We start from the raw sequence: 144,179 nt of genomic DNA on the forward strand, positions 1-144,179 counted from the left end.
TTTTTCATTCATTGTAATATCAGTTAGTTTGAATATGTTGTTCTCCCTCCAGGCTCTAAATTGGGTCTTGTCTTTACCCGGGGGGAACCAGGATTGACCAAGAAACGCCATAACCGGAGAAGACGCTGGTGATATGGTATTTCTCCATTGGTCCCAAAGTTGTAGAGTAAATTTTAGAAATGGGTTTGAAATTATATACTCTCTTCTGTCTGCCCTCAGGGACCAGATATACTCGTGCAAATTTAGACTGGGTAGACTTGCCTTTTCAATTTGGACCCATGCAGGTTGGGAATATGGGGATGCATAGATTACCATGACCCTCAATTGTGCAGCCAGAAAGTACTTATCCACTAATGGGGCTGCCAGACCTCCCAGTTTATATGGTTTAGTCAGTAGTGATAGAGCAATTTTAGGTTTTCGGTGGTTCCAAAGGAAAGCTGACCACTGTGATTGCCATTTTGAGATCTCCTTCTTGGGGACTGGGATTGGTAGGTTTTGAAATAAGAACAATAAGAGTGGTAGAAGGAAGGATTTGAGGAGATCAATTTTTTCTAATAAGGAGAAGTTGCATTTGGACCAAGCAGATAAGGAAGAGGTCATGGAGCTGGATAGGGGGCCATAGTTGGCTTGGAATAGGTCTTCTAGTTTCAATGAGATTTGGATGGCCAGGTGTCTCCATGACTTAGATACCCATTTGAAAGGTTAGGAAGATTTTATTAATGATTGGAGGTTTGCGGAAATGTTGATAGGATAGATTTCTGATTTAGTGAAATTTATAGAGAACCCAGAGTGTTTACCAAATTCGTCCAGGTTTGCTTTGAGATGGTGCAACGAGGTGAGGGGGTTGGTTAGGTAGAACACCATATCGTCTGTGAAGAGGCTTGTTTTATATTCAGACTCCTCAACTTGAATGCCTGAGATTTCTGGAGAGGTTCTAGTCAGGTGGGCAAAAGGCTCTACCGAGAGAGCAAACAATAGCGGGGACAGGGGGCAGCCCTGTCTGGTACCTCTACCTAGATAAAGTTCCTCGGATCTAAAGGAGTTAGTAAGTATCTGGGTCGATGGGGCACTGTATATCGCAGTAAATCTTGTTCTTTTAAGATTCTCATAAGTTTGTCCATTTCACTCCAATGCATAACTTTCAGAGTCCATTCCCATACTTCTGGTATTTTGTCTTGTTTCCACATTTGCACATATAATGTGCGTGCAGTTGAAAGCATGTACCAAATTATTGTTCTATCTTGCTTTTGAAATTTTTCCATTTGTAATCCCAGCAGGAAAATATCTGGTGCTTTCTTAATATTATATCCCAAAACTTTCAAGATCTCCTGCTGAATCATTTGCCAGAATTGCTTTGCCTTTTCACAAGTCCACCACATATGGTAAAGAGATCCTTCATGGCATTTACATTTCCAGCATCTATCCAACAACTGATTGTTTATTTTTGCCAGTTTCTTAGGTGTCATGTACCATCTGTATAGCATTTTGAAGCAATTCTCTTTAATGTTATAACATGTAGAAATTTTCATAGAGTTCTTCCATAGGTATTCCCACGACTCCATCTGTATTTCCTTATTTATATTTATCGCCCATTTTATCATTTGTGATTTAACTACTTCATCTTCCGTAGACCATTTCAATAATAGTTTATATGTCCTTGAATTAAGTTACTTACTACTGAAGGAAAATTAATAAGTGCTAAGCTGGAAAATGTTGTTTTTGCACCTGAAGTAGCTGATAACTTAATTTCAAGTAAACAGCTTATGAAGACCAAGCATGCAGTGTTGCTTGATTTTGATGATGAAAGCAAAATCATAAGAAAAGCTTCTGGTATTGATTTTAAGGTAACAAAGAGAAATGGTTTTCATTATGTTGTCAATCTTAGTGAAGACTCAAATGCGTTGATGTTGGTAAAGAGTCTATTCATCAAACTAGCAGCAACCAATGTGATCACAAGAACTGTCTTTATGCATGGCATACGAAATTTGCTCATTGCAACATGCGAAATGTTGAAAAGTTGATAAAGGAATGTGGAATTGCTGTTGTGAATTGTGAGAAGTCTAAAGAAAGGTGTGATACTTGTCTCAAAGCAAAGAGAACTGCACCCAGTTATATTGGGATGTCTGATATGCATAAATTTTTGGAAATTGTTTATAGTGATCTAATGGTCCTCTATCACCCTCCAATGGACAAAATAAATATTTTGTAACCTTTACAGAAAGCAAGTCAAAGTACAGCTTGTTTACATGCTCAAGTTCAAGCATGAGACTCTTGATAAATTCAAGTGCTATGTGGCTCTACTTAAAAACAAATTTGGGCACGCACCAGAAAGTTTGTTAACTTATGGAGGTGGTGAATATTGCAATGCTGAATTTAAAAGGTTTTTGGAAGCTGAAGGGATTGAACATAAAGTGACTGTTCCGTACAGCCCTCAACAGAAAGGGTGTTCAGTGAGACTTAATCGTGTTTTGCAGGAAATGATGGACTGCCTAAAGGTTTATGGGCTGAAGCTGTGAATACAGCAGTGTACCTGCACAATAGATTACCTTCAAAATCAACAGGTGTCATTCCATTTCAAGCTTGGTTTGGCAAGAGGCCTGGACTCAAGCACATCAAAGTTTTAGTTCCAAAGCTTATGCAGATGTTCCTAAGGAGAACAGAGGAAAGCTTGATGCCAGAGTTCAAGTTGGATTTGTAGTTGGATTCCCCACTGGAGGGAAAGGCTACAGAATTTATGATCCACAAACCCGCACAGACAAGATTTGCAATGTGGTGTTTGTTGATGACAGTAATTTGCCAAGTTTATCCTGTGTACCTGATCATGAGGTTTCTGAGACCACTCCTGAGGGCTGGTTTGCTTGGTTACCTGTAGTGATCACAGGGAAACTAGCAGGTCTGTCTTCTGAAGACACTACTAAGCCAGAAGGGGAAGCAGGAACTATACATCAAGAAGCAGCAGAATCTGCAGCAGAATCCTCACCCACTCTCAGACGATCAGAAAGGAGCACTAAAGGGCAACCACCAAAGAAATATGGATACTGTGAAACTGTGCAATCTATAAAAGAACCCAAAATGGCTGGCAACAATGCAGTTGTGAACAGATTGAAGCAGAAGGAAGCAGAAGCAGATCAAGATATTGAGTACTTTAAGCAACCAGTTATTCTTCTGAAAGAAAAAGCCATCTTGCAGGCATCTTTGAGGGAGGAAAAGAAGCTTCACGTAGAAAATGCTAAACTGAAGAAAGAAATTGAACTACTGAAGCAGCAACTGATCCAGGGAGAAATTCAGAATGGAGTGAAACAGATCCCTGTACCACACTGCAATATAGCTTCATTTTCAGAAGGTGTCTCCCAGCCTATGTCTACAGAAGTTGCACCACTGGCACCTAAAGAGCAATCTAAAGACAGAAGTAGGTCTATTGGCATGAACTGTGAACTAGTGAGAGACTGAAATAGAATACTATCATATCGAAGAAATGGTAGCTGATATTCTCACCAAGCCATTATCTCATACAAGATTTAAATGTTTACATGAAATGCTAAATTTGGTAAATGTAACTGAAACAGTTAACAATAAATAGCAATAATTGCTGAATATTATAATGACTTGCACTTTAGACATTGAGAAGGGGTGTTGGAATTTTGAATTTTTATATTGTATTTCTAGGCAAGGTCTAAAGTTCAGTCATTATACTGTTAAATATGTTTACCTGTCAATCAGACTAGAGTTGATGGAATGTTAAGCAGAGGCTTAAAAAATGACAGTTAAAGAAGAGCAGTTGGCAGTTCCGTGTTAGGATCTGGAGTGAGCTGACTGAGTAACAGCTTGTTAGTGATAACTTAGAGAACGTAGTCTATAGTGTTATTGTTTTCATCCCAATGTCCCTACCCGTTTAGAAATAAAATATATTAAAGATCTCTCAACTCTTTTGTGATCCAGCGGTCCATTGAACTATCTGGGAAAGTTTAAATAATTTCCCTCACAAAATAATTTCCTATACTGGTCTTCATAAGACTAAAATATTTTCTTCGAAAATATCAAAGATTTTTTTCTTCAGATGAATCAAAGATAGACTAAATATGGAAATGAATTATTCTTTGAAGGCAGCAATTAATTTAAAAAAAACCCCACAAATATTAGGAATAGTTTCATGGACTGGCATTACTTGTCACGTTTAGTCTCCTGATGACCATTTGGGGATGGGTCTCAAAGTCAGTTTTACTTGGGTCATAACTGTGGAATTTTCCCACTATTCTTGTAATGTATGGCGTGGCTGTATAGTCACCTACTTGAACCACCTGAATTTAATTTAATTTAATTGTTTTATAATGTGATTTTAATTATCTTATTATATTGTAATCTGCCCTGAGCCCGACCTGGGAAAGGGTGGACTAGAAATCAGCAAAAATAAATAAATAAAAATAAAAATTATTTAGTCAAATATTTATATCATATCTTTCTCTCTCTCAAAGCCCTAGGAAGTAAAATGACCTTGTAGCCAGTGAGGAGGGCAAGGTGGGGTCAAGACCCGAATAAGGGCCGAGGCACCTGACATTAACACGCTTCCCCCTACCTGCCTTGCTGGTGGAGAGCCTCCTGGGGTCCTGGCGGCAGGGAGGAGGGGGAGCCGGCAGACCCAGCAACCCAACCTGGCCCATCTTGGTGGTGCCATTGCAGGGCCAACTGGGCCAGACAGTGGCAGCATGCAGCTGCAACCAGACCCAGCAACCCCTGCAGTGAGGCAGCAGAGAGACAGCCTGACCCAGGCCCAAGAGATGACCACCGCCAACACAAATGACTGGACCTGCCCTATGGCAATGATGCAGGATGGGATGGAGGAGCAGAAGCCCACTGTGGGGCAGGGACAAGAACAAAAAGGGGAGAACTGCACCAATGGGGAGGCAGGGAAAGAGATGGATGGTTTGGTGGAAGAATGGGGGAGCTGAAAGGGCGAGGGAATGGAGGTATGAAGCAATAAAAGGGGGTAGATACTGACAGCCAGGGAGGAAGGGTGGATAACAGAGAGAGAGTAAGCCACTCAGGCAACCAACCCTACTCCGTGGAGTCAGCGGCCAAGTGGCTGGAACTTGGCTGCGCTCCATTTCTGAGACCAGAAACGACCCCTGGACCTCCCTCCTCACCATGACTGGGACCCCACCCCCAACTCTTAACTTGCTCTCAACCTCATCTACTACAAGCAGACCCAGCCCTCCAAAAGAATACTAGGCTAGAATTACCTTTGTCCTGTCTGGATTCAGCTTCACTTTGTTCTCAGCCACTTGACCATGGCCTCAAAGCACTAGTTCAGTTATATCGAGGGATGGGCATGAACTAGGGGAAATGGTGGTTTGTTTTGTTTCATTCTTTGCTTGCTTTCTGACCCGGTTCATGGTTCATTGGTTTGTTTGTATCAGGAGGTGTTAAACTTACTGGGAGTCTTCAGCAGGCTCTTCTCCGCCAGCCCTCCAAGTTTGGCTTTGGAATGTCAGCAGGCTCTCCTCCACCAGCCCTCCAAGTTTGGCTTTGGCAAAGATTAGCTTTGGAATGTCATAGTTATAGTCCCCTAAAGCAGGTGCCCCCAGGAAAGCTCAGCTTCAGCTCTGACAGTTCTTTGTACTGCAAAATGGGAGCTCGGTGATTGGCTCCTGGGGCTGCCAATCAAGCTACGGACAACAGCTCTGAGTATTTCTAGGGCTCCTGGAAGTCCACCCCCCAGCGTTGCCTAGCAATTAATTGAATCAGCTCCAGGCTGTCTGGGAAAAACGAACTACAAAGATGAAACAAATGAAGCACCATGGTTCAAAACAAATAGCAATTTGTGGTTCGGTTCATGCCCATGCCTAGTTATATCTCTTCTGATCCCCTCTTATGCACCATTCTTTAAATGCAGTATAAACAATCTGCTACAGCAACTTAACATGAAGCAAGTTTTCAAGTCTCATCTAGAAGTAATTCTGTAGTCTATGGAATTTAACAGATCCTAAGGAAACAAGATAAGCTTGTCCTGGCTAATGATCATAAAGGATTCAATGTAGGAGTGATTCTTAAGGGCTGACTCCCTGTGCTGGAACTGTGTTGGAAAGAAAGGACTGAAAGCAATGGAGTGCAGCGAAGATATAACAGGGGAAGGTGCAAATTTAGCTCTACCATCCACACAGGGCCGGCATTGGGGTTTTTGCCACCCCAGGCAGGCTCCACCCCTGCCCTCCTGTGAAGGAGGGCCCCAGAGCCAGACCACATCATGCCTCTCGAGGAGCCCTCCATGCAAACAACCAGATGGCCCTGTTTGCACAGACCCACCTATCCACTCAATCGACCCACCTATCCACTCAATCTTTCCACAGTGCAGGGAGGCTGAGCAGGGCCAGATGGCCCTGCTTGAATTCTTGAGGAGCCCTCCATGCAAATGCTTCCCTCACCTCTGCTCAATCTTCCCACAGCGCAAGGAGGCTGAGTGAGGCCAGATGGCCCTGCTTTCACAGAGGGCTCCTCTCAAGAAGCTCTTCATGCAAACGACCCCTTCTGCTCAACCTTCCTGCAGTGCGGGAAGGCTGAGCGGGGCCAGCCTTCCATGCAAACGCCCTCCCCTCAACCTTCGTGCAAACGCCCCCCTCAACCTCTGTGCAAATGTCCCCCCTCAACCTTCCGGCAGTGCAGGAAGGCTGAGCGAGGCTCTGGAATGGCACAAGTGGGGAGGGGGCACCCACCCCTGCTAGGAGCTGGCACCCTAGGCAATCACCTAGTTCACCTACTCCCACACGCCAAGCTTGCATTCACATAAAAATAAATATCCTCCAGGCAGAAAAAGTAGATGAGGATGGGTCAGCACATGTATAATTGGCCCTGATCCCGTATCAATAAATCCTATCTTGTTAGAGCCAGTTTGGTGTAGTGGTTAAGTGTATGGACTCTTATCTGGGAAAACCAGGTTTGATTCCCCACTCCTCCACTTGCAGCTGCTGAAATGGCCTTGGGTTAGCCATAGCTATTGCAGGAGTTGTTCTTGAAAGGGCAGCTGCTGTGAGAGCCCTCTCAGCCCCACCCACCTCACAAGTTGTCTGTTGTGGGGGGAGAAGATATAGGAAATTGTAAGGTGCTCTGAGTCTCTGGTTCAGAGAGAAGGGCTGCGTATAAATCTGCAGTCGTCATCTTCTTCTCATGTGAATGTAATCCTGTATATAAACTACAAGTTCACCACTTGCTGTTCCATGTCCAGTAGTGTTTATTTGGAAACTCTGGGAATTTGAAAATAATACCATTTCTTCTATCACTTACCAGCTCTTTCTTGCCATTGGGCAGTAGTGATTATATGTACATGTCCAAGAGAGAACCAGAACTCTTGGAGATTAAATTATGCAAATCAAGACGCATTCAGCAAAGAGCAGACCTGGTGCCCTCACTGACACACATCACTAGAAAAGAAGGCTACAGGTTTTTTTTTTAAAAAAAATATTTTATAAATTTTATTTCAAATCATAAAAAGTTGACATAATACATTCAAGCCAAATACCAAGAAATCCTACAACAATAATAATAAATACAAAGTAGAGTTACTTCACTCACAACTAATACCAAGTCTAAATTACATAGTGAGAAGCTACAGGTTTTAGGACCATTTCATATCTTATGGCCTCCATCAGGAAATAGTCAAGTAATACTGGTACTCTGCATAGCTCCTGTATCTTTTTAAAGATGCTATATTTGAGATAATCACATGGGAGATTCTCCAGGCCAGCATGAGAACCCAGCAGGACTCTTTAATTTGAAGCTGTTTTCAGCAGCCTGTTTTTCAGCAGCCTCCAAGCAGGGACCATAATATTTGAATCAGCCATTAGCTGGAAGGGATAAGAGTCCTGTGGTGAAATGTTTGGCATGAAAATATGAAGCATGGCAGAGATTACTGGAATGGACACAGCAAGCAACAGGGGGCTCATGCAAGAATAAGGTGGCTGATTGATGTTTAAGGAACACTATCAGGACCTGAGCAGAAAGAATGAAAAGGTTCCGAGAACAGACGATCTGAGATCAGGGTGCACCTCTATGTGAAATTTCTATAGGTCACTAGATAGCTGATCTTAATAGGCATTATTTTATGAATGTCGAACAACTTTATTACACAGACAGCCACACAGCATGAAATTCTGTCATGTTGAGTACATTCATGGAACTCTTCTTCCTATCAGAAGTCAGACTTATGATATGGCAAAGCAAACATATTAGAAACAAAGATATGCAGCAGGCACCATAAATATTTGTAAATATAAAAATGGAGTTAGGATTCTTTTAAAGAAAGTTTCCAAATTCACAGCTTGCCAAATGTATGAACCTCACCCTCCTTTAAAAAAAACCCCTATGTATATTTGTTTTCAAAATTCTTGTTAGCAAGGAGCAATTGTTAGTATTTTTAAAGAAAATACAGAAATGATCAATCAAAGCCAATATTGTATGGTCTGTATTTCCATTATTCATAAAGATCAGCAAGAAAAGATGGGCCAATTTAATCTCAGACAAAATATGCAAAGAAAATGGTTGCTTCCAAATGTCTTCAGTGAACTATCTAGACGCATACTAACAATTCTCTCAGCATATTTTCCAGTCAAATACCCATTTTTGATGCTTGAAAAAACACTGAATACTTTGCAACTGACTTCCATCAAAAACAGACCCCAAAAGTGAAGGACACATTATCTTGGTTAGTTGTACAATTTGTTTGCAAAATTAGTGCACTGCCTGCTATTGAGCTAAACTGAATTATTCTGTGGGAATAAATTATCCAAGAAATTTAGCACTTCTTTCTGTTTGCAAAAGATTCACTCCTCATTCTTTCAGTGCATTGGTTATTCATAAGTATTTGCTGAATGGATTATGCAAACAGATTTCAGCCTATGTTTGTAAAAGTCTTTTGTCTATTCATGATGCAATAAAGCATTTTTCTTTCCTGCTGTGCTACCTAGCTAGACAAAAATCTATTTGAAGCATGAGGAAAAAGTGAGGAAAAGTGTGCTTCCTGGTTGCATTTTGAAGCAAAAATCGTGTGAAAAAACTGAAAAATCAAAGTATTTTATTGCCAATTTCTTCAACTGCTCAGCAGCAGTTTGCACTTAGTATGATTCAGGACAAATAAAATTGCAACATGTAGCTGGAGGATGTTGATTCTAGTTTTGGGCTTTGAACCTCCAGATGTAGCCTGAAGTTCTCCTGAAATTACAACTAATTTCCAAACTACAGAGATCAGTTCACCGGGAAGAAATCTTGGAACAAGAGGTGGTCACTACGGCATCATGTCTCTGCTGAGCTTCCTCCTCTCCCTAAACTCTACTTTCCATTGGCATGCTCCCCGATCTCCAGAAGCTTCCCAAGTAGGGTTGCCGGGTCTGACTCAAGAAATATCTGGGGACTTTGGGAATGGAGCCAGGAGTCTTTGGGGGTGGAGCCAGGAACAAGGGTGTGACAAGCACGATTGAACTCCAAAGGAAGTTCTGGCCATCACATTTAAAAGGACTGCACACCTTTTCAATGCCTTCCCTCCATTTGGAATAATGAAGGAGAGGAGCACCTTCTTTTGGGGTTCATAGATTTGGAACCCTTGGTCCAATCTTTTTGAAACTTGGGGAGGGTGTGTTTTGAGGAGAGGTACCAGATGCCATGCTGAAAATATGGTGCCTCTATCTCAAAAAACAGCTCCCCCAGAGCCCCAGATACCCATAGATCAATTCTCCATTAAACCCTATGGGAATTGGCCTCCATGGGGTATAACGGAGTGCCAAGCAGACATTTCCCCCCCACACAAACACACACTTTCTGATGACCCTGAAGCAAGGGGAGGGCCTCCAAACCAGGGGATCCCCTGCCCCCAAGTGGGGATTGACAACCCTAGAGCTGACATCACTGTAGTTCCAATACCATCAAGGACTAATTTGTATAGTTGGGCAAATCCTGATCTGTAAAATGGGACTAATAAAGGTAAACTCCCGAAAAAGTGTTTGTCCGTTTGTTACTGCAGCATTTCATATTACTTTGCCACAATCTGAATTTCTGGAAGAGATTTTGAGCTTCAAAATGAGACCTTAACGGCTGTCATGGGCATAGTACATGTCATTCCAGAGCAACAAGAACAAGCACACATTTTATGGGACATGTGACCAACACATTTTTAGATGGATGTTGCTCTGCTCTAGTCACAGAACTTGGAAGGGTTGTAGATACTTTTCAACATGAACAGTTACTTAGCAAAGTTCAAAACAACAGCAAATGAATAGTTTGCTATGATCATGATCCTTTCAATTCCTTTGCTGTTGTTTTGCTGGGATGTACAGAGCTCTGTTTAAAGTACATTTTGAAAAAAATATCAAAATGTGTTGACAAGGGGGTCTTTTTCTTTCACATATTTTATGTATTTAAATATTTATACCAGGCTGATTTCCAGGGCTATAGTCAGCTTATAAATTCAAACTTACTACATACAAAATGCAAGATAACCCCAAATAACCCCCTTCCCATTAAAAATACTACAGCTGACCCCATTAAAAGCAAAGCAAAGAAATCAACGCAAAGAAAAAAGAAAAAAGAAATCAAAGCTTTGCAAACCTCCTAAACACCTTCAGAGATGGTGTCCCCCCTCTCTCAGAGAGCTTCAACTGAAAAAGTATGAATTCTGATTTGTTCCAAGAGTACTGCTTTAAATTGGGGGGCTGCTAACAAGTGACAGCCTGAGACTGTAGTTGGCACATAGGTACATAAAGTATTTTACTCCAGGGCAAGTCTAGTTTTTTTAAAAAAATAGGGAGTCATATATTTGCATGCAAGTTACAGTTATGTTCAATAAAGTACTAGTTGTATAATTTATGGGAAAGAGGGCCATCTCACGTTCTGGGATGCCTTTCATTAAAGGAAATACAGCATGGTAACAGACCTTCCTCTAAATATATGGGTCTTAGGACATGAAGGGATTTAAAGGTCATAACTACCACTTTAAATTCAACTCGGAAACAAACTGGCAGCCAATATAGATGCTTTTAAACAGGTGAGATATGTTACTGCCACCTAGGTCCTGACAATAGGCCACTGCATTTGAATTACCTGCAATGACTTTTTTCACATCTCTATTAATATTACACTATAAAATTACTTTTAATTTGAGCTATTAATAGTTGCCATATGACCATTAGTAATATGGCAATTATAGTCAATTATAGTCAAGCGGCCCCATGGCGCAGAGTGGTAAAGCAGCATTACTGCAGTACTGTGGTCTGAACTCTGCTCATGACCTGAGTTCGATTCTGGCGGAAGCTGGATTCAGGTAGCCGGCCCAAGGTTGACTCAGCCTTCCTTCTGAGGTCGGTAAAATGAGTACTCAGCTTGCTGGGGGGAAAGTGTAGATGACTGGGGAAGGCAATGGCAAACCACCCCGTAAAAAGTCTGCTGTGAAAACGTTGTGATGCGACGTCACCCCAGAGTTGGAAACGACTGGTGCTTGCACAGGGGACCTTTCCTTTTTTTCCTATAGTCAATTTACTAAAAGGCTGTCAGATATTTTTATGTCCCTCATTCCTTTCTGCAGCACTTGTAGGCATGTGAATACCAATTCATGGAGGGAATCTTCAAGAGAAATTATATCCCAGTATTTTACTACAAATTTCCCATGGAGTACCATTTGTTCCTGCTGCAGAGAACGCTGTAGAGTAACAAATTCTTCCTGTTTCCATAGAATGGTGATTGACAGTGGAAACAGGAAGAATTGGTGCTCTTCAATTCAGTTCTTTGTAGTTTGGTATTCCATGGGAAATATGTGGTGCAATACTGGGATAGGAGATCATGAAGCCAGTCAATTGACTAGCTCTTCTGATAATCACACAACTGATCCTTCTAATCAGGGTTTTTTTTTTTAAAGGAACCATATACTCGTTTGACTTGATAAACATACCAGGGTCTTGGAAAAAAAATATTTATGAAAGACTTAAAGATTTTGGCCAACCTGAAGCAGGGGACAAAGGTGAAAGTGGAAAGCAGTGTATCTGGAGCCAGGTGCAGGTCATTGCACCCTGCAGCAGGGGGGAAAAATCCCAGCACTGTCTTATAGTTTTGTATGAATGTACATACTTTTATACCAGAACATGCACAAAATGTTACTTTCACTATGTATGTGAATAAAATAGATAAAATACATGTAAACTATAGCACACATACCTATTTTTATACATGTCCATTAACTATTGTTCACTGAAAGGGGTAGATGTTCTAATAGTAAAAGGTCACCAGAAATGATGCCATTGTATCACTGGAAATGCTCTAGAATTTAGGTAAATTTAGTTTTCTGAATGCTAGAGTGTCACCAGTGGTTTAAAAAAAGATGTAGCACTTTGCGAGGCATTGAGTGACCTTGCACCAGTCACATACTCTCAGCTTTAACTACCTCAAGAGGGTTGTTGTGAGGATAAAAGGGAGAATACTGTGAGCCATTTTGGGACCTCAATGGGGTTGAAAGTGTGATTTAAATGACTAAAGTTTACAATGAAGAAAGCACAATATGAAAAACAGAATGAACGTTTCTTGCTAGGTAGGAAACAAGAAGCCTTTGAATTGTAACAGAAGTTACGTGTTATCATTTCGAATTCCAACTCAAAAGAAAAACATAAATTCCATAATAAAGCATAGCGAGATGGTGTGAACTTAGCCAAAAGCATCACTGTTTTGAAGTATTGTCAGTTCTCTGAGTAAAATACTTCTGGAGCAAGTGAACAATCCCACTGACCTAATAGAGTTCCGTCAAAGGTTTGTTAGTTTAAAAACGAGCACAGGATGAAACCTGTAACTTTAAGATATGGCTCTGGACACAATTAATTTCTGAACTGATTTAAACAACAAAATATCCCATCCAATGCAGCCCAGGCCTGTCTGCCACTTGTTGAGGTGGCTGATCAAGGGCCCAATCCTGTGCTTTGATATTATTTTCCCCATATGCTGTGTCCCGAGCTATGAAGATATTATTTCTCTCCTGATGCCTTTATTTTTGTCAGGTCATGCTTTATTCAAGAAGGTGTAGAGAAAGACCCCCTGAAAGAGCCTGTGGCCCCACATTCCTGCGTGGTGCAGCTCTCAATGCCTTGGAACAGGCTGTTTTAGGCAAGAGGTTGTAGCTCTCCCTCACTTCCAAAGGCTCCTTTCGGGACTTGTGCCTCTGGCCCTCGGGCTAATCACTTTGTTCCTCCTTCCTCCTCCCCCCTCCCCTTTTAATAGACTAATGAAGCTCAAACAAGTTGGCTTAGCCTAGTGATAGCTCACGTGGCTCTCAGGTCGTTCCTTCTTGCCATTGGGCTTCAGTAATTATAGGCACACTCCCGGGAGGGAGCTGAGCTCTGGGAGCATATATTATGCAAATAAGGGAAAGTGCAGCACGGGGCAGACCTGATGCCTCGATTCATTCATTCCGCCAGAGCTTGCTGGGGGGGAAACAGCTAAGGAAGGAGGGGGGGGTATCTATTGTTTTACAGGATATATAAGATGTCTGAAGCCAGTCGTGTGCCAAACTTGCTGCTCACACGACTTGATAGCGGCAGAGATCACTTCAGAGACAAGAGCTGTCGCGTGTCATTCCTCTCGCTTTTCTTTTCTCCAGGACTTCCAAGAATTCAAGTTTTCCTTCTCTTCAGGTTACACTTGGAAACTTGGCGTGCGTGTATGTGCGGACTGCCGCCCTGACAACCAAGTGAGTATGAAGGAAACAGGCAGAAAACAGATCAGTGGAACTGTAGATTAGATTTCACAGATAAGGGAATGAAAATCGCTTTTCCAAAGAGTTTTATATTTCAGTTACTCAACTACACTGTCCTAAGAGGGAGTAACACAACACAGTACTATGGTTATGTCCTCCATTTTCCATTAATTTCTTAGTATAATTTAATTTTCAGAAAAACTTTCCAACATTGCTTATGTTCAAATTTGAGGTGGTTTTTTTTTAAAAAAAATCATGGCTACTATTTTGAAATAATTTGTTATCTAGTCATTTTTTTTTGTTCTCTGATTTTTTTCCCCTTTGGTATCGCTTTACATTTTCTTTTTGGGTTCTTAGCCCTTGCATCTTAATGTAGAGTAACTAATGATGTCTCATTTCCTTAACCCTCCAGGATGTCCTCTGCCTTGGAGACCAGTTACTCTGACCTTGAGAACAGCAGTGATGTGTCCTTTTGCCTCACTGATGATGAAGGGAATTTCAGCAGCCTTCCAGCTCCTTCCCCGGCCTCTCCAAAGCATGACACTTCCCCAGAGCACATCCCCAAGAAGTGCGAAGAAGAGAAAGAAAGGAAGAGGCGGCGAGGCCGCACCAAGGTCAAGAACGAAGCTGTCCTTCACACGATCAAAAAGACTAGGCGGGTCAAGGCAAATGACAGGGAGAGGAATCGCATGCACAACCTCAATGCAGCACTGGATGAACTTAGGAGTGTCCTGCCAACCTTTCCAGATGACACCAAGCTGACCAAGATAGAAACTCTGCGCTTTGCCTACAACTACATCTGGGCCCTCTCTGAGACTCTAAGACTGGCTGATCAGTGCCTCCAGAAACCACCCAAAGAAATGCTTCTGCCCAGCTACTTGAGTTCCACAGACCCTCCTAGCCCTGGCAGTGATGCAGGCTCCTGGATGTCCACTGCATCTCCTTCCACCTCCTCTCTTTCTGCCTGCATATCCAACCCTAGTAGTCCAGCAGCCTCTGAAGATTGTTGTTATGGGCGCACAGAGAAATTCTTCTCCTTCCATAGCCTCCCTAAAGACTTATTACAGACCTCCTCTTGCTTTGTGCAGTACCATTAGGGGAAGGCACTTTAGGGTGAGAGGAGTCTACTTGTTCCCACAGAAGCAAAAACTCCTTTTTCTTTTAGTTACCAAGATTGGTCAGTACTTGCTTAGCCTGATGAACTTTCTAGTTAAGATTTAGGTACCACAAAGAAACAGGGTAGGGAGAGTGGATTTTTGGCTTTTAAAAACCCAAGCTTCTGAGTTTTATGTTATTTCCCATCAAAAGTCAAAGTTATATGATCTGTTTACATAGCAATGCAGCTAGGAGAGTTTGGGAAATATAGATGATGTGACAACATAAGGCCAGGTTTAGACCAGTCTTTATTGTACTATTTGAACAGATCCCCATTTGGCTGAAACAGTAACAGAATCTAGGCCACAATATGATTATATTTTCCCTTCTGCCCTTTGCTTGCTTTCTTCTCCCTTATTTGCACTTTCTTGAAACTTCACAAATCCCACTTTGTTTCATTCCTTTTCACTGGCCTAAGCTCTTGGGCATCAATGTGATTTAGAAAAGGGAAGAAAAGGGACAGATTTGCTGCTACAAACAAGGTGAAAAGTCAATTTTACAATTTGTAGAACTCTAATGAAGAAAAATGAGCATGAAAATTTGGTTTGAACGCCCTGACAATACAATGAAAAGGCTTAGGGAGGGCTGATACAGCTGGGTGCGCAGGGCTGTTTGCTGGGTATGTAGCACTGCAGATTTGTGGTGAATATAATGGGCCTGGATGGAACTTAGTTTCTCCCTGGTGGAACTCTGATCCCTAACATGATCAGTCCCTGAAGAGGGCAGACAAGGAACTAGGTTCATGCATTATGGATCTTGACCTCCACCGCGGCTGTCCTGTTTTCGAGTAGGACTAGACATGTGGCATTCATTGAGTCTGATGCTAGTTTAATTTATTCAAGGATTTTCATTCATATGAAAATTGTATTTTTTGTACATAAAGAGCTTTATCCTTATTATTATGTCAATGTTTTCAAAGAATAAAACAAAATGGTGTACTTTTTAAAAAGAAAAACTCTTGTAAATAAATTTTTAAAAGATTTGTAACTTCGGTGAATGTGGGTTAATTCTTTTCAGAAGTTGTATTTTTAATAAAACAAATCTAAAGAGAAGTTGTTACATTTTAGTGATAATTAAGAGAAAGCATGTGGTGGCTCAAGCATCAGAAATAAAAAGCAGTTGCCTATGAAACAATCAGCAGACACCATAGAATTCTCATACATCACCTAAACTGGAGCGCAAGCATAGGTAATTAACAATTACAATGCAGCAAATTAAAATTGGTGACTGTGGTTTAGCTCCCAGGAAGAGACTACCTGTGGGGATACAAGTCCTGCAAAAAAGAGTTCCCTTTGGTGTAATGAAACATCAGCTGGCAACAGATTTTCAAAGAAAGGGGATTAAAAGGATCAATAAAAAGTGACAACTGTGCTGAAAGTGTGAAGTGACAGGTGGATGTCTGGAGCCCTGGATTTGGAAATCTTTATATTTTTAGACTTTATGAAGGGATCTTGCAGCTCCCTTTAAAGATCTGAACACTATAATCCTTTAAATATATTAATCTTGGATTAAATTTACATGATGCATCAAGGTATTAACATATTTTAAATAAAATTTCTGTTGAGAAACCATATATCCATTTCTTACGAGAGTGTCAGATGCTCAATTGCTTCCTCTTTTTTTCCAATTTAGGAGCTCTTTGTCTCTCAACAAATACGTAAGTTAATCCACATTTCCTCTGGTAATGCAAACACATATATTTTCATGGTATACACTAAGCAAATTTGTATTGTGTGATCTGCCTCCAAAAACTTAGTGAGAGTCACTTCATTCTATCCTCACAGGCTTGCTTTTACTATTACTGGTAATAAGCCTGTGACATAGCAGAGATTGAGAAAAGAGATTAACCTAATTTAATTAGCAGTATAAAAACAAATAAAGGTTCATTAAAAAAAATAATTCAGCCCTGATAAAGATAGCAAAAAGTGCAGCAAAGAAAATCATAAAGTCCATGGCTGGAGTCCTATCAACAAGTTCCATGTGTGTTAAGTCTCTAGATACTTCCTCTTGCCTTCATTTCTTGTAAAACTTGCTTGCCCAAAGATCCACTGAAAACCATTGATCTTACAGAAACAAACAGGAGGTACACTCTCAGGAGAGATAAACCTGTGTTCAAGTTTCACAGACAGTAAAACTAGATGGGATACTGGAACAGATTTCCAGAGAGTTTTTTTATTGCTAAATACTTGTTGCTGCTGACTCCAATTAGGTTTGAGGTCATGACATGCCATTTCCCTCGTCTCGGACACACACTTCCCTTCAGAGTCGCTATTTGGCCAGTTAGGGAAAGCATACTGGTTTGTTTCCCCAAGTTGGCAAACAGTTATGGGGTCATTCGAAGTTGAAATTAACTTCTCCTCCCCCTATATTACTGCTTTAGCCCAAATTCCCTCTAGTATGATCCTAGAGCGATGTCCCCATAAACTTGGACCGGGCGTTACAAGCCGTGGCTGACTGGCTCAGGCTGAGTGGGCTGAAGTTGAATCTGGCGAAAACTGAGGTCCTTTGCGTGGGCCGCGGCGGACCAGGAGGCGAGATCACCCTACCGGCTTTTGACGGTGCGCCACTGATACCAGTGCTCAGGGTCAAGAGCTTGGGAGTGCTACTGGAATCCTCCTTATCAATGGAGGCCCAGATAGCTGCCACTGCTAGATCCGCCTTTTTCCACCTTAGGAGGGCGAGGCAGTTGGCTCCCTTCTTGGAGCGCAGCGACCTAGCAACAGTGATCCACACAACGGTCACCTTGAGACTAGACTACTGTAATGCCCTCTACATGGGGCTGCCCTTATACCGAACACGGAAGCTTCAGGTAGTGCAGAACGCGGCAGCCAGGCTGTTGGTGGGACTACCTCGGTGGGAACACGTACAGCCTGGGCTGCGGGACCTGCACTGGCTGCCGGTTGTGTACCGTGTTTGCAATAAGGTGCTGGTTATTACCTTTATAGCCCTATATGGCCGAGGACCTGCCTACCTTAGGGACCGCCTCTCCCCATATGTTCCCCAGAGAGCACTGAGATCTAGTTCTCAAAACTTTTAAAAAGTCCCTGGGCCAAGAGAGGCTAGATTGAAAACAACGAGGGAGCAAGCCTTTTCAGCAATGGCCCCCCCGATGGTGGAATCAACTTCCAGAGATGGTGCAAGCCCTGCGGGACCTGAATCAGTTCCACAGGGCTTGCAAAACCATCCTCTTTCAGTTTGCTTTTAAGATAGAACCCGGCTAAATCGACTTGTAGCCACCTAGCCATCCTATATACGACTGTGAACTGTAGCACCTTAACTATTAATTTTAATTTATAACAGCTGTTTTACCTATTTTAACTAAGTCATAACGGTAACTTAATTGTATTTTAATCGGCTTTTGTCTTGATTGTATTTTATTGAATCATGGTTGTCCCATGTCTGTGAGTCGCCCTGAGCCTGCCTTTGGCGGGGGAGGGCGGGATACAAAAATAAATTTACTTTACTTTACTTTATTTACTTCAGCCTGTTATTTAGCAATTAATAAAAGTAAGCTGGAGAATCACTCAGATCTTGGATCCAGTATCTCATCTCACTTAGGTTCGAATGAGATCTGCACTGAAATGAACTTCTATGCATATTCACTGAACATGTAATTTACTTTTTACTCATCTTTTCTAAGGTTGCAGTCCTAACTAAGGGTACTTATTAGAAAGCAAGTCCTGTTGGACTAGGGGTTGGCCTGTGAATCTTACTCATTTTTCACGAAGCTCCTATAGGATTCTATATCACTTCTTGTGTGAGCTTCAAGCTGAAAAGACTCCTCATAGTAAGTGGATTCCTGATTGCAGTTAATAAGTCTTGATAAATCACAAATTGATGAACAAAATTCTAATTTGCTTTCCAAGAAAGAAAGAAAAAGTAGCAACAATTGTATTTGTTCCACTTACACTTTGGTATAATTTTCTTAACCAAACGGATCCAAGTAAAATCCTCATACAACTTTGACACACACACTCAGCAGTTTGGGATGAGAAAGTAATTGAGTTCCATGGATTAAATTGTTCATGCACGTAAACACACACACACACTGGGCAGAAGCCCAGTTCCTCATATATTTGTCCTACCATGTGCAAAAGATTGTCAAATTGTGCTTAGAAGCAGAACAAAGTTTTGGGTTTTTTTTAAGTCTGGCCAAAGAGCAAGTGTATAAAGACGGATTAACCCCTATTTTGAAACGAAGAAAAATAAACTTATGGACTTGAATATTATCTTTGTTTTCTCCTGTCTATGTTTTCTCCATTTGAATTGTTCTACTCTCTTCACTTTAATAGCCAGCGTAGGGTGTGCAAGGCAGGATTTGCAGGCCCCCATTATGCAGGAGGGCTCTTGGAAGTGAGTCAGCTCAGCCTTTTGCTTTTAGAGCTTATTCCCTTTCTATAGTGGAGGGTAAATCCTCTATTTGTGACTCCAGCAAGGGGTCTCTCCAATCCTGCTGTAGGTCCACGTGTCTGGGATAGAACACTGGTTTTCTTTCCCCTTAAGCCCTCTGGAGGCACACCAGGAAACAAGTTCCAAAGCCATGCTTGCATCCTGCTCCATGGAGAGCACATGGTGGGACCGCTTTTTGAGCAGGCAGCTGGCTGTAGCCCTGCTGAATGTAAGGAAGCAATCAAGCTGATGATTATGAGTGCACAGAAGAAAGTGTGCCAAGATAGCTATGCCTAAGACTAATAGATTAATGCAATGCTCTGGCTCAGTAAGGTTCAAGCTGAGGATGCAACAACTGGAAGGGAAAGGAAATTGCATTGTCAACCGTATCCTTTTTCTGTTTCTCATATATACAGAAGGAAAGCAAAAAAAAAAAAAAGAGAGAGAGAGCTATCGTGATTCACAGGACAAATCAACAGCAGAAACATAGCAGCTGTTACAGTTTCAGCTAGAGAGATTTTGATCATCAGTAAGTAAACCTGTCCTCTGTACTCCCAGACACTTCCTTCGCTACAATTTAATTCTTCAGACACCATAGTGTTCCACATGATGTTACAAACTGTGATGGCATTTCTATGGAGTTGTCAAAGTGTGCCATGAATCAATGGTGAAGCTGTATAAAAGGAAGGATTAATCATTAGCTAAAATAGGACAAAATGTGGTAAGAGAGAAAGGGGCCTTTGAACTTGCGACATTCTTTATTGGCCAAAGAATCATTGGCCAAGGTGGATAATGGTGCTAGGAACATTGGGAAATGTAGTTGGGAAGTCCTGGAAGCTACAGTTGGGTTGCCAGGTAGGATTCTAAAGTCCCTGACCTCCAGGGCCGCATTCTCAGAAATACTACCTGTGCAGGGCCAGTTAGACACACTGAGATGAGGAGTTTCAATGCCTGGATGAGACAAAAGTGTGAGGAGGAGGGATTCACATTTGCTAAGATATTTTGGATCATACCAAGCTTGTACAGAAGGAATGAGCTTAACTTGGATCAAAATGAAACCAGAATGCTGTTGCTTAACATTAAAACAGTTGCTAAACAGCTTTTAAACTGATCCTTGAGGGGAAAGGTGACAGAAGTGGAGGAGCTTCTGGTTCATTTGGTGGCAGAAATATTTGAGGTTATCTTAGTGGGGATAGAGTAGAAACTGTGGGGAAGAGTTCAGTAAGAAATGACCCCTATCTAAAGAAGTCAACTGAAAAAAAATGTACATGGCAAGGGTATTTCAAAAACAGATAGTATGCATCAGTGTTGCCAGTACTACAAGCCTCTGAGCCAAGGTGAGAAAACTGGAATGCTTAGTATTAAATGAAGGCTTCATGTAGGGTTTCTATTTGAAACCTGGTGTAATAGGGGGACTCAGTCATCCTTGGATATAAACTCTACAGGAAGGATAGGGAAGACCATATTGTGGCAGTTTTGCTCTCTGTCTGAAAGAAGTGATAAGAGTCTAACGTTAGGTAAAAAGTTAGGAGAGACAAACACATTCACAGAGGTCCCTTGACCCCAGGAATCAGCTTTCCTGGGATCAAAAGGGGTCGCTGGAGAGAGGAGACTGAAGGAAAGACCTCCCCAAACCATGCATAAGCAGATCAGTTGATAACCAATCCTATGCTCTTTTCTTCAATTCAATAATTTCATGATTGATACGCAGTTTGGGATCACAGATATTCCTGCAATGAATATGGTTGATACTGTATTTTAAATTATTGGTATATTTTCCTTGGTTATTAACCATGTTCTAAATATTTCCCTGGTGTTTTCATTTGAAACACCATTTGAAACACCATTCAAACACCATTTGAAACACCATTCATACACAATTTATGAGAAGAGATTGAACCTCGTCATTTATTTATATAGACATTAGTTCCAGTTGCGCAGAAATATATATAACACTACTATGGCCTGTACTCTCTCTCTCTGTGTTACATGCACAGATAAACAACACTTTCCATAAACATTTGCTTTCATCATTTGACTTATTTAGTTATTTAAACAGAAGGGATTTTATTATCTAAATTTAGAGTCAGGCAGAAGCATATGAAATTGCTGGAGATTTTCATGCACCTGCCCTTGAAATTTAGGAGGTTTTGTGTGAAGTGCGGGTGCCCTTCAGGGACTGAAATTTAGCCCCCAAGCATGGAGATGAAAGGTCGCAAGTCACAGGTGTCCCAAGAATGCAAGATTTCAATTTCAGAGGAAAAATAAGTGAAACTGTTGAACATCTCTGTTCTCTTCAGTTTTCTTCACAAAAAAGCAAATTGCTATGTGCTTGAGAGGCTGTGCTTCAATGAAGATCTCCTCTGTCGTTCTTGTTCTTTATGCCAAGCAATTTAAAGCATTAACATGAGTTGACAAATGGACCTTTGTCTTGCAATTATAACACTCCAACATTCTGAATCTAGCATTTCGGCTTGGGGTGCCACCTTAATACTATTAATATTGTTTCATTGTGGAGAAGTAGGTTGTTTGTATACATCATCCTAAATTCATGGATGCTAGAACAATTAAATATTAGATCAAAATAACAAAGGTTGTTGTGTTGACTTGTTAGGGCATAAGTTTCCATGGAGAGGTCTCTAGTGCCTGAAAGCTTACAGTATACTCCACAAGGTTTTAAGGTGTCAAAATAATCATTATTGATTACTATATTTAAAAGACTAATAATTATTGATTTCAGTGGGCTTAGAGTGGAGTAATTCTGCATAGGATTGCACTGTAAATGTAACACAGTCCTGGAGAATGACATAAATACTTCAAATGGGGAAAAATGGTGACATAGTTATATTTTCTTTGCAACTATCCATTGATTTTTTAGGCTAGTTTCTAGTCTGATGTATGTGTGTGAGAGAGTTCATACAGTGGACTGCATAATTTCATGGCATTATTGTGTTATGTACTGTTGCCTGCTAGCTGCCATAAATACAAGAAAGGCAAGATAGCAATCCCTTAATTTTTTTTCTAAAAAAACCCACCCTCCATTAAATTATAAATCCATATTAAAACAGAAATGTTAATAATCTGGAACATGTAAATCACATCATGTTCTGTTAAAGAAAATGACAGTTTACCTGTCATAGGTACTTCTTCTGTCAGATGGCGGTGTGACGCAAAAATCAGTATTTCACAACTTATTTAAATTGGTCTATTTTGATTTACAGGATGTTCTCACACAATACTCTTTTAGTTCCCTGTAGTGCTTTGGCCCTTTATAATGGAACATCTGTGACATCTCCAAATCTAAAACTAGATCCCTTTATTATATACCGAATTCAATACTTCCTATCACTTGCAGGTTCCCTGCTGCTTACCAGGATATGCCTGGCAAACCTAAAGCATATTTATTGCTGGTATTAAACCTTGAACAATGCTTGAATTTCAGTAATTAACAAGAACATCTCTATGAGGGATCTCCTTGAATGGTAATCTGCAGTAGATTTGATTTACTGTCGACTTTCTCTGAAAGCCTACCTTAGTACCTGTGAGCACATGAAAGGTAATACTATAATTATAGATCTCAGTCACTCTAATGACCCATTAAAATTGATTTGTATAATGGGCAGAGATTATAAAGACAGATGCAGGTGAGAACAAAATGTTTACCATGAAGCTCTTTCTCACTGATGGCAGACACAAGAAATCCAAAATAAATAATGCAGCAGACTAAAGTAACTAAAGATGAGAATATTTTGCTTACTATAGAAATAGCTTGCAGAATGCATAAAATAGTGTCATTAGAATTCTGTGCATGTTTGTGTGTTGGGGTGCTATTTACAAAATTTATATCATGCCTTTCTGCCCAATCAGGACCACCGAGGTAGCTAAAAATGAAAAGAATGTTATAAAAGCAATGAAAACCAAAAAGTAAAATGCATATTTAAAAGCACAGAACTTGAAATTGAAACACAGGGCTGAGAAAAGGGTTCAATGAGAGAATGTTAGATTAAAAAAGATATTTACCCACTGTCAGAAGACAGTGAAGTAAGGGAGCAGTCAAATATCCTTTGTGTGTGTGTGGGGGGGGAGTATTTCATAATTTCCTATGACCACTCCAGTCAACATTCTAGCTGCAGTATTCTGTACCAATTGATATTTACAAACACTTTTCAAACATATGCAGCTCATCACAGTAATCTAATTTAGACGTTAGCAAGGCATACACGGCAGTAGTAGGATCTTTTCTGTCCAAGAAAGGCCTCAGCTGGCTAACTAGTCAAAATTGGCAAAAGGCTCTCCTGGCCAAGTCCACTACTTGCCTATCCAGAAGTAGGGCTGAGTCCAACAGCACCTTATGGACCTGCTCTTTCAAGGGGAATTCAACCCCATCTCGAACAGGAGACACCTTAATTCCCGTACCTGTCCTACCTCTCTCCAGTAGCACTTCTATTTTATTAGGATTAAGCTTCAGTTTATTAGCTTGTGTGAGGTTAGTCATAGGTGTCTATTAGGGTTACCAGGTCCTCTCTTCATCCCAGCGGGGGGATTTGGGAGGCATTCTGGGGGTGTGCGGGATGTTGTATGAGAACCAGTTTAGTGTAGTGGTTAAGTGTGTGGTCTCTTATCTGGGAGAGCCGGGTTTGATTCCCACTCCTCCACATGCAACTGCTGGAGTGACTTTGGGTCAGTCATAACTCTCTCAAAGCTGTTCTGTTCAACAGCAGTTTTTGGAGAGCTCTCTCAGCCTCACCCACCTCTCAGGGTGTTTGTTGTGAAGAGGAGGAGAAGGGAATGGAGATTGTAAGATGCTCTGAGACTCTTTTGGGTAGTAAAGGGCGGAGTATAAATCCAATCTCTTCTCTTCTTCTTCTTTGTTCCCAATGCACTGACATCACTTGGAAGTGACATCATCACATTGACAATATCAGAGGCAACGCTCTGAATTATGGGTAAAATTCATTTTTTTTGGCTTCAAAACCATAGAGTTTTTCCAAAAACCAGAGTGTTACAGTGTGACATCCCTGGTGTGATGATGTAAGCTAGCCAGAGAAGGGCCAAAGCTCCCAAAAGCAGGGAACCCTCGCTGACACCTGGAGGCTGGCAGCCCTAGTGTCTATGAAGTAGATATATTTTATTTTATTCCATTTATATCCTGCCCTCTCCCCTGAGGCGGGCTCTCCTGTGTTGATGGGCTCTCATACTGTCTAATTAATTGTCACTTTAAAAAAAGAATATATGTATGTAAAACACACAATAAAAGTCAAATAAAACCTATCCAACCAATAGAAACATATACTGAGTAATTAGTAACATCTGGGTCTTAAAATATTTAAAATATTCCTTCCGATATAGCTTGGAAAGTCTGATTCCTCACTTGAGCCTCACATTACTCCTGCAGCAGAAAAATATATATATGGGATTATTTTCTTCCTACTGGTGAAAAAGATATCGATAATTCTTCATTGAAGATGCTGTGATGAACAGGTTAGTTTCCATCTCTCTCAGAGAGAAGCCAGTGAGAGCTGACAGAATGTGGAGAGGAAGAGACTTGAAAACAGCAGTTTAAAAAAAAAAACAACTGTTAGGGGTTAGCAGCAGAGAAAATGATAGCTTAAGGGCTGATGCGAAAGAGGGTTTTCTGACTGAGAAGAACTGTATAGAAGAGATGCTTGGAACAGGCTGAAAATAGTACATTTGTAATTAAAGGATCCCAGTTGTAGGAACTGGACCTCAATTCAAAAGTTCTTTATTATTTGTTAATGATTATTAAATTTAAAAAACAAAAGTTCAAAACATTGTTACCTATACCTTAATTTCCTTAGTGTTTTGTTCTTATCATAAATAAAAGTTTATTGTTTTGATTAACCCTGTGAACTGTGTGTCTATGGGAAGGACACACACACAAATAAACACACATATATTATAGGATATGAATGAATAGCGGCAGCGAGTGATTGGAACAGTGTTTGAGCCCCAACCCCACTAGCTCTGTGTGAGTGAGTGATATTAAAGGAGACTAGGTTACCCTGTCTGTGGATGTCTTTGGGAGTAAGAGAGACAACCTTTGGGAGTAAGAGAGGTGTGAGATGATCATAATTCTCTATAGATTTTAAAAGAGACAAAAAGGGTGGTGAGTGTGACATCCTGACCTACTTACAGACCATAGCCTGTGTGAGTAGACAAGGGGTGTCACAAATGGCATTCAGGGCTTTATTTGAACCAGAACTCACAGGAACACAGTTCCTGCTGGCTCCCAGGGCATTCCGGCTGCCTGCCTGCCTCTAGGCTTGCCAGTCCTCAGGTCCCAGTTTTGCAGACTCCTCCTCTCTGCTGTAAGCCCAAGCCCCCTCCTCCATCTCTAATGGACTATGTTCCTTCTGACCCTGGTGCCAGATGCCCTGGACTGCTAGTTATTTGTGGATTATGTATCCTTATAAACACTTGTGGCTTGATCTATTGGACTCTCAGCCATACTTGAGTCCAGTCAAATACATGAGCACCAGCTCCTATGGACGTTCTACTCTGAGCTAGGCTATATAACAAGCACTCCAACTAACCTATTCCTGCCCTTACTGTGACTGCGTGCTCCCCTTGCTCCAAAAAGGACTCCAGATCATGCTTCTCTGATGATTCTTACTGCATTCTTGTTCCTGGGAGCCATTGAGCAGTCTAGAAGCCGTATGCCTGTGTTGTCCTGAAACAACAATGTCAAGCCTCTCTGGACGCCATGAGAGCTAAGCAGGAGCCCCACTACTCAGGATATGTCTTGGAGATGCAAATGGGGGAAATCTAGGTGAACCATGGACTTGTGAATTCTGTCTTCTCACCTGGACAAAAAACTGTTATTGCCAGACAGCCAAATCAGTTATGTACACAACACAACTCCAGCCACAGAGACCATCCCTATTGTGTTTAGCTCTGGTGTCACCATAGATTGTGATTTGGCCCACTATTATCCCATCAGGTTTTGTTTAAGTAAGTTATCAACACTCCTAATTCCTTCTCCAAACATGAGTGGGAGCCTCCCTTTCTGTGATGTCAGGGACCACATAAAATAGTGTAATGGGTCATCTGACCGCTGTGTCATGCATCACCTGATATCATGGCTTGGGGATATGATTTGGGTTATAAAAATCCATGTGCTTGACCATACAGATGTGTCTCTTACAGTATCCCCACTTTGTTGTCTGAGCCATCCCCAATTACCTAAATTGGGCCCTATTATAGCTAGTGATGCTGGTCATCTCTGGCTCCCCCTCCCCTTTGCAGTCTTCAAGACAGGTTAAGTATAAGCCCTATATGTCTTTCCCTTATATGTTTCTCTATGCAATTTTCATCTCTATTTTTCTTAGGAACGGTGTGATTGATGAGTGATTTTATTTTCTTGTATGTTTGAATAATTTTCTAATAAAACCAATTATAAAAGGTAAAGGTAGTCCCCTGTGCAAGCACCAGTCGTTTTTGACTCTGGAGTGACTTATAGTTTACTGAAATTCTCCTCATTATTTTCTATTTAAAAGGGAAATTCTTGGGAGCCCACCTCCTGTATATGCAGGTTTATGACCTTGCTTAAGTTGGCCATATTTGCCTACCTGACTAATTCCCCAACCTCTTTTGAGGGCAATTTGGCTTACACTGCCATCCAGCTGATTCTCTGGGGAAGCCCCAGCCCCAATAGCCACCATGTGCCTTAGCATCTCTGAAGGCTAGAAGAAATTGGGGACCGGCTTGCTTTTTAGAAGGCATATGTATCTTTACATTTCTTTAGGAATCAGGCTGAATGGGGATGAGGTGAGCCAGCAGAACAATATGGCTGTTCCCATTTAGCTGTTATTTTTCATTATAGCCTCTGTTATTTTTCATTGGGTTTAGAAGTCCTTTATACATAGTAAAGCTGTGAAAAAGTAAGTCTCTTTTTGTTTTGCATTCATTTTAGTAAGAAAAAGATAGGACCTTTTGTTTCCTTGTGCCAGTCTGAAGACTTGGTTGAAACTTGGTTGCATGCAACACTCTTCCTGAGAAAATTTCCCCAGTGAGATCACAAAAGTGTGTGCTTGCTTTGGCTGCTCTGTGTGTGTGTGTGTGTGTATCTTAATTCCTTGAGCTATCCTCAGAAGTTTCTTCTATATGGCCCAATTGGATAGTGCCAATTAATTCAAGGCTAATATTTCTGATATTTGACAAACTGAGTCAACAAGAAAAGAAAGCAAGAATTCTGAGCTGCATAGAAGTCTGCTTCAGGTAGGGATTTCTCACTTCATTTGTGAGAAGTTTATGCATTCTAAAATCTTCTCTCTATGCATTTATGATATAGCTGGTTAATGATGCATCCCCTCTGTCTTTTAATGAAACAACACAACAACCATTTTGTGTTGCTAAACTGTATTTCTGTGATAACAAAAAAATAGGCAGTAGTTCCACCTTGCTCTAAAAACAGCTATGTGTACTTGGGTTCACCTCATCTTTGAGTAAAATACTCAGATGCCTGCTTCAAACTTTAAAATAAGAATGAACACTAATGAAAAGATTTAGAAGGTACCTGCTTTGGTGGTTTTACCCTGTAATGTGTGAAAGGACTACATGTAACTTTTTTATTCCTGTTGCATTTATACATTAGAAAAGCAGTGTGTGAGATGTGTGTGTTGTTTAGCCAAAGCTCCCTAACATATACTTCACTGTAGCCTACACATAGTGGGGGAGGTGGAAAAAAGCTGAATAACTACCTCATACACTATGGAATAAAGGTATGTATATGCTAAGAGCATGACCTGTCTAGAGTTTGCCACTATATAGTTCCATTGATTTCAGTGGAAGAGACGGAAGCACATGCTTAACTTCTTGTCTCATGGACTTTCACTATGGGCTGGATTCTGCAGACACTCAGCAATGGACCTGCAGTTGTTGCCATAATGCTATGTAGGCAGATAGGAAACTAGGAAAGGATGAAGGTATAGGGATATGCATTCTTAAATTCAGGGCTTTTTTTGAGCAAGAATCACAGGAACACAGTTCTGGCTGGCTTGGCATCAGGGGTGTGTGGCCTAATATGCAAATAAGTTCCTGCTGGACTTTTTTCCCCCTGGATGCATTAAAGATGAAGCCTGTACATTGTGCAGAAGCCACTGATGAAGATGGGAGTAAAGCACATTCAATACGTCTTGTTGGAACAAGCTGACTTTTTTCCTGTTGATTTGATAGCTTTGACTGTATATTTTCATATGGATATTATATTGAGTCATTGCAATTGATTCTCAGACATTTCCTTAGTTGCAAGGTTGCTTGTGTCCAGGTGTATTTCCCATAGAGATATTTTTAGCCTGCCTAAGTTTACATTGACTTATAACATACTTGACAGCTTCACAACATTGCCTAGATATATCTGTCAGCAGTATGTTTCAACAATGGATTATACTTGGTAGCAGTGTATAGCAGGGTTTTTTTTACAAACAATTAATCATACTTCTCTCAGTGCACTGAATCTGTTTATATGTCTTCCCTACCCCACTGAAGTTGCTAAAGGACAAATAGACAAAGCCAGAATAATAAACTTCTACTGTATTTATTTTACTAGGAATAAGGCCCATTGTGGAAATACTGTAAATACATCAAGCTCTAGGAGGAGGCTTTGGGCTAGTGGCCCAGCCTTGGGCACTAAGGATCAATTTGCAGTGGTGTCATAGCAGGATGATAATCATGTAGATGCTGAAGTTCAGCATTCCTTTAATCTCAAGTGCATTGTTGCCACCTTTTCATGTCATATTCATGGCATATTGTGGCATTTCGCATCAGCATGTGCTTGTGCTGTGATTTGGGTTTTTTGGCTTGGCATGGTTATGTTATGGTATATCATGGAGTAAGTCCCTCAAGGCAGCCATTTTCTGTAAGAAAACTGATATGACTTCAGCATTCTATCTCCTCTCCCCTCCCTGCAGCCTCTACCTAGGAAAAGGACAGTCTTTCTCCACAGTGTTGACCAAAGCAGGAGAGATGGCATGTCAGCAGGATATAATAACACAGAGTCCAACCTGCAAAGCTCCAGGGGAAGTGATCTCCAGAGGAATTGATCTCTGCCATCTGGAGACCAGTTGTACTTCTGAGTTATCTCCAGCCCTCACCTGGAGATGGGCAGCAGTGGTTTCCCAGGAAAAAATGGCTAGTTTGGAGGGTGGAGTCTATGGCATTGTACCCATCTGAAATCCCACCCCTCCTCAAACCCTACCCTCTTCAAGGTCCACCCTTCAAATCTCCAGAAATTTTCCAACCTGGAGTTGGCAACCCTATCTCTTTTCCAGCCAACCATCTACCTACCTTTATCTGCCCCTCTGACTTCACCTTTCCATCTCCTCCCCCCACTACCTGGGGAAAGCACAGTTCTTCTCCACAGTGGGGACCAAAGAAGCTTACATCATTCTCCTCTCCTCCTTTTGATCTGCATAACAACCCTGTCAGGTAGGCTAGACTGAAAGTCTGTGAGTGGTCTAAAATCACCCAGTCAGCTTCCAGATCAAGAACCTGGGTCTGGTAGACCCTGCTCTGAATTGCTAACTACTACACCACCCTGGTTGTTATAGCAGGGCTGCTGCTGAACAGTAGAAAGCAGCCAGGCCTAGTTAAGTCATGCCAGTCAGGTGGCTTCAGTCACCCAGAGGGTGCTGCCGAGCATCAAACCTCAAGATGGAGCTTGAATATTTCCTGGTATCAGAACTGAACTCCAGACAACATATCTCTCTCCCACTGGAGGAAATAACTGCTTTGGAGGTTGGACTCTATGGTACTATATTTAGCTGAGGCCTCTCCCTATTCAAACTCTGGCTTCTTTGGACCACAAGATCGCCTGGAATTTCCCACCAATCTGGAGCTGGCAATCCTAGTCAGAGCTGGTCCCAATGAGTTTTCTCTCAAAGGCAAAAATAGACATGGAAAGGGTTCCCCCCCCCTTTTACTGACAAAGCCAGCCTTGGTTACCTAGCAACAGCCACTGCCTAGCAGCTTCCCCAGTGGCCCAATCCTCATCTGTCCTGGGGTTGGAGGGTGGGGTTTTTCTTTGAGCAACACATGGCTCAGCCAAAGGAAGGATAGGTGAGTTGTCCCCAGTATGGTTTGACTTTTATATCTATACTAGAATTCTACTATATTTAATCAGCTACAAGACTAGGTTTCTTTCTAGGTATGCCATCAAAATAATATATAAATATATTATATGTATGTATATTATATGACAAATCTTTTCAAAGAGAATTGTGACAATCTTTTCAAAGGTGCATATTGAGCTCTACTTAAATAATTGGTTTGCTTCCAATCAATCAATCAATGAATCATTTGTTATGGTCATGTACCAGCAGAATGAAACATACATTAATGAAGCGGTTAAAAGAATATATACATAATCTTCCACTAAGAGAAGCATAAAAAGCAAATATGTTTCACTAAATCAACACTGAAACTCAGCAGACTTTGGCAGCTACACAAAATCTAGTAACACTGTCCAAAGTCTTCCTGCCACTCTATACAATAAAGTTGGAAGCCTTTCTCCAGCACCCAGAGCCTCCCTTCAACAGAACAGTGTCTTGCACCTGACAGAACTGCCATTTCTATGGGAGAACACCTCCTCAGTCTAGAAGATGGCTCTAGATCAGGGGTGTCAAGCTCTGACATAAATGAGACCTTGTCGGGCTGGGCCATATTGGGCTGAGCCATGTGTGTTCCTATTTAAGCTTAGTTAGCAAGGATATAAACTTTATAAAGGACACAAACACACTTAAAGGTTTTAGTTTTTTTTTTTTTTTTTTAAACCCTTAAATTAAAACATTAGCACTTGGTCTTAAAGGTGCTTTCCTTGTATCTCTCCCATGGGATCCAGAGAACAGGGCAAAGGAAGTTCTGGCTCTTTCCTTCCTTCCCCAGGGGACCAGGAGGGGGAAGAGCCTCAGCCAATAGAAGAAAGAGAGGCTTTGCTCAGTAGCTCTGCTGTGTGATTGTGAGAGCCTGGCAAAGCAAGCTCTGCCTCCCCCCCTTCCTCCCCAAGGGAGGAGCCTCAGCCAATGGAGAAAATAGAGGTTTTGCTCTGTAGCTCCTGTGCGATTGAGCAAGACTTGTAAAGCAAGCTATTATGCTGAAGCAAGAGAGAGGGAGAAGGAAGCAGATGACAGCCAGTTGCTCGGGGCCTGATAGGAGCCCTCTAGGGGCCCAGGCTGCATGCTTGACACCCCTGCTCTAGACTTTGCTAAGTGAAGAGGTATGATACAAGCCTGTATATGTAGGTATAACCATTACATTGAAGAAAAACAACAAACAGGGAAAAGAAGATGACATATTTGTGCAATGATTCCCCTTCTCACATTAAACTGAGAATGTCAACACTGTCTCCAGAAGCTGTTGTTCTCATCAGCCCTAGAAGTGACTTCTTCCTGCTCAGCCCTTCAGCAGAACATAGCCCAGTAGAACAGTTAAGTATCTTGCATTCGATTTGACAGGAAACCTCTTACCCCCTGCCAGCTCTACCCACTGTTGCTCAGCAGTGAAGGGGAATGCTGGAATAAATAGAGGTCAACTGGTGTCTGACACAATAACGTCACTTCCGTCATGTTCCAAAAGCAATGATGTCACTTCTCTTTGGTCTTCCTTGTAACTCCTTCTCTCCATTATAATATCAAGACAGGCAAGTCTCTGTTATGTTATACTTCAGTTCCCAGGATTCTTGAGGCTTTGTTCCCATTTGCCAATATCGGTTTTATGATCTTTGACTTCTTCGAGGGAACCAGTCCTTCAAAAAGTCTCCTATCCTACAGGAAGACTTAGATTTTGTGGTGACAAAATTCTTTGTGGCACAGAGGGCAAATAGTTAACAGCATTAGAATGGTGGAGTGGGGTAAGCAGGGCCAGTGCCAGGTTTATTTGTGCCCCAGGCAAGACTAACTATTTGCACATCCCCACACACTGCTAACCAATTTTCAAAAAATTTCAAAATTTTTCTGGAAGAACCTCTCTTGCTTTGCTTTCTCCTTAGCTCTTTCTGTCTTTTGTTTGTGAAACTGAGCTCCAGATAGTTGTTTTTCATCAGCCATAGCTCCCTAGAAAAGTGACCATTTTATGACACACAAGGCCCATCCTGACAAGGTCACATTTATGTCAGTTCTGGCCCTTGTAACAAATGAATTCAACATCCCATTCTAGTTCAGGATTCAGTGTACTGGTATAAATAGTATGTATCTTTTCCCCTATACAATTCAATTCTCTGTGTGTGTGTGTGTGTGCAGTGCTGTCAAGTTACAGCTGACTTATGGCAACCTTGTAGGGTTTTCAAGGCAACAGATGTTGAGAGGTGATTTGCCATTGCCTTGTTCTGCAATTCCTTGGTGGTCTCCCATCCAAATACTAACCAAACTAGGACTGACCTTGCTTAGCTTCCAAGATCTGATGAGATCAGGCTCGCCTCGGCCATCCATATCTATTATAGGGGCATACAAAATTTATATTTGTATTCACTTCATTTATTGTTAATCCTCCCATTCATGTTTGTTACAGATTCAGGTGGGCAGTGGTGTTGACCTGAAGCAATAAAACAAAGTTTTATAGATGTCTTGCAAAGGAGTTGGAGTATCCCGGCAACAGGAGGTTTATCATGAGGAGCACCAACTAGGCCAGTAGTCTTGATCACATTGGACTCAAAATGTCTCTTGCAGAGATAACCTGTGTTCACTAGGCAAGCTGATCAATAGGCAGGAGAGCAGTTCCATATACCTATATCTAGTAGACCTTTGCTGGTGGAATCCTTAAAGGGCATGGCCAGATAGTACTTCATAGTGATAAACCTCATGCTATATTGAAAAAAGCAGGAGAACTCAAGTGTTCTAATCCTGAGCAGATGGGTGCCGCCAAGGATGCCAGAAAGACTGCCTTCTGTCCACTGTAGATAGTGGAGAACAAATACTAGAATAAAAGGTTTTGGTGGGTATCAAATGCGTGTGAACTGTAATGAGTGACAGAGGAATAAATCCTACTATCATTGTATATTCACTAATTACACAAATGAATTCAGCATGCTGCGTGCATTGCAGGTGCCTATGATGCCTAGCATTCGGTGGGCATAGCTAGAATTTCATGGCAGTTCCAATAGCATCATCAGGTCATCATGGTGTTCCAAATTCCAAGTGCTCAGAATCAACCTCATAATTAAAATGGGCTATTTGCTGACTTAGCCACATATGACTTATCCACTGAGTTCAGTTCTAAGAACAGTTGGGGGACCACCTTGCCTACCTCTCATCTCTTAACTCTGTCTTCCCTCTCCCTCTGAGTTCTGGCTTAGCTTGAACTCTCTAAACCAAATAGCCAGGTGCCAGAGTAATAATGTTCTTAGCTTTGTTATTTGTTTTCATTATAATAGAGATTTTTAATTTCCCCCCATTTGTTAACAGCTAGTGCACATCCCTACTCCTTTACTCTTTTTTCTTCAGGGGAATGACTCTGATTCAGGGGAACAGCACATGCTTTGCGTGCATAAGGTCTCAGGTTCAATGCAAGCTTAGCATTTCCAGCTAAAAGGATCTCCAGTGACAGGTGATGGGAAAGACCTTTCTTAACCTGAGATCCTAGGAAAGCATGGCTAGTCAAAGTGGACTATTCTAACCCAAATGGACCAATGGTCAACCTGATATATGGGAGTTTCATCTGTTCTCTCTGTTCTGAAAGTCTAAGGCTTGCTTAATGGGAAGTGAATTCTTCTGAAATGGATAGGACTTTCTTCAAATTTCTGTTTAGGTTTGGGGTGAAAATTTTGCCTGCCACAACCTCCGGAAATGACTTTTCTCTTTTTCATCTTCTAACCACTTTTCTAGGAGACTGGCTAATTCATATATTTGTTTATCCAGATCACTGAAGCTTTTAACAGGTTAAAGGGAAAGGCTAATGAGTCTTTAATCAATTTTTTCAGCACAGTACAATTTCCTCCCCTTCTGTTTGTCCGCTGTCTGGATGGTTATTCTCCAAGAAACATCATGTTACCAACAAAGTGACAATGGCCCCTTGATAAGTCAAGTGGCGGCTAATTAGTCCTGAGTGGCTCTAGAAGAGGAGGATCCATGTTACCTGAATGGCTGTGCATCATCACCTGCGGCACTCTCTGTGTCACATACTAAATGGGGAGCACTTGTACAGGCCCTTGGAGACTCATAGCAGCGTATCAGATGCATCAGCTTGGCAAAGAGAATTGTCAATCAAGGCCAGACGGCAGCAGCTGCTCTCATTCAGCCAACAGCTCTAACAGAAGCACTGTTTGTGTGTGTGTTTTCTGCTACAGGAACTTCCAGGAGAAAGGAGATATATATTGTGGAAATTCTAGACAGAGTTAGAATCTTACATTAAATGGACATGCTTTTTAATAACATTAAGTGATAACCTCTCAAATGTAATACATTTGAATGTATTAAATGAACAACATTAAAAGTACTAAAGTCAAATGGCATTACTGGCTATAAAAAGATACACTTGGAACAAATGTTTGTTCTCAGAAAATGTCCTTTAGTTTAAAACACATGTGCTCAGCAAAAGTCTCAACCTTGTAGATTGCAAAAAAAGAAGAAAATTTTAATAGCCATTTCCTCTGGAATTTTTTTTTTTGCAGCTGCATAAAACACATGTGCACATTCTCAAGACAATAATCTTTATAAAATTAACTGTATTTCTTAGCCTAATAATATGACATTTGGAGGAGATATTAGAACAGAAATCCTGGCTTCTCTACTAATCACTCATTTAAAAAAAAAAAAGCTCTTGCAGGGCAATCCTATGCATGCTTACTCAGACATAAATTCTATATTGCTTAATACATATGGGATTGCACTTATAGCTTAGTCCTTCAAGAATTTCATTGACTGAGAATGGAAATATTTTAATGTGATGTAATTAGCCATTTCTAGCAGCCAGCAGCTACGCTGCTAGGCTGTGGGAACGTATTTGCCTCCCTGGAAGGAAAGGGAGGATTTTTGTGGCACGCTCTGGAGGGAGCGGGGCTTTGCTGTACTAATGGCAGGACCATCCGCCCTCTATCTCAGTCCACGGCAGAAGCTCGGAGGAATAGTAGTGCTGCATGCTGGCTCCTGTTTTTTCTTGCTATTTTCATTGCCATGGACTGCGAGGTTCGTCGGGAGCGTTTGTTTTCGCTCCAAGCCTGTGTTGCCCCCCCTTTTCCAGTTTTGATCCTATCGCCCCCCCCCCTCTTTTTTCGCTTAATGTTTAGTGGGCCTGCCTGGATTCAATATGATGAGGAGTTTCGGATGAGGACTGCTTTGTATCCTTCCCTGCAGTGGGATCGCATTCACCAGCAGCTGTGGCTCCAAGTCATGTTTCCTGCGCGACCAAATTTAGGCGACCGCTCGGACAGCGGTAATTTGGTGGCCAGGGTAGTGGCGACTTCTTCAGCTTCGTCATCCTCTTCCCACAGTTCTGCGGGGCAGGCAGTTCAACCCCACCTGCTGTGCTGGGAGTGTGCAGTAGAAAAGCTTGTCAGTTCAAGCATGAATGCCCATGTGTGGCGGCTCTCACTCCTTCAGTAACTGCCCTAAAGCACGGCCACGTAGGAATCAAACGAAACAAGGTGGGGGTGGAAGTAAGTTCCAAGCTGGAAAAGGGGCCCAGTCCAATAAAGGTGGGACCTCTTGCACACTGGCTGCCCAGGTATCCGTGTAGAGTTGATATCACTTACTTGTTAAAAGGTTTCAAGTTCAGTTTTAGGATTCCTTTTCAAGGTCCCCAGGTTGCTTTTTGATCCAGGAATCTTGGTTCTGTTAGAGGTTTAGAGCATGTAGTTAGGGATAAGATTGCCAAGGAGTTGGCAGAGGGCAGAATTTTGGGCCCATTTTCCAATCCCTCGGTGCCTAACCTTAGGGTTTCGCCCTTGGGTGTTATGCCAAAAAAGGCACCTGGTGAATTTCGGTTGATTTACCATCTTTCTTTCCCCAAAGGGAAGTCAGTTAGCAATGGGATTCCTGAGCCTTATGCTCAGTCAGGTATACCAGCTTTGATCAGACCGTGGGCGTAGTGCGATGCTGCGGTAAAGAGGCAGAGTTGGCTAAATGCGATATTAAATCTGCGTTTCGCCTTCTACCTGTCCATCCGGCTGATTTTGAGCTTTTTGGATTGTCCTTTGAGGGGCAATTTTACATGGACAGAGCTTTGCCAATGAGCTGCTCTGTCTCATGTGTGGCTTTTGAGTGTTTCAGCACATTCTTGGAATGGCCTGTTCGTGTAAAAGTTGGTTTGCAGGATGTTGTTCATTCTTTGGATGACTACCTCTTTGTGGGTTCTGCAGGGACTGGACGTTGCGCACAGCTGTTGTCTGGCTTCATCAAGCTGGCTGCACAACTGGGGGTTCCGCTGGTGCAGGATAAAACGGAAGGTCCGACCCAAAACCTTGTTCTAGTTTGTTTGTTTTTTCTCTTTAGATGCTGTTGTTCCTGGCCAGAGGAGCTGAGTTCTCGTCTGTGGACACAGCTATGTGTTTTGGGCCACACATCAGGCTCGGAGAACTTCAATCGGCTCTCAGCTGGGACTCAGCCAATAAGTTACTATCGAATGGCGGGGGTGCCGGGGTCTTCAGTGGCCTGGCCTGCTGCCATTGTTATTCCATGGGAATGTGGGCCCTCCTCCTCAGGTTCTAATCATTCACTTGGGAGGGAATGATCTCAGGCTAGTGAAGGGCAAGGCTTTAGTCTTGCAGGCCCGAGAGGATTTGTGGTACATTAGGGAGAGATGGCCCAGGACCACTATAATTTGGTCAGCCATGATTCCCCACCTTGTTGGCGTAGTGCTTGGGACCCTGCAGGTATAGAGAGGGCTCGTTACAAAGCTAATAAAGAAATTCAGAAGGCATTGGAAGGGGGGTTGGGCCACTATCTGCCCCACCCTAATATTTCTATGAAATTTCTTAACCTCTACAGAGGGGATGGGGTGCATCTCTTTGAAAAAATTAACATGTTTTTCTCGAGAGATCTTTGGCAAGGGCTGCAGGTGGCATTGGGCCTCCCGGTGGGCACTAAGGCCTAATTAGAGACTTGGCCTTAGTAGTGGCAGGTGTTTACTGGGTTTATGGTACTATGCGGCTAGGGAAGGACCAGAAAGCATCCCTCTTTTGGGAATTTAGGGGTCTGGCAGAATCAGCCTTTGGGTTTGATGCCCTTGGGTGGGAGAATGCAGACTGTCCTGGAGGCTCGGCTAGAGGGTGCCTTCCATTGAGATGTGCGTCTGGTGGTTGGGCCCTCTGTTGCTTGCCTCCTTGCTGGGCCAGCCTGGCGGGAGCTGTGACAGCTCTGGCTGGGGGCTGGGTCTCTCGCCCACTAATGGCAGGGGAGCAGTCTGTTGAGACACCTGGCCCTGACCAGGCCACAGTTCTGGTTGCCCTTGCCTTTTATTATTATACTTAATAAAGTGGCCCTTAGTTATACCAATACCTTGTGTTCGACTCTTCATTCTAACTTGGGGGGCAAATGGACATGCATATAAGTCAAGATGATTGACCATATATTTTGGCCATTTCCCTCCTCATCCCTCCAGTACTTGGTTGTGGAAAGTCTCACCATGTCAGCTGATTTATAGTGATTCCTTAGGGTTTTCAAGAAAGGAGACTAGCAGAAATGGTTTACCATTGTCTGCCTCTGCATAACAACCTTGGACTTCTTTTGTAGTCTCCTATCCAAGTACTAACCAGGGTTGACCCTGCTTAACTTTCCAGATCTGGTGAGATGGAACTGCCTTATGCCATTCCAGTCAGGACCTTCAGTGTTTATGTAAGTTAAAAGCAATGGGAAAGCACTGCAAACAAGTTATGCATGTGTTTCACCAATAACATTGGCACTTCTGTCCAAACGACTGGCTAAATTTTATATAATAGTTTTCTATCTACTCCAGCTACTGTGATGTGATCCAAAGAAATAATGTGTGAAGAGTTGGAAGGGGGGGCGTGGCGTCGGCGTGAATGGCGACAGACGCGTGAGGCTTTAGCTCCCGACCCGATCTCCTCACCCTCCCTCATCGACGCAGGTTTTTATATTGTATTTCTTATCAGACTATGGGAAAATCATCCCATAAAAAGAATAACTCATCTTTAGCTAGCGCTCGGCTTCTTAAATCCTTTCTGGACTCCAGCTCACAATCTGATCGCTCCCTGTCAAGGCCGCACAAAACGTCAAATATGGCAGATGGCGCTGCTAGTCTGCTTCCCTCACCAGATCTCCTCACAGTGAAAGAATTCCATAATACCCTGAGCTCATTTCAGTCAGAAATGCTAGACAACATGGTGGCTATACTCAAGTCAATTACAGATCAGATCAGCTCCTTACAAATCACTTTACAAGAAGCCACAGCCACAGCTAACTCAGCGTTAGAAACAGGCCTTACTAATCAAGAGGAAATCCGACATCTTCAGAGGCAAGAACGCTGGGCCACAGACAAAATTCTGGCACTAGATAACAAAGCGCGGGAACGACATGTTAAGCTGAGAGGCTTTGAAGAACACGAGGAAGGAACCTCAGAACTGGCCAGCTTCCTAGCATCGTGGTTTTCTACAGCCCTTCAGCTGGAGGACGGCATTGCTCCTTACATTGTTCGTGCTTATCGACTGGGTTCAACCTTCTCCTCCCGCTCCCACAGCTCCCGAGATGTCATCATTGAACTGGCTGACATACGAGTTAAGAAAAAGATCTTAGACACTGCCAGAAACCTTAATGGTCTTCCCTATAAGGATAAGAAAATACTTGCTTTCCCAGATCTATCAGCAGAAACCCTGCAGAATAGGCATTTCCTCAAACCTATTGCTCAAAAGCTGGCTGCAGCAAGCATCCGCTATAGATGGTCGCCCTCAGGCAGACTTGTCGTACATCACCAAGGGAAAAGCTGGACTATTGAAGACCCTGAAGCTGGTTTGTATCTACTTCTGTCGCTCAACATAGATGTTCCGATGGAGCTAGATCGTAAGTCACAAAAGCGAAAATGGACCTTCGTGTCACCGCCTAAGGATCGTAAAATCTCAGCCCGTTCGCATGAACCAGCCCAGGCTCCGGACTCTATACAGTCACTGCAATCAGTAAACTCATCATAAACCTGCGTTATTATCTTATGTTATCTTACTTTAAAGCTTTGTCTTATATGTTAATTAACATCTGAGGGAGGGTGGGGGGGTGAGGGTAGAGTGGGGCTTGGCTCTCCAGCTCTCAAGAATGAGGGGAATGTGTAGTGGAAGGGTACAAGGTCCCCGGTCTCGGGTGGTTTCCTGGGACCCACGGGTTTTCCCCATGTGCTGGTTACTGGTTCTGTTATTTAATGTATCCAATGGGAGTTCTGTCCCCCTGCAGACATCTTTCCAATCTATCTTTGACCATCATTTATATACAGAGGGGACAGAGAAGGGGGAAGGGGGGAGGGGGGTGCGGATGCGGTACACTTATTGCTGTTACTTGTATTATAGTGTTAGATATGCTGGTTACCACTTATGTTGCTACTCTAGTACGCCATCTGCTGTTCAACTAGGGATACCACATGATTGTCTATTAGTTCTGTACAGGTTTCTTTGCCTTTTTTTCTAGTTCTTGTTTGTTTGACTTGACACTGATGCAGTTCATTTGTCCTAGGAACAAAATGTATATGCCTTCATGTTTTATGGGCTTGCTTTTTGCATCAGTGGCCCTTTTTCGCCTGTGCTCATCATTTTTCTTTCTCAAAGGCCCACCAAGTTGGCTTAAACTAATATTACTATTTAGCCCTGCTATAGCAATTAGTACCTTTCCAATATCCCATTATATTCCCGCAGTAATCATAGATTGGGACATTGTCCTACATTCACTCACATACAAACCATCCTTTTTCATAGTCATGAGGTCTCATACTGCATTTCCCTGCTATGGATCTTACATTGTAATTGTCTATCGTCTCCGTCCTTTGTCCCCGACGGGAGACCTAATTTATAATCCATATATTTTGACCTAAATGGCCCCAGACCTAAAAATCTTTTCGCTGAACTGTCGAGGGCTTAATAGCAAAATCAAATCTAGACGCATCCTCACAGGGTTGAAGAAACGTGCTCTAGACATTATCTTTCTACAAGAGACGCATTTACGAAATGACATTAATCCCCTATTCCGCTCTGCCCATTTTCCTGTGTCTTTCACAGCCTCTGGTTCCTCTCATGCCAGGGGGGTTGCCATTTTACTCTCACATTCAGTTCAATTTTCTTGCTTGGCCTCTGAGATAGATGAACGTGGTAGATTTCTTTTTGTTAAGGGTAGACTCAATGACGAAATCGCAACCCTAGCTGCCATTTATGCGCCTAATTCGGGACAACTAGAATTTATCCGGGAGATTATGAACAAATTAAAAGCTTTTCAGGAAGGCCCTTTAATTATCGGAGCTGACTTTAATTTCCTTATGGACACTCAGCTAGACAGAAAATCGGAACATTCACCTCTCCACTCCCCACCCAGACGAGGCTTTTCCCCCTCAGGCTTGCATAAAATAATGTCAGAAATGGGGCTTACAGACTCCTGGAGGTTTCTCCATCAAAATGAGCGGGACTTTACCTACTTTTCTTCGCAGCATCAAACTCACACGCGCATTGATTATATCTTTATTTCTGATTCTCTTTGTAATGCTCTTGTAGATGCCTCAATTGAACCAAAACTCTGGTCTGATCACGCGCCAGTTACCTGCTCTATTAAGAATACTGTACAATATGACCGTAGCTTTTCCTGGAGACTTGACAATTATTTATTATTAGATAAAGAACTTTTCAACCTAATCGAACAGGAAATTAAGGAATTTTTTAGCCACAATCTTTCTGACGACATCCCTCCCCAAACAGTCTGGGATGCGTGCAAAGCCTTCCTAAGAGGCAAAATTATTGCATTGGCTGCCACCCAAAAAAAGAAAAAACAACATCTTATTAACCTCTTGACTGCGAAAATCAAAGATCTTGAACTCCAACATAAACGCACTTGCAACAAAAAAACATTTCAGCACTTGCAAGAAGAAAGGAAAAGGTTAGAGGCCCTGGATACTCAAAAAATCAAACGTAATCTGCTATTTACCAAACAAGCCTTTTGTTATCGGGGCCCAAAATTTCATAGGCTTCTAGCGGGGAAAGCCAAACAGCAAGCCACCAACCTGAATGTGAAGGGTCTCAGAAATCGCGAAGGCATTGTATGCACTTCTTCAAAGTCTATTTTAGATATTTTTAGTCAATTCTACTCTTCTCTATACCAATCCAAGAACCCACCACCTGAAGCGATCTCTGAGTTTTTTCAATCCGTTACTACACTCCCCACTTTGCTAGAAGCCCACAGAAAGTGTCTTGACCGCCCCATTGATGAGCTGGAACTTGCTGAAGCCATCAAATCATTGCGCACAAACAAATCGCCGGGTCTGGATGGCTTCACTTCTGAATTTTATAAAGCTTATACTTCTACATTATCTTCCTACTTACTATCTCTTTTTAACTATATTCTCGATTCTGGCTCAGTCCCTCAGTCTTGGAGTCTTGCCAAAACTATTGTTTTACACAAAAAAGAGAAAGATGAATTAGACCCCAAGTCTTACCGACCAATATCTCTTTTAAACACCGACTACAAACTTTTTACTAGCATCTTAACAAGGCGACTGAATAGTTTTATGGCAAATTATATTGCCTCTGATCAGTCGGGTTTTATCCCTGGTCGTGACTTAACTGATGTCACCCAAAAAACACTGAATTTGATTCATCATTGCAAAACCAAAGCTGTTCAGGATGCCTGTATCCTATCTATAGACATAGAGAAGGCCTTTGACTCGGTCGAACCTCTCTACCTGCACTCCTTACTAGAAAGAATGAATTTTGGTCCCAAATTTCGTACTCTTATTGACTCCCTCTATCTCTCTCCTTCAGCACTACTTCGGATTAACAACTTAAACTCAGCTATTTTCAGTCTGTCTAGAGGCACACGGCAAGGCTGCCCTCTCTCGCCCCTACTATTCGCTCTTGCAATTGAGCCGTTGGCCATCAAAATCAGGAACGATGCTCGCATCCATGGTATTCTCGTGGGGGCCGAAGCTTTTAAAGTTAGTCTCTTCGCAGATGATATAACCTTGTATCTTACCAACCCTTCCTCATCACTTCCAGCAACTCACTCTCATCTTTCAGACTTCGCTATCGCCTCAGGCCTCACCATAAACTTTGATAAATCTCTCTTGCACCCCATTACTCTATCTTCTACCTCTATTTCTTTTATCAGCAAGCACTACCGATACAAATGGGTTAAAAAATCTTGGAAACACCTTGGTGTTCACATCCCGTTAGTCTTCACTACTCTCCCAACCGTTAACCAGACAGAAATTTCCAAATCTATCAATTCTCTCCTATCCCACTCGGGGAAAAAAATTTTCACCCTTTTGGAGCGCATCTATCTAATTAAATCATTAATTCTACCTAAGATTGTGTTCTACTTACGGGCAGTCCCTCTGTGTGTTCCAGCCTCTCTGCTGCATAAATGGCAATCCCAAATAAATGAATTTGTGTGGCAGCATCGGAAGCCAAGGCTCAATTTTGCCTCAAGTAGACGGCCTATTTCGCTGGGTGGATTAGCTGTCCCAGATATTTCAAACTACCATGATGCTATTATCCTCACTAATTTGGTGAAATATTATAGGTCCTCCTACGTGGCGGACTGGAAGTCGATCGAGGATTTTTATCTCAGGGACCCCTCTTTCCAGGAGGAACTTTGGTGTGTGTCTAAGCGCGTCAAAACTTCTTCTTCTCCGAACCCTTTTTTGGCCTCCATGCTGCAGGTTTGGCGTAAACACCGTAATAAGTTAGCTCCCCCGACCTCCTCCTTAACCACTTTTGTTAGACAGCCCTGGTTCGCTCCGGCGCTGAGTAAAGACTCATTTATGCAATGGAAACGTCTAGGACTGACCCGATTTGCTGATGTTTTTCTTAAGGGGGTACTGAAAGATAAAGTGACTCTGGAGGCTGACTCTGACCTCCGACTACCCTGGTTTGAATACCTTCAACTTAAACATTTATTAGATACACATTCCTTCAGTCCCCCTCTGCGCGTCCACCTTGCTGGCTTTGAAAAGATCCTATTCGGTGATTCAATCCCGATCAAAGGACTGATCTCAAAAATATATCAATTGCTACTCAGCCCCCTTAATGCAAAGCCGCACTCCTATCAAGGTGCCTGGGCTCGAGATTTGCAGATAGAACTAACTGAGGAGCAATGGCGAGCCATCTGGGGTTCTTCCATATATAAAATGAAAGCAATGAATGTCCAACTTCAAGCTCTTAAAGTCCTCACACGATGGTACCGGACCCCAGTGCAGCTAGCGCACTCGTCTTCCATCTCACCCCTCTGTTTCAAGAACTGTGGACAGAGGGGTACTTTCCTCCAGTCCTGGTGGCATTGCCCAATCATAAATAGCTTTTGGAGACAAATCTATCAAGAAGTACAAGAACTCACATCATACTCTCCTCCATTTACGCCTGAATTTGCCCTTTTAAATCTTCTAGATAACTCAAATATCCCCGAATTTGCAGAGGAATTGATCTCGCTCATGTTTGTGGCTGCTAAATTTGCAATAGCTCTAGTTTGGAAACAACACTCTCCCCCCTCACGACAAACTTGGTGGTTAAAATTGTGGGATTATTTTGCACTGGATAAGCTCACTTATGACTTAGGCCCTCATCGTTCCCAACAAACTGCTTCCTCGAATTTTATAGAAAAATGGCGACCCTTCATTGATAAAGTTTATGCTGATAATAGAATCCCCAATGCCTCATACCACGCTATATTGATGTCCTGTCAATTACTTTCGTAACTGCACTCTGTAATGTTTCATGGTGTCATGTTTTGATATTTGATGCATACTCATGGTTTTCGTTTGTTATATCTGTATCGCACTTCTTAACTCAATAAAGCATTCCAAATGGTAAAAAAAAAAAAAAGAGTTGGAAGGGGAGCACATGCTTAGTCTAAGTGTCATTGCTTGTCTTCACAGCAGCAGTTCCCACCGGTGAAAAAAAAAGCTTCTGCATAATTCTGAAAATGCTTGTTTCTTTGCCAGCTTCTGAACTGTGCATTTTTTTGAAATCAGCTGTGCTGCTTACTAAAATGAGTAGAAGTAACTCTTCATTTCTTATTTCCAAGGTACTGATATTCTCTGTCAGGCCTTGACCAGTGATTAGGACTTCGCTGATCTTGATGAATCTGTGTTGGACAGGACAGGGCAAAGACGCCATGGTGACCTATAAAAGGGAGAACACTTGTGCCCCATTTCATATTACAAACATTACAGTTTGGGCAGAAATAACAGCTAACAATGATTTTATCTGCTCTTTTGACCTAAAAGGTTGTGTTTTAAGAAATGCTACCAACTAGCCCCATCATGATGACCAAGCAGACATCAACCTGCTTGCATCTTGAGTGACGGATGGAGTCTGTAACATGATGGCATACGCTCCATTCTGCATGTTGTAAATCACGGATGGGCTCTCCACACAAGCCCCCCTTTTAAGAGGCATTCAATGAAGGCATTCTCCTCCTTCCCTTACTTTGGAAAAAGCTGAATTACTGCCTTTGAGTTCATGTCTATTTTTCTCCAAAGTTACCATGAAGAAAAAAGTATAAATCACACTTTTAAGCGAGCCTGGCACTTGGCTGACAAAAAAAAAGAGGAGGGGGGAAGAGGTAATGCCATAATGTAAAATAGTTAAAAGCTTATTACAGCTGTTCAAGGCAGTATGATTTCACTTTGTTTCAGAACACCCTGAGCCCATCCTTTCATGCTATTGTGAAGGCAGCAATTCAAATCTTCCTTTGTCAGTATGAATAGCCCCTCTTAAAGCTCCTTTATGCCAACATATTCCCTACAGGCATATGCCCTTTAGCTCTATTACTGATTTACCCCAAGTATTCATCCCATACCTTCTGCTTTTCTTTCTTTTACTTACCAAAGTTGCACATGACACGAGCTCAGCCTTACCCCCTTTCCCCTGTTCACTCAGTTGTATAGTCTGGTATGATGCAACTGCCTAACACTATTGCGGGATGTGGATGGACAGCCATTTTCTCCCACATCTTCCTAACCCCTTCGATTCTATTTCTTCAAAATGCAAATGGCTTAACAAAGGCATATTCTTACACCATTCTTCCCACCCCTCTTTCCTTTCCCCATCCATGGCTACCACTAGCCCTAGTCACAGCAGCCTTTGGGTAGGGGGCGGAGGGAAAAGGAAAATCCAAGTGAGCCTATTACCTCTCCTTACTCTAATTAGACTGGCTTTGAAGGGCTATTCAGAGATTCTGAAAGGCCAGACTTGCCCTGAATTGCATTGTGTAATGTTTGCCATTTGCACAGACATTTGCATCTGTTTGTGCTTCTGAGGACTGCAATGGATGCTTTCAAGTAAGCACAGCCGCCCATGTGCACACCCCCCACCAACCCTTCTCCATGCTGAGCTAAAATTATGCAGCTGGGGCAGAGTTTAGGTATGTGGCGCAAAAGTGGGTGGAGAGCAAGCGTGAGGGGGAAGCTTCAAAGATTTTAAAACACGCTTTCCTGATCCAAATTTTAAACAATTGCTGTTAACACTGCAACTTTTTGGCATAAAATCTTCTAACTAGATTAAATCCATATGACACAGAGAGACAGAACTAAAAAGAGCTTTCAGCATTAAAGTAAACGGTAGGCCCTCTTAACAGGATAGAAAGTGTGAAATCCATGCAAAGGTGGAAAGAATAGCTGGAAACACGGTCCATTCTTTCATAGGCATATGGCCTTGACCATTTGACTCCGGATTCATTGAGATGATCAGCTGGGGACCTGAAGAGAGCACAGAGTATATTTCATACACACATATGCACATAGGTTGCACTTGCACATTATGCAAGTTTTACAAAAGCAACATGGACCAAACATTTAGATTCCAAAAAGGAGCACATCAGTAAATATCATGCATGGTTGATCCCAAGATATGGGCCTGGATAACCCTCTCATGTTGATTGTTATATCATGTGGATAACCATAGTGAATATCATGGTATATTTTCAGACACCATCAACAAGAGAAAGGGACAAAGTAGTGAATGAACAAATGGGTTTGTCAGGATATGTAAAATTAAGAAAGGAAAAGTAGGTAATACAAGGAAAGAGTTCTAGGAGCAGTTAGGAAACAAATGCTTGCAAATTGATATGTACTTTCTTCTTCCTGATAGGATTCTGGTTTGTTTTTAGAAACATGAGGGAGGGAGAGATCCCACAAAGGAAGTCATGCTGGTCTGTTCTTACATTGCCCCTGGCTATGCACTTTAGCTGGATTAATCACTTGGGGAAGGGGGGACAAGTTAAAATGTTTCTTATGTTTCGCTGTTCCTCTTAGAAGAACAGAGATAGTGGTGCTTCTTAATATTTCAGGATTCAGATGTCACCACCAACTAGATTTAAAATATAAAATAACCATCAGTTCATTAAGGAAGATCAATTTTAGCCAGCATTTTAGAACTTTTAAGACCCAGTAGAACAATATAAATAAGGAATTTACAGTGTAATCCAATAAACACTGTCCTGGAGTAAGCCCAACTGAATACACCGGAGTAGGATTCTGAGTAGACCTACTTAGGATGGGACTGTTTAATAAAACAGATTAGTTTTGTCTGCGTAGTAATTATACTGGGGAATTTTTCCTAAACAGATCCTTAGAATATGAGTGGTAATCAACTATTGTGAGATTTGAATGGTAATTTAACTAAATGTTCAATATATTCTTATGTATCAGTTATCTGAGGTGGTTGAGTGTTTTTTACAATTCACAGAGGTTTTTTATAATGTCATGAAAAATAATACCTTATAAACGTTTTCAGTTTATGACAAGTAATTCAGTTGAAACTGTCTATGACAGCCAGTTTGGTGTAATTACTAATGGTTAAGAGCAGTCAGCTCTAATCTGGAGAACTGGGCTTGATTCACCACTCCTATTCCTAATGAAGAAGACTGCAACATTTATACCCTGCCCTTTTCTCTAAATCAGAGACTCAGAGTGGTTTACAACCTCCTATATCTTCTCTCCCCACAACAGACACCCTGTGAGGTGGGTGGGGCTGAGAGGGCTCTCACAACAACTGCCCTTTCAAGGACAGCTCCTGCAATAGCTATAGCTAACCCGAGGCCATTCCAGCAGGCGCAAGTGGAGGAGTGGGGAATCAAACCCGGTTCTCCCAGATAAGAGTCCACACACTTAACCACTACACCAAACTGCCTCTCTGGAATCCTGCTGGGTGACCTTGGACCAGTCACAGTTCTCTCAAAACTCTTTTAGCCCCACCTACCTCACAAGGTGAATGTTGTCGGGAGAGGAAGGGAAGGCAATTTTAAGTTACTTTGGGGCTCCTTAGGGTAGAGAAAAGCAAGCTATAAAAACTTGTTCTTCTTTATCATCTTTAATCAGTGCAATGTAGAATATCTGAAGACAGGAATTCTGTCTAACAGATCTAGTAGAAGGAAAGTCAGTGTATTATTTACTGCCTTTGAGGCTTTTAAAGATTAGTCTGCAACAAAATCCTGAATCTGCTCCATACCAAAGCAACATTCCCAGCACATTCAAATACTTAAATAAACAATTTCTCTATTCAGAGCTGTTTGTCCTAAAATATTTGAAGAAATAATAAACAATGCTTTTGACCACGTTCAAAGGGCATTTTCCACATCACACTCTGAGAATCAAGGAGAGATTTCCAAGCAGTGCTACAGTGCTAAAAGCACACAATTCTGGGGGCTCTGGCTACCTGAAGGGCCAATGGAGCTAAGGCTAGTCGTATTATTTGTTGTCAAATGACATTTGGGTTGAAAGGTTGGAGGGGGCGGGGTACAGAGGGAATTCTTGTGTGGAGATTAATGGTGGCTTGAACCTGCTTCTAACCACATTTCATTTTAGAAAATGGTTTTTCAGCATATTGAAGAAATCCTTCTGTAGTATATCTGTCAACATGGATTGGGCTCCCCTACACACTCCTTGGGCATAAGGGTCCTAACACTGCTTTGGCAGATGCCAGAAGATTTGGGGGTGTACCTGAGTAGGGAAAACTTTGGGGAGGGTGTGGTGTAACTTCCAGATGATGCTGTAGGTTGCTTTCCCTAGTCTCTGCACTATGTGCAGTCCATTTTTTTTTCTTGCTCCTCAGTTCCTTGGTGGTGTGAAATTAAGTAATTCCCTGGGGTCAGTAAAGGGGAAGCCTACTTGTAGATAGCAAGAAATCATTGTGGTATCATTATGACTGCAATGATGCTTAATAACATCTGAGCAAAGGGGCTTAATCTAAAAGGGGGCACTGGAGAGTAATTAAAGTAATTAAAGATAAAAGCAAGAGTAATTAAAGATAAAAGCAAGAAAAAGTTCATATATCCCATTCGCTAGCCAACTTCAATCTATTTTTTACTTTTGCGTACAAGAAAACACTGAGAATCATTTTTAAAATGTGTCTCTATTTCTCACATTCTGTTTTGTGTCTCATAACAATTTACCATTCATAATTAAAAGAACAACATAATTCAATTATAAAAATACCTCAGAAAATTCCAGCAGCTCAAATCCACTGAACACCACAGGAAATATTTATTTATTCATACCCTGTGGTTTATACATCAGGAATTTGTGTCACTAACTGTACTTCTACTCCCAAATTTCTTTGCTGATGTTGTACTTTCCATGTAAGCCAGACTAGCTGGCTGGAGAAGAGTAGACTCTGACTTTCTAGGAGCTAGTAAACCATTGGTCATATCCCAGGTTTGCAAAATGCCTAACTATACTGTTGGGGTTCATGAAGTGCATTTTAGCCAGTCCTGACAGTGGGCTTTTTTGTGATATGTAAAGAGTTTTAAGCATTTTTGTTTATGACTTTATAAAGAAAGACCAGACCACATAAAGCACCATTGGGAACTACTAAGGTAGAGACACACTCAAAAGCCTTTTTAATTAATGCATTTTATTATTAAATGGAGAACTCTAAATTCAAATATTGGGTTTGGTGTTGTTGTATACACACACACACACACACAACCTGTCTCTCAATGTGTGTTGGGTATATGTGTGTGTTTCTCTTTCCAATAGCAGTTCCCAGCCTCTGTCCTGGGGGACTGTTTTTTTTCTCTTTCATTTTTGTTTCTTTTGAGAACACACCATGTTTGTGTTCTTCTTTCTTCAGCACACAAAAGCCCTTTCCATTTTGTAGGACTGTGGCCGCTCAGCCTTCAGATCTTTACAGAAGGAAGATGCAGGGGTTAAAGGTCAGTCCAGGGCATCAGTAAGAGACAAAGTCCCTTCAGCTGCTAATGTAAGCTGTGGTAACAGCATTCGCAAAGCACATCCACTTCAGACAATCTACAAGACACTCAAACCTTTCTAAGAGCTTATAGTGTTGACTCTTCTGTCACGAGACCCAACGTTAGATATAAATCCTGGAAGGTATAAAGAAGCACTTGGAAGCCACTTGTTCAAAAACGTCCATTCTGTTGCAACCAGTCACCACAAAGTTAAACACACCACAAGAGAGAAAAATGAAAGAGGGCACCACACATGCTAATTTAAGATGTGATGAGAAAATTAGATTATATGCTTTGCTGTTTTCCAGACAGAAAATAGGAACAAAGTAATAGTCTTAGGAGATAATTATTCATTTAGTAGTAGTAGCAGCAGCAGCAGCAGCAGCAATTTATTTATTTAATTAATTAGATGAACTTTTGTCTTGGCTTTTGTCGCCAAGTGCTGCTTTAAAACTATGATAAATAATGTAGAACAGTGAAAATAAAAGTGATTGGAGGCAGGGTTTCCAGAATTGTTTTTGCAAATGATAGGAGATTTTGAGGGCAGTGGTTTGGAGAGTGGAGTTTGGGAAGGATGTAACTTCACTTCAAGATGATGCTCTAGGATGCTGTAAGAATACCATACTGCAATGTTATGGAAGCTGTTTTCTGACCTTCTCTACGCTCACCTGCAGTTACTTATTTTTTCAAGAGTAGGGGATTCCAACTGAATGTGGGGGTTTACCTGCCACAGTTGAGGAAATGACAAGCGTAGCAGGAGGTCTAGTCACAGATTCCTTTTATAACACATTGCTTGCCTCATTCTCAGTGTTGAGGCATGAGCATAGGTAGTTAGACTAAATTACAGAAATAGGAATTTTAATCTATGAAGAAGAATATAATCCCAAACCAGCAATCTGGGTTTCTTGTTGGACTGGGAAGTATCACTGTAGCTTGAGTACATAAATGATGTACATCATTATAGCATTGCCTCCAGGAAGCATCTATTTCAATCTCCATTCATACTATCTATCATACAATTTAGATGGCACCCTGCTTTCTCACGTGCGCTTGTTTATGAGCTCTTTCTCATTTCCCCCTGCCCCACCTCATGTGGCAAAATTTGAGTTGCCGGTGAAAATGTGAAGTTCTTTCATAGGGAGAGCATCTAAAAATTTTAAGAAAAGCAAAATGATCTTTGGTAAGATTGGGAATATTTCTAGCTTGTCACTGGATTTCACCTAAAGCAAAATTTTAAGGTAAAACATATCAGTAATTTTGACGTAGTCCACCGGGGTTTTGATAATGCTATCGAAATACTGTGTGTTTGTGTGTGCATGTGTGCAACATTTTAGTAACAATACCCATTTTGCAAACAAATGTTGGACATATACCTGTGTAAAAGGAAGACAGAAAATAACCATAAAAAATATGATCTTTTGGTAGGCTCTTTTGTAACTCGGATTTCATGCCCCCTTCTAGTTTTAATAGTCATTAAGATTATTTTTACATCAGAAGTTGCTGACATAAAAGCTAACAAACTTCTTTGGACTTGACATTGGCCAAAGGAAATTAAAGCTGCAGATTGTGTTGGGAATGTCAGTTATGAATTTATGGGCTTAATGGTATAATGTGCCTTCAAATGACTAAACAGCAGTGCATGCACCATTTAGCAATCTTACCCATGATCCTGTGCTGAACTGTAAATGTATGTTGAGTGCATATGGGCCAGCATACCCGTGTCAGTTTCTAAAGCTAATGACAGCTGAACAACTAATGAGTTACTACTTAGTTAACTGCAGTGTCATATTTAGATTAGGCTTCACATACACACACAATGTATAAATAAGAAAGAGATTTCCCAAGAAGAGATTCCATGCCCAGAACAGTGAGGACTGTCATGGGTGCTGGGGACCCTGCAGAAGAAGCTGAGCCTGCAGAAGAAACTGTGCCCCTGCCACCTGCACCAGTGCCCCTGCCTCCTGCTGGAGAAGATCCAAGCCCCCCTGCCTCGCCCTCTCGGGTGGCTCGTGTGCGTGACCACCTTCGTCAGGACCTCAGGGATCGGAGGAGGGCGGCACGCTCATGAGCAAGACGCTCCCTGAGCCCTGAGTTTTGAAAGGATTCTGGCCCTTCTAGGAGTGAGGATGCTTGAGTCTCAGCAGGATCCTGGCTGCCTCTCTGAGCCAGCAATTAGCCCAAATGGGCAACAGACAGCAGAGGGCTATATAGCTGTGGGCTTTGGGAGGAGGCTTTGTGGAAGCAACTAGTCACTTACCTGACGTTCTAGCATCCACTTCGGCTTTTGACTTTGGCTTCTGGACCCCCTGACTTTGGCTTTGACTTCTGGACCCCCTGACTTCGGCTTCTGAACCTCTGACCTGCGATACCTGGACTGTGATTTGGTTTTGGCACCTTGGACCCTCTTTGCTCACCAGCTACAGACCTTGGACTGCCCCTGGACTTTGCCTGACCTGGCCCCAGCCCGTGACAAGGACCCTGGAGCAAAGATAGGGTTGCCAACCTCCCCAAACCCCACCTTCCTCAGACTCCACCCCAAAAATCTCCAGGTATTTCCCAACCCAACGTTGGCAACTCTGTGACATGTCCAGAGTGTTTCAAATCTCTTTTGGCCACTCAGACCAAAGGAACTGAGGCAACAAAATAATGTGCAATTGTTTGCCAATTTGTTTTTAGTGAAACAATTCATATTTATATGCTGAAAATTCACTAGACTGGTTCATGCTGTTGTCCAAAATTGCACCAAAGCATCTGTTACTACTAAAAAAAGATATCAACACACATATATGTAACCCTATACTTTATTGAGATCTGTGAAAATGATTATAAAATGTTGTCCATGCCAGCAAGAAGTCACAGGTTGGGAGATTCATAGACCCTGATGTCAAGGGAAGATGTTGTGGTTCTTGGAGCACAGAGGGAAAACAAGAGGAAGGACGCTCATATATACATAATCCTCTACCACATTTATTTATTTGTTTGTTTATATGCTACCTCTCCAGCCTTTTTTGAGAAATCTCACAACAGTAAAAAAAATCCTAATAAAATATATTAGTAAAGCAATCCAAGTAAATAACACAAATAAACCAAGTCAATGAACCACATGCCAATGTAAAAAAAAAGCCAATAAAAGCAAAGCAGGACTTAAAAGTTCATAAAACAGAGCACTTGAAAATGATATTGATGAAACCTTCAATAATAACATAACATTATTTTTGACATGGAAACTCTGAGGACTATTATAGTAGTGAAATAACCCCCAGAAATTATGATCTTTGGAAACACAGTCTGTCTTTGGAAAACTGAATTTTCATTTTAATGGTAGAAGCTATTTTGGTCTTCTGCGTATTAGAAGTTTACAAAAATCAGTGATCCTCACACTGAGTCACAACTATGATACAAATGAAAAATCAAAATGGTTCCAGTTTACTTGCATTTTAAAATCTCAGTTTCCACTGAGAGAACTCTATGGACTTACTCTTTGTTAACAAGCAGAACATGAACACGTGAGCCTTCCTTATACTGAATCAGACCATTGGTCCATCAGAGTATTGTCTACTCAGACTGGCTGCAGCTCTCCACAGGTGCAGGCAGAGATCTTTCACATCACCTATGCCAGATCCTTTAACCGGAGATGCCAGGGATTGAATTTGGACCTTCTGCATTCTGAGCAGATGCTCTGCCACTCAGCCCTAGCCCCTCCCCTATGTTTCCTTGTCACTAAAATATCTATGGGGTCACTTTTTCTGTGCTCATCTTTCTGGGGGTATAGTACAATTTCTGGAAGGATGGGGCAGGAGGTTTGCTTTGCAAGTTACGAGCTAGTGGGTACAATTCAAAAACTTGAAGTTGTGTGTGTGTTTGTGCAGCAGAGTATCCCTAATATTTAGATCTCAAAGAAGTACAAGATGCAATTGTTGCTTTGGGGACAGGAAATACTGAACTGCTCAGGCTACTGGACCAAAGGGGCAATAATGGGATTTTCTGTGATTCACATTGATCTTCAAATGAGAAAAGCCTCTGTTTGCCTTCTTCCCCAAGCCGGTGAACAAAAAAATCAAAGTTTTAAAGTCTTTCGTTCCTGAGCTAATTATTATTACAGGGGTTGTTAGGATAAAAGTTAATAGCTTCCCCAGTTACTCTTCATCAGCATACAGTTAAACCTACTTCCTTTGTTGTGTTATTTTACAGCTATGTTACTTTTTTCCTTCTGTTGATATTGCAGTTTAGGTACCTGGACAAATAAGGAAGGACCTTATTTCTGTTTCTTTCAGTGATTTCAGCCCCTTTGTTTTACGTATCAAGACCAGCTGGACTTGCAACATCTTTTGAACAATTTCATGAAGGTCCATCAAAGGAGAAAGCTATTGGTTTTATATCTTTCCTGAAATCTGTCCCTTAAAGAAAAGTAGCAACAGAATCAGTGTTTTCAATAACCAAGGCAGACGCAGGGTCACCCCAGTAGGAAATCATATAACCTATCTAAGACTATCCAATGACTCACTCAGGGAAGGTCATTTACACCTTGTCCCCAAGGAGACAGTTGCTTCGATAAGTGACCAAACCCCTACCCTTTCCTGGGGCCACTGAAATAGAGAAGCATTTGTAGTAATTTCTGTATAGCAAGGTCACTAAAGAGATCTCATGACACAGAACTTGCTTGGAAATGTCAGACTCACAGTCTTTTGTTATCAGCAAAAGGTCTGAGATCTTTCCAAACTGATAACCTATTTCTTCTCTTGCTGGTTAGGTTTGTCTTCTCCCTCTCGCTCTCTTTAAATACACAATTATTTTCTTCCCTGGAGCAAGCAGTCAGAAGTTTGAGATTAAGCTTTAAAGTGATTCTAAAATATTGGTTGTCCATTATGCCAATTTCATGGCAGCAAACTAGGGAAGGAATTTCCATGAAGGGATTAGTTCAAACTAAACTAAACCAAATTTGGAAACTTCTGACTCATGGGGTATTTCTTGATGGTAAAATCTAAGAGCACCTTTAGTGTCTTATTCTATTCTGGTTTCTGAAGGTAGCAAAATTCTCCAGAATTCTGGAGACAGTAAGATTATTTAGCTCAATTTCCCATTTGCTTCAGAATGGCCATCACCATCAGCAGTACAGTAGTGACTAACTTTAACTAGTCACATTCTTACCACTGGTGTACATAGCTAAACTATTGACATAGGCAACAAAGGGATTAGATGGTAAAGGAATGATTTGTGGCTCAGAAGAACACATGCTTTGCATACTGAAGGTCCCAAGTTCAATCCTTGGCATGCCAATTAAAAAGCCATAATACGTATGTGTTAGGAAAGTCCTTTCTCTTTCCCAGACCCCAGAGAACCATTGCGATATATATATATATATATGTTGAAGGACCACTGCATCGATAAGACTTTTCCTTATATTAATATAGAGGAAGTAGAAGTAATTATGAAATAACTGAATATGCATTTAACAGCTGTTTACCCCTACTTCTCAGACTGTTACATAATTATTATGCTATATAATCAGGTATATTAATTATGTAATAGTATGAGAAGCATATATTCTTGAACCAGTGAGCCTTCTTTCTGAGTAAAGATGCTGAGGATCAATCTTCACTTCATAGTAATGATAGTAGAGAAAGTGCCGGATTAAACCCTATGAAGGCCCCTAGGTAGTCAAAATCTCAGGGGCCCACTTGCAAATTATCTCAAAGTTGGAGTGCCTGCCCCACCACCTGTAACCCCCACTTCAGCCTGCAGGCACTTTCCCAAAAGCCCTTGTGACAAACCTGTGGGGGAGAGGCAGAGAGAGGCAAACTTGGCAACAACGACAGCAGCAGCCACCCCAGGCAAGTTGGGCAAAGAGCAGTTCAGTTGCTGGCAGCATGTGGAGGCTGGGAGGGCTGCAAGTAGGGGTGATTTGGGGGGGAGAGAAGCTAGCCTGGGGCCCCTAAAGGTGTGGTGGCCCATAGGCCAGTACCTACTTGGCCTATTTGTTAATCCAGCCTTGAGTAGAGACTGTCCTGATACCTGTGAAGAGAGTACTATTTTTCACCTTTGAAAATGAGGCTAATATATTGTCTTGCCTGAGACCAGCTAAGCACTAATATCAGTGACCAAAACTTGAACTCAACGGTCTCAAGCCTAGGTTCAATGTTGTCGGTTAAACCACATACTCTTCTCTATTAAACCACATACTCATCTCCTGTTATCATCTGTCATCACCTATATTCCTATAAGGTTGATTGAGGATACTAGATGACAGTCCTCACCTTTGCTTAGCTGAGAGCAGGGTGTTTCTATCTCTTATACTAAATGCTATTGGAACACCATTGTCTGAATGCCATATTGTTAGGGTGTTAGTTTTCCAAATGTTAATGTCTGGTTTGTTGTTTTAATCTAATGTTGTAAATCACCCTGAGCCTGTTTGTGGGAAAGCTGGGATAGAAATTGAATAAAATAAATAGCCATTTTAAGTCCCTGTTCTGAAGAAGGATCCACCACACTGTTCACTATCTTGCCCTATCCAGTTTTCTCCCTACTTTGTTGGTCTGTCTTGTTCATACATAGAAGAGCTCAACTGAAAGACCAGTAGAAGATATGGTTGAGTAGGAAAATATAACTAACTAGGAGTAAGGCCTGTTGTGATGAAAAATATAATGGGCTCTAGAAAGAGGCTCTGGGCAAGCGCCCACCATCCTTGCTGTCTTCCCACCCAAGTGAAGGCATTGACTCCCCCCCACCTCAAGGGGAGCTGATCTCTGCCATTTAGAGAGCAACTGTAAATCTGAGTGATCTCCAGTGGTTCCCCAGGAGGAAATGACATTGTACCTGTCTAAGGTCCTTTCCCTCCTCAAACCCCACCCTCTCCAGGCTCCACCCCTTAAATCTCCAGGAATTTCATAACCTGAAGCTGGCAACCCTATATCCTTCCCTTTATCTGCCACTATGACTTCAAGTTTCAATTGCTTTCCCCTTCTCTGTAGCCTCCACATAGAAAAATGACAGTCTTTCTTCACAGTGGGGGTGGGGGGTAAACCAAAGTATACACTATTCTCTTCTCCTCCTGTGTGATCTGAACAACAACCCTGTGAGGCAGGTTAGACTGGAAGTGTGTGGCTGATCCAAAATCACCCAGTCAGCTTCCACAGCAAGAACTGGATAGCAGTTGTAATTCTGAGTGATCTCCAGCTTTTACCTGGAGGTTGGCAACAGTGGTTCCCCAGAAGGAAAGGCCTCTCCCTCATGAATTTCCCACCAACCTGGAAAAGTACCACTAATGACCTCTGGGTGAGTGCCTCCCCAGCCTTGCTGTCTTCCCACCTACCCAAGTGAAGGCATTAATTCCTCCCCCCACCTCAAGGGGAGGTGATCTCTGCCATCTGGAAGTTCCTAACCTGGAGTTGGCAACCCTGCAGCCTCTAAGGAAAAGGACAATCTGTCTTCACAGTGTGTGTGTGTGTGGCTGACATCATTCTCTTCATTTCTCTCCCATCTTTGATCTGAACAACAACCTTGTGAGGCTTCCTATTTCGTTCTCAGGCAACCGTCTTGTGATGAGGCTGAGGGAAGGAAGAAGGGAGGGTGTGAAAGAGAGTAAAGGTGGGACAGCCATACCCTCTGTTGCGGTGCCAAGCTCCCTGGTTATTGCAGTGGCCTTCAGAGGCTATGTGTGCTGGGAGGCCATCTTTGTGGGCTGTTGATAGGGCCTTTCATGAGGCTGCAGGAGCTTTGCAGCCCTTTCTGAGGCCAGTTGACAGAGAAGAGCTAAGAGATGTGGCTGTCTCTAAGGCAAGTCTGCATCTGGCAGTGTGTTCTACATTTCTGGGCCTGCAGGAGGCAGGAGCAAGGGAGTCATCCAATGGGAGGCCAGAGATGGGTGATTGATGTGTGATGAGCCAATACTGTGTTCCCACAGTAACTGCCAGAACTAAGGTTGGTTGTGCTGTACTGACAGAATCTGGCTGGCAACAGCCACTTGGGAAAGAGGCAGGAGCAGACTCAACCAATGGCATGCAAGTACTCTTGATTGATAGTTTGATGGGCCAAAGGCTTGGGCCGTACAGTCCCATTAAGCCTCAATGAATCTGGATGGTCAGAATTGCCACCACGCCTGGAGAATTATTTATAACAGATAATGCAGACCAATTTCCCACTCGCCTTATGCCACTCTCACGCTCCTCTTCTCAGCGGGGCTTCCATCTGATTTCACACTATCTGCCCCGGGGATGCAATTAGCATCGCCTTTTTCACGCAGCAAACAGAATCCTCTAAAAAAACAGTTTCTGTTTGCCATGCAAAAAAGGTGACGCTAGTTGCATCCCTGGGGCAGATAGTGTGAAATCGGACAGAAGCCCCACTGAGAAGAGGAGCGTGAGAGCGGCGTAAAGCGAGTGGGAAATCAGTTGCAGTCTTTAAGGAATGTTGTAGGTAACATTCACATTTTTGTTGAGATGCCTCTTCACTTCCTCGATATCCGGGGTGTCTGGAAAGCCCTCCTGTAAATACCTCTTTGATTGCAGGAAAGCAATACTTGGCAAAACAGTCCTTACCAAGAAGGTGGTGTAAGGTGTGTGTGTTGCCTGTCCATGAAGTTCCATGGAGGAAGGACAGGTCTAGGCAAAATCAGGAAGTCTTGATGTTGAATTGAATGACTAAATCCTTAGTGAAATAACTCAAAATCTCTGTTTTCTGATAGGTGAAATTGAGACTAGACATGTCTATGAAGGATTAATTATCCAGAACATAAAACAATATATATGTCCAAAAGCCGTGTTATTGGATGGGAAAGGTAGATTCTGTTTACATTTAGCGATGAAGCCATAGAGATATTTTCTTAATTTAAATTCTACATTCAAACCTACTGTGGTTCCAAGCATCTATACAAGATTTTGAAATGGAGTAATGTCTCTGGCACTTTGTGGAACTCATATAAAAATAGAAAAGAATATTTTTATTCCTTTCCCCCCTCCCCTTTTCCTGGAGTGATTCACACCAACACCTTCTTTCAACAACAGAAGAATACGTTTATTGTCTTTTCTTTAGAAGAGTTTATGAACATTGGTTGGGTGGAAAGTAAAGGGTGTACCAGTATAGCAACTACTTACTGCTAAGGGGAACCAAAGCTCTGCTTTAGAAGTGTTGCAGTATCACAGATTCAAGGGTAAGAACATAAGAACATAAGAGAAGCCATGTTAGATCAGGCCAATGGCCCATCCAGTCCAACACTCTGTGTCACACAGTGGCCAAATATATATACATACACATATACACACTGTGGCTAATAGCTACTGATGGACCTCTGGTCCATATTTTTATCTAACCCTTTCTTGAAGGTGGCTATGCTTGTGGCCGCCACCACCTCCCGTGGCAGTGAATTCCACATTTTAATCTCCCTTTGGGTGAAGAAGTACTTCCTTTTATCCATTTTAACCTGTCTGCTCAGCAATTTCATTGATTGCCCATGAGTTCTTGTATTGTGAGAAAGGGAGAAAAGGACTTCTTTCTCTACTTTCTCCATCCCATGCATTATCTTGTAAACCTCTATCATGTCACCCCGCAGTCGACGTTTCTCCAAGCTAAAGAGCCCCAAGCGTTTCAACCTTTCTTCATAGGGAAAGTGTTCCAGCCCTTTAATCATTCTAGTTGCCCTTTTCTGGACTTTCTCCAATGCTATAATATCCTTTTTGAGGTGCGGCGACCAGAACTGCACACAGTACTCAAAATGAGACCACACCATCGATTTATACAGGGGCATTATGATACTGGCTGATTTGTTTTCAATTCCCTTCCTAATAATCCCAGCATGGCATTGGCCTTTTTTATTGCAAACGCACACTGTCTTGACATTTTCAGTGAGTTATCTACCACGATCCCAATATCTCTCTCTTGGTCAGTCTCTGCCAGTTCACACCCCATCAACTTGTATTTGTAGCTGGGATTCTTGGCCCCAATGTGCATTACTTTGCACTTGGCCACATTGAACCGCATCTGCCACGTTGATGCCCACTCACCCAGCCTCAACAGATCCCTTTGGAGTTCCTCACAATCCTCTCTGATTTTCACCACCCTGAACAATTTAGTGTCATCCGCAAACTTGGCCACTTCACTGCTCACTCCCAACTCTAAATCATTTATGAACAAGTTAAAGAGCATGGGACCCAGTACCGAACCCTGCGGCACCCCACTGCTTACTGTCCTCCACTGCGAAGACTGCCCATTTATACTCACTCTCTGCTTCCTATTACTCAGCCAGTTTTTGATCCACAAGAGGACCTGTCCTTTTACTCCATGACTCTCCAACTTTCTAAGGAGCCTTTGATGAGGAACTTTATCAAAAGCTTTCTGGAAGTCAAGGTAAACAACATCTATCGGGTCTCCTTTGTAGAAAAATTACAGGCTGTTTCTGTAGGCTAGAGAGATGGATAGATTTCAGTTGGAATGGTTCACTAAAGCCAGGAATCTCAGACTCCTGAAACATTGTTGACTTGATTCTCAGGATTTTTCTCAATTACCCCACAAGTCACTAGCACACTGTTTTTTTTAAGCTAGCCTAACTTGTCTACCACAGGATCCTATCCTAACTCCACCTCTCTGTAGGCACTTGAGCACTAACCATTTAGCTCTTTTGAAATCTGAGCCTTATCTGAAGATTTTTTTCATGACTGTCCATTTTCCTACTCACTTTCCTTCTCCTTTCTCTCTCTGACAAACCCACAGTCTCCTGGGGACTGACTGTGACACATGGTGGATGGATTAGAAGCTGTCAGTCACAGGAGTACTTTGGGCCACACCAGCAGGATTTGGGGCAAGAAAGTTATACTCTGTGAATGTAAATTGTTCCATCTGTGGAAACACTCTATCATATCCAAGCAGTGACTCCAAACTTTGCCACTGTTATTCTTTAATAGGAGGGATAATGCTAGCATGAGAAAAAGTCATGGCACAGAGAGCCAGTTTGGTGTAGTGGTTAAGTGCGTGGACTCTTATCTGGGAGAATTGGGTTTGATTCCCCACTCCTTCACTTTCACCTGCTGGAATGGCCTTGGGTTAGCCATAGCTCTGGCAGAAGTTGTCCCTGAAAGGGCAGCTGCTGTGAGAGCCCTCTCAGCCCCACCCCTCACAGGGTGTCTGTTGTGGAGGGAGAAGCTATAGGAGATTGTAAGCCACTCTGAGACCCTGATTCAGAGAGAAAGGCGGGGTATAAATCTGCAATTCTTCTTCTTCTTCTTCTTCTTCTTCTTCTTCTTCTTCTTCTTCTTCTTCTTCTTCTTCTCCTTCTTCTTTCTGTGTTACTTAATGTTACTGAGCAATGTGGCAAGCACTCACTCCAACATTGCTAAAGGCAAAGTCAGAAATACCCCAAAGCCTGTCAATATTGTACCTCACAGCCGGAGGGGACAACATCACTGATGGTGTTGTTGAAATGCTATGCATTGAGACAAAAATAATAATAATTCAGCGGCATGGAATTAAAACAAATCTCCATAAATTATCTCTATAATTTGTATAGATAATACAAATGTATAGATAATATTTCCCAAAGAGTAGATCCACATATTGGTTTGTACTAGGTTCATATGGGGATTTAGTCAAGAGTGAAAATGAGACAGGTTGGAAGATTAATTACTCTTCAACATATGTTGCTTCTAAAAAGGTATCACTTTACCTACATTATCTCTGGGATTGTTATGGTGATAAGTGGGGGTGGAGGAGAGGATTAGTTGCTTCAGAACTCATGTTTATACTCAGTTCTCACTTGTGGTTTACAAAAGACATCCCATGTAGTTCCAAACAAGGCAGCTAGGAGACCTGTATCAGTGGGAATCTTCTGGCAGTTATCATTCTGGATGTATTTTCATGAGACCATATACAATATCCATTTTCCAATGTTTTTCTTCTCCTGATTTATACATGAAAAGATGGAGTTATTTCCAATGTATCTAAAAATAAAATGCATTAGCTGCTAAGGTGCTGACTGCAGGGTGAAGGCAAAGAAGAAAGAGTTGTTTAAACATTTTTTCACTCATTTTTATGAGTGTCAAAAGGTCTCCTACCCCCTATTCATTAATATGGGAGAACTGCTGTCGAATTGGACCACATGGATGTTTTATTCAGGAAACATTGCATAGGGACTCTGAATGGCTTAGTTTTTACAAGCAGTGAGCAACGAAACAAATGTGGTTTTGGACTTTCAGACATCAAGGAAAGAGTTCTAGCCTAGCCTTCTCTTGAATGTCCAGGAGAAGGCTAGGCTAGAACTCTTCCCAGGATGTCATACGTTCCCTGCAGGGGGGAGGGTGTGCTTAACAGAAAAGCAATTCACGTTTTGGGCAAAGTTTATGTATTTGTAAGCAACAGCAAGCATCTCACCTGAAGCTTTTCAAAACCCATCTCATTTTATTCTGTGCATCAATAAAAAACACAAGGAGTTTCCTGCCTATACCCCCATGAAATTATTCTTCCTGCCACTATCCCATCTGGTTTTGTTAGTTTCTATCTCCTCCTCGCTCACTTCCATTTTTCCTCCAGGTCATTTCTGTTTCCCTGCTTCTTTCTCTGGTCTTCGACCCATGTACAAAAGTAGCAGGGGAGTGCTTATTAAATCCAAAGCCCCCCTCGGCAGTGGCTTTCTAGCCAAACTGCTCTTGTATTACTTTTTGATGAGTTTTCAATTTAGGCATTTGCCGATAGGAGGAAGAAGGCGACAGCAGAGAAAGGAGGGGCTGGGAGAGAAGAAAAAATGCAACAGATGGGGCCAATTGTGCTCTCTAGGCAAATTAAGGAAGACATCTGTAGCTCCCAAATACTGGTGGTCTAAAGCAATTAGTCCCCTGTGAAAAGGGGCCTCTTGGCGACTCCTTTAGCCAATCCCATCCCAGGGAGTGCTCACGTTACAATGGCCTTGACCACAATTCACTGAGCCAAAGAAGGAAAAGAAAGGAAAAGATTAATTCAGTAGGAACTGTGCAGAAAGGCTCAGGGTTGCTATACTTCAAATGCAAGGTTGCTTACATCTTTTGCCTTAAAACATTTGACTTTTCTTTAAAAAAAAAAAAACCCTTCATTTCTCAAACATACCTGCTTTATGGTTCCAGACCTGAAACAGATGAGGTGATGGCTTGTGTGTACATGTACACAACTCTGTTGTACTGGAAGAGTAATCAGTAAATTGCTTGGGGACCTCAATTTTCCACTGACTTGTTTGGAAAATAATGAATGAAGACACAAGTCACTGTGGTTGGAAGGATCTCTCCACCCACACCTTCTGCCTCTTTGGCAAAAGGGACTGTTATATGATAAGCCCCCTTTGGTAAGTGATAATTATAATGATTATTATTATTCCGCACAAAACAGGAACACCGGCTGGGTTAATCCGGTGGTGAGGTCCCCTAATTTCTTTGCCAGGAAGCTGAAAGTAGAAAACTCAGAAAGGACTTTATCTAAGCTAGTTATGAGCCCCCACTGGAGACTCTTTTATTCATACATATTTATGATCAGGGGAAATCTCAGTGGGGAAAAACAAAATCTGCTGATGACAATGGATGGAGCTGCTCACAGGAGGTCATGGCAGCACCTTTAAATTGTACCTCTTGGCTTTGTTCACCCAAGTACAATAGAACTCAGAGATGGGGGGGGGGGGAAGGCTCTATGTGCCCAGGCACATAACAATTTTCCCTGTGGCTTAGAAAATAAAAGAAACAGTCCAAATCAATGTGATATCTTATTGGATTTCTGTTAACCTAAGACCACATTTGTTCCCAGTCATTGTCATTGGACAAGAGCTGATCTATTTAGCCTCTGAAGAGGAGGGGGGGGGGGGGAATATGTGTTTGTTGATAAAAAAAAAAAAATCTTTTGGGTTTCCAATGGACATGGCAGCAAAACACAAAAGAACCATCTGCCTTCTTAACCTGTTCCTTATTTTAATTAATTGATCACATGCTCCTGCTATTATCAGTATGATGCTTCTTTTTCTAGATTCAAAAATGTGAACACCCCACCCTATGACTGTATAAGCATTCTGAGGGAAGATAAGATAGCTGAAGGATGTTTTTCACATTTTTTAATGTTGGTCTTTATCTACTTTTTTAAAAAAAACATTAAAATCTGTTAAAATATTTAACATTTTAGAACTCAGGAGGAAAAATATTTTAAAATACTACTACAACTCTCTGAAACATTTGCCCAAGGCAATTTTCATCACCAAAACAAATACAATAAAAATGATAAGATCTAGTTAAGTTAAAAACCAGCAGCAGAAACCACTAAACACAACAGATCTGATCATATATCCTAAAGAGACAGTCTAGCAGTTCAGGCCTAAGAACACTTTCCTGGGAGTAAGCCACATTGACTAGACTTCAGTAGGATCCTCAGTAGACCTGCTTAGGATGGCGCTGTAAGACAGCAAAGTTAGAATAATTAATAAAATAGAAAAGAAAAGAAAAACTTTCTACAGGGGGGAAATAAATCACAAATACAATGGCTGATTTTAAAAAATTAACCTGATGTCAGAAAGCTGACAAATTTGCAGGTAGAGAATTCCACAGACATTCCTCAAGTGAAGCAGCACAACTGAAAAGATAGAATAAAGTTTAAATGGGTTACTTTCACAAGTGCAGTAGAGTTAATTTTCATTGTTTCTACCTTGATTTCTGCTGTTTCTACCTTAAATTCTACTCCAATTTTGACTGACGGTACAAAATAATAAAGAAGAGACAATCTACACATGATTATTCAGACCCATGAAAGCATAATTGTGCTGTTCTAAAGCCCACCCTAGGGGGGAAAAATAGAAATATATCACTATTGCAACTCTTATTGCCAGACATAGTTGAACTATACGGGAGATAGTGGAAGTTGTCATATATATATATATATATAGAGAGAGAGAGAGAGAGAGAGAGAGATCCCACTGAAAAACATGATTTTTTTTTCTGAGATGACGTGAGGTAATATGAAAGAGAGATTTAATCTGTGACAGCTGGTTCACACATGCAGTCACTGCCTGATATATTCATCAAGTGACTGAGCATGCATGTGTGAAGCAGCTCAACTGCCTTTATTGCAGGCTAAAATGTGAGTTTTCTGAACAGCTACTTATCTTTGGGCAGCCTGCATTAAATTTATGTTCAGTATTCCGCTGTGTTAAATATTTCCATCTGAATACAGCAAAAGCAGGACTTAATCTGAGTGAGGCCTTAACCTGGAAAGTGTTTGGAGTGCCAGGTTTATGTGACATAACAATAAAGATGAAAGAGCCTTTGAATATGTACCAAGTGCTTTTCTTTCAATCCTGACAAACACAGCATCCTGCACACAACTGGGATAAATGGTGTGACTTCTAAAGAGGCAAGAGATTCATCAGCTGTATATGGAATCTAAGCATTGTACATTTCTGTTGAATCTTCCTGTGTTAGTAAGAACAGAGATGAATGTCAGCTGTCACTGGAAAAACACAAGTACTGTTTTAAGACTGATACTTCCAGAGGTAGTTGCATAAATTAGCAAAAGTATTCTTGGACAAACTCACTACGAGTCCTTCATTGCCTTCAAAGTCTTCTACATGCCAAAAAAAGAAGGGAATCATTACCTCTCCCCCCTTTTTTCTTTTGCATTTCTTTTGTTTTTCTGCATTAGTAATCAAATGGGGGGAGGGTCCCTTTTCATCTCAGACCAGCTAAAGCAGGCATCTTCTTTGATGCCATTCATCATTTCATTGAACATTTCAGCATAGAAATCCCGGCTGCATAAACTGCATAATCCAAGCATTTTGTATTAAATCAAAATCACATCTCTTTGAATTCTTCATTGAAAATTATAGATCCATAATTCATGTATGAGTTATGCTGGGACCATTTACTAACAACTTTCTTACTGATTAACTCACATACATGAATCAAGTCACAACCAACTTAAGACAACCCCAGCAAGGGGCTTTCAAGGCAAGTGAGAAGCAGAGGAGGCTTGCCATTGCCTTCCTCTGCAAAGCCTTCCTTGGTGGTCTCCCTTCCAAGTACCAACCCTACATACCTTCCAAGAACAGAAGAGATTGTTCTATACCATGTCACCTTCCCTCCTACTGATTAACATAGTGTGTTGAAACTTGAGACAATTCAGTAAAATGCTTGGGCAATAAAGACTGCTCAAAAGTTTCAAACAAACATGTGTTACATTGGCAGGTGGCACACATGTACACTTAGGGACCGGGCAAGTCTGGCCTAGGTGAAAATATTGGGTTAAATATTTTTTAAAAACCATTTGACATGGAAGCACAAAAGCTTTATGCAGTTATCTCCAGTTCTCCACATTTTCCAGTTAAGGGGGAAATGCCGTTCAAACAGATTACAAAGGTGATCTTTCTCCAATGGTAACAAGAGAAAGAAATTTTACTTACAAAAATGGAAGCACATCTTACATGCCATATTCATGTAAATAACCTTTAACTTTTTGTGAACATATTAACTTTTTTAAAAAAGTTAACTTGCTACAATATCAAGCCCAGGTAAGAGAAAGAAGGTGCTGTATAAGATGAAAACAGAATAATGTGGTTATCAGCATGGCAAAGAAGTCTTTTTGTGTGGTCTGCTCAGGCTAAAGTAGTTAAATGAATACCCCAGAGCAACCTTAGATGACCAAAAGCAAGAATGAGTCTGACATAGGCTCACATGCCCCATTTTATTTTGGCCACATCCTTACATGTTTTCAAAATGCAAGCTGGGAAATGAAATATCAGGAGTAGCTCCTGGCAAAACAAGGCATACTTCATTTAGCTGGAAACCAGCACTCTGTTTGCTGCCCTTTCACAATACCATGCACATGTCATAGCTCTGGGGTTTCAGGACAGAAGTGCATGTTACAAATGACATGGAATTGCTGCCAAAAATGGCACCCTTATATTTTCATTCCCCCAAACCCTGTAACATCTGATAAATTTTTACTGTGTGACCAGTCATTGCTAGAAACTGAACACAGGGACACTCACAACATGATGATGCCAAGTCACACAATCACTTCCACCAGACTTTATAGGCTGTTGTTGGTGAGGTGGGGACTAGACACAGGGATACAGTTTAAGTGGCAGCCCTGTGTCTCCTGTAACTTCCCATTTCACCCACAGTAGAAATCAAATTAAATCAGAAGCCTCACATTTAAATTGGTGGAAGGGACAAAATCCTACACAATAAATGCCCAGTGACCACACCCATTTTATCATTCAAATCTGTCAAATTATGATGAGTGGCAGTGATAACACCAGCGGTCTACTTCTGTCCAATCCCACTTTTACACCATGGGCACAAACAGGCTCACAAACTAAAGTTCATTACAAATTTCCACTGGTTCATGATTCACAAAATGATGTTCATGGCGGGATGAATGGCATGAAATTCCACAAACTTCCATGCTGTTTGTGGTGGTTCATGGTAGTTTGTGAATACATTTCCAAACTGTCCCCTCCTGGGGCCTGGGCCATGCCCTGACAGTCCTGCTGGTTGCTCCAGAGGTCTGCTGTGAAGTGCATGGTTCTGCCTTGTGCTCTGGAGACCTGAGTCTTGACCATTGTCACTGCAGCTGGCAAGAGGTGACATCCTCCACAAGGGAGGGGGGTTGACCATCCACAGCAATCATCTCACCAATGATGAGATGAGTGACTGCTTCCTGGGCCCTCTACATAGCCCTTTTGGATCTCTTGGAGGGTGGCTCACCTTGAAGTCCCACTCACGGCAGCCTGAGTACAGGCAGCCTTTTTTAGAGGGGCCTTCTGCTCCCCTCCCCTTCTCCCTGCTGAAATGGAGTGGGCTTCTTCTAATTCCTGCTGACTGCCACTCTTTCCTCCAATGGCATTCTACCTCATCATAAACCTCATGAACCAAACCAGTTTAGCATCTAAAAGTTCATGGTGGTTTGTGATTTCCTAGTTCATTTTTCTAGTTCATGCCCATCCCTAGCTCCAGCTCTTTACCACCTCTTTCCTCTCCTATAAGCCAGTGGTTTCAGTTTCTTGGCTGTAAATATTGTTCTGCTCCACTGAACTGTACTGTATCTCATTCTGGTCTCCCTTATGTGTAATGGTCCTTGATATTTAAAGTGCTAAAGTAAAAGGAATGGTACTGTAATAGGCTAATTCTATGATAGCAAGTCAGCCCTTCCAATATTTCTTAGCCTTGATTATTTGAGTGAATGTTGCAGAGGAGCAGTAGATAACACAGAGACTGCAAAGAGCCTGCTTAAAAAAAAAGTTTTGTATTTTTAAAAAAGAACAGCCAACAAACAAAACTATTCAGGAAGCCCAAAGCAGAATAGAGTAAGATGTGACAAGGTTCACTTAATAGTAGGAAGACTGGGATATCAAAAATCACATAAGCATATTATAAGAACCTGCTCTTCTGCTACTGCAAATGGGTCTGTAAGATCAGAGCTACAAAACTGAGGATGCAGTCACAAGAGCATTTGTTCAACCCAGGGCTATTTTTGTAGGAAAAGTTCAGCAGGAACTCATTTGCATATTAGACCACACACCCCTGATGCTGCCACTGTTTTGTACAGGGCTTTTTTGTAGAAAAAGCCCAGCAAGAACTAATTTGCATATTTGGCCACACACCCCTGACACCAAGCCAGCTGGAACTGCATTCCTGTGCATTCCTGCTCAAAAGAAGCGCTGGTTCCACCTGAGCCAAATCAGCTGGTGTGCACATCAAAGAGGAGAGGGTAGAATTTCTTGCTGTAACATGTATATAGGGCTGCAGAATGACATTGTCCAGAACTTTGGGATTAGGTGTCATCAATATGCAGATGACATCTAGCTCTCTGTTTCATTATCCAAGCCTCCAGATGCATTCATCTTGGTTCTGAACTGGTGTTTTGAGGCTGTGGTCAGGTGGCTAAGACAGAGCAAGCTAAAGCTGAATCCAGAGAGGACAGAGGTAGTATTGGCTGAGAAAGGTAATATTCTAGAGGGACTAGATCCACTTGTCCTAAGGAGAGTGATGCTGGCTTTTTCAGAGCAGGTTAAGAGTTTGAGGATGCTCATGGACCCTAACATGCTGTTTGACAAGCAGGTTGGCATGGTTCCCAGGAGTACCTTCTAACAGCTACATCTGATTCACTGACTCTCATGTTATCTAGAATCAGCTGATCTGGCCACACTGATCCATGCCCCTGTAACTTCATGGTTAGATTACTGCAAAGTGCTATATGTGGTCCTGCCCTTGAAGACAACCTAGAAACTACAACTGGCCCATAATCCAGCCTGACTATTGGCAGGCTAGTCACCAGGAACATAACGTTGCCCATTTTGAAACAGCTTCACTGGCTGCCAGTCTGTTTTGGAGGTCAATTCAAGGTGTTAATTATGACCTCTAAAGTGTTTCATGAACTAGGACCCACAGATCTGAAGGACCCTCTCCTCCCATATGTCCATGTGCACCAGCTACCATCATCAGGCAGCCATCTGCCTGTCTCATATTGGCCAGAGCTCATATTTTTCTATCATGCTCCAGCTCTGAAGAGGTGAGGGAGGGCCCACTCCTTGGAGATCTTCTGGAGGCTTTGCAAGGACTGTGTTTGCCAGGGATTTTGAGAAGGTTTGAATGGGAGGCATCTTCTAAGGGGGAGAGGGGGAAAAGATTTGGGGTTTGCCATTATATTTTTAGTTTTCATTGAAAATGATCTTAACTATTATTGTAAGAGTCCAAGAACCATGAGGAAAAGCAGAATAAAAATGTTTTAATACATAAATAATAAACAGGTTGTTGTAATTATGTTATTAGTAACAGAAATTAACAAGTTTTAAAGTTAGTGGGAAATGTTCAGATCACAGAAGAGTTTCTCTTTATTGCCTTAAGTGTCTCAAAACATTGTGTCCAGCTGAAGTTATTTTACCATAAATTAGTCTGGTAACAGATGTTAAATACCTGTTTGATTCTACTTCAATATTTCTAGGTTCTGCTTCTCAAAGGGAAAAAAGCACCTGCCTCTCATATCAAACAGCAAGCACGCTTGCAGTCTTAAAAGATGTGGTAAAAACCAAAACAAGGATGGAGCATCACCTGGTGGTATAAATCCAAAATACAAGCTGAAAGTTTTAATGTTATTTAAAATTTGGTCACATTACTGAACCTATGCTAATAGGTGAACTACCCCTCAACCAGCATTTGATAAAAACCCTTCATGTTATCTACTGTTATACTATAAATAGTATATGTATTTTCTGTGGTTCCACTACCCGTAAGTGAAGTTCCTTCACTCCTTTTGCCCAGCTAACTCCATGTATAATATAATTCCTAAGAAAGAAGCAACAGTCCAATAGCACCAATAGCTCTTTTCTACTACTACAGACAGACTAACACAGCTACACTTCTTGAGCTATCTCCTTAGAAATAAGAGAGATTCCAGTGTAATAAAGAAACAAATTATCTCTTCAAATCTTCTAATTGTCAATGAGACAGAGGGAATACTTGCTTTTAGGTACACTTTCCCACAATTTTCTCTTCTCAGTTTCAATACATGAACAATACAACAAAGCATGGTTAGAGTGTAGTGTAACAGTGTTATACTAGGACTTGGGACACAGGTTTGAATCCCCATTCTACCATGGCAGCTTGCAGAGTTGCTCTCAGCCTAACCTAGTTTGCAGAGCCATTGTGAAGATAAAATAGAGGAGAAGAGAATTATGTCAGCCACTTTGGGTCCCTATTGGGGAGAAAAGTGTGGAAGGAAGGAAGGAATACTCCCAGATTTTTCTCTTCTCCATTTCAATGAATGAAAAATATAGGATGGCAAAGCATTACTACAACAGATTGAATGAGAATGACAAACAAGTTTTGTCAGGAAAACAAAAACCAGTCACCAGAATTTACAGAAAGGTAACCATGACGAGAAAAATCTCCTCATTTTCTACTGGTAGATTGAAAGTTGGTAACCCTAGTGCTTTATGCTATATATATTCAACATCAAAATAGCGATATTGGCTGTTTATCTCATTACATATAGTTAACCCACTTTCACTATATTTTATTGTTTTCTTTTTTTCTAATGGCAAACTAGAATAATGTTTACATGTTAAATAGTAAATTAGGTAGACGAGAGCATCACTATCAAATGTATTTGCCCCCCCCCCAGTCGGAATGAAGAGGCAGACACATTGTGTTGGGTATAAAAACCGGGCCGCTTTATTGAAAACTTGTAAAACCCTATAACTAGCAGGGATGAGGCCTAGAAGGACAAGCCCTGGGGTCACCCCCTGACCCCGCCTTGTCCAAGAGGGCAAGCCACCCTGCCCCCAGCACAAGCCCATCGTATTCGGGTTGTTGCTAAGCGGCCAGGCCCCAAGCCCTTCTCCACCTGGGCTAGCATCAATCCCCCATGGAAAGATCCACCCAGGTGAGGCTTTTCCGTGATCTGCATTCCCCGCACTGAGCCGTGTAGCCCATCTGCAGTTCATACAGACCACCCGCACCTCTGGTGCTAGGCCATAGGTGCTCCCCTGAAAACACTGTGGACAATACATCCTCCAGCCTGCGACCGAACAAACTACTACTAACAAACCCTAACACTACAAGGCAGTACAGGGTAGGCAAAAAACAACTCCACATGGGCCAATTATGTGAAGATGAAAAAATTCCTACCTGGCCCCTAATAAGGCGACCGGTTGACACTTGTACTGCCAGAAGGGAAGGGCGAGCGGGCAGAGAGCCGAAAACACACTGCGCCACTCTGGGCGGGGCCAATATCCCTATTATATATCCCTATTATATAGCCCCGACGCTGCGCCCAGAGACATCCCCGGATACCGGGCTGTCAATCCTCAATTCCCTCCTTCCGGGGAGGCAAAGACAGCCGCCAGCCTGAACGCCGGCGATGCCGGCTTGGCTGGGAAGGGGCCGGACCTTCTCTTTTAGCTGTATTGACATACTCACATAGGGATATTGGCTGTTTATCTCATTACGGCCCTGTTCACACAGCGTGTTGAGTTCATATTAAACTGACCTGGTTCTGCTCTGAATATCTTTGTTCCCAGGGGTCGTTTTGTAGAAAAATAGGTGGTGGAGCTCATCCAGGGATTGTTATGCAGCTGCACATACTATTCAATGGACAAGGAGGTGGAGCTCTCAGAAGGAGGAGGTGGAACTCTCAGAAAGGTTCAGGAGCTGCGCTCCTGTGAGCTCCCACTGAATCTGAGGCCTGTTTGTTCTGGATATTATCGATCAGACTGCCACACTGCAATTCGAATCACTCCATGGTGAAATTGTCTTCTGCTGTCCACACGATGGCACCATGCAGTTCTTTTTTTTTTTGTTTCCTCCACTATTATGTGCATAAGAGCATAATGCTCATACGTACAGCCTTCAGACATCCAGGACGTTGGTTAATATCGCAGCAGAACTATCCAGATGGAGAAAACTACATGGTAAAACCAGACAACTCAAAAGACACCCCAAAGGAGCAGGTAACAAAATAATCCGGTTTGGAGAAGGATTGGAGGGGAGCAACAATGATTGACTACCAGGAGGCAGATGTTGCTGTCTGATCAGCCAGTTTTAATCCAGAAGGAAACAGCAGCAACAGCTAATTAAACTGTGTGTCTGAACAGGCCCCAGGTATACTAAACCCATGTTCCACTATATTTTAATGTATTTTTCTTCTAATGGCAAACTGTTTGTATGTTACATGTTAAAAGGTAAATTAGTTGAATGGGAAAAATCTCTGAGAAAGAAATGCCCTCTTTATGGCCCAGGCTTATACAGCAGAGTGATTAACATACATTCTCACATTTTGACATATTGCTGACATTTTGTCATATTGCTGGAGAGAGCAAGTTTGGTGTAGTGGTTAAGTGTGTGGACTCTTATCTGGGAGAACCAGGTTTGATTCCCCACTCCTCCACTTGCACCTGCTGGAATGGCCTTGGGTCAGCTATAGCTCTGGCAGAGGTTGTCCTTGAAAGGGCAGCTGCTGTGAGAGCCCTCTCAGCCCCACCCACCTCACAGGGTGTCTGTTGTGGGGGAGGGAGATAAAGGAGATTGTGAGCCGCTTTGAGACTCTTGAGTGGAGGGCGGAATATAAATCCAATCTCTTCTTCTTCTGTTGCTTTCTCATACTCATGCTACCCAGATCAAAGGTTTGCTCAATTTGTTAATTTTACTATTCTATCACTGGATCTTAAATTTGTACCATTTTGCATTCTAAACCACTGCCTACCAGCTATATGTAGCTCTGCTCATTGTACCTGAATCCTCATCTGATGAAGTGTGCTTGGAGCACACGAACGCTTATGTTCTGAATTAAACTTCGTTGGTCTTAAAGATGCACTTGACTTCTACTTTATTCTGCTGCTTCAGACCAACACGGCTGTCCACTTGGATCTATCAACATCATGAGTAAAAAGAATCATTAAAAGCAGCTTGGTATAGCTTTTGCAAGCTTCTCAACTATAAAATCCCTTCTACTACATTATCTAGACCCAGCACAGCCTGTAGTATTATTCTCAGTAAACTGTAAAATGTAACATGTTTCCTCCATTTAGGTATTTTTAGGAAGGCCACAGCTGTGCTGGAAAAAGTGCAGAACAGATGATTAAGGGGCTGGAGCATCTTTCCTATGAGGAAAAGCTAAATCATCTTTTTTCATTTTAGGTTAAAAAATGGCAAATGGCAGAAAAGATAGACGCTTATAAAATTATGCATGTGATGGACTTTTTCCTGCCTCTCCTAACAGAACTCAGGGGCACCCTATGAAGTTGATGGGAAATAGATTCAGAGCAGAAGTATTTCTTCACTGAATGGGTAATTAATTTTTTTTTTAATTTACTGCTATGTTTTCTGTTGCAATACACGGCCAAACTGCAAAAACATTAAATAAATAAATAAAACTCCATCCTATTCTAAACTTTAGAATTTCATGGGAACACAAGAAAGATTTTTAATCTGATATGGAGAAATAATAGAATGAAAGATTTCCAGTAATGAAGGGAAATTAAGCATGCATTGTACTCTCCTCAGTAACATCAGTGCCAGGGAGATTGCAAATGAGTCCTATTTGTTCATAATTGATCATTTATTGTGCATGGATAAATCCAGATAGATTTTTTTTTTGCTATAGTTTTGTATCTGTTCCAGCAGATGGAGCTAGAAAGTAGGAGAATTATTTATGTGTCACAGTAATAATAATCATTTTTGAAACTACTTATGCCTTAAAGAGCTGTCAAAAACTGGGCATCTTTCCACAGACAGCAGGGTGGGTAAACCTGATTATGTAGCTTTACAAAAAAGCTAAAGATCCACATTGTGGCACAGCTACTTAACACAAAGAATAATATGTCTCTGCTATTCCAAAAGCAAGGGCAGAGTGGGATGTTAAAACAACAGGTCAGTAGCCCCTGTGGTGCAGGCAGTATCACAGGGGGACACTTAGCTTCAACCTGGGCTGTGGCGACAGCTGTCAACAGGCAAGCCTATACCCATTGTCAAACTCAAACTCAATACTCATTGCCATCATTACTGCATTCCAGGTAAGAACTGAGCACTGCCAGACTTCTAGGCCCACTTGGTTCAGCATGTGCCTGGCCACCAGTGTCCCTCCAGGGCAACAACCCACTAGGAAATTTCCTGGTTAAGAACCAGTCTGCCCCTGTCTAAAAGCCACACTCTAGGCTCTCCTTCTGAAATTTGCATTCAGCTACTGCAGCACAGCCAGTGTATTATTTCAGCTTAATACATTACTTATGAGAGTTTGGATATAGCTACCAGGCTGATCTACATGCTTCTGTTGTCATATCTGTGCTGTCCAGAGGCACTTGTGTATAACCTTTTCAGGTGACAACTTTTCTTGAGTGCTACAACTAATTTATGTCATGTTATGTGATACACCTGCACACCTGCTTGGAAAGTTATCAGTGCTAAGCACTGTTTTATTTCTCATCAGATTTTAAAAAAATGTTTGATCTTGTTAAGGCCACGGGGGGAAAGCTGTAAGTGAGTGTCCTTGTTTAATGAGCATTTAATGATACATTGTGGTCCAAATAAGAACAAAATGCAAATTTGATGGTTAACATGCATGAGGAATTCTCAGGAAACTTGACTGATTATACAGCAGAAATGTAATCTGCCAAATTTGTTTTCACATAATAACTGCATAGCTTGAAGCACATCTTATTACTTGTCCAGAGTAGGGGTGTCCGCCTTGGCTGGGGCGCGGCTGCTGACTCCAGGGCGGGGGATCCACCACCGAGACTGGCACTGCCTCAGAATGGAGACCAGCAAGGGGGTTCACTTCACCCATCATCCTTGGCCGCCTCCTCCCGGGTCCTATTTCTGTTCCCCTTTTCTCTCTCTGGGTATCGGCCATGGAGTAAGCTGTGGGCTCTTCCTCCTCGGCAGGCCTCCTCCTTTTCAGCTAAATCCCCATCCCCGCAGGGCGCAGGTGTTCTTCCTTTCTTCATTGGAGGAGGTGCTATACCCATGGTATCCAGGGGGAGCATGGTGTTGGAAGTTGCACTGGTCCAGCTGGCACTGGCAGGGATTTCAGCCTTGCCACTCGCCGAGGGGCTGGGCCTCCCACCTGAGAGGGCTGGGAGGGAGGAGAGGGGCTTGGACCCTGAACATACTTACTAATAGATAATCAGATGTAATCTGAAACATTCATTTATTTCTATGTTAAATCCAGTGTACTGATGCTTGGGAACATGCCATTTATCTTCATTAGATAGGCATTTGGAATGGTGGTGGTGGTGGAAAGTGCCATCAAGTTGCAGCCAGCTTGTGGTGACCCTAAAGGGTTTTCAAAGTAAGAGACAAACAGGCCTGGTTTGCCCTTGCCTGCCTCTCCATAGCAACTGTGGACTTCCTTGGAGGTCTCCCATCCAAATACTAGCCAGGGCTGATGCTGCTTAGCTTCCAAGATCTGATCAGACCAGGATAGCCTGGGATAGTCAAAGCATTTAGAATAGATAGATATAGAGACACTGGTTGCATTATGAACTTATGAACTTCATTTTAGCGGGCAATGAGTTTTGCAGTTACTATGCATGTTTACAACAATCTTGGGAAGAAGATTTAACTCAGAGCCGAGGTTTTCCTCCAACTGTGTCTTCTAATTTGCTTTGCCGCTACAAGAATTTGAATTCCTTGTGTCTGAAGACAATGTTAAAACTCACTATATAATATTTGCTCTGCTGTAACAACCTGAGATAGTTTCCCTCTCTTTATCCTGAAATTCGCAGGTCTTTTCTTAGGGTTGAATTCAGCTGGCTTTTTCATTCAGTCTCATCGAATTCCCCTCTCCAGTCTCCCATGACCCTTATACATGCTGGTCCCATCATCATCAGCAGAACTTTTTTGTGCTCAGAGAGAAACTTTCCTTTCTTTTTCACAGGCAAAAAAGCTAATTGGATCCAACTCAATGCTTGTATTCCTTGCATTCCACACATACACATACACCAGTAAAAATGCAACACCAGAGGACTTTGGGCAGCTTTGGATGACATCACTATTTCATTGCAAACGATTGTTTATATAACCAGAATAAGGAAAAATAGGGGTTTAGGTCCTAAACTTTAGGGAGGAGTAACAAAGTTTTGCTTTCTCTGTCTCTATGAGCCAGTAAAAATGCAACACCAGAGGACTTTGGGCAGCTTTGGATGACATCACTATTTCATTGTAAAAGATTGTTTATATAACCAGAATAAGGAAAAATAGGGGTTTAGGTCCTAAACTGTAGGGAGGAGTAACAAAGTTTTGCTTTGTCTGTCTCTATGAGCTCAGCATAAAAAATAAAGGATCCAGAACTGCATTCTGCCCTACCCCACATCTGAGATCTAAATGCTGTTTTGGATATGAGTAATTTATATTAGGAAAACAGCGCAAGAGGAAAGGGTTAAAATTCTGCTGCAGCCTCCTACTTCTCCAGCATGCAACTGATCAAATACAGCTATGTTAGTCTTGACTTGCCTACTCATTAAAAAAAAAAATTAAATCAGGCCCAAGAGAGAGGTAAGCTTAATTGGGGTGAGTGGACTGTTCCTAGATTCCCAAAACTGGAATATATTGCACTGCCTCTGGATCATATGTGAACAGATTTTTCAGCACATATGATAAAGAGCAAGCAACAGGGCATTATAGCATGGGTAGAATATGTTAATACTGATTATGGGAAAACTTATAAGTAAAGTTGCCAATCCTGTCTTGGCAAGGAGCAAAAGACTGGGCGGGGGGGGGAGGGGGTGATATGGAGAATGAGGGCTGTTGGCGATGGTGTGATGTCACTTCTGGGGGGAAAAATAGAAGGTCCATCAGTGGCTATTAGCCACAGTGTGTGTGTATATATAAAAATTTTTGCCACTGTGTGACACAGAGTGTTGGACTGGATGGGCCATTGGCCTGATCCAACATGGCTTCTCTTATGTTCTTATGTTCACACCATTGACCCAAAGGTCATTTTCAGAATTTTTTCTTCTGCCATCAATCAAAGGTGTGGTGAGAAGGAGTTGGAGGCTGGGGATCTCCCACCTCCATTGGGGAGCTGGCAATCCTGCTTGTATGTCTTCTCAAACGGCCAAATAACAATTCAAGGTAAAGAAAACTTAAGACTGGGAAAATGGGATGGGAGGAAAAGTGAACCGCCCACCCACCCCTACCCCATGTCCTTGTTATTTAGTAATATTCTCATCGGCTGGAGAACAAGCTGGTATCCTGACCAGGGAGCAAAGGGGTTCAAGTCTGAGACAGCCATGTTTGATTAGTTTGTTTGCTAGAAACACATCACTTTCTAGTTTGATAACTGATTAAAGAACAAGAATTATAGAGTAGGAAATTTTCACAGCAGAGTAGTGGTATATCTAGCCAATTTGGTGCTCAGGGCAGATAATTTACTAACACTCCCTCCCCATTGTTTTTGCCATAAAGTCACAGCTTAGGGTTTTCAAGACAAGAAATGTTCAAAGGTGGTTTGCCATTAACCACCTCCATGTTGGCCCTCCTTAGATCCTACAATCTGATCAGGCTGAGACTATCCAGGTCAGGGTCCCTGCTCTATATGACAAAATAATTGTTATCCTTTATATAATAAAAGCCCTGTGGTGAGACCAAATCCAGGTCTCTCATTGGCTTAGGGGTGCACTCCATAAACCATTGGCCCTTCAACTGCCACTCAAAGTCTGTTGCATTCCATTAGCTGAGGACTGAGGCACTGCTTCACAGAGGAGATAAAGAAAACCTTTTTGAGTAGCTGAGGGAGAAGGAGGAGGGAAACTGCCACAGAAAGCTTTCCCTTGATTGGCACTGCTTCACAGAGAAAATAAAGAAAGCCTACCCTGAATTAGCTGAGGGAGGGAGGAGGAGGAGAAAAGCCACAGAAAGCCTTCCCTCAATTGGCTGAGGACTCCTCCCCCTCTGAGAAACCAAGCAGCCAGAGAGACATAGACAAAACATGACATCCCTTGGCAGCAGATCAACAATGTTTTATTCTAGTTACAGAGAGAGAAAGTGAAAGAGAGAAAGACAGAAAGAGTGATGATACAAAGTCCTTTTTTTAAGACTGGGCCACTGGGGAAGCTGCCTTCACTTTCCTTTCCAGGTTGCCAGCTCCAGGTTGAGGAATTTCTGGATATTCTGTCGTGGAATCTAAGGCAACCATACTTTGGGGAGAGGAGAGGCCCCAGATGAATATAACGCCAGAGTGTCCACCCTCCAAAGGGGAAGAGAGATCTGTTGTCCGGAGTTCAGTTGTGATACCAGGAGATCTTCAGGCTGTACCTGGTAGTTTCCTAACCTAGGCCTGGCAGCACCCTCTGGGTGACTTCATACCACCTGACTGGCCTGGCTGCTTGCTCCTTTTTGACAGAGAATTTATACGCAGTTCTCTGAAGGGGCTGCTAAAGAACAGGAATGGGAACACAGGAATTAGCAGACAAGAGACACAACTGTAATTACAGTGAAATATATTTACCAGGACAGCATCCAATATTCAAAGTCATTGCCAAGCCAGGGTCATACACAGTTATCAGTTTACAATACAGTAGATAACAGTACTACAGCAAGTACACAGAGAATAATCCAAGCACAGTAGCTAAGATTAACACCAGCAGTATTTGCTGCCACCCGGAAAGTAAGTAATGCAGTACCCACAATCCTTACAGGCAGGAAGAACAGGCTCACTGGCCTTCCTTTAATACACACACCATTCATGCAATCTATACAGAGGTTGCATCAGTCTTTGTGAGTCAGCACAAAGCCTAATCACAGGTGATGTCATACCACCTTGCAATAGTAACAAGAAGCACCTGCTGCATGCCTCAGCATGACTTGCAGAAACAACATTACTAGTACTAAGATGGAGTCAGTTCAGCCATTTTAAGAACTGATTCCTAACACTTTTCAGCAGCAGTTCCCCTATGACAGCCACTGTGACTTGGCAGTCAGCACTTCAGAGCAGGGTCTGTCAGACTTGGGTTCCTATTGTGGAAGCTGACTGGGTGATTTCAGACCACCCATGTAGTTTCCGCCTAACCTACCCCACAGGGTTGTTGTATGAATCAAAAGGGGGAGAGGAAAATGTTGTAACTGCTTTTGTCCCCACTGTGGAGACAGACTATCCTGTCCCTAGGAAGAGGCTGAAGGGAGGGGGAGGAAAAGTCAGAGTGGCAGATAAAGATAGGTTGATGATTGACTGGAAAGGAGAGAGGATTGGCAATTCCAGGTTCATGAATTCCTGGAGATTTGAGGGATGAAACTTGGGGAGGGTGGTGTTTGAGGAAGGGTGGGAATTCAGACAGGTACAATGCCATAGACTCATAAGAACATAAGAACATAAGAGAAGCCATGTTGAATCAGGCCAACGGCCCATCAAGTCCAACACTCTGTGTCACACAGTGGCAAAAATGTTATATACACACATACACTGTGGCTAATAGCCACTGATGGACCTGTGCTCCATATTTTTATCTAAACCCCTCTTGAAGGTGGCTATACTTGTGGCCGCCACCACCTCCTGTGGCAGTGAATTCCACATGTTAATCACCCTTTGGGTGAAGAAGTACTTCCTTTTATCCGTTTTAACCTGTCTGCTCAGCAATTTCATCGAATGCCCACGAGTTCTTGTATTGTGAGAAAGGGAGAAAAGTACTTCTTTCTCTACTTTCTCCATCCCATGCATTATCTTGTAAACCTCTATCATGTCACCCCACAGTCGACGTTTCTCCAAGCTAAAGAGTCCCAAGCGTTTCAACCTTTCTTCATAGGGAAAGTGCTCCAGCCCTTTAATCATTCTAGTTGCCCTTCTCTGCACCTTCTCTAATGCTATAATATCCTTTTTGAGGTGCGGCGACCAGAACTGCACACAGTACTCCAAATGAGACCGCACCATTGATTTATACAGGGGCATTATGATACTGGTTGATTTGTTTTCAATTCCCTTCCTAATAATTCCCAGCATGGCGTTGGCCTTTTTTATTGCAAACGCACACTGTCTTGACACTTTCAGTGAGTTATCTATCATGACCCCAAGATCTCTCTCTTGGTCAGTCTCTGCCAGTTCACACCCCATCAACTTGTATTTGTAGCTGGGATTCTTAGCCCCAATGTGCATTACTTTGCACTTGGCCACATTGAACCGCATCTGCCACGTTGACGCCCACTCACCCAGCCTCAACAGATCCCTTTGGAGTTCCTCACAATCCTCTCTGGTTCTCACCACCCTGAACAATTTAGTGTCATCCGCAAACTTGGCCACTTCACTGCTCACTCCCAACTCTAAATCATTTATGAACAAGTTAAAGAGCATGGGACCCAGTACCGAGCCCTGCGGCACCCCACTGCTTACCGTCCTCCACTGCGAAGACGGCCCATTTATACTCACTCTCTGCTTCCTATTACTCAGCCAGTTTTTGATCCACAAGAGGACCTGTCCTTTCACTCCATGACTCTCAAGCTTTCTAAGGAGCCTTTGATGAGGAACTTTATCAAAAGCTTTCTGGAAGTCAAGGTAAACAACATCTATCGGGTCTCCTTTGTCCACATGTTTGTTCACCCCCTCAAAGAAATGCAACAGGTTAGTGAGGCAAGATCTTCCCTTGCAGAACCCATGCTGAGTCTTCCTCAATAACCCGTGTTCATCAATGTGCCTACTCATTCTGTCCTTGATAATGGTTTCTACCAACTTTCCCGGTATTGAAGTCAGACTGACTGGCCTGTAATTTCCCGGATCTCCTCTGGAACCTTTTTTAAAGATGGGGGTGACATTTGCTACCTTCCAGTCCTCAGGACTCCACCCCTAAATCAGCATTTCCTCCTGAGGACCCATTGCTGCAGTCTCCAGGTGAGGCCTGGAGATCACTCAGAATTACAGCTGCTCTCCAGATGGGCAGATATGAGTTCCCCTAGACAAAATGGTACACTCTGAGTCATTATACCCTGCTGAGGTCACCCCCTATGACAGCCAGTGTGACGTGGCAGTTGGCATTTCAGAGTAGGGTCTGCTAGACCCAACGTCTTGCTGTGGAAGCTGACTAGGTGATTTTGGACCAGTCACAGACTTTCAGCCTAACCTACCTCACAGGGTTGGTGTGCAGATCAAAAGGGGGAGAGGAGAATGATGTAAGCTGCTTTGATCCCCACTGCAGAGAACGACTGTACTTTTCCTAGGCAGAGGCTGCAGAAAGGGGGGGGAGCAATCTACCCCCATCTTTTTTGCCCCCAACACTTCTTTCTCAATTTACCCCCCCTTCTCTGATAACCTACCCTACATTTCCCCACTTTTCCCCTTTCCCTTTCCAATATTTGCCTTCTGGACATACCATGCCTCCCTCTATCTTTCCCTTCCCTCCCCAACTCCCCCACCACCACCAAGGCCGAAACACCCACAGCAAATTTCTAGCTCCCATTGTATTTCTCTTCACAGTGGGCCTTATTAGTAGTTGTTAACAATAATGAAATTAAATGAATGATGATAATGGCAGAAAATAGATTCAGGTGGGTAGCCATGCTGGTCTGAAGCAGCAGAACAAATCTGGTCTTAAAGGTGCCACTGGACCCAAACTTTGTATTTAATGCTCAGAAAAGAAATGCAGACAGTGAAAGATTTCTTGTATTTAACTTCATATATATAATCATACCAATTAAAAAAATTCAAATTCCAACATGCTATTCCATCATGAGTGTCAGTGTGCTGTAGTACTTAAAGTATTGGACTAGAATCTGGGAAATCCAGGTTCAAATCCCCAATCATGCCATGGAAGCTTGCTGGGTGACTTTGGGCCAGTCACATTATGCTCAGCCTAGCCCTGACATGGATAACCCCAGGATAGCCTGATCTTATCAGATCTCAGAAGTTAAGCAGGGCCAGCATGGAGGCAGGCAACAGCAAACCACCTCCAAACATCACTTGCCTTGAAAATCCTACAGGGTCACCATAAGTCAGCTGTGACTTGACAGATATTTCTAGTTTCAAGTCATAGTTATGCAGACCGCAAGTCAAACCAATAATCCATTTCACCCACTATTTTTCATTTCAGAGATCATTTTAGTTTTAATCCACAGATATCACAACATTGCCTTATAAACTTTCTTAAATCTTTCTGAAAATGTAGTCGTAAAAAGACCCATAGGTAGATGAAAAACATGAGACTAATTTTAGCTCCTCTTCTCCAAACCACAAGTTCATACTGATCTTGAGTACTCAGCTGTAGAATGGATAGGTCAATTACTACAAACTGAAAGACAAGGGGAAAGGTTCATTCAACTTGATGGCATACTTGTCTGTATCTCCAGATGTTCCCCACACATGCCTCAGCTATTACTCCTTTAGAATGGTCCATTGCATCATGGAACTTTATTACACTGAAATGATGGGCAAGTGAAATACATCATCTCCTTTGAAATGCAACTAATATGGGACAAAAAAAAATACTGTATTGATTTGCATGGCAAAACAGGAAGGAGAATAATACAATCATACACAAATGCTGTCTCTGCTACAGACTTCCCCCCATTTTTAAAGCAAAACCAAACCAGATTGCATTACCCAATAAGATTAGTGCTTTATTGAACCTCATTATAGGTTCATGTCCTCCCTAGTCATAACCTCCTGTGTTATTTTTGGCACACGAAACCCTCACGATTTAGTGTTGTGTGTGAGAAAAATGAAGTCTGCTTCTAAAATATGTTGACTCTTATTCCAGATGTGGTAGTTCCGTGAGATTCTTTTCATGCTGGTGCTTAATGGTTTGAATTGGCCATTATTTATTTATATGTTAAAGAAAAGCAAGGGAGTGCAGAGTTGTTTTTAATGAAAGCAAAAGGGAAAGGAGCAATAAAAGAGTTTTTGCTGAAAAAAGGAAACTTCTATGTAACCTGGTATTGGTATGGTCTCTGTGAAAAAAAAATGTATATATTAAAGAATGACTCCTTCAACAGCAAAACTCCAAGGAGAAATTGCAATGAAAAAGAGTATAAAAGTTAATTGACTGGCTGTGATTTAACAGGGTTATTGGCAAATGGACAGCAAGAATCAAATGATTTTATTGAGCAGCTCCAGTCTGGGAGCTTCAAATGGAATGGAATTATTATATGTATTTACATTCATTTTGGTGTCCCCACTGTATGCATACATGGAGCTATTGACATTGTGGTGGGCAGGAAATTCACCAGAACCATTACATGTATGTACAAAGAGTCTATGGAACTTTTAACAATGGTCAGGTCAGTGTGCAAATTTATACTGCTATGAAGGCTTGTTTGTCATTAAGGTTTCATAAGACTCTTGCTTGTATTTGCTGTGACGCAATTTTAATTTAATTTAATTTATTTTATTTTTATACTCCACCCTATCTCACAAGCGGGCTCAGGGCAGCTCACAGCAGTAAAAACAAACATCAGAATGAAAACATCATAAAACAGTTTCAATAAATCAGAGCAGCATATTCAGAAGAGACAGACACTATTTCAGGCATAAGCAGCAAACATATAACAGCACGTATGGCCATTGACTGTCAACTCTACACAAGCACCATGAGTGTAAAATGGTGGGGGGAAGTGATGACGTTCAATGGATGCCTGCTGGATCAGTTAAAGGCTTGGCAGTAGACCTCCGTCTTGCAAGTCCTGCAGAACTTTAACACAACTACCCCCTGATTACTATAGAGCTTTTGTTGAGACTCAAAGAACCATTATGGCACAAGTCTTTAAAGCAAAAAGTACATATTTCTACCTTCTAGGCATAAACTAGAGAGTACATTGGAGCTACACCCACAACTGAGATTTAAAGGGGGGGGGGGGGTGTCAGCAAATTTCTGCCCTGACCTGGATTGGTCAGGTTAACCCAATCCCATCAGGCCTGGGAAGCTAAGAAAGGTTGGTCCTGATCAGTATTTGGGTGGGAAACCACCAAGGAAGTCCAGGGTCACTACATAGAGGCAGGCAATGAGTAACCACCTCTTAATGTCTCTTTCCTTAAAACCCCTAGCAGGGGTCCCCAACCTTTTTGAGCCTGTGGGCACAATTGGAATTCTGACACAGCATGATGGGTTCAGTCACAAAATGGCTGCCACAGGAAGTAGAGCCAGCCACAAAATAGCTCCTGCAACTTTCCTTCAACTTTCCTTCAATGCAGTGAAGATCCTTGTCCTGTGGTGGTAGCTGCTGCTGAAGCAAATGCATGTGACTTTATCCCATCCTGATTCTTCTCACCAGGGCCTTTTTAAATGGCAATCACCAGTACTGCGTACTAGCTCCAAGTCCAGATCCTCATGTGTTGACCCTCCTCACTAACAGGGTTGGCTCACCCACAAGGCAAACTAGGTGGTTGCCTAGGGCGCTGAGAGGTGGGGGGCACCGAATTGGGCTCCCCCCTCCCGGTGATCATGGCAAATGGCTAGTTTGCCTCCCTCCCTCTTCCCCTGTCGCCGCCCTCCTCCCTCCCTCCCCAGCGCAGTGCTCTGTCATCTCCATCGTCATCACCGCACCTGCCCCCCCAGCTGATTCTTACCCCCCCTCTCAGCACTGCGCTCTGCTGCCCCCTGGCTGATCCTTACCCCCCCACCCCCCACCCCTGCCCTCCTCTTCTTTGCGGCGCTGCAAGCCAGCGGCGCGCTCCGTTGCCGTCCCCCAGCTGAGCTGAGGCTGGTCCTTACCAGCTTCAATGTGGCTGTGCTGCTTTTAATCCTTTGAAGGACCCACGAGAGGAGACTCCGCTCCCCTTCACTTCCGGTTCCGGGAAGGAGGGGGAGTGAACTCTCCTCTCATGGGCCCTTGAAAGGATTAAAAGCTGTGCAGCCGCATTGAAGCTGGTAAGGACCAGCCTCGGCTCAGTGGGGGATGGCAACAGAGCGCTGCGCTGGCTTGCAGCACCACAAAGAATAGGAGGGCAGGGGTGAGGGGGGTAAGGATCAGCCAGGGGGCAACAGAGCGTGGCGCTGAGAGACAGAGGGGGGTAAAGACCAACCTGGGGGGGGTGATGGAGCACAGCGCTGCAAAGCAGCACCTCAAAAGGAAGGAGGGAGGCAGGGGGGTAAGGATCAGACTCAGCAGGGGGGGGCATGGAGTGCAGCGCGAATGGAAGGAGGGTGGTTGCAGCAGGGGGGCGGCAGCCAGGGGGGTTGCCTGGGGTGCCACGTGCTCATGGGCCAGCCCTGCTCACTAACCCAATCAAAGAAAGGCTCAGGAGTCCTATCCCTGAGGAAAAGCCTAGTGAGGATCTGCAAAGGGAGGGAGCACTAGTGAAAATCAGTGCAACCTTATATTTAATTACTGGCACCATTTAAAATAAAACAGCACTGGATTCACCTGACCTTGATCATTCAAACAGCAGACCATGGACTAGGCCACTGTTTCCCATTTGCAGGGTCGCAACCCGGAATCGGGCCACGGAAGCCTCAATACGGGGTCACAAGAAAAGCCAAAGCTAGCCCTGCCCCCAGCAAAGCATGACGTCCGCTCTGCTTCCTTCCTTCCACCATCTCTCTGTTGCGCAGAGAAAAGCTAGCCTTGAAGACTGACACAGGCTGCAAAGCCTGAGCTCCATTTGGCTTCCTTCCTTCCCCCATCTCTGTGTTGTGCAGCCTGTGTCAGTCTTCAAGGCTGCACAACATAGAGATGGAGGAAGGAAGGAAGCCTGAGCTCTGTTTGGCTTCCTTCCTTCCCCTGTGTCTATGTTGTGCAGAGAGGAGCTGGGCTGCCTCTCCTTCCTTCCCCCCCCCCCAGTGTTTGAGAGAAAAGCTGGTGTCCACTGGCACTTAAGATTCATAAAGTGTTCTTCAAGGTATGAGCTTTCATGTGCCTTGCAGTATGTTCTTTTGGGGAGATTTCCCAGGAGACCTGGGTGGCAAAGAAGGGGTGTGTGTTTTTTTCAGCTGGGAGGGGCGGGGAGTGGGCATTCCAGGTTTTTTTTTTTACCAAATGACCCCTGGGCAGAATTGCTGCTGGCTGGGGTCGTCTGATGGTGAGGAAGCCTTTTTTTTCTTTGCCCCTCCCTTGTTTCTTTTTCTGTCTGCAAGAGATGCTCTGTCTGTATTCTTGGTGCTGGGGGTGGGGGGAAGCAACAGTGGGAGGGCTTCTAGTGCCCTGGCCCCACTAGTGGCTTTTGGGGCATTGTATGAGAGAATTTTGGACTGAATGGTCCACTGGTCTGATCCAACATGGCTTCTCTTATGTTCTTATGTTCTTTCTTTCCATGTCTTTCTTTTCCTTTTCTTCCATTTCATTCTTTCCCTTTCTTTCTTTCCATTTTTACTGGAAGAAACTTTTCTGTTCATCATACTGTTGCTGCGGAAATAGGAGCTCTGTCAATGAAAAATTGGAACCCCCAGTTATAGCCATCTGGCTTTTCTATGAGATTTCTGTGTGAGTGAGTGAGAGTTAGAGGTGTGGGGCAGAAAGATATTATTGGAGATTACTGCTGTATATCTCAACAGCACTGGAAGTGATGGTACTATGAACTTGGCACCATTTTACTGGTCCTGCTTTTAACAGCTGTCTGACACCAAAATTAAACTCCTCCTGTAGATATTAAAAAGGATGAGAGAAGTTCACTGGCTAAATATCTGCACAACAGGTTGCTTTTAAAGGCATGGGAAACACAGCCAGTAAAAAGCTGCAGAAAAGCTTGTATGAACTTTATATAATTTGAAATTAATTCATTAGTTGCAGTACAGTTCTCTGCTACCTTTCACAGCAATTTCCCAGTGTTTCAGTCAAGGAAAAGTGAAAAATAACTGTCAAAATATTTTCTTGAAACCAAGCAAGCTTGGTTGTAGCTTGAGGAAGGGTTCCAGTAGTAGCAGCTGAAGGAAGGGCCTACTAAATGTGTCAGCATATTTTGATGTACAGCCACTGCCAGGGCTCAGTGTGGGTGGTACACAGCACTGGCATTCCTGATGACAATGGCAACAGCACTTTCAACTGCATACACTGGCCAGTGCTGTTGAGGAAGGGGTGTGTAAGTAGTGCAGGCAATTGAACATGGGCATTAGGAGTGCTTGCAAGTGGAGAAAAACACACAAACAGATAGGTGCATGCAGGTGTGGAGTGCTTGCAAGTGGAGAAAAACACACAAACAGATAGGTGCATGCAGGTGTGAGGGTGGAGGGTGGAAAGAGAGGACCCTGGGAATGTATGGAAAAGTTGCAGACCACACACTTTCCACCCCCATTTTGGCTCAGCATGAGTTTCAGAGAGATTTTTCTGAAAATGAAGTTACTTCAGAAGAAGAGGCAGGTTTGGGGGAGTGCCCTGGAAGTGACATCACAGGAAAAGGTGGAGTTTTGGTTTTGGTGGAGTTTTGGTTCAGTGTGCCCTGGAAGTGACATCACTTGGCCCTTGACCTTGAAGTGACACCACAGGAAATGACATAATTCCTGTATCCTGGCTCCACCCCCAAAGTCTCCTGGCTCCACCCCCGAATTTTAGTGGGCCACGAAGGAGAAGTGTAAAAATAACCTGGCCATGGGAAAGAAAAGTTTGGGAAATCCTGGACTAGGCATTTATATGCATTGGAATGAAAGAGCATGCAGCTTATCCACAATAAAGCCTCATATATATATGTGTAAGTGCAGAGGGCTATAACTTTAATAACATGAAACTATAAACTCTGTTTCAGTGGGAGAACCTATTTTTCCACTTTTATGATAATTGTTTTAAGACATTGCAGGATTTTTAAGGGTTTCCCAATCTTAATTTTAGCATCTTAAAATATCCATTAAAACTCAATTAAAAGCAAGGTTGCTGTCTTTAGATGCAAATACTACAAAGAATTTTGTGCCTGCATCTCCTTCCATGCCCCCCTCCCATCATCATAGCAGCATCACATCTTAATGGTAACATCAACAAGCAGACAGGCTGACAACTGAAGCCATTCAGAATCCCCTATTGATCTTATGACATGTGCCATCTTTAATGGACAAGGTCATGCTCTTTCCTGTCCCTGCCCCACCCCTTTATTACCAACTGCTTGCAGGGATGACCCTTTTGATAAGAGAGTTAAAGAGGTCAAAAGCCAGTACTAATTGCTGATCCTTAAGATCTCCCAGCTTTCTTTGTGTATTTCCAACACATCTCCAGACTGTTGAGAATATGGCCCTTTGAAACTGTACTGGAAACTGCAACAGGGAGCATACACCTCGGCTCATCTCCCAGGATTTTCCAATAAATACAGATACAAAGATAAGTTAAATACACAAAAGAGTAGAGCTGGTTCATAAGTAAATACCTTCTTTTTATAATTGTATTACCTTTAATCCACAACACCTTTTATGGGTGCTATAGCACTGATGTTGAAGTGTGGAAAAAGTTCCATTTAAGGGAACTTTTAAAGTGGCAGCAAGAAAGTTATACAAACTGATGATCTGAAGGAGCCTGCCATTACTGTCCTCATTTGCTTGCAAGATGCGACTGAACTAGCTGGTGAGAATCAAATATACTACATGGGATGGTATTTGCAACAGTTGCTTTCTCTACCACTCTGTACTTCCAGGGCAAACACTAATTTTTAAAAACCTCTACTCTATTCCTGTGCATTTTTATTCAGAAGGAAGTCCCACTGAATTCATTGTGGCTTATGTATGAGTGGACAGGATTGTAGACTTAAGCCACTGGTCTCAAAATGGGATTTGCTTCTGAGTAAACATGTACATGATCTGTATGAAGTATAATCACCCTTAGGTCAACAGCTCTCCCTCAGTTAAACTAATGGAATAACCATAAAGGATGTTTTTGTTACTTTTTGAATTGTAGTTAACATTATGAAAAACTTATATAAGAAACTATAACGGCTGTGAAAGTTTATAAAATGAAAGCAATGAAAAGCACTTAGACCAAAATTCTGTATTATCTGACCTGAGACACAGGGTGGGATCAGATGAGTCAATTGCTGTGGTGGTCTCTTGGTTTTTACTGTTTTTAAAAGTTTTATTGGTTTCAAGAAATTAGGGCTAGGAAGTAGGGAGGATAGATAACAAAAGTACATATTAATCTTATTCTACATAAAAATACTTTCAAAGAATATAAGTCTACATCTCCAATACTTTCTTAAAATACATAAATTGTCACATATTATAGTCTCTAAATTATGCGTCATCAACATTTTGATATTTTATGTTATGATTTTTTTGTTAAGATATCTATTAGTTTTGACAATTCCAATAAAGACAATCTTGTGATACAAAATACAGGAAAAAAGGAGATATAAGTTCACACCGGAGAATCTTAAGAGTCTTGAATGTCTAGCCAGGCATAAAATTTCATCCAATATTTTCTTGCTTCTTCCTTAGATTTCCCAGCCAACAGCTGGAACAAAAAGTCCAGCTCTGCTATTTCCAGAATTCTTCCCACCAAGTCCATTCTCGTGGGAATTTCCTGAGATTTCCATTTCTGTACCAAGAGAATTCTGGCTGCTGTACTGAAATGTGCCAACAAATGTCTCATTTCTTTGGAATAATCCTCAGGAAATATATTCAATAAAAACAATTCTGGTTTGAATTGAATCTGTGTCTTCATAATCGTCTGTAATAGTTCAAGAACCATTTTCCAGTAGTCCTTCACCATCTCACATGTCCACCACATATGATAAAAAGAACCAACCAGTTTAGTACATTTCCAACATTTGTTAGACATATTAGTATAGATCTTTCACAATTTCTGTGGAGTCAAGTACCATCTATAAAACATCTTATACAAGTTTTCTTTAAAAGTTACTGACCTAGTTAATTTAACATTGAACTTCCACAATCTCTCTCATTCTTCTAATGTAATGTTGTGACCAAAAGTTTTCGTCCATTGGACCATACAATCTTTTACAACTTCATCTTGCGTCTTCATCTGTAGTAGATATGCATATAGTTTAGAGATTAACTTTTCTTGTGGGCCTAGAAATATTTTATCAAATGGGTATTGTTCTGTGTTGAAACCTGTCATCTTGTCTTTGCATACCTAGATTCAACTTACATTCTCAACCACTAGTTCATTTTAATGTCCATATTTTCCAACTCCTCTCTAGTTTTCAGCTGATTATCTTTTCCCAACAACTCTGATTTGGTTTTTAAAGATTTGGTTGAGTGAATGCTTCCACTGGTGAGACCCATCTTGGAATTTTTTGATAAATTCTCATTTTTAACCATGACCACATATGATACAAAGATTTCCGAAACCAATGGTTCTTAAAATAGGAATGTGCTTCAAGTCTTTGATACCATAGATATGCATGCCACCCCATAGTGAGGTCATGTCCCTCTAACAACAGTTGTCTCTTGTCATTCGTGGGGAGGGATGGTGGCTCAGTGGTAGAGCATCTGCTTGGGAAGCAGAAGGTCCCAGGTTCAATCCCTGGCATCTCCAAAAAAGGGTCCAGGCAAATAGGTGTGAAAAACCTCAGCTTGAGACCCTGGAGAGCCGCTGCCAGTCTGAGAAGACAATACTGACTTTGATGGACCAAAGGTCTGATTCAGTATAAGGCAGCTTCATATGTTCATATGTTCATTCAATAATATCCAGTCTCTTACCCACAAAAGCACAGAAGCTTTGTAATACAATTGCCAGTCTGGAAGACCCATACCTGCTCTTAATTTGGTGTCTTGCAATGTTTTTAGTTTGATTCTAGGTTTTTTGCCTTGCCAAACATATTTGGAGACCATCTTATTCAATTCTTGAAAAACCCACTATTTAGAAATACTGGAATAGTTTGATACAAAAATAATAACCTTGAAAGGATATTGAGGCTATTCTTTATTGAGGCTATTCTTTCCATTAATGATAAGTGTAGTGTATCAAGAAATGTCATGCGACCCGACGGGGGGGCAACTGGGCAGTCCCAGGAGCCCCAGCGCCGGGAGCCAGTCCCCGCCTATCTCCAGCTGTGGCGGGAAGTTCAACGGGGCTGGATTGGCCCGACAAACCCAGTAGGCTGTACCCGGGATTGTACATAAGCGGGACCCGGCCCGCGTGTTCGCTGTCTTGCAACGTGCTCCTAATAAACCATGTTGCCCTACTCTCGTCTCCGCTTCGAGTACGTTACACTGGCGACGAGGATGGGATACTAGCCTCAGCGGCTACGACGGAGATCTGGGCAACAAGCGACTGCCGCAGCCATCATGGCCAACCAAGGCGGAATCACCGGCTACCTCGAGCCCTTCGACCCAACCAATCCAGAGGGATGGGAGTCCTACGCGGAGCGGGTCGAGTTCTACCTCCGGGCCAACAAGATCACTGACGCCGGAGCAAAGAGGGACGTTCTCATGAGCGTCTGCGGGCCTGCCACGTTCGAGATCGCCAAGGGTCTCTCGGCACCCGCCCGTCTGGCAGAGAAATCCTACGACGAGATCATCCGACTCCTCACGGGACACTTCTCACCACAGCCTTCGCGGGTGGCTCGCAGGTTCCTGTTCCACAAACGGGACCAGATCGCGGGCGAGTCCGCCGCGGACTACCTGGCGGCCCCCCGCAAACTCGCCGGGAACTGCAACCTCCCCCAACTGGAGGAAGCCCTGGCGGACAGATTCACGTGGGGCCTCCGCGACGAGAGGCTCCAGCAGAAGCTCTTCGCCAAAGAAGAGCTTACTCTCCAGGCCGCCTTCAGCGAAGCGGTGGCATGGGAACGAACCACACGAACGTTTCCCCGGGCCAAGATGGAAGCTGCCCACCACGGAGAGCTGGACCACGACGGCCCCGAGGAGGAGGAAGCCCATCAGCTACGCCGCCCAGCCGGGCCACCCAACAGAGCGACCCAACGCCCCCGAGCGACCGACCGACCACCAGCGTCGGAGAGAGCCCCGGCCACCAAGTGCGCCAGCTGCGGCGGCCCCCACGAGCGGAGAGACTGCCAGTACCGGACCTGGGACTGCAGGAGCTGCGGAAAGACCGGCCACATTGCCAGGGCTTGCCGAGCCAAGCCCAACCGCAGGAAGCTGACCACGTACCACGAGTCCGCGGAGTCCCACGCGGTAGACTCTACGTCCCTACAGGTACTGAACTTGCCCCACGATTCCCCCGATAAAATCAAAGTGGCGGTCCTTATAGAGGGGAACCCCTGCCAAATGGAGGTGGACTCAGGGTCCTCCATTTCCCTCATTGCGGAAGAAACCCTAAGAGAACTGTGTCTCCGCCAGCGGCTGCAACTTCGGCCGGCAGACTTCATTCTCCGGGACTTCCAGAAGAACCCGGTGCAAATTGCGGGGTGGGCGCGGGTACAAGTCGAGCGGGGGTCCTTCCACGGCCCGCTGGACATCCTGGTGGTTAAGCGCCAGCTGGCCACCCTGCTAGGTCTGGCCTGGTTCAAACCCTTGGGAATCCGCGTGGAGGGGGTGGGCCAGACCATAACGCCCCGGGGGTTCGGGGAGATTTGCAAGGAATTCCCCGAGGTATTCGATGGGTCCCTAGGGAGCTACCGGGGGGCGCCCATCTCCCTGCCCCTAGACCCCACGGTCAGACCGATTCGGCTCAAGGCCAGGAGGGTTCCGTTCGCCTTGAAACCTAAGATTGAGGCAGAGTTAGACCGCCTCACGGCACAAGGCGTCCTCGAGCCGGTGGACTACGCCACCTGGGAAACCCCCATCGTTACCCCCATCAAGCCAAACGGGGAGGTGCGGATCTGTGCCGATTATAAATGCACCATAAACAAGGCACTACAGGACAACCCCTATCCAGTGCCGGTGGTGAGCCATGTCCTGGCCGCCCTAGCGGGGGCTAGGATATTTGGGAAGCTAGACCTGGCCCAGGCCTACCAGCAGCTCCCAGTAGACAATAAGACGGCGGAGGCCCAAACGATCGTGACCCACAGGGGGGCTTTCCGGGTAAAGAGGCTTCAGTTTGGGGTTAGCGTCGCTCCGGGGATTTTCCAGAGCCTAATGGACGCTCTCCTTAAAGGGATCCCAGGAGTCCAGCCGTTTTTCGACGACGTTTTAGTCGCCGCTCCGGACCCCGAAGAATTCGGCAACCGCCTTCAAGAGGTGCTCCGCCGGTTCCAGGCAGCGGGGCTCAAGGTCAAGAGAGAGAAATGCTTGCTGGGGGTTCCACGGGTAGAGTTTCTGGGGTTCGCCGTCGACGCAGCAGGAATCCACCCCACGGAAGAAAAGACCCGAGCCATCATGCAAGCCCCGGCTCCCACTTGTAAAGCGGAGCTCCAAAGCTTCTTGGGGGTGCTCAACTTTTACCACTCCTTCCTCCCCCACAAGGCAGCCCTGGCGGAGCCCCTTCACCGGCTGCTGGACAAAAAAGCCCCTTGGGTTTGGGGCAAACGACAGGCCGCGGCGTTTCAGGCGGTCAAGGACGTCCTGGTGTCCAATGCGGTGCTCCACCATTTTGACGAGGCCCTCCCCGTCATCCTGGCCTGCGATGCGTCGCCGTATGGGGTGGGAGCAGTCCTGGGGCACCAGCTTCCGGACGGGAGGGAGGTACCGGTCGCCTATTACTCCCGCACGCTCACTTCAGCCGAGCGCAACTACGCGCAGATAGATAAAGAGGCCCTGGCAATCGTGGCAGGGGTCCGAAAGTTCCATGAGTATCTATATGGGAGAAGGTTCACCATTGCCACGGACCACAAGCCCCTCTTAGGTCTACTGGCCCCAGACCGACAAACCCCCCAAATACTCTCACAGCGCGTGTTGAGGTGGAACCAATTCCTCAACTCATACACGTACACACTGGTTCATAGGGCCGGCAAGGCTATAAGACACGCGGATGCGCTTAGCCGTTTGCCGCTTCCGGAGACGGGTCCGGACCCCGCACCCGCACACCAGGTCATGATGATAGAGAGCCTCCCAGAGCCGCCCCTCCACGCAACGGAGGTGGCCAAGGCCACCCAGAAACACAAGACACTGGCACGGGTGCTCGACTGGGTGGTGAGGGGGTGGCCAGAGGGAAACATGGGGGAAGAATTCAAGCCTTACAAGGCGAGGAGGGAGGAATTAGCCGCACACAAGGGCTGCATACTTTGGGGCAGTAGGGTAGTGATTCCACCCCCGCTCCAAAGGCGTGTTCTAGAATCCCTACACGAGACTCATCCCGGCATAGTGCGAATGAAGGCTCTGGCCAGGAGCTACGTCTGGTGGCCGGGAATGGACGGGGAGATCGAGGGCTGGGTCCGCGGGTGCCAGACCTGCCAGGAATCACGGCCCGAGCCGCCCAGCGCCCCCGTCACTAGGTGGGAGTCCACCCGGAAACCATGGTCGAGACTCCATATCGACTTTGCGGGCCCCTTCCAGGGGCAAACCTTCATCATAATGGTGGACTCCTACACCAAATGGCTGGAGGTCATCCCCGTAGGGTCCACCTCGTCCACAGCCGCGATCAGAGCTCTGCGCAGGGTCCTATGCACACATGGCATCCCGGACACCATAGTCTCTGATAACGGGGCCGCCTTCACCTCAGCCGACTTCCAGGCGTTCCTGCAAAGATATCTGATCAGGCACATAAGGTCGGCTCCCTTCCATCCGGCCACCAACGGCCAGGCGGAGCGGATGGTCCGCACAACAAAGGAGGCCCTCGGCCGAATTGTACAGGGGGACTGGGACCACAGGCTGGCCGCGTTCCTCTTCGATAATCGGATCACCCCTAACCCGGTCACAGGAGTCAGCCCGGCTGAGCTCCTCATGGGACGCAAACTCATAACCCGGCTGGACCGGCTGCATCCCGACCGAGCTTCAGACACCCGCGGGAGCCCCGAAGTCCGTGACGCCGCCCGGGGCTTCTTCGCGGGCGACCCAGTTTTCGCCCGAAACTATGCAAGGGGCCCCGATTGGGTGGCGGGACGGGTACTGAGGGTAACCGGGTCCCGCCACTACGACATATCAACGGAGGGGGGCCAGGTACTACGGCGGCACATTGACCAGTTGAGGCGCCGCACCCTTCCGGAGGCCCCCACAGACACGGGCGAGGCTATATCCGGCGAGGAGCCTAGCGGAGACCGCCTAGAGGACGCGATCCCAACATCCGTGATGCGGGCGCCGGAGGTACCGGAACCGACCGAGCCCGAGGGATCCGCTGAACCGGATGGGCCGCCCCCGTCCACTCCAGGACCTACCGAGGCACCATCCTCGGCGGCCGCGCCGCCGCCACCGGGACCCCCCAGACGGTCCACTCGGGAGCGCCGGCCCCCCGCATACTTACAGGACTTTGTACATTAACCAGGGGGGGAGGGGTGTAGTGTATCAAGAAATGTCATGCGACCCGACGGGGGGGCAACTGGGCAGTCCCAGGAGCCCCAGCGCCGGGAGCCAGTCCCCGCCTATCTCCAGCTGTGGCGGGAAGTTCAACGGGGCTGGATTGGCCCGACAAACCCAGTAGGCTGTACCCGGGATTGTACATAAGAGGGACCCGGCCCGCGTGTTCGCTGTCTTGCAACGTGCTCCTAATAAACCATGTTGCCCTACTCTCGTCTCCGCTTCGAGTACGTTACAATAAGTTCAAGTCATGCAATTTTTTCAAATCTTTTTTAATTTCTTTAAGTAGTTTATCATACAGGATAAATTCCATCTTCAAAGCTCAGAACTTTCTGGATAGAGTGAAGGGAAAAGAAGGCAAGGAAAAGAAGGATGATGAAGAGGAGGAAGAAAGTTCTGGTGAAGAGAATCCAAATGAACCACGGAGATATCCTACAAGACAACAGACCAAAAAAGATAAAAAAGATAGTGATAAGCAAAATACATAACGGCTTCAATAGTTTCTATTAATATGAATGGACTCAACTTTCCTGCCAAAAGGAGGAAGACTTTTAGATATTTGACAAAAATGTCTCACTGGCCAAGGTACCTCTTGTGACTCTGGACACGCTGGTCCGAGCCACTCCTAAAGATGCGTCACCAAAACTGGAAGTGATCGTCTCTTGGTTTTTAAAAAGCCAGTCCTTTTTTGAGGCATGCCACTACAATCAGACAGAGGCAGCAACACAGTTGTAGTCCCGTGAGGTCAGAACAGGCCACACACATTCACACTGCTCCTGTGCTTCCATGGCATGCCTGGGCTGATCACATGGACAGATGTGTGTCCTGGAAGACCACAACAACTGTAATAGACTCTTTAATCTGTTCCCGGGCCATCCTATGATGAGGTAAGGACAAGCGGACTGTGGGAGACAGATGTATGTGTTTGATTGTGCACATTAAGTCTGAAGGTGGGGGTGGCTATGGCAGGCCAAAAAGCCCATCTGATCACAATCACTGTGTCCAGCATGAGTCAGACATGATGAGATTTTTGTCTGTCTGCTTTTGGTATGGGTTAGCTGCTACCAAGTCCGATACAAGGTGCTGGTTATTACCTTTAAAGCCCTATATGGCCTAGGACCTGTCTACCTTAGGAATCGTCTCTCCCCACATGGTCCCCAGAGAGTACTGAGATCAGGCTCTCAAAATCTGCTTGCTATCCCCAGGCCAAAGGAGGCCTGTCTGAAATCCACCAGGGACAGGGCCTTTTCTGTAATGGCTCCTTGCTGGTGGAACCAGCTGCCGGAAGAGGTGAGGGCCATGCGGGACCTTGGCCAGTTCCGCAGGTCCTGTAAGACAGCCCTCTTCCGGCTGGCCTATAATTAACTGGCATTAGAAATTCTATAGAAGGTTCAGTGTAGTATTTTGATAGATCGCTGTTTAAATGTTTTATTATTTTACTGTTTTAACTGTTGTAATTGATGTATTTTAAATTTAAAATTCTATGTTAGATTTTATATGTTTTGAGCCGCCCTGAGCCACTTCGGTGGGAAGGGAGGGCTATAAATTGAAATAAACTTAAACTTAAAACCTGTTAATATGATACATGGAGAGAAACATGTAAATGGCCCTTTCTTGACACACAGGAAAGGGGGAGATGGCTCTCCTGTCCTTTCCAGGTCTAAGAGCTCACAGTGAGGAAAACAAGGAACTGCTCTGAAAATTCACCTTGATGGGGCATCCACATTTCACAGATGAAACTAAGGACATTCTTGTATATTGGTAACTCCTTTATTCTGAAACCAGGGGTTACTGCTAGAAGCAGCACCCACCTCTGCTATTAAATATCCAGTACTGAAAGCCATTACCTGTGGCTATACATCATATCATTGTCGTGGCATGTGTTGCCTTGGCTTCTAAGGCAGAGCATATTTATAAACTGATGATAACATTTTAACAACTTCAGATTGTTGAACACAACGTTTAATGTGAGATCTGATCTAAACATTGCACTAACCACTTTGAGCTTTCTAAAGAGATGTGTACCTTTAAAAATGGGATTTTAAAAAAATGTGGATTTCAAGAAAGGCACAAATATCAGTATTTGGGGGTATGCCCCCCCCTTCCAATACCGTAAAGCACAAATTCTTTAACATTTTTTTAAAACATGCAAAAGTAGTTACCAATTCTAAAAGCAACCAAGAGAAAAGAACCTAATCCTTTTGAAAATAGCAGAAAGCCAAGAAAAACAATTTTTGAGAGAATCAGACAGAAAAGGCTCCCCCCACCACTACTCACCATAGAAAACCCAAAAGCAAACAAAAATTAAACAGGCAGGCAGGCAAAACAGCTCTTAAAACGACAGCCCTGAATATTTCCAGATATAGCCAAGTATTTCCAGATTTTTGGGACCCAGTTAATCAGTATTCCCCAAAAAATTCCAAATACCATCCAGACAGCCAAATATACCCTGGTAAGGTATTTTTCTGGTATATATTTAGACTAGATATATTCAAATGCACGCTCCTAGTCTTCTGCTTTCATGTGACCTGTTTGTGTATTTGGCCTACTTAGTTGTTCTCTTAGGATTCCACCTCAAAAATTCTGTGATTTCCCCTGATCTTTCTAGCCTGTGGCATTTGGAATGTTCATGCTATGCTCTTAGTGGCAACAAATATTTGAACAGTGATTGCATTCAGATTCCAAACCATCTGAAGGCATGGAGACTAGACTATCTAGTCTTATTGCATGTCTGTGGTTCTCCTTCAGAGTACTGGTTTCAAAAATAGCTTCTACAGTTTTCTTTAAAACTTAGTAATATTAAAATATGCAACTGTGAGAACTCTGCAAGGGGATGGGAGCCACATATCACAATGGATTTTTTAAAAAAATCATTTATATCATGTAATGCATATTATCATCAATAATCAATACATGTAACAAGCAACATATCACACCAACAACCAACAACATGGTGAGACAAACATTTAGACTAGACCTCAAAATTGATCTAATGACAATTATTATGGGGGAAAGTGCAATGTGAATATAATCAGCATTATTCAGCATCTGGATAAGCATTTCATGGGGAAGGGGAGTAAGAGAATGAGATGCCAACGAATTTGCCTCTTGTCCATGCATCTAATTCATGCACTGGAATTTTGTGATCATGTGCATGAATTAAATGCATGAACAAGAGGCATCCAACCCATTGCATTTCAGGGACTGAACGTCTAGAGACTGGAGGGAAGGAACTGAAACCTGAAAAATTATACTGCACAGGTATCCACAGCAACATTTTTTTTTAAATGATGCTTTTCAAAGATACCATTGTGAGGACAATGGTTTCTCAAAAAAAAAAAAAACACTTGCAATTTTCACTGGTAAACAGGGCAGATGGAGGATATACCTCATTGCTCAAATCTAGAAATTTGGATTTCCTATCTAGGAGATATTCCTCACTCAGAAGCCTAAAGTTATTATATCCAGTCACTGGGCAGGTCACCACAGCTCCTCAGATTAATAGACTCTTCCTACTAAATCAATACGACAAATGTGTGTGACAGCTGGTTAGGAAATCCACTCATGCACTTGAAACCTAGCTAGGATATCAATAGCGAAGGCAAAACAGCTTCAGGCAAAGCAGGAGGGAAAAAAAACTAAGCTCCCTGAAATGTCATTTCACACTCATATTCCAGCCCAGAAACAAACAATGCCATTCTTGTTTATCACTACCCATGCACAGATGCTGAGTGACATGGAACAAAAAATAGACTAAGATAAAGTATCATTTAAGATCAAATATTTGATGACAATTATTCTGGGCCTTTCCTCTAACAGAAGGGAGGTTTTTCCTGATTCCCCCTTTCCATACTGCAGACTTCCAATTCATCCCTTCTGCTGTTCTGGAAGGTCCCCCATCCTCCAGGAATAGCATAGTAGTGAGATCAATGAACTGCAAAAGGAGGGATGAGGCAGGAAAATTCTAATTAGCAGAACATTTAGTGGGGATTCAATTCATTGTCTCATTTTGATGTATTTGTCAGATGAATTCTCTCTGTTGCTACCTCATACCACTTTGTAACATTATTTCTAAGCAGATAATAATAATAATAATTATCGTATGACATTTATTTATTTATTTATTCGGGATTTATATCCCGCCCTTCCCACGAATGGCTCAGGGCGGCTTCCAACAGTTAATCAAACATAAAATTTAAACAATTTCAAGTATAAAACAATTAAATATTTAAACAGTTAAAACCTTAAAAACAGAATAATTCATTGTGTGTAGAACAGCCAGGAGATCCTAAGATTGTCTGGCAGCCAGAAGTTCTAGCTCTTTTAGCATTATTTACCACTAGGTGGTGAGCTAGACTTGTTTTTAAGTCAACAGACATTTCAGAGGTGGTATAAAAAGCTAGACCAAATGTTAATGGCTGTGAAAATCTATCCCAAACACATAAAATTTCACAGCTGAAAGAGTGATAGGTCTGCTATTATCTTCTAATAAAGAGATAATGCCCCATATGAGCTATATTTTCGAGCAGAGGAAAAAGGCTCAGAAAAGTAATCACATTCAAAGGTCACGTAATACACACCACAGCTGCAAACTTTATCAAAGTATGATATCTTAAGAAGCCTCTTTCAAAACTCTAGATAGTAAGACATTAAGGCATGCCAGCATGAATAGGCATTTGTACCAAGGGACAATCAAATATTAATTGGGAAGCCCAAGAAGAAGAGGAGGAGGAGGAGGTAGAGGAGATGGGTGGATGGATGGATTTATATTCCACCGTTCACTCGGAGTCTCAGAGCAGCTTACAATCACCTTTACCCTCCTGTCCCCACAACAGAAACCCTGTGAGGTAGGTAGGGCTGAGAGAGCTCGTTCGAGAACTGCTCTTGAGAGAGCAGCTCTTTCAAGAACTGTGACTGTCCCAAGGTCACTCAGCAGGTGCATGTGGAGAAGTGGGAAATCAAACCCAGTCCTCCCAGATTACAGTCCACACACCTAACCACTACACCAAACTGGTGTACCAGAAAGCTGAGTAAACACATTTCACTCTACATATTGTACTGTTATAATCATACTTAAATAGATGTTTCTTAATCATTCTCATAGCTTCCTATCTGGTAAGTGATTGGAATTGATTAGCTTGAGAACGGAGATCAAGATGGCGTCAAGATAAGTTCCTGTTGGCACTATTCACAAGTTTATTTTTTTAATTCAATTTAACATATTTCTTATTGATTTTCCAAGTAACTATTGCTCTTTCTATCTCTGTCTGCAAAAAGCTGCAACTAAAATGCACTTTGAACTGAATGGAGTCCAAGAAAAGACTGAGGAGCTAAAATCATTGAGGTCACAAAAATTTGATTATGTTATCTGGCAGCCATGTTGCAAGCCTGTATAAAAAGGTCCAGCTGATAGTTTTAAATCAAAATATTGATTCAGTTATAAATATAAAATCAGGCCAAAATCCTAATGCCAGCCTTGGTACTGCTTAGGATAGCAACTAATCCCCATGCTAGCATAATACGGAGATACACTGATGTAATGCAGAGAGGCAACATCACAGATCCTGCACTAATGTTAAACATTCCATGAACTACCTTTCTTTTCAACAGTTTGTGAAGCATTTTCTAATATTTGAACTCAGTCAAAGCCTGAAGCAGAGACACAGTTCAGCATTCACAGGGACACAGCCACCAGTTTTATTCTGTTATAAAATATTTGCCTCCATCCATGGATGCTTGGCTTTATTGAAACTTAACTCTTCCCTATGATTATGAAGGAACTCAGCATTGTTGCCATCTATATCCAGCTGCATCCAAACTGCTCTTAGAACTTTCTTTTATACAGCTTACCTAGTGCTTTGCCAACTTGAGTTCTGTCTTTGGACTGCCTCTTCAGACTTAATTGCAAATTGATTACTAAGTGCTAGTCACAGATTTCAAGGCCAAAGATTTCATTTTATTTATTTATTTATTTATTATTTATATCCCGCCCTTCCCACAAGTGGCTCAGGGCGGCTCCCAACAATTAGTTTAACAGAAAATTAAACAAGTATTTAAATATATAAACAATTAAAACATATAAAACTGTTAAAACCTTAAAACCATTAAACATTAAAGAAATATGTATAACAGAAGTCTGGCAAGCTACATTTAGTTTCTCATCTCAGCTAGGTGTAGGCTAGCCAGAAGAGGGTTGTCTTACAGGCCCTGCGGAACTGAACAAGGTCCCGCAGGGCCCTCACCTCCTCCAGCAGCTGATTCCACCATGTAGGGGCCATAACAGAGAAGGCCCTGTCCCTGGTAGATTTTAGGCGGGCTTCTTTTGGCCCAGGGATAGCGAGAAGATTTTGGGTTCCCGATCTCAGTACTCTCTGGGGAACGTGTGGGGAGAGACGGTCCTTCAGGTAGGCAGGTCCCAGACCATATAGGGCTTTAAAGGTAATGACCAGCACCTTGTACCAAACTCGGTACATCACTGGAAGCCAGTGCAGAGTCCGAAGACCCGGCCAAAGGTGTCCCCATCTTGGGAGGCCCAATAACAGCCAGGCCACAGCATTCTGCACCAGCTGCAATTTCCGAGTTTGGCACAGGGGCAGCCCCATGTAGAGGGCATTGCAGTAGTCCAACCTTGAGGTGACCGTAGCATGGATCACTGTTGCTAGGTCGTCGCGATCCAGGAAGGGGGCCAACTGCCTTGCCCGCCTGAGATGAAAAAACGCGGACTTAGCAGTGGCTGCTATCTGAGCCTCCATCATTAAGGAAGGCTCCAATAGTACCCCCAGGCTCTTGACCCTGTCCGCCGCCATCAGCGGTGCACCGTCAAAAACTGGCAGGGGGATTCCCCCCCCCCCGGTCCCCGATGACCCAAGCAAAGGACTTCTGTCTTCACCGGATTTAGTCTCAGTCCACTCAGTCTGAGCCACTCAGCCACGGCCTGTAATGCCCGGTCTAGATTTTCCGAGGCGCAGGCTGGTCAGTCGTCCATAAGCAGATAGAGCTGGGTGTCATCAGCATACTGGTGACACCCCAGCCCATACCTTCGGGCAATCTGGGCAAGGGGTCGCATATAACATCGGGGAGAGAACCGCCCCTTGGGGCACACCACAATCGAGTGCGCACCTCTGGGATAGCTCCCCCCCAATCGTGACCCTTTGTCCCCGACCTTCAAGGAAAGAGGAAAGCCACTGTAAAGCCAACCCCTGAATCCCCGCATCGGCAAGGCAGCACGTCAGTAGCCGATGGTCGACCGTATCAAATGCAGCCGACAGGTCCAACAGCATCAGCACTGCCGAGCCACCCCGATCCAGATGCCGTTGAAGGTCATCTACCAGGGCAACCAACACTGTCTCTGTCCCGTGGCTAGGTAATTTAATTTCCCTTCCTGTGAAATGGTTTGAGGTAGAAACATTATCTGAGGGGGGGTTAGCAGGAGTAAAAAATCTTAACAGCAAGAAATAAGATGACAGTTCTCCAGGAGACTATCATGGAGGAATGTTTTGACCTGGCATGCTTGTCCGAGTCCTGGGTGGATGAGGATGAGGTAGTTCCCCTCACCCAGGTTACTCCCCTTAAGATATCCAATCCTTCATCAACATCAAAGTGAGGTTGGGCAGAATGGCAATCCTCTCCTGAGACTTTTTTTCCTTCCAGAAGGTCCCTATGCTAAACATCACTGGCCTTGAATGTGTTGGCCTGGCTTGGGGTGCCAGGGGGAGGATGGGAGTCCTGCTGGTGTATTGTTCATCCTGATCACCAGTGGACTTCCTATCAGAGATAGTAGCTGAGTGGACATTACATTGCTCTAGACTGTTGATCTTGAAAGACTATAACTTTCATGTGGAGACTTCCTTACTTGGCGGAGCCTCAGGCTTCATTCATTCATTCATTCATTCACTTATTATTACATTAGATTTATATCCCGCCCATTCTACAAAAGCGGGATATAAAGGCAGCCAGCGGATTATGGGGCCTTCTCTGTGGCGCTGGTGGAATTTAGGCTAGCCATTTTTAGCATAAAATAAACAAAGGCAACATTAGTAAACTATTAAAGACAATAAAACAATTGAATAAAGTCACAGTAGTGCTACTACATCTATTATAGGCAGGATCATATAGTATCTCCCTCGCTCCAAAGCTGTCAAATACTAGGCAATCGCTACTAATACAAGATAAGTCCATGTGAGGTGGCAGCCCTCTCCCATTTAGATATCATATGCCATCTGGAACAATTCAGTCTTGCAAGTGAGGAAGTATCCGCATAAATGTGTAGTCCCTCAACCATCTCTGAGGTCTCCTAGAGTAATACTCTGCTTGTAAATTAATGGCTGCTACCTAGGCCTCCATAGTTAGAGAGGACTCCAGGAGCATTCCCAAGCTCTTAACCCTCGAAGTTGGCATCAATGGCGCCCCATCAAAGGTTGGTAAAGGGATCGGCCTTCCTGGGCCGCTGTGACTTAGATAACCTCCATCTTCATCAGATTCAGCTTTAGTTGACTCAGCCTGAGCCATGATACCATGGCTTGCAGCCATGGCAACATTGGGACTCCACCAGGTGGTATTGACCCCTATGGATGAAGCAGGCAACACACTACATTTGATCTTTTGTGTAGGGCTTGATCTGAATAGCATGGTTGTTTGTGAACTGGTGCCATGGTCAGACTCCTTCTTCGTAAGAGTTGGTTTGGAGGTGGCCATTTCCCCCTTGCAGGATCAATGAACGTATGTATGCTTGCCCACAGAGACTAATGGATCCTGATAGTTTCCAGTATGCTCTGTGGGATGTATCTGGACTGGCTGGCAGTTCTTTAATGAACTGACTGAGATTTGGAATAGAACTTAGTCTTCAGGAAGCTAGTAATCAGATTACTTCTTAATGCCCTTTCTGCCCTCATGTCTATATGACACCTTTTTATAATGAAAGACTAAGTGATTTTAAGAGGTTGCTGAGATGGTTAGAGTGGAATTGGTGATGAACACAGGGCAAAGATGTAAGAACACACTATAGAGCCCAACTGAAGGCCTATGAGGTGTCAGTGACAGCAGCAAAGAGAGATTATTTTGCTGCCTCCAATTGTACCCACTAGCTTGCAATCAGCTTAATTATTCAGATTGGTTTGACAATTGACCACCACTTTGGTGTGTCCTAAAACTGAATACTGATTTGGCTTTCAGAAGTAATTAATTTGTGAACTTTTTTGCAGATAAAGTCTCTGAGCTCTGCCTGGAATTGGCTGCTGAATTTGATAACAGTAGTGGGATGAGGGCGCCACTTGTACCATCTGGTTCTTTTTTTTACTTTTGTGGCCTTCTCACCCTTGCAGGTGTTGGCAGGATCCTGGCAGCTGTGAAGCCAACTACCAGTTCCTTGGATCATTGTCCATTGCCCCCCCATTCGGAATAACGAGACGTACAACCATGTTGGATAAAGGGCCACTTTATTGAACTTAACGGCAAAGGGAAAATTGGGGTCAGGTTGAGCCAGGGGTCATACCGCTGACCACCTCCTCAACCTGAGAACTGGGCAAGCCCCAAGGCCCCGAGCCTGAGCCAACCCAACGGCTCAGGCCCGGCCAGCCAGGCACGAGATCCCGTTCGCCGAGCTCCACCCCGTCCCAGCCGTGCAGCCTGGGATGTGGACGACTCCCTAGCGGCGGGATCACGAGGCTCCCTGAAGCCAACCTTGAGCCGTGCAGCTTAGGTCACCCCAGGGAGACCGTACACCCAAATGGTGCGTTGCCAAGGGAGCTCACTGAAACCCCAGAAGAACATGTTCCCAACATAACAAACCGCCAGTGACCAAATTAAATGGCCCCACCTCAAGACAATCTGCCAACGCTCCTTCTGCAGTGCAAGGTAGGCGAAAACACCCCCAAGTCAAGCCAATATACTTGAAAGCGAAAAATTCCTACCTGGCCCCGTAAACCTGGCGACCAGCCTGTGCCTGCACTGCATGACGGGCGGGCCGACGAACCCTAAACGCAACTGCGCCACAAGGGGCTGGGCCAGCCTATATAAGGCTGCCCGCCCCCGGCCGTTGCGGGTAAAACCATTGTCTCTCCTCCTACAGGGGAGGCAATGGACGGCCCCCAGCCTAGGGCGGCCGATTGTCCGCTCGGCTGGGAAGGGCCGAATTGCCCCCCCATTCGGAATAACGAGACGTACAACCATGTTGAATAAAGGGCCACTTTATTGAACTTAACGGCAAAGGGAAAATTGGGGTCAGGTTGAGCCAGGGGTCATACCGCTGACCACCTCCTCAACCTGAGACCTGGGCGAGCCCCAAGGCCCCGAGCCTGAGCCAACCCAATGGCTCAGGCCCGGCCAGCCAGGCACGAGATCCCGTTCGCCGAGCTCCACCCCGTCCCAGCCGTGCAGCCTGGGATGTGGACGACTCCCTAGCGGCGGGATCACGAGGGTGACCTAAACTGCATGGCTCCCTGAAGCCAACCTTGAGCCGTGCAGTTTAGGTCACCCAAGGGAGACCGTACACCCAAATGGTGCGTTGCCAAGGGAGGTCACCGAAACCCCAGAAGAACATGTTCCCAACATAACAAACCACCATAGACAGAGCCAAGCCTCAGCTTAGGCCTCTGTCCCCCACTAAACAAGAACATGTTCCAATCACTGCCGCAAGTCGGCCAAAAAGGCCTCATTGCCCTTTATTGAAAGGTGTACCCCATCCGGCCTGTACAACTCTGCACAACTGGCTTTGATGGCCGGATGGGGCACGTAAACACCTAAACCTGCCTCCAAGGCCAGACACAATGCCCTGTTGGCTTTTCTCCTGGCCCGCTCCAAGCCGCCCGCCAAACGCGGCACGGCAACATGGCCGACCAAAGGACAAGGACGCCCGGCCATCTCCGCTTGATCTTGATGATATCATCCCGGGCCTGAATTGATAGGGCCTTTCCCTTCATTAGGCCCAAATCATTCTCCCCCAGGTGAATCACCACAATGTCCGGCGCAGGGCCCCTCCGTTCCCTGAACAACAGGGAAAGGAGCCCCGCCCACCTCATGCCCCGTCGGCCCTGCCACTCAATCACGGCCCGATCACTCAGGCCCAACTGGGATCCCACTGGCGTCCGACGGGCAAGGTGGGCCGCCCAAAAGACGATACTGTGGCCGCAAATGAGGATTCTCCTCCTTCTCAGGCCAGCCACAGCACCTATGGAAGAAAAACAAAGAACTTAGAATACATAAAAACAGTAACAACACAACGGGAGGCAACACGAACCCGTTATTCTGTAAGGGGCCGAATATAGGTCCGAAAAGCCCCGGACCTCCAACGGCCCACCCGGTGAATGGCATCACTACCATATCCCATTGCAGCCGCGGTGGATGCTGCACCAATGCGGAAGGAATGGGTGCCAAACTTAGCGCCGCCCAGACCCAGTTTTTCTAAGGCCCTGCAAGTGATGGCCCAAAACTGGTACTTAGACAGAGGAGAGGAGTCCTCGTGGCAGAAAAAATGGCCCTGAGCCGAACCACGTACTGCAACGTATCGCGTGAGCGCATGCACAGGACAAAGTTCAGTCTCTGAACAGGGGCCCAGGGTTATCGAACACCCCCTCTGTCGCTGGTCCGTCTTGGACCGTCGAACATGAATAACTGCCTGGCCCTCCACGAACTTAACGTCCCCAACTTGGAGGGCCCTACCCGAAACGTCACTACGTGAGATTACCACTAACTCAGATACACATAGCGCACCAAAAAACGCCGTAAGTGCGGCAGCATGAAACAACTCCTGCTCATAACTTGAGGCACAGACCGAGGCCCAAGTAGCGTAAAGTCCCCGGAGGATAACAGGGGAAATGGGGCGCCTGGTATCCACCTGTCTCCCGGCTTCCCGGGACCACCCTTCCAGCGCCTTGACAATCCTGAAGTCCTTCACTGATTCAGTATACCCCCGGGCCTTACTGATGAACGCCAACCCTGCGAGTTGCCCTTTAATGGATTTTACAGAAAGGCCGCGCTCCCTCTGGCGCACGCAGAATTGTAACAGGTGCTCAACCGGGAGAGGCCAAATCTCTTCTAAACCCGCGCCCGCCCGAAAGATGGAAAACTGGCTAGCCGCCCGGAGATACGTCCTCCTTGTGCTGGGTGCGATTGCCAGTTGAATAGCCCGGCTTACTTCACTCCTCCAATTCGCCAAAGTTCTGCCGGCATGCGCACTGGACAAGGGTCGGCTTCTGGGGCCAGCCGCCGGAAACGCGCCATCTGTTGGCGAGACAAAGCGTCTGCCACTCCATTACTGATACCTGGCACGTGCCGGGCAACAAACAAAACATTCAGCTGAAGGCAACGTAAGGTGAATGCCCTAACCAAACGCATAACAGGGGGGAACTTAGACGTTAGGTTATTGACAACGTGGACAACTGCCAAGTTGTCACACCAGAACTGAACCGTGTGGTTAGAAAGGGCTTGCCCCCAAAGAAAAACAGCAACTACAATGGGAAAGAACTCCAAGAACGCCAAGTTGCGGATTAACTCGGAGTAACTCCACTCCACCGGCCAAGGTTCAGCACACCACTGGCCACGGAAATACACCCCAAAACCAACGGTGCCAGCGGCGTCCGAAACGATCTGCAGCTCCGCCTCAAGCAACATGACATCCCGCCAGAAGGACGCACCATTGAAGCGCTCCAAAAAGGTCTCCCAAACCTCTAAGTCCTCGCGCATACCCTTGGTAACACGGGTGAAGTGGTGCGGCAAGCACAAAGCAGTCATGCCTTCGCAAAATTGTCGCAAAAATGCCCTGCCCGGAGCCATCACCTTGCAGGTAAAATTCAGGTGGCCGACTAACTGCTGGAGCTCAACGAGCGTGACCTTCCGCTTGCTTTTAACATCGGCGATCTTCTGCCGTAACAACTGTAACTTATTCAAAGGGAGCTGTGAGAGCTGCTGCACGGTGCACAGCTCAATCCCTAAAAACGTCAAAACCGTAGAGGGGCCCTCAGTCTTTTCTGCAACCAACGGGACCCCCAGCTCCTCCGCTAGGCTCTCAAAAGCTCTGAGCAAATGGGCGCATTGCCCAGTGCCCGCCGGGCCTACGAAAAGAAAGTCATCAAGGTAATGCGCAGTATCGCGCATCCCCGTCCGACGCTGCAAGGCCCACTCTGAAAACGTACTGAAGCGCTCAAACGCGGCGCAAGAAACAGAACATCCCATGGGAAGAGCCCGGTCCATATAAAAGAAACCCTTGAAAGAAAAACCCAACAGTTCAAAATCGGCCGGATGCACCGGCAACAACCGGAATGCCGACTTAATGTCGGCTTTGGCCAGCTCAGCACCTGGACCGCAACGCCGCACAATTCCCACAGCCTTGTCAAAAGATGTGTATCTCACGGAACACAATTCGAAGGGGATGGCATCATTAACAGACTGTCCCCGTGGATAAGATAGGTGGTGAATTAAGCAGTACTCCCCCTTCGCCTTTTTGGGCACCACCCCCAAAGGCGAGACACGTAAATTGGGCACCGGGGGTTCTGGAAAAGGACCCAAAACTCGTCCTTCCGCACATTCTTTTTAAATCTTGTCCCTAACAATATGTTCCAACCCTTTTACAGACTTAAGATTGGAGCACAAGAACGGGGCCCGCGGTCCCTGGTAAGGGATCCTAAACCCTAACTCGAACCCCTCTAATAAAAATTTCTGGTCTTCGGAACGCGGATAGCCGTGAAGCAACCACCTAAGAACCGTCACCCTGATGGGGCTGGGACCCTTTACCAGGCTGTTGACTGGGGCCTCCCGGCCGCTTGAAGCCACTTTTCGGCTTGGACCGGTTACATGCCATAAAGGCGTGAGGGCTCCCACACAACGGACATTTGTGTTTATAGCGACAGGCCTTCCTGGCGCACGCCCCTTGGGAGGTAAACTCCCAGCAAAGCAGCCGAGGTTGAACTGGCTGCCCCGCGGGGGCGCGGGCAGCAGGAGAATGGGTCGACTTCTGAACGATATGGCCACTGTCGGATCGATCGCCTAGATTAGGTTTGGCCGGCACCATGAGCTGCAGCCAAAGCTGTTGGTTAATTTGGTCCCATGGGAGCCCAGGGTTCACCGCAGCCCGCATTCTAAACGCCTCGTCATACTGAAGCCAGGCCCCGCCAACAAAATCGCTATAAGTGCGATAAATGATGTCACAATACTGAAAGAGATGGGCGGCACGCCATGGCTGAGCTCTGACAATTACACCCGCGTAAATTAAAAATCCAGGTAACCAATTGGACCATGATCTGTCCACTTTCCGCTTTTTCAACTTTTCCTTATCTTTTTCGTCCATTTCTTCCTTGGGCTTCTTTTCCAGCTCCCTAAACAATAGGCTGAATACATCCACGTATTCACCCTTTAATATCTTCTCCCTCGTGGCTGGAGTAAGATGATCGCCCAGAGACAAGGCCGAATCTCCAAAGGGGATAGCGTGAAATGCAACAGAACCATACGGAACAGCTGGGGGGGCTGGAAAACCCCACCTGCCCCACTGCAGCGGGGGTCCAGACGCCGGTGTGTGCCCTGGTTGAACTCCCCAAGGGAGAACCACACCCGTAGGAGGGTTTGCCACTCCGCCAGTGGACCCGGGCTTCGTTGCCCCAAACGGGGAAGCCTGCCAAGAGGAACACAACCCAGCCTGCCCTTGAGAGAAGTGAGCTGAGGATGGTCACCCTAAGAGCGACTGTTGGCTAGAAGAGGGGAAGCCACATGTTAACTGGGGGCCGGCCAAGTGGTGCTGCCCTGTCCTGCCGAGGCCCGGTCCAATAACTGGGCCCCACGGGCCCCAAGGCCAACCCGACCCGCGTGGTTGACTCGGCAACCTACCTTCTTGATCCAATGGAACCACTGCAACATCATCAGGCTGTTGCCTGGGCTCGTCCAGTGGGGTCTCCAGGTCCGGATCCTTGTCCTCCTCGCGACCCTGCAAAGCAGAGAGACGTGCAAGCACCTCCTTCTGGAAGGCAATGGTAGCCGCCCTGCCTGAACCAATGAGCCCTGAGACTCTCCTAGAGGGCCCAGCAACCCCCATCTCGCCTTCTAAGGCTGCCAGCCGATCCAAAATGGCCTGCCGCATGACCCCGTCATCCGCCTCCTCAGCCGGCGGCTCAGCTGGAGCGGGCCGCTTAGCCGGCTTCTTGGCCGGCTGTTTGCCTTTTGATGGGCCCTGTCCCTTCTTCGGCCCCATGGCCCTAAGCCGTACAACTCCAATTCCCAAGAATCAAAATTCAAAGACCCAACAAGGTGTGTGGTGCCAGCAACCCCAGCAGCACTACAGCTGCCAGCCAGTACTGGGCTGCTGGACAGCAGCGCAGTATGGGCCCTAAGAGAACACCTCAAAAGGAAAAAAGTGGAGAGGGGGGGCACCAGTGTAAAGCCTAAAAGGCCCACCCGTGTAGGGCCCACTAGGCCGGCCAGTTAAAGAAGAAAAACGGCGGGGGGGGGGGCGAGGCAACCCACAGAGAAGGCCCGCCGACGCCCCAAACAGCCTCGCCGTCACGCGGCTGAGTCAGCAAGCCGCCCCCACAAGCGCAGCGCAAAGACGCCCGAGCCAGGTGAAGCGAAGCACCAGCGCGCGTCAGCCGCCCGGGCCCCGGCCCACCGCCGATCAGCTGTAGCTAAAGGTAGGGATCCCCGATGAGACTGCAACTGCCCGGGGGGGGGGGAGAAAAGCGGCCACCGGCCACGGGAAGCTGAGGCTCCCGACCAGAAAGCCGCCCTAGGGCTGGGCGCGCACGCTCGCAATGAGGACGACGGAGTTGGAGGAGGGGGTGCCCGAAGGCAAACAACAGACCGCCCAGACGCCGCTAAAAACGCCGCTCGCGTTCCAACGGTGCTCCGACGCTGCCTCCGCCCGACTGCCGAGCGAACAGCCACCAACGAAGCGTCCCACGCCAGTCGCTTCGCCGCCACACCACTCGGCCTGCCTGTGCAAGCTCACGCGGCCGAGTGCAGCTCCCGACGAACCCTAAACACAACTGCGCCACAAGGGGCTGGGCCAGCCTATATAAGGCTGCCCGCCCCCGGCCGTTGCGGGTAAAACCATTGTCTCTCCTCCTACAGGGGAGGCAATGGACAGCCCCCAGCCTAGGGCGGCCGATTGTCCGCTTGGCTGGGAAGGGCCGAATTGTGGCTGGTAAAATCATGCCATGGAGTGGTAAGTGGCCTTTTAAAACAGATTATTAATTTGTCTCTCTCACGGGATGTTTGTCCAGCTACCTTGAGGAGGCAATTGTTAGACCATTACTAAAGAAACTCTTCTTAGATAAAAGAAAGAGCCAGCCAATTACTAGTCAGTGTGTAATCTACCTCTTCTGGGAAAGGTAATGGAGCTAGCAGTGACTGAGCAGTCCCACGTTTTCCTGGAGGAGTCATCTGCCCTGGACCCTTTTCATTTGGGCTTCAGGCCTGGCTTTGGTACTGAGACAGCACTGGTTCCTGGGGTTGATGATCTCTGGATAAAGGCATGCCAACCCTGTTGACCCTTCTGGATTTATCAGCGGCCTTTGATGCAATTGACCATTTGGGCTTGATCAACCACCTTGCTGCACTGGGGAAAAGGGGCACTGCCCTTAGTTGGTATTCTTCATTCCTCCAGGGATGCTTTCAGAGGGTTGCTATCGAGGAGGAGATGTGTTCCTTATGAGACCTGAATTGTAGGGTCCCATAGGGATAGATCCTCCCCCCAATATTATTTAACACATATATGCACCCTCTTGCCAACATTGTCAGGCGGTTTGGAGTTGGATGCCATCAATATGACACTCAGTTCTGCTGGATAAGCAGTTGACAGCAGGGCTTTTGGTGCTATGCCAGTGCCTGGATATGGTAGCTATGGTTAAGGGGGAGCTGGCTGAAATTGAATGCTCTCTATTATTTCAGTGAACAGAACTTCTCTAAACCTCTCCACAAAGATTTTCTATCATTGATTGCCCCCCAGATAGGACAGGTGAAGTTGGGGTAAACTTATAATGAGCTTGTGAGACAAACTAGCATTAGCAAGATATGCACTGAGCAGGAAATAAACCTATCATTATGTTCCTAGAATTCAAATAAAATAATATCATGTATGGAACATAGAGGATAATGGCATTTTAAAAATACACCCAAATGGCAATGAAAGAAGGACTTTTCACAGAAGCACATTTTCTTCTCAGCCACTTCAGCATACAAATTGGCATCAGGAATGGCAGCAACAAAACTCATAGTACAGAACCTTGAATTGAGAAGTTGCTCAACGGCCATCGCAACACAGGGACTGCAAGACTGCTTTGCCAAACTCCTGAGAGAGTTAGGCTTGAATTTCAAGAGGCAGCTCAGTAACCTAGATGTATGCTCTACCAGTCTAGGATTCATTCATTGGATTTCTTACTGTCAGGGCTAAAATTCTCTGTTTTACCTATTCTTCTCAGTACATACATAGCTAGTCATCCACCCATCCATCCATCCATGCATACATACATACATACATACATTATTGGGAGCAAATTGGATTAGTATTGAATTTAAATTATTGGGATTAAAGTTAATTAAATAAATTTTGAACTGAGATCAAAACATAATTTCTGGGGTGGTATCAAAGTATGATGTGTGAATTGGACTGAGTCTAGTGATTAATCATCTCTAAATTTAAATTGCTAATTGTTGTATGGGTTTTTATCTTATTCTAACTATATGTTAAATTGTTTGCTGGGACCTTTTAATAGCCATTGAATTAAATTAGATTGGATGTATTAATTAGCTAATTATAGTAGAAGCAATTGGCTATAGGAGAGGGGAGGGACTATTTGATTGGCTATAGATAATTTGTAATTTAATGATAGGGCTCAATTTAAGGTAGTTTATTGGTTAGGATAAGAACTGGGGTGAGTTTAAGTAGTAGGTGGTTTTAAACTTGTTGGGAGTACGATACCTGTGAGGCAATTCCATCTGACATCGATCTGAGGCCATGTGAAGATCAGTTCTGTGGATACCAGTGCTCCTGGGGAGGGGCAAGTATAGCGGTGGGAACAGGCATAATGGGAAAAGAAGGAGGCTGAGACACAGGAGGGCTCACTCTCCTTCCAGCCTGTGTCCCATCGCCAATGATGGCAGGTATGGGGGCCAAGTGAAAGTAATCGCCTCCATCCATGGTGCTGTACAACACCAGGTCCATAAATAATAAGACCACAGTCCGACTTCCGGAGTTGGAAAATGCCGAGCTGAACTGCTTCTCAGAAGGGGAGCAGGCTGGAACTTCTGTTCAGGGTAGTGGAAGGCAATTTAATGCCTACTGCCTACTTTTCTCAATCAGAGATCAGTCCAAGATATGCACAGGAAACTTTGAGGAGATTTACCTTGGCTAAAAGGGAGTCCCGGGGGGGGGGGGCTTTGAGGGGTCTCCGGAGATGAGTTGCATTTTCATCATCTGCAGAAGTTTTCAGAGTCATTTATTTGACATAAGCTCAACAGGTTCCTAATCTTCTTTGAGATACTGCTAAACATCTAAAGCTACACAAGACCGGTGTTGATCTGGATAACTACAGAAAAGGTACAGATCGCTATCTTTCATTCCGGGACTAATTAAAGTTAAACAAAATAAAATCAGAAGGTGGGAAATTGAAATCTAGAAAGCTTGAAAGAAGAAAGGGAGAAGGGGTGAAATTTGGACTTTGTAAATTTAAAGTACAGTGCTAAAAAGTGGAAAGGAATTTATTGTTTGGTCTACTTGTGGTTTTTGAGAAAAAGCCCCATCGTCATAGAATTGCAGCTCCCACAGTCAACACAGGAAATACGTCAAGTATTGTGAGATCTCTCTATCAGCGAAAATGGGATTTGGTGGCAAGTAAAGCAGAAAGCATTGGATGGAAAAGGGAAATCATCAAAGCAGCCAGCCTACTCAAGGACTATAATATCATACAAAAACATTGGCGGCCATTGCAAGGAGGCTAAAGTTTAAATAAAATTTTTAAAGTGTTCGGGACATTAAAAATTGGGGAGCCGACAGAGGTGACGTTTATAAGGTAAATGCTATTGGACATTATTGTTAATAACTATTTCAGAAGTCCTTAGAGGAAAAAAGAAAAACATTTTTAAAGTGAGGCAGAAAGTCATGACCGCCATTTTGGGAAAAATAAAAACTTAAAAATTGATATCTGAGCCCAGGAGGCTCTGAGGACAGCAAAATTAGGCTTATTGAAGAAAGCAAGCTTCACTCTTTTAAACCTGATAGTTGAAATTTAATTTGGTGAGGTCAAAATTTTCGATGTTTTTACATGTCAGACCACAAGCAAACCCGAGCAAGGACTGCTTCATTGGAGAAAATGCAGGACCAATTAGATGCAAAAGAAGCAATGATAATGAAAGGGATGAAGGAGATGATAACTGCTTCCAAAAAAGAAATTAGAAAAGATATTGAAGAGCTAAAAAAAGATATAGAAGATCTCAGAAATGAGACTGTGGTAACATCAAAGAAAGTTCAAGAGGTGGAAGGGAGAGTGAAAGTACATGATTCCATCTTGTTAAAAATACAAGAAAAAGTGGCAATTCATGACTGCAAATTGATGGAGACCCAGATACATCTGAGAGGTGTTCCTGAGGATGAAGAAACTGATTTGAAAGAATATATAATAAAAATAATTGCAGAATTTTTGGAGGAAGATCCTGAAGGGACTAGAAATATGTATGACTATATGTATAGAGTGAACTCACTTTATGCCAAAAAAATAATCTACCAAGAGATGTGATTATGAGATATATGACAAAAGAAATGGTGGGAAATATCATGAATAAAAACTTTGAAAAGACATTGATAGTGGGAGGCAGCAGAGTAAGAATTATGGAAGAGTTGCCAAGACAAGTGGTAAATGACAGAAGAACATACAAGAAATTGACAGAAAAATTACGGGACAATGAAATGAGGTATAGATGGATAATACCTGAAGGTTTGAGCGTTGAACTTCAAGGAAAAAGGATTACAATTACAAACACACAGGAACTGCTTAGATTTTGTGATGAACATAAAGAATTTGCACCATGATGGATTACAAATTATTATCTTGGAATGTAAATGGACTAAATTCACCACAAAAAAGAAAGGCAACGTTTCATTGGATTAAAAAGCAAAATTTTAATATAATTTGTTTACAAGAAGTAAATATCAAACAAAAGGATTATAAATTTTTATGGAATAAGTAATTGGGACTAGAATTTCATTCATTGCCTGAACAGAAGAAAAGGGGAGTGATTTTTTTATATTAAACAAGAATTGGAGCTGAAATTAGTGTTTAAAGATAAAAATGGAAGATTTGTAGCAGTAAAAATAATATTAAATGCAAAAAAAAGTTGTTATTGGGACTGTATGCACCAAATGGAGCAAAAGATGCTTTTTAAAAAGACATTATACAACAATTTGATGAAGTGACATATGATAATGTTTTGATAATGGGGGATTTTAATGGAACAATCCAGAATACACTGGATAAGTCTGGGGGAAAAAATAATAAGGAAGGAAAATTGCCAAAGTCTTTTTTTGAATTGGTCAAACAAGAAAACCTGGAAGATATATGGAGAAAATTTAATCCTGAAGTACGGGACTATACCTTTTTTCAGCAAGACATAATACTTTTTCCAGAACTGACATGTTGTGGGGCACTAAGGATTTAGGCCTTATAACAAAGAAAATAGAGATTTTACCCAAAATAGGGGCTGATCATAACCCAATAATGTGGATTACAAAATTGTCTAAAAAGTCGAGAAGATGGAGATTAAATGAAGATTTACTACAGAATAAAGAAATAGTGACATCTCTAGAAAATGAAACTAAAGGTTTCTTCCAAATAAACGACAAAGAAGATATAGAATTTCACAAGGCGTGGGATGCTTATAAAGCAGTAATAAGAGGAACATTGATTACATTGAATAATAAAGACAAGAGGGCAAAAGAAAAACAGACGTTGGACATTCAAAATGAAATAAAGAAAAAAGGAGGGGAACTGAGAAAAAGACCAGGGAAAAAGAAAATTATGAGGGAGATTACAATATTACAAACACAAATGAGACATTTGTTAAATAAAGAACTGGAATGGCATCTGAAAAGATTACAGCAGAAATCTTTTGAGGAAGCAAATAAACCTGAAAAGTATTTGGCCTGGCAACTGAAAAAAAAACAGAGAAAGTAAAATTATTAATAAAATTGTGGTTGATGGAAGAGAGCTGGTAGATCAGGGAGGAATAAAAAGAGAATTCTTTAAGTACTATGCCAAATTATTTAAGCGTGTTAAAATAAAGAAAGAAAAAAATGAAACGTATTTACAAAATATTAAAATAGCACCCTTAACAGAAAATATGAAAAAAAGTTTTGAATGATCCAATTGAAAAAATAGAAATTGAAGCAGTGATTAATGCAATGAAAAATGGAAAGGCACCAGGGCCAGATGGATATACAGCTAAATTTTATAAAATCTTCAAAGAGGAATTAATACCAAAACTTCAGAAATTGATGAACATTATAAGAATAAAAGGGAAAATACCAAATACATGAAAGGAAGCTGTTATTTCATTGATTCCAAAAGAAGATAGAGATGTCACAAATGTAAAAAATTATAGACCAATTTCACTATTAAACAATGATTATAAAATATATACAAGAATATTGGCAGAACGGCTTAAACATCATTTGATAAATTTTATAGAGGAGGATCAAGCGGGGTTTCTTCCCAAAAAGGCAAATAAGAGACAATTTCTCTTACCATTATATAAGAAATAATTTGCTAAATACATGGATGAAATATAAGAAATATGGGGATGAGAGAAAACCATTATGGATAGTGCCAGCAGAAGTAATAAAAATAAAAGCTGAGACGGGTGAAGATAAGTGGTTGTCATACAATCAACTATTAAAAATACAAAGTGGTAAAATAGAATTTAAACTGCTGAAGAGCTGAATAATAAATATGATTGGCTCCAAATGCAACAAATAAAGAGCTTGGTGGGAAATGATATTAAAACTGAAGGAATAAGAAAAGAGCAAACAGAAATGGAAAAAGTTCTGCTTGGAGACAATGAAAAATTAATTTCAAAATTATATAAATTACTCTTAAAATGGTCTACGGAAGATGAAGTAGTGAAATCTCAAATGATTAAGTGGGCAATTAATGTAAATAAAGAAATACAGATGGAAATTTGGGAATCTTTGTGGAAGAATTCTATAGAGCTTTCGACGTGTAATAGTATTAAAGAGAACTGTTTTAAAATGATGCACAGATGGTATATGACTCCTAAAAAGTTGGCAAAGATGAACAATAAGATGCCAGATAGATGTTGGAAATGTAAAAAACATGAAGGTTCTTTCTACCATATGTGGTGGACTTGTGAAAGAGCAAAAAAGTATTGGCAGATGATTCAACAAGAAATTTCTAGGATCTTGGGATACGAATTTAAGAAAGTTGCAGAGACTTTTCTGTTGGGATTACAAATGGAAAAATTTCCAAAAGAAGATAGAACTATAATTTGGTACTTGCTTTCAGCTGCTAGGACATTGTATGCACAGTTGTGGAAACAAGAAAAAATACCAGAAAAATGGGATTGGATTGTAAAAGTTATGACATGGGGTGAAATGGACAAATTAACAAGAATTTTAAGAGACTATGACTTAGAACTTTTTAAGATGGAGTGGAAAAAGTTTAGAAGATATGTAGAAAAAGAGTAGAAGATAAAAGGACATTGGACAATTTTTAATAATGATTAAGTCTTAGAAGGAAGAAGAATATTAATCTTTGTTTTTATTAGTTAAGGGTACCTTTAAATATTAGTATTTTAAGTAAATAACACTGGCGGGGGTCAAGTAACGGGGGGAAGGGTGGGTAGAAAGTAATATATGGGATAGATAAAAAAGTTATTAATGATGCAAGAAATAGATATTGTTACCATATGTTACTAAATAAAATTGTTTTAAACAAAGACCACAGTCCTACAAGACTATTTGCTTGAGCAGAAAATGGACCTGGCCTGTGTGACTGAGACCAGAGTGCGAGATGGGGAGACAGTAGGTCTCTCCCAAGTAGTTCCTTCTGGGTTCTCGGTCCACCACCAAGCATAGACTTGCGGGCAGGGTGGGTGGCACTCTTCATACGGGAGGCTTACTCCTTCTGGGAGATCCCGGCCCCAGAGATCACCAGCATTGAGTGTGCAGGTCTGGTGTGGGATGTTGAGGAGAGTTTGGCTATCTGGCCGGTGTATCGAACGCCTAACGCATCAGCCCTGCCGTCTCTGATGGAGGCTGTAGCAGGCTGGGCACTGGAACACCCTCGACTTATTGTCTTGGGTGACTTCAATGTCCATGCTGATGACACAGCCTCTGCTTGGGTGATGGACCTGGTGTCATCCATGGCGACACTAGGACTCTCTCACTATGTGACATTTCCCACCCACCAGGCTGGGCACATGCTGGATTTGATCTTTGCGGCGGGAGTGGTAGTGAACTGGATTACTGCTGAGCCAGTGCCATGGTCGGACCACTATGCCCTGAAGGCCTATATGGATGTGTCACTACACCCCTGTTTAGGCGATGAGCATGTTTTGGCTCACAATCAAAACCTGATAGACCCAACGCGGCTTCAGATGGCCTTGAGGGATCCCTGGCCCCCTGGAGGCTCATTAGATGAGCTTGCAGAGTCCTGGAATAGCCAGCTCTCTGCAACCATCGATGAGATCGCACCTAGGCGTCCTCTTCACCCTCGCTCACGACTTGCACTGTGGTATATTCCAGAATTGTGGTTGATGAAGCGGCAATTTAGATGACTAGAGAGACAGTGGTGGCATCCTCAGGACGAAGTGATGAGAACATCTTATAGGTCATTTATACGGATCTATGAGGTGGCAGTCAAGACTACAAATAAAGTTTACTTTGTGGCCCAGATTGCGTCTGTGACCTCACGCCCAGCCCAATTATTGAGTACAATTCCGTCCTTAACTGCCCTACTGCTAGGCAGATTAAATGTTAGGGAATTGGAAATCAGCTGCGAAGCTTTTGCGAGTTTTTTCACAGATAATGTCTCGTCACTCTGTCACAACCTCCCTGCCACAGTTGAAGCAGTTAAGTGAACTTGAGGCTCTGAGCACGTCTTCAGGTCATTTTGACCCATTCAGCCTGGAGGAAGTTGACAGGATTCTCATTTCTGTGAGCCCTACAACTTGTGTTTTGGATCCATGCCCATCCTGGCTGATAAAAGCTAGTCAGACAGCGTTATGTGATCTACTTCAATCTATTGTCAACAGATCCCTCATAGAGGGGGTCTTCCCCACACCTCTTAAAGAGGCTGTGATCCACCCTCTCTTGAAGAAACCATCTTTAGACCTGACCAATTCGGTTAACTATCGGCCGGTGTCAAACCTGCCCTTTTTGGGTAAGATTATAGAGCGGGCAGTGGTGACATAGTTACATGGTTTCCTGGAGGACACTTCCATTCTGGACCCATTCCAGTCCAGCTTCTGCCCAGGCCATGGGATGGAGATGGTGCTGGTTGTCCTCATGGATGATCTCCTGAGACATCTGGATCAGGGCGGCTCGGCAGTACTGCTCCTATTAGACCTGTCAGCTGCATTCAATACAGTCGACTACCAGCTGCAGTCTAGCTATCTTGCTGACGTGGGGATACAGGGGTCTGCCTTACAGTGGCTCTCCTCTTTCCTCCAAGGTCAGGGACAAAGGGTGGAGATTGGGGAAATGCTGTCTCAGAGACACCCACTTATTTGTGGGGTGCCCCAGAGGGCAGTTCTTTCTCCAATGTTGTTTAATATCTATATGCGCCCCCTTGCCCAGATGGTCAGGAGGTATGGGCTGGGTTACCATCAGTATGCAGATGACACCCAGCTGTATCTATTGATGGGTGGCCGGTCCACCTGCGCCCCGGAGAATTTGGAGATGGCACTGCAAGCCGTGGTATCATGGCTCAGGCTGAGTTAGCTAAAGCTGAATCCAACAAAGATGGAGGTTCTCTAAGTCACAGCAGCCTGGGAAGGTTGATTCCTCTACCAGCCTTCAATGGGGCGACATTGATGCCAGCGTCGAGGGTTAATAGCTTGAGAGTGCTCCTGGAGTCCTCCTTAACTATGGAGGCCCAAGTAGCAGCCACTGCCAGAGCTGCTTTTTTCCCACCTTTGGCGAACACGGCAGTTGGTCCCCTACCTTGAGCGCAGCGACTTAGCAATGATGATTCATGCCTCAGTCACCTCAAGAATCAATTACTGTAATGCTTTCTACATGAGGCTGCCCTTGACTCAGATTTAGAAGCTGCAGCTGGTGCAGAATACTGCAGCCAGACTACTAATGGAGCTTCCTTGTCAGGAGCACATTAAGCCTGTGCTGAGAGCGCTGCACTGGCTGCCTGTTGCGTACCGAATACATTTCCAGGTCCTGGTATTAACCTTCAAAGCCCTATATGGCCTAGGTCGGACCTACCTATCTGCGGGACTGCCTTGCCCCACATGTTTCCCAGAGAACACTGCGATCAAGTTCTCAAAATCTTTTGGCTGTCCCTGGGCTAAAGTAGGCTAGACTCAACTCCACCAGAGCAAGAGCCTTCTCGGTTGCGGACCCAATACTTTGGAACACCCTTCCAGAAGCCATCAGGGACCTGCGGGATTCATCGCAGTTCCGCAGGGCCTGCAAGACTGAACTGTTTCAGATGGCATATAACATCTAATGGGAGAGGGCTGCCACCACATCTGGATCCATAGTGCTTTTATTACTAACTGCCCAGGATCTGTACACGTGAGAAAGAAAATATTATATGATCTGCCTGAAGTAGCACCATTGTTATTTATCTGATTGTTTTATTGTTTTAATATTGTTTTTGTTTACTGTCTATGTTATGCTGTTAGCCGCCTTGAGTCTATGGAATGGGTGGGACATAAATATAACATAAATAAAATAAAAAACATATGATAGATAAATAGATCTTGCCCTCCCTCCCAGGAGCTCAGGGAGACATACATAGTCCTCAGCATTGCCTGAGGCTTTCTAGTGACAGTGCCCTCATCAGATCCTCAGAGATATTTTTTTTTTCAGAATGAGAAATAAATAGAAATGGAACAGAGCCTAGCTGATGCCTAGTGGGTACCTTAAGTGGGGAAGCAGGCAGCGGCAGCCTGAGAACTGTAGCAGAATCATGGGGAAACATATAGAAAGAAACGGTCCTTTAAATATTTGAGTCCTGGGTCATGAAGGGGTTTAAAGACCTCAACCAACTCCTTGAACTGAATTTGGAAGCAAACAAACAGCCAATGTAGTTGATTTAGGATAGGCAAGATATATTCCCCAAACATGTACATTATCTGTCAAAAAACAGCCACAGAAGATTCAAATCAAGGTCATGGAACTGGAGAAGCCTTTCTCCTGCACTTTTTTGCCATCACCCCTTCAGCTACCATTGCGTGTTTCTTTTTCCTTATTAAGATTTAAAGCAGTCTGAGGACCCATTTTCAATACTGAAAACAGCATATGTGGATGATTTAACACCCTCTTTCTTCAGCATTGCAGCCCTGTCCATATTGTCCAGCAGCTGCTTTTTGCAGCTAAAGTACATAGCAGGAGACTCAGCCATAGATGTCGATTATGAGTAGCTTGACCTCTGCCCCCCACACAGAGATTCATAATGAATCCTCTGCTTACATACACCATATCTCTCCCCCAATAATCCACACACATTTCTTCATTGACTTTTTGGGAAATTTCTCTGTTAAATACTTTCTACTTCTGGCTGCATTTTTAGTAGTAGGTCCACCTGAGCCAGCCAGTTGCTCTTCACCTCCAGAAATGTTATGGCAGAAGGTTAGGACAGAAGTGGGCAACTTCCCTGAGCCAGTGATCAAGAACATGTCTGATCAAGATTTAGCAGCACCTATGCTAGTTCGATACACTGACTGTGCCCTTGAAAGCCTTAGCCTAAAAGCTCCCAGTATCAAGGGCATGAGCAGCTATGTTGTTACTCAAAAACCGGTGGGACAAAATTTAATCTTCTGGGTAATTCCTTTGCTGACTTAAGAGCAGCTTTCCTCAAAGAAAGAAACTTCAAGGGGAAATTACAACACAAGATTGCTGAACTTGTGTTCATTCATTCTACAGTGCTGGACTTGAATTTAACTGTTCTACATTGTCATTATATGTCTTGTCCATATGCTTGGCTTCATAACACAAATCTAGATGACTGCAATCTCCCCAGCTTAGCTTCCCCTCCACTTCCCCTCAATATACTCTGCTTCTTATCTAGAAGTCAAAATTTGGAAAACATGATCAATAAGACCAAAAGCAAAGAAAACAGTTTAATCCAGTACTCAAGATAAATATAGGGCGTTTTCCCACAGAGCTTACCTCGGAGCGACGTCCCTCTTCACCGCGCGTCTGTGCGGATTTCCCACCAACTGCTCCGTGTAACCAGGAAGAGCTGCGGCTTTTGCGTCGCTAACGTAAACTGGTTTTTAGCGGTTTACATCTGCGACGCAAAAGGTCCGGCACTTCCTGGTTATGCGGAGCAGTTGGTGGGAAATCCGCGCAGACGCTGCGCGGTGAAGAGGGACATCGCTCCGAGGTAAGCTCTGTGGGAAAACGCCTATAATCTAATGTAAAATCATATTTAGGGAAGAGATGTTCAAAGGGCTTGTCCTTTGACTTAAATACAATGATCTGTTTTAAGCTAAGCACATTCCTAAAGGGACACTGTCTGTTATACATGCAGGACTTTCAGTCTTTTGGACTGTGTCATTCACAACCATTTCCTTCCGCACAGAAGGAAACAATATCATTCTGCTGTCTGCAAACAAAACAGAATCTAACAGCTAGAACAGGATACCCCGTTGCGTGATTTAACAATGAAAGGTCCAGCAGTAGCATTTCTTGGCTTTATTATTGCATGCAGCTCAACAGCTGGATCCTCAGTCACACCATGGGACAGAGGAATTTTGATTGCTGATTTTGCCAGTGGGAATAATTAACTTTTGATTAACAGGGTCAAGAGGAATAGAGAGGGTGGGAAACAATAGGTGAGAAAGGGGGAAAGGAACTTGTAAAGAGGTTGACAAAGTAGCTCCAGATTACAATTACTTGCAGGCTTCATTTTCTCTGTAAAGCAATTATTATAAGAAGGCTGAAAATAAAGACGGGTCCCCTTTTCCTAGGATCGGAATGATAGTTAACTGAACTTGCCAGGGATAGTGAAGAGTGTAAAGGAATAAATCATGCAATGAGAGGATATGTGTTTAAATGAAGAATGTAACGGAATGATCCCAGCTGAAGTACTATCACCATTAACAAGACAGCTGTGATTATACACAATATATAGTCTCACTTTTATTAAGAAGGGTCAGAGATTTATTATAGCAATAATGTTCTATGAATGTGATAATAGGTATTTTCAAAGGCTAAAGAGTCATGGCTCTGTTTGATATATAGCAGACTGTGCTTTAAAAATTCATCAGTCATACCAGTGCATACTGAATTAGTGGTATGATAGAGAAAGCACAAATCCGGATTCATAATCTACAAACAGGGAACCTGTGAAGACTTATGGGGGCATCTCATTTCCCCTTGACCAACCACTAATTCTTTTGCTTTCCTTGCAGCATCTATTGCCTCTCTCCTTTTCCTACTTCCTCCTCTCCCTCCCACACACTACCCATTCTACGTTCATCTAACCCCCTTCCCCTGGCAGCCTTGCCCTAGGAAAAATGTGAGCCACTTGCGTGGTGCTGGCTGCTGGGCTGGGTAAGTTGCACAGTACCAGCTGCTGGGCTGAGCTCCTTTGTGCAGAGACACCTCATTTCCCCTTTTCCATAATGTTTCCCCTTTATCTCCTTGTGGAAATCCCCATATCCTCACCTTTCTCTGCTTCCTTCTCTCCTACCTACCCACATACCTTTATGCCCCTGGATCTTCAACTATATTGCTGCCAGGCCCAGACCCATTGAATCCTCCCTCAAGACCCAAAGAGGCCTGTTCTCCCCACTGCTGCTGCCTTGTCATGGCAGAAACTAAGGCTTTAAGACTGGCAATACTGTTTTGATTGCGTAGCAACCTCAACAATGGCCAGTATGATCTTCTGTCTTAAACATACATAAACAAGCTGTTAAGGAGCGTGATGCATGGCCATGTCTGTGTTTTTTTCCAAACTGTAAGTTGTCATAACATCTGAACCAGCAAACTATAGTTTGTGCCAGTCCTGCAAACTGGGATTCCAATTTGCCCCAGCATGGGTTTATGGTCTGCCAAGGCTTGCACATGCAATAGTTCAGTGATTCACATGCAACAGCATATTATGGCTTTCCAAAAAACTAGAATTAACTTATGGTGCACAAGCTAATGTAGGAGAGGAATCATACAAACAAGGCTCAAATATTAAACTTGTCATTGTTTTCAGTTTGCAAAATGTCCGAGCATCCATCACTGATTTTGCAGAGTCCAGCCTGCTTTTACCTACAAAGCCCCATGCGTTTGCCACACTTGAAGTGTAGCAGTGTGGTGTAGTGGTTAAGAGTGTTGGATTAGGATCTGGGAGACACAGGTTTGAATTCCCTCTCTGCCTTGGAAACTTGGGCCAGTAACACTCTCAACCTAACCTACCTCAGGGAGTTTTTGTGAGAATAAAATGGAGGAGAACTATACAAGCCTCTTTGGGTCCCCAATTTAAAGAGAGGCTGGATATAAATGACATAAATAGATATTTATCATGGTAAACCAGGAATAAAGATATCATTAGTGAAGACATAACAAAGTGTTGCATATTCCACTGAGAGCTCTTGCACAGCTCCAATTCATTTCAGGTTGTTCCCTCGCCTCATGTGATGCTAAAGAAAACAAGGACGGTACAGTCAATACCCCTTCTTGACCAAGAAGTTATTGTCTCCTGATTCAGAGCACCTGTTCCCATTAGACAATGGATGCAAAACGGAGTCTATTCCAAATCAAGCCATAACATACAAAACGGGTTTCCAATCTTTTTACCTTTGGATTTCTGACACAGGTCAGTGGGCACAACTACAAAACGGTTGCTGCAGGAAGCAGAGCCAACTAGAAAGTGGCTGCCACAGGAGGCAGAGCCAGATACATATAGGAAATATTACCTTTCCTAGCCAGACATCATGTCAAAGTTCTTTTCAGCCTGCTCTTTCCAAGTGATAGCAGGGGAGAAAGCATTCACTAAGAGTGAATGTGTCTAAATGAACAGACCATTCAGGACAGTAAGACCCCAGGGAGGTGTTTAGAGCTTCACATATAAATTTCTTGTCTCCTCTCCACACAGGCAATAATATAAATAACTGAATACAAGTAATGAAATGACACATACTATTCTTCATTCAAATACATAGTTTTGGTTACCTTTTGTCTGATTCCCTTATCTGCCCCATTAGCAGGCTAATTGAGAAAATAATAATACTGTTTTCAAAGTGACTGTTTTAGTTCCATCCCTTTATGTTGTACACTTTTGAATTTGAAATGTGTGCATCTATTTATTGAATTTTTGAATGTTTGTATTAGGCTTTGCCTGCATTAAGTCCAACAAACTGTTTTGCTTTATGGACTACTAGGAATAAGACCCATTGTGAGGGGGAAAGCAACAGGCTCTAGAAAGAGGCTGTGTGTGAGTGCCCTGGCCTGAGAGGGGGTGGGGGGGGGAAGGGAAAGATATAGGGATGCAAGGCATGTTGAGAAGGCAACTGTTTGGAAAGGAGAAGGAGAAAGTGGGGAAATGTGGAGTAGGTTATATTAGAAGGTGGGGTAGATTGAGAAAGAAGGTAGAGATGTGGGAAGAGTAACAAATAGCCACCCTAGGTATTTTTCCAACCCCTGAACCCTTGGCCTTTAAGACCCCCTATCCATCTGCCTTTCCACCCACCTGCCAGCCCTTTGCATTAACCCACACACACATTTTCTTTCCACCCACACCACCCTTGGTGTCTTCCAACCCCCCAAACCCTTGACATTCAACCCCTGCATCCTTGCTGTCTCCCCCTCCCAAGATCTGACATTAGCCCCCACACCTGTACCATCTTTCCACACCCCTCCAATCAATCCTTGGCATTCTGTAATCCCCCCTCCAATTTTTATTGTCTTTTCACACACACACCCAACCTTGCTGTCTTCCCACCCACTCCTTAGCATGCACTCCCACCCTCACTCTCCTCCCACCCCTTGCAATTAATTCCCACCCCATCCTTGGTAGCCTGGTAGCTGCCACCCTGCTGGGGCCCTCCCAAGGCTTCTGCAATGCTCTGGTAGGCCACAGGAGGGCTCCAGTGGTGGTGGTAGCTCCTGGAACTTTGTGGAGGTCTCAGTAGGCTGCAACAGGGGGCAGCAGCTCCCAGGGCCTCATAGAGGCCTTGGAAGGCCATGGCAGGGCTCTATCAGTTGCTGCAGCTTCTAGAGTCTTGTGGAGGCCTTGGGAGGACCCCAGTGGTGACTGTAGTTCCCAGAGCCTTGCAGAGGCCTTGAGAGGCCATGGCAGGGTCCCAGTGGTGGCTGTGGCTCCCAGGACCTTGCACAGGACTGAGGATGGCTGCAGCAGTGGCTTCTGCTCCTGGAGCCTATGGTGGTGGAGGCTTCCAGGGACCTCGTGGAGGCACCTCTGCTGATTCTCCCAGCCTGGTGGTGAGTACAGAGGCAACCTGCCATAGCTCTGCCTGCCCTGTCGGCTCTTGCTCTGCCTGGCCTCTCAAAGAGGAGTGACTCAAAGTGGCAGTTTGCTTTGTGAGGAGGCGGAGCTGTCTGGATGGGCCAATAGAATGCAAAGGCAGCCAAAGGGAGGGAACTTGAGTGGTGGTTGATGGGCCAGTGGCTGATGCAGTGAGTCGTCCCCAGTACATCTGGGCTTTTATTATATAGAGAGATTTTACTGAGAATAAACTGAGTAATTTAAAAGGCCTTTTTTCATTTGATAACTACTCCAGTGATTATTCCACAGATTTCAAAATGATTTGACTACTTAACTTCAGCCAGTTTATTTTATTTTAATTTATTTGATTCTGAGCATCATGATTCAAATCACATCAGACTTTTCTCACTTCCTATGACAACTGTGAGATAGTCACATTTATCACTTAGGAAACTGTGCAATCTCTCTCTTGGCTTGGCTTCGCGAACGAAGATTTAAGAAGGGTGCAATAGTCCACGTCTGCTGCAGGCTCGCTGGTGGCTGACAAGACCAATGTGGGACAGGCAGGTCCGGCCACAGCGGCTGCAGGGAAAAGTCTGATTTAGGGTTGGTGCTGTAGCAGTGCGATTCTTCCTCAATCTCCTTTTGTCCTCAAGACCAGCTATGCGTGCGTTCTCAAAGGAAGAGACTGTGCAATATTGAATACATGAATCTCAAAGAAGTGTTTTCATTTAACTTTTGACTTCATTTATACCCTATCTTTGCCCCACTTGGGACCCATAGTGGTTTATTTCATATACCTCTCCATGATTTTATTCTCTCCTCGCTACCATTTTATTGTTACAGCAACCCTGTGAGATATATTAGGTTGAGAGTATATGACTAACCCAAGGTTACTCATGAGCTTCCTTGGCAGAGTGGTGATTTAAACCTGGGTGTCCCAGATCCTAGTCTCTCCTAATTGTTAATGAGCATGACAAGAGGTCTTGTAATGCCAACAAAATGCATCTGAAGTTATACACTGTTCCTTCTCATTTGCAGTGCAATCATAAGAAGAGTTAAACCCTTTTAAGCCCATTATTTTTAACAGATTTAGAATGGTACAATTCTGCTTAGTTATATGTGTGTTGAAGTTTTATGCATAAAACGCACCTAATTTTATAGTAAGGTCGACAGGTTCCCTCACCTGTGTGGGGGGGGGTGGGATTTGGGAGGCATTCTGAGAGTGGGAGGGGACATCATGCAGGGATGTTCTGGTTTGGAGGCAAAACTCTATTTTTTTTATGCATTCAAAACCATAGTGTTTGCTCAAATATCAGAGCATCTCCAATGTGATGTCACTTCTGGATGATGTCATCAAATTGGGGGCATTGCTTGGTGACATCCTTGTTTAGGGGAGGGGTTTCCTTCACTGGCCAGCAGGCCCACAGTGGAGAGGAGCCCCCAAAACCAGGGGATCCCTCACTGGGTCCCGGGGGCTGGCAATGTTAATTTATAGAGATTAGGGAATCGATTTTATATAATTCAAACTGCAGCACACCTTAAAAAATGTATTGTTTCCACAAGAGACCCTGCATTTCTCACTATTGCTAATGATTTTCCACTGATTCATAAAAAGAGAGACTTTACAGCCAGTAAGAATGCTTACATTAAAGCTTAGAGATATTAAACTACCTTCAAGAAACAGCTGGTATCTGTACAAGAGCATTTTCTTTTCAAATGCCTGACATTAAGCAAAAAAGTAATTACTGTTTCTGTGAACAGAATGATGCACTGACAACACATACCAAATCCCTAGACGAAAGAAAAATAATTTAAAAATAAGACTTTCTTACCTTGTAACTAATGGTTAAATGCAGGTTTTAAAAAAAGTTAAAAATAAGACCTTGTAACTGGAATTACTGGAATGTATTATTATTATCATTAGCACCAAACTGTTTTTAAAATGTTTTAATTTTTTTATTGTAAGATTTTAATTAGTTAATGTTTAACCTGTAATTGCTTTTACTGTTGTGAGCTGCCCTGAGCCTGCTTTGGCGGGGAGGGCGGGATATAAATCCAATAAAATAAATAAATAATAAACTTATTGTTTATCTCCAGACTACATTGTTTGTTCATGCTAACAAGACTGATCACCTTACATGAAAAAGAATATAATGCATGATGTGCAACCTTCATGAATATAAGTTCTGGTGAGAAGTACCCTGTGCTTTCTGAGTAAATACAAACATACATACAGCAAGAAGTAAATCCCTTTTCTGTTCGATAATCCAACCACAAATCTTGGAGCAACTTCAGAAAAAGCCTTTGATTGTGAAATAATGCAGCTAGAAGAAAACAATGGAAAACAATTGGAAAAAGTCAGTGCTTATAAGCAATTCAATGCCATACCTGCTTCAAGGGTTTTTTTTAATTTCAGCCTTAGGGTAATATTCACAAAAATCCCACCTGCCAAGATAAAATGAAAATAAAGACATTCTTATAACAATCCTGTTCTCATACCAAAATTACCTCCGACCCCACCTGTGACAGTTGTCTTGGAAAAAGTTGCAGTTGCAGAGTTGGAAAAAGTATAGAAGAGGCAACCGAGATGATTAAAGAGTTGCACTTTCCTATGAGGAAAGGCTGAAGGCAGGGATTTTCAGTTTGAAAAACAGATGACCGGGGAGGGGCACATTAGAAGTTTATAAAATTATGCACAAGGGAGAGAGGACAGAGAAAATGTTTTATTCCTTTCCAAAAATGCTAGCTCTCGGAGGCATCCTCTGAAGTTGATGGGCAGTAGATTCAGGATGGACAAAAGAAAATAATTCTTTACTGAAGCGATTAAAGCGTAGAACTGACTGCTAGATAATGTAGTGATGGTCACAGGCATAGATAGCTTTAAAGGGGGATGACGCAGATTAATGAAGGATAAATCTATCAGTGGCTACTAGCCATGGTAACTAAAGGAACCTTCACATTCAAAGGCAGTAAACCTCTAGGTACCAGTGCCAGGAGGCATCAGAGAAAGGCCTCAGCCCCTAAGCTCTGCTGTTGGCCTAGTTGCCCGTGGTTTAAAACAGAAAGCTGGACTACATGGACCACTGGTCTCATCCAGCAGGGCTCTGCTTATGTTCTTACGTGCTGTTGCACAAAGCAGAGTAGAAAGAAAATGAAAAGTGAAAAGCAAATTATTGAATAATTATATTTCTGGCTTGTTTTGATGTTATCTTCTGATGTTCTTCTGAAGCCAAAACCCAGTAAACAATTAATAGACTGTTAATAATGAGCCTCAACAACATGTTGTTGGGGAATTTCTATTGTACTCCCAACAATATAAAATACCAAAATCAAAACCCTGCAGGAACTAAAACAACCTGCAGTTATCAGAAGAAGAAGAAGATATTGGATTTATATCCCGCCCTCCACTCCGAAGAGTCTCAGAGCGGCTCACAATCTCCTTTACCTCCCCCCACCCACAACAGACACCCTGTGAGGTGGGTGGGGTTGGAGAGGGCTCTCCCAGCAGCGGCCCTTTCAAGGACAACCTCTGCCAGAGCTATGGCTGACCCAAGGCTATGCCAGCAGGTGTGGGGAATCAAACCCGGTTCTCCCAGATAAGAGTCCGCACACTTAACCACTACACCAAACTGGCTCTCTTATCAGAAGGCTAATACATACCCACTAATAAGTTTTAAGACGTCGTAGATAAACTTTATCTGACTCCAGGCTTCTCAAAGCAAAAACAGTTTATTAGACTCCAAGTTTCTCTTTAGACAGAAGGCAAACAGTTTAGATACCATTAGTACATTTCAGTTTCTTCTTTAGACAGAAGGCTTCAGCTATATGGATAGAAAGGCAGAACAGAAAACAGTTTACACAGTTAGAGCATAAAGCATAAAATACAATAAAGCAATAATGAAAAATATGTCCCAATAGGACTTAGCCTTATTAGTCTATATTTTCCCATTTAAAATCGAAGTCCCAAATCCCATTCTATCAGAGTTATGCTCCGTGTTCAATGTTTGAGACCTCAAACAGAAATTAACAAGGATTGTTAATATCTGGGCTAGACTGACAAAGAGGTCCCTGCCTTTGATACAGTCTGCAGCTTTTGCTCAAAAGTAGAGGATTTATAAAGCCTCTAGTGACCTCATACACACAGCTACTTGTGTCATTCAGCAGTAAATAATTTTGCAGCCAAATAAACAATAAGCAATAATGGCTGGGAACGCCTCAAGCAACCATTTCCCTACTCCTAGTTGCTGGGTTTATGCCAATGGCTGCCATAGTGGTTGACCTTGTACCCAGTAACCTAGATAGCTTGGTTCTATGTTTCTGAAAGACAGAGCTTCTGGTGGCCAAATGCTATAACTGCATCCAAGATCAACAGCTTAGAGCTGCTGAGAGCAATTATTGTTGTTTAGAGAAATATGAATGCTTAATATTGCTGAAAAGCTTAGGACTCTTGTTGCTAATTTCATAAAGAATATATTTAAGTCTAGATGGCCATCTGACAGCGATGAAGATCTTGTGAATTTAGGGGGAGGTGTTTGTGAGTTTCCTGCATTGTGCAGGGGGTTGGACTAGATGAACCTAGAGGTCCCTTCCAACTCTATGATTCTATGATTCTAAGAGTATGTCTAAGATCATAATGAATATGGCTAGGATCATAAATAGGGCTAACCCAAAATAAATTCCACCACACGTGTGAAATGTCAGGCTGTGCACTGCACAATACTTCAATGGTCATGCATTAGGAACAAGATGCATTCACCCTCTGCACAGAGACTGAACTAGAATAGTCAGCCTTTTTGACCCAACTGCTTGAAAAAATCCACATCTGTCACTGAAGATGTTAGTGAAATTTGAGTCCAGTGGCACCTTTAAGACCAGCAAAGTTTTACTCAATGTATAAGCTTTTGTGTGCCTGCCCACTTCAGGTGCATTAATGCAAGGGTCTTCAACCCCTGATCCGTGGACAGGTCCCAGTCCATGGCCTGTTAGCAACTGGGCCATGAGTTGTATAATTATTTCATTATATATTACAATGTCATAATAACAACAAGAAGAAGAAGACAACAACAACATTGGATTTATATTCTGCCCGCCACTCCAAATTTCAGAGTCTCAGAGCAGCTCACAATCTCCTTTACCTTCTTCTCCCACAACAGACACCCTGTGAGGTGGATGGAGTTGAGAGAGCTTTCCCCAGAAGCTGCCCTTTCAAGGACAACTCCTATATGAGCTATGGCTGACCCAAGGCCATTCCAGCAGCTGCAAGTGGAGAAGTGGGAAATCAAACCTGGTTCTCCCAGATAAGAGTCTGCACACTTCACCACCATACCAAACTAATAGAAATAAAGTGCACAATTGTATCATCACAAAACCATCACCCTCCCCCCTGGTCTGTGGAAAAATTGTCTTCCACAAAACCAGTCCCTGGTACCAAAAAGGTTGGGGATCATTGCATCAATGTACAGGAGTGTAGCAGTTTGAATTAATGTTCACAACAAAATTAATTATTAGAGTTGCCAGGCCCTATCTTCTCTCTGGTGGGGGGATTTGGCGGGTGTTCTGGGAGGGGAAGAGGCTATCCCTGATGTGATGACATCATGCAGAGTGACATCATTGTGTTGAGGATGCAATGCTATGCACATTCCCTCTGCTTTTCTCCAACTATTTAAAGGGAACCTTCCCTTTAAAGGGAACCTTCCCAATTTCAGGCCATTAAAGGAAACCTTCCCTTTAAATGGTTGAGAGGAAAGCTGGTGCCACATACACCTATTCTGGAAGCCATGAATTTGCCATTTGCAGGGCAGGTGCACATGGCCCCCATTTGGAAAGAGCAGGTGCTTGTAAATAACTCAAATCTAAGTTTTCCAGGACCTTTCCCCGATACTTTCTTATTTTATTTGCATGCTCCTCCACATTTGCACCCACAGGGGAAAGATCTCTTTTTTCCTCTTTAGGTTTCACTACAGCTCCAGCAGCCCCAGCTGGTGGCACAACTGGATTACAACAGCTCCACCTTGTGGCGGAGTTTGGTTATTACCTCCCCCAGGAGGAGGAGGAGCCCTCCAATACGTTAGTTGTTCAAAAACCTCTTCTTCCTTGCCCTCTCTTGAATAATCTGGAGGAGGAACCTGTGCCATACCCAAAAATGGTTGAGAACTTCTAAAATCTACATTGGGGAGCGGGCGGGGGGGATTGGAGAGAGTGGCTTCATCAATCTTGTTTTGGCTATTTGAGCCCAAATACAATATAAAGCATATCCCTTGGATGCCACCTCCAGCTTTTCCCTTAAAGTCATGAGTCTATTAACATCAAAAGGCCCAATTTCATGCCATTTAAGATGGGAAGAAAATTGACATGTGAATTTTGGCCATTTCTCTTGACAGTATTTTATTAACTGCCTGAGAATTAAATTGTTAGGCAGTTTCCATCCCCCCCCCCATAAGGGGTCAAAAATCCTAACAACCTCTCCCAAGGGAGTGTTTGCTGACACCTCAGATGATTTCCCCCCCCCCCCCATAATTAAAAATCACACCATGCTCTCAATTCCTTCACACTGAGGGATTATAAGGAAAACAAAGTGTTGTGTGCTGCTTGGTGTTTACTAAAATGTCACGCAGGACTTTTCCTCCTCGCGGAGGATGGCAGGTGTCCCCTCAATTCCTCCTGGAGCGTGCTCACATAGTCGGCCAAAAATAAAAAGTATGTGGCAATATTGCATTCAGACATCACACTCACAAACACACATCTCCCTCCCTACTTAATTAGCAGGCATGCAATAGAAAATAAATGAGAAGGGAAAACAGAAAGTACATGGAGTGCAAGGAGCAAAAGATATACAGCTACTTATCTTTCCAATTAAAATCACTTTCTGTTTCACAGAAGCCCTCAATAAGCAATTAAAATCTCTCTTACCAACTGGAATGGTGCTCAGCTTCTTGGCAGCTATGAGAGAAGCAGGCAAAAGACAACACAAAACAACACATCAGGGTCACCAAAATGAATCACATCGGGGTCACCAAACTGATGCAGGATTACTTATGTACACCTTACTGTACCTTCAGTAACCCAAATAACCAGGAACTTACACAGATAAACTTTATTCCACTTAAACTTTTACTCTGAATAGAAGGCTTAAAGATACAAAACTCAGAAGGCAATACAAAAGATAACAGTAGTACAGCTTCCAGATACAATAGAAGGTTATACATTTAGTATTCAGATGAACTTTATTCAAACTCTCATAGCTAAGCTTATCCTATTTTATAATCTACCTTTAAAGAGAATTAAATCTAAGAAAACCTAAGTCCCTTTTCTCTTAGAGCCACACTCTCTGTTTGAGAATATAGGCTATGTTTTATGTTTGAGGCCTCAAACAGAAATCAACAAAGGTTGTTAATTTCTTGGCATGACTGGCAGAGAGACCCCGTCTCTCATGCAGGCCAGCAACTTCTGCTCAAATTTGAGGGCTTATAAAGCCTTATCCCCCCAGCACTTTATCAGTTTCCTCTTATTTAATATTTTGCATTCCAGTTACTGCAGATGCAAATCCAGATGGCCAATTATCTGTTACTCTTACCAGTTCCTGCTCATACCATATAAGGCCTTTCCTGTCCTCAGACAACTTTCACCTAGTTTTTTCCTACTCTACTGACCTAGATTCTCAGCCTAAACTATTGGCTGTTAGCAATATAAATACTTAATAGTGCTGAATAACTTGGTGCTGGAGAGCTTGTGGCCAATTTCATAAAAAGCTCTTGTAGCCAATTTAATACAAGAGGGCCAACTCAACAGAAATCCTGCCACATCTAGTGCTATTTACCGTATTTTTCGCTCCATAAGACACACCTGAGCATAAGACGCACCTAGTTTTTAGAGCCGTTTGTGTGAATTTAGAGGCATTTGTGTGAATTTTTTGCAGTATTCGCTCCTTAAGACGCACACACTTTTCCCTCCACTTTTTTTTTGGGGGGGGGGGGGGAAGTGAGTCTTATGGTGCAAAAAATACTGTATATCTTTCTACCTTATAAGTGCTTTCTTACCATTTGATAAGTCTCCTTGATAAAAGCTGTATGGAAAATATCTTCTACAGAAGCTGGTGGATTGGCCTACAGATAATCACATCATACACCCCCACCAAACAGGCTTTAGTAGAGGTCAAAGTACACTGATCATTGCCATACACTCAATCAGCTAGCTTATACAGCAATGAAAGGCACAAATAAAGCCCTGTTTGTGGTGTTTGTAGATCTATCCACAGCTTTTGATTGCATAGACAGAAATCACTTGTGGGAGAAATTAGGAAATACAAATATGGATAAGAGGTTACTGTCTCTCATATGCAACCTGTACTCCAATATGTATGTAAAAATCAAAGTAGGCACTTTGGACTCTCTAACCAGAGGAATTCCAACAGGAAAAGGAGTTGAACAGGGATACATATTAGAGGCTATGCTCTTTAATCAGTATATTAATAACATTGTGGTAAGACTAACTGGCTCAGAATTTGTCTCATCCTTAATACCGTAGGTCATAAGAAAATCTCAGTACTATTATATGCAGATGATATGATTTTACTCTCCTTAACCAGGATTGGTTTTAAAAAGTTGCTAAATAGTCTGGGTGACTACTGCACTGAAGAGAACTTAAAAATAAATTATATGAAAACCAAAATGATGGTCTTTCATTAGAGGCCTAAAAAGTTCCTCTGGAATATACAAGGTATACCAATCAAGCAATGTAAAACCTATAAATACCTGGGTATAACTTACAGCAAATCCTTGAACTGGAATGCCCATATAGCTGTAATTAAAACCTTAGATATCAAGGCTATCAGGGCAATAATGAGATTTTATTACACCAGAGGTGGCTTTCTTATTGATCCATCTTTAAAAGTTTTTGTTAGTAAAGTCATCTTCCATTTACTACATTATCGAAATATGGGCCTGCAAAGAATAAATACTAGAAACAATTCAAAATCTCTTTATGAGATGCAAATTAGCATTCCCAAAAGGGACACCAATGGCTCTGATGTGGGCTAAGCTTGGCTTTCCTTCAATGAGGCCCCCTGTCCATTTTGCAATTCTAAAATTATGGAAGAAGAACCAATTAATGATACAGGTTCAGCAATTTTAGTTTTTATTTATTGCAAAACAATGACAAAGCCAGTTCAGTTTTCTTAACTAACATTATCTCCAGATATACTAGCCCCAGTGATTTACTTCAGTCTTTGGGGAATAATTTGAACCTGTGGACATGGGTATATAAAGAGGATACTATAAATGACAAACCTTTAATCAGCCAGCAAAAATATGGCCCATGGTACTCAGCCATTTAAAAAGACTACTCTAGAGCTTCTTATTTGGGCTACATTACATCATATAAGAATGGCACTTACATCACCACATTTTCAGACTATGCCAACTGAGCTGCTAATGGGATGATAACATTATGATCAAATGGTTTCTATTTCTTGGATGAACATTCAAACAATGTTTTATATATATATATTACTAGGAGTTGGGCCTGTTGTAGAGAAAGATATGATGGCTTCTAGAAAGAGCTGATGGGTTAATGTCCCCCACCCTTGCTGTCTTCCCACCCACACAAGTGAAGGCATTCACTCCCCCCCCACACCTCAAGGGGAACTGATTACTGCCATCTGGAGAGCAATTGTAATTCTGAATGATCTCCAGCCCTCACCTGGAGATTGGCAACAGTGGTTCCCATGAGGAAATGGCTGATTTGGGGGTGGAGTCTATGGCATTGTACCTGTCTGAGGTCTCATCCCTTCTCAAACTCACCCTGTCCAGGCTCTGCCCCTCAAATCTCCAGGAATTTGGCAACCTGGAGTTGGCAACTGTGAAATCACACTGGCTGTCATGGGGGGCAGCTGCTGAACAGGAGTAAGCAGCCAGGTCTAGTTAAGTCATGCCAGTCAGGTGACATCAAGTCACTCAGAGGGTGCTGCCAGGCCTAGGGTAGACAACCTCCATGTGGAGACAAGATCTCCTGGGATCACAACTGAACTCCAAACAATAGATCTCTCTCACCATCCTGGAGAAAAGAACTGCTTTGGCATTATATTCAGTCAAGGCCTCTCCCCTCCCCAAACTCTGTCTTCCTTAGACTCCACAACAAAATCTCCAAGAATTTCCCACCAACTTGGAGCTGGCAGCTGTAGTCGCGAGTGGGCCCTAGGAATTCTGCTTCAAAATAGGCCTTGAAAAGGTCTTCTTCCCCCTGCCTTGTCAAGAGCAGACACCTGGTCCTACAAGGTAAGTTTTGTGAACTCAGAGTGACAGCAAGCTCTGTGTCGCATGCAGAGTTTTTTAAAAACATGGCAGGGATTGATCTTGTGAGGTTCTACATGGCAAGCAGATGCTGTATCACTGAGCTGCAGCCCCGGCTGTTGTCATTCCTCTGGACTTGTTAACAGACTGCCAGTGTCAGGTGCAGAGAATGTGAAAGTATTTTCTCTCTATAGCAAGATAGGAATTGTAAAGGATGAAGGTATTAATGGAGGTATTTGAGGTATTAATGGGCGTTTGTGCAGAGGCTGAAAATGTGTGTTTCCCCCCAGGCATACAGTATCCTGGCTCTGCAATGCATTGTCAAAAGCTGCCCCCTCCCCTCATAGCCTGCCTCCATCCCCAAGGCACAGCCCCTGCCTGTGTTGTGCAAGGTAAAGCATGTCTCAACAGAGGGCAACTCTCTCCCTCCTCAGCACAAAATCCTTGCTGGGCAATCCAGCACGTTAGTTGTACATTGTTTAAACATTTTGATGGGTGAAAAAGAATCCATTTCAGCACGTTTGTTTGTGTGAAGGCTCAGTAGGAGATCCTGTCCACTATTTTTTAATCTGCCTACTCTATTGAGAGGGCAGTGGCGCTGCAACTACAGGGTTTTCTGGATGACGCTTCCGTCCTAGACCCTTGCCAGTCCGGCTTTCGCCCGGACCACGGGACGGAGACAGTGCTGGTCGCCTTGGCGGATGACCTCCAGCGGCAACTGGATCGAGGTGGCGTGGCGGTGCTGATGCTGTTAGACCTGTCGGCAGCGTTCGACATGGTCGACCATTGGCTACTGACCCGCCGCCTCGCCGACATAGGGGTCAGGGGACTGGCCTTACAATGGCTTTCCTCCTTCCTCAAAGGTCGGGGACAAAGGGTGGCAATCGGGGGTGAGCTTTCCCGGAGGCGCACACTAGATTGTGGGGTGCCTCAGGGAGCAGTTCTCTCCCCGATGTTATTTAACATCTACATGCGCCCCCTTGCCCAGATTGCCCGGAGTTTTGGACTGGGTTGTCATCAATATGCGGATGACACCCAGCTTTATCTGCTAATGGATGGCCGGCCTGACTGCGTCCCAGTGAACTTAGACCGGGCACTGCAGGCCGTGGCAACTTGGCTTAGGCTGAGTGGGTTGAAGCTGAACCCGATGAAGACAGAGGTCCTTTGCGTGGGTCGCGGCGCTCTGGGAGGGGAAATACCTCTCCCGGTTTTTGACGGTGCGCCGCTGAAAGCGGCGGGCCGGGTCAAGAGCCTGGGAGTCCTACTGGAGCCTTCACTATCAATGGAGGCCCAGGTAGCGGCCACTGCCAAGTCGGCATTTTTCCACCTGAAGCGGGCAAGGCAGTTGGCTCCTTTCCTGGAGCGCTGGGACCTGGCAACAGTGATCCATGCGACGGTCACCTCAAGACTAGATTACTGCAATGCCCTCTACATGGGGCTGCCTTTGTGTCGAACCCGGAAGCTGCAGCTAGTGCAGAACGCAGCGGCCAGGCTGTTATTAGGACTCCCGAAATGGGAGCATATACAGCCGGGGCTGCGTGAACTGCACTGGCTGCCAGTTACATACCGGGTCCGATACAAAGTGCTGGTTATCACCTTTAAAGCCTATATGGCCGAGGACTTGCCTACCTGAGGGACCGTCTCTCCCCTTATGAGCCCCAGAGAGCACTGAGGTCAGCAGGGAAGAACATGCTGACTATCCCTGGGCCAAAGGAGGCAAAATTACAGAGTACCCGGGCACGGGCCTTCTCTGTTATAGCCCCGTGCCTTTGGAATCAACTCCCGGAGGAGGTACGGGCCCTGCGGAATCTGGACCAATTCCGCAGGGCCTGTAAGACCACTCTTTTCAAGCAGGCCTTTGTAGACCATTGATAGGATGGCTGTTTAATCCACCAACGATTTTATCTAGTGACCCCTGCCATAATATAAATATACAGAATAACATCAAGAAGATCACCGCCGTCTAAATTATGGAACGACCCAGACAACTGGAACTGGTTTTAGATTGTTGTTTTTAAACTACTGTATAATTTAATTGTTGTTTTAATTTACCTTATATTGTATAATTTTATTGAACTGTTGTTAGCCGCCCTGAGCCTGCCTAGGCGGGGAGGGCGGGATATAAATAAAATTTATTATTATTATTATTATTATGTGAGACCCAGGAATAAATTCCTTAATCAAATTTTAGCTAACATACAGCCTACCTCTGAACTAGCTTTTTTGCTTTTGGATGCTGACCCTCCTAACTCTTACAGAATGGCTCTGTATGATTTTGCTGCGAGGAAAATTAGAGCCAACGTTACCATCAAGAAAGCTGTTGAATGATGTGTGTAGAAATGTGATAGAAATTTTAGATACCAACCAATTGTGTGTATGTATGTATGTGTGTGTGTGTGTGTGTGTGTGTATGTTTGTGCGTGTATGTGTGTATATCTCTTATCCTATATACCTTATATTTTGAAAGTCGATGGCTGCACACAATGAACTATGACTGACTGACTGTTGTGGCTCTCACCTTCTGGTCTGCCCAAGGAAGTCAGGAAAGCTCCTGCTCTACTGACCTTCTGCAAACTATGCAAAACCGATGTATTCAAGAGGGCTTTTCTATACAGGCAATAGGGTTGTGCTGTACAAATTGATTCACAAACTTACCTGAATAAATGATTGGGACGATGGTCTATATTGCTATGTATACCTTATTGTACTAGGATCCTATTTAGTAATCTCTGTATTTAAGAGAATACTTATGTTATCTTTCACTTCTTTCTGGCGGTTCCAAACTTCTAAAATCCTAATGCCCCATTGTGTTGATTGTTATTAAATGCCCCATTCTGTTGATTGTACAAGGTGTAATCCACCTTGAATCCCTGTGAGAAAGGCAGACTATAAATTACATTTTTTTAAAACAAGCAAGAGCCACGTAGTCTCAAATTTTCCTGCCTTGGCTATAATCTGAATGCTGTGGAAAAGTATTAATTTAAGGCATTTTATTTTCAAAGGTTTAAAATGCCAACAGGGTTCTGAAATACTCAATTTTGTTAATTTCAAAATAATAGATGCATGCCCAGTATGAAAATTACTAGGTAAAATGAAACTAAAATGAGAACAATGAATTCCCCAGATCAATTTTTTTCTTGTAAGATTAAACCTACCATGGCAATAAGAAGCTTACAAACTCACTAAAGAACTATAATAACTTCCCCTTTCACTGCCAGGTCAAGGAAAAGCAATACATGTTTCCAATAAGTTTTGAATTGAACTCAAATTGTAGGTTTTATTTCCTTTTAATCCATATGTGAGTTCATGTTAACAGTTAGAGGAATCGCAGGGCTACAAGCATGGGGTAGAGTTAATTAAATTCTGCAAGTCTTCTGAAAGACAGCCTAAATAACCTTTGGTACAAAATTGTGCACAGTTGCTGTGAATGTAGTGTAAGCTATGAAATTGTGATATTAAGTGCAGTGAAGGCAAATGATGTTCTAGAACTTGCAAATAGATGCAAACATAACCTTTTCAAATTTCTTTCCCCCCCCCCTTGCAGTGAGACATCTCCTGAAAAGCTTCCATGTAGAAATGGAAACCATATATAATCCAAGAACACTTTATAGCTGGATTTGAGCCAGTTTTTTTCTATTTTGGAGTACAATATACATTTCAGCTGTATTTGCTGCATGTTTCTTGTGCCTCTAGAGCATTTTCATGGAAAGCAGACTTGAGTATTTTCACAAACCTTCCAGTATAGCTTCACATTCTATAATGGAGCAATCTGAAATATTTATATCCTATATTTCCTTTTGGCTCAAGATTGAAGCCTTCCCCCAATCTAAGGAGTCTACTTCCAAATTAAATTTCTCAAAAGGAAAATCCACTTAAGTACTTATGCTGAATGAAGGCTACTTAGAGGATGGTTGGATCCACCCCATTATCTGAACTTATCATTACCATCATAAATGAGCATTATTAGGAACAGTCATTTTCTGAACTCTTTCATTGGCCCTACTTTCAGAATGATACAGGATTTAGCGTTAAAATAACAGTAATTTATGTAACATTTACTCTAAATTTGGTTCCAGATCCTAATGAGCTCTTTGCCACATCAGTATATCTCCCATTAAAACCCCCACCCTCCCTTTGGTCATACTCTAGGGACCTCTTGCAGGTGCCTGGCCCCAGGATGTCTTGGCTAGCTGTTAACAGGAGAAGGGCCTTCTCAGGTGAGGACCCTACCCTGTAGTATGCACTCTCTGATGACACCTGTACCATGCCAGATTTGTTTAGTTTTTTTCAGAGCATGCAAGGTTAATTGTTTAGGTTAGCCTTTGGAATGCAATCCACATTTTTGGGTTGATTTTATTAGTGGGATGATGCTATCCACATATTTTAATAATTTAGCATTTTAATTTAATTTAATTTTTTTATTTATACCCTGCCCTATCCTGCAAGTGGGCTCTGGGCAGCTTACAACATTAAAAACCTTACAGAAACATTTTAAAAACCACATCCAGACTAGATAATATCATAATTACAGAATTAACAAAAACCATGATCCACATCATTGGCAACAAGTCATAAACCACATATAGGCTGGTAGTGTTCAGCATAGGGTTGCCAAGTCCAATTAAAGAAAAATCTGGGGACTTTGGGGGTGGAGCCAGGAGACTTTGGGGGTGGAGCCAAGTACAAGGATGTGACAAGCATAATTGAACTTCAAGGGAGTTCTTGCCATCACATTTAAAGAGACAGCACACCTTTTAAAATGCCTTTCTTCCATAGGAAATAATTAAGGATAGGGACACCATATTTTGGGGCTCATAGAATTGGACCCTCTGGTCCAATAGTTTTGAAACTTGGGGGGTATTTTGGGGAGAGGCACTAGATGCTATACTAAAAATTTGGTGCCTCTACCTCAAAAAATACCCCCCCAGAGCCCCCAATACCCACGGATCAATTTCCTATTATTCCCTATGGGAATCATTCTCCATAGGGAATTATAGAGTGCCTAGTAGACATTTCCCTCCCCCCACACACGCTCTCTAAAGGGGGGGGAGGGCCTCCAAACTAGGGAATCCCCTGCCCCCTCCCTCTCACACACACACACTTACCAGATCTTCCTCCGGACAACTCTACTTCCTGTGAAAACGAAAGCAAAGAAAGGGAGGGGCCGTTCTCAGAAGCCCTTCCTGCTTCCTGCCCAGCCTTAAAGGGGCAGACATTTTGCAAACGGCTCAGGAGCTCTACAACATGAAGCCTAAAGGTATGTTCTCCCCCCCCTCCACCCCCCACCCCCGCTTCCAGAGTTTTGAAGAGCGGGAGATGAGGCTGTGAACCCAGAAGTCTCCCGCCAGAGCGGGAGGTTTGGGAAGCCTAGTTCTGCATAACATAAACACCTAAATGGTAAGGTGCTAATAAGGTGCTGGGGAGAGCGATGACTTCAGGTGACACCCACTGGATCAATTAAAAGCCTGGTGAAAGAGCTCCATCTTACAGACCCTGAGAAACTTAGATAAGTACTGCAGGGCCCCGATCTCCAGCAGCAGCTCATTCCACCAGATGGGGCCCAGACCGAAAAGGCTCTGGCCCTTTTTGAATCCAGGTGGGCATCCTTAGGACCAGAGATCACAAGAAGATGTTGTGCAGCTGACCTCAGAGCCTGGGGAGGCTCATATGGGGAGAGGCGGTCCCAAAGATGGCTTTTAATGTTAATGTGTTATATGTATTATCTGCTTTTATGTTATTTAAAACTTATTTATATAGTTTTAATGTTGTAAGTCACCAAGAGACCTAGGGTTGAGTTTGCCCAATTACCAGAGAGTCCTCATGCATTGTCTCCGATGTGATGACATCACTTCTGAATGATATCATTGCATTAGTGACATCACACTACAACATCTCTGTTTGGGGGTGGGCTGAAGCCCTGAAGATTGGGGGTTTTCTCGGTGCTGCCAGGGGAATGGCAACTTGGCTGAAATGACCCATGCAATGGTCACTTCCAGGCTTGATTACTGTAATTCACTTTATGCGGGCTTGCATTTGCAGCTGATCTGAAAACTCCAGCTGGTGCAAAATGTAGTGGTGCACCTGCTGACTGCATTGCCTGTGTGGGCACACGTTCAGCCAGCACTATGCCAGTTGCACTGGCTACCAATTGAGTACTGGATCTGCTTCAGGGTACTGGTATATACCTTTAAAGCCTTGTGTGTCCTGGGACCAACACTCCTGAGTGACTGTCTCTCTCCATATATGACCTGGAGAGCCTTGCACTCTGCTGAGCAAGATCTGCTTGCTGTCCCTGGCCTAAGGGATGTCCGCTTAGCCTCACCAAGGACCAGGGCTTTTTCTACCCTGGCCTCAGCCTGGTGGAACATGCTCCTGCTGCAACCAAGAAGGCATACTCTGTGTGTGTGCGTGTGTGTGAGAGAGAGAGAGAGGGAGGCAGAGGGAGGGGGAGAAGGAGAGGTAGAATGGGGAGGGGAGGGGAAATCAAGCCTGGTGTGAAGCAACCAATGCACCCTAACTCACTGGCCCCATGTCAACAATGGAATGTGCAAGACCAAAATGAACATAGCTAGAAAGTTAAGGATTTTGCAACCAATCAGAAGGCTTATTTGGAAGCAGTTAGCTCAGATGAAAAGGTCTCTGAGGAACAGGGGGAAATATCAAAGAACCCTAAAGCTTACTATTCATGCTGCCTGAAATATCCTCCTTCATGATTGAAGCTCCATCATTTTCAGACTATGAACACTATTCACTTGACTCTGGACTGAACCAATGCAGATGTAATGCTGTCTGATTTCCTATCTTTGACTAGAATATCAGGCATGTCTATAGATTTGCATGCTCTTTCTACCTTTCTAATTTACCTATTACTTCTGCACCCGATGTTATATTTTTCTGTATAGGTATAGTTAGTGAAAATGCTACTAAAGGTGTAACACATTTAAGGGTGGGGAATAATTTCTGTAGAAAACAGTAGGAGTGTTCAAGCTGATACAACAACAGTTATTAGGCAATGTTGCAACTTTATAAAGTAACTGTGCTATCAGTTTTGCTAATGTTGTTTATTAAACTAGTGCACAAAAT

The 144,179-nt window shown here is 43.5% G+C and overlaps 2 protein-coding genes across 2 annotated transcripts; both read left to right on the top strand.

Annotated features, from left to right (window-relative positions):
- Window positions 1-13,258: 13,258 nt before the first annotated feature.
- On the top strand, window positions 13,259-15,918 carry NEUROG1 (neurogenin 1). Its single transcript, XM_060240435.1, has 2 exons — window positions 13,259-13,705; window positions 14,124-15,918. The coding sequence occupies exon 2, from the start codon at window positions 14,125-14,127 to the stop codon at window positions 14,806-14,808; it is 684 nt and encodes a 227-aa protein (XP_060096418.1). The 5' UTR covers window positions 13,259-13,705; window position 14,124; the 3' UTR covers window positions 14,809-15,918.
- A 22,622-nt stretch (window positions 15,919-38,540) lies between these two features.
- LOC132572057 (uncharacterized protein K02A2.6-like) lies at window positions 38,541-94,495 on the top strand (the record flags this gene model as incomplete). Its single annotated transcript, XM_060238845.1, has 5 exons — window positions 38,541-38,933; window positions 91,160-91,399; window positions 92,042-93,154; window positions 93,284-93,723; window positions 93,883-94,495. Coding segments are annotated over exons 1-5 (2,799 nt in total), but the record flags the coding sequence as incomplete, so codon positions are not given.
- Between the last annotated feature and the right edge of the window lie 49,684 nt (window positions 94,496-144,179).

Source organism: Heteronotia binoei, chromosome 5, assembly GCF_032191835.1.
Source record: "Heteronotia binoei isolate CCM8104 ecotype False Entrance Well chromosome 5, APGP_CSIRO_Hbin_v1, whole genome shotgun sequence".
Lineage (NCBI taxonomy): Eukaryota > Metazoa > Chordata > Lepidosauria > Squamata > Gekkonidae > Heteronotia > Heteronotia binoei.

Bases quoted from the DNA above. Each gene is read 5' to 3' on its own strand.
- NEUROG1 (XM_060240435.1), top strand. From the start codon at position 14,125: ATGTCCTCTGCCTTGGAGACCAGTTACTCTGACCTTGAGAACAGCAGT.